This window comes from Pleurodeles waltl, chromosome 4_1 (assembly GCF_031143425.1).
Source record: "Pleurodeles waltl isolate 20211129_DDA chromosome 4_1, aPleWal1.hap1.20221129, whole genome shotgun sequence".
NCBI classification, from domain to species: domain Eukaryota; kingdom Metazoa; phylum Chordata; class Amphibia; order Caudata; family Salamandridae; genus Pleurodeles; species Pleurodeles waltl.
Window position 1 is genome coordinate 906,447,509 of NC_090442.1, and position 143,878 is coordinate 906,591,386.

Here is a 143,878-nt window from a genome sequence, read left to right on the forward strand (position 1 = left end):
TCAACAGGTTCAATAATCCCATTCTGACACAGATTATTCAACTCTTTCTTCACATCATCCCTCACAGAAATAATCGGTATTGGCCGTACCTTACAAGCCACAGGAATTGCACCATCTTTGAGTTTGATGTGATGTACATATTTGGTGAGACACCCTAGAGTGTCACTAAACACATCCCTGAATTCATGCACAAAGTTTGGTACACTTTCCTTATTCACATCTGTAGATATTTCACACACACCACACATATTCTTAACAAAGTCTTTTTTGAGCAAAACAGGTTTACAGTTATTAGGATCTAAGATAACCTCGAGTTCTCTTTGATGAGGCCAGCTTAAGACGCTGTCCCCTTTTACTGGAACATAGATCTTGGCACTAATGGAGCTTGACTTGAAGATAATTTCAGACTCAAAGTATCCCCTTAGCTCTATGGTTTGACCACCATAACCCCCTGGGATTACATCAGGATCTTCCAATTTTATGTTGTGACTCAAATACTTGTCAAATATTTCATTTGACATCAAGGTTAACCATGCTCCAGAATCAAAGAGAACTTCACACTTTATACCACATATTGTTACAGTGTCTCTCGGATAATTCTTCGTTTTTCCTTGCTCATCAACCATCAATATGCAGTCCTGTATCATTTTGACTGCAGAATCCTTCTGTGACCTACAGCATTTGGCAAAGTGCCCACGTTTCCCGCATACTTTGCATATAGCATTAATAGCAGGACACTTTTTGAAAGATGCGAAATGCCCAAAATTTCCACACCGAAAGCATTTGGTATCCTTGAATTTAGGTCTCTGAATTTGAGTTAGTTTTGTGTCATCACTTCCTCCTTCGGTTTCTAATGCGTGACTTTCCTGTTTCTCATTTTTAGGAAATATCTTATTTACCGGAGGAAATTTTTTTCTTTCCTATTCCCCCACACATGCTAAAGTATGTTCCACACTTTTGGCAATTGTCACAACTTCTTGCAGAGATGGATCATCCTTACTCCAAAGTTCTTGCCTAATTTTGTCACTTGAGCATTTAAGCATGAATTGATCTCTTATACGTTCTTCAAGCGTTAATCCAAATTTGCATGTAGCTGCCAATTTTCTTAAGGTAGTAATGTACTCTTCAATAGATTCATTTTGGGCTTGCTCCCGCATACCAAAGTGATAACGCTCTAAAATCGTGCTAATCTTAGGAAGATAATGCAGGTCTAGTTTTTTTATGCAAAGTTCAAATTCATTTAAGTCTGTTCCATCATCTTCAGGCTCAGGTAAAGTTTCAAAAATTTCCAGTCCTTCACATCCAAACAATGCATGAGAAGAGAAACTTTCCTCTCATTTGATAATGATGAACTACATACTCTTGTATAGTGCAGAAAATACTTTTTCCATTTTGACCATATAATAGGCGCTTCACCAGGTACTGTCAAGAAAAACGGAGGTGGAGATATATTTTGCATTATTTTGTAGAGAAAAAATAAAAATAAAAAAAATAATGAAATAAAATAAAATAAAAATAATGTTCTTCCTTATATATATTAAGTTATTGTTATTTTCTTATGTATTTCCATACAATTACTATAAGATGTTTTGTAAAATATCAGACTCATTAGTAAAGTTCAAACGTGAAGATCATTTTCTAAAGGCAGTTCATCTTGTATTATGTTCAAGCCGGGCAGAATGGTGCTGGTGAGACTGACTGGTGAGTTAAATTTTATTTCTTGCTTATTGTTTTTCTTACTTTCTCCTTTGAATGTCCGGTTTCCAGTAATCAGTATCCTCTTAGATACTGAAACTAACGCGTTCACAGTATTCAACTGTGAAACGTGTTAAAAATCAATAAACGGGAAACGCGCGAACAATAAACGAGGCACAGACAATGTGCTGCGCGCTGAAAGCAGGAAACTGAAAGAGCGTGCGCTAAACAAACATGCCTCGCCCGAGTGCAGGGCGCACGAGGATGCCTGAAGTGAGATGGAGCGTGATAGCGCTCGTGGCAAGAATCCAATTAATTTTAAACACAAACAAAACGCTGAGGAGTTGCACGCGCTTGTCCTGTTTAAGAAACGTCTTGTCCTTGTTTAAAGTGCGTAAAATCAATGAAAGTCAATAACAAATCCTTAGACTCCAATACGCTTTATAACAACATTCAAATAAAGCTTTTCTTCAGGAACCTAGTAGAATAATAGAATTTCACAGTCACTTAAGATCCATCTTTTCTCCTTATTTTTTATTTTATTTTTATATATCGATATCCTCAAAACCTTCTGTTTTGAATGATCCAAAATATATTAAAAAAGAACAGGATGAACTCACCAGAAGGTGATTATAAAATTAGTAAGATATGATCCAACTGTCAAAGGAGATCCAATGGTAGGACTGCTGTGTTGAGATATCCTATTGAACACATCCCATCCTCGTCGCCAGTGTAATAAAGATATCCATAGTCGATGTGTTCTGTTGTCTTTATTTAAATCCAGGATAAATATCTCATCCACAGGAAAAACAGCCCACAGCTCTCCTCACATCATCTTCCTCCTAGCCCAGTCTCAACCATCTCCCACTTAGAATCTCCATCACCACATTCCATGTCACAAAGAGCATTCCATAGAAAGAGATGGATTGGTTACATAAACTGCAGATGGAAATACCACACTACCCCACCAGGTGTAATATGCCATATGCAGCACATTTCCATCCAGATGAGATTGTATTAGCTGTCTGGCTCTCCAGAGGTGAGACCTCACGCCTATGCACAGTATGCTAACCCTTCAATCAATCAATCCGTTTTTATAAAGTGCAGCTACTCACCCTTGAGGTTCTCAAGGCGCTGGAGGGGGGTGGGGGGGGGCTTCATCCGAAGAGCCACGTCTTGAGGTACTTCCTGAAGGTAGTAAGCGATGGGCTTTGTCTGAGGTGCAAGGGGAGGTTGTTCCAGCTCTTTGTTGCAATGTAGGTGAAGAATCATCCACCTGCGGTGGTTTTACAAATGCGGGGGATGGTGACCAGGGCCAGCTAGGCAGAGCGGAGGTATCTGGCAGGGGTGTGGAAGGAGACGCGGGGATTTAGGTAGGCTGGTCTGACGTTGTGTATGGCCTTGTAGGTGTGGGTGAGTAGATTGAAGGAGATTCATTTCTCAACCGGGAGCCTGAAGGGTCCTCAGGTGTTGGGAGATATGTTCTCGGTGTGGGAGGTTCAGGATAAGTCCAGCGGCGGTATTCTGGATGAGTTGTAGTTTTTGGATGTTTCTCTCCAAGGTGCCGGCATAGAGAGCATTGCCATAGTCGAGCTTGCTTGTGACTGAGGCGTGGCGGACTGTCCTGCAGCAGTCTGCTGGGATCCACCTGAAGACATTTTAAAGTTTGCGGAGTATGTGCCAGCAGGAGGAGGAGACTGAGTTTACCTGACGGGTCATGGATAGGGAGGAGTAGAGGATGATGCCTCGGTTGGAGGCGTGCTCATTCGGTGTGGGGGGGGTGCTGAGGGATGTGTGCCACCAGAGGTCATTACATGCTGATGTGGCGTTTCTGAAGATGATGAGCTCGGTCTTGTCAGAGTTGAGCTTGAGGCAGCTTTCTCACATCCAGGTGGCGACGGCTTCCATTCCTGAGTGGAAGTTCCTTTTGGCCATGTCTGGGTATTCGGTAAGGGAGAAGATGAGTTGTGTGTCATCAGCATACAACACAATGTTCATTCCATGGCTTCTGACGATGGCTACGATTGGGGCCATATATACGTTGAAAAGAGTTGGACTCAAAGAGGATCCTTGGGGGACTCCGCAGTTGACTCCTGTGGGTCTGGATGTGTAGGGTGGGAGTCTGACCCTATGAGTCCTCCCGGAGAGGAAGGAGTGGATCCATTCCAGGGCTTTTACACAGATTCCCTATCTCCCCCAACACTCCTCCCCCCCAGCTACCACCACTTAGTTTGTCTGTGGTGGGAACCTGCACTCAGTTTAGGAGTTTGGGGCTTATTTTTCACCAACAGACCATGACCCAGTGAAAGATAGAAAGGCAGAAAAGGAAGAAAGGAGAAATAGAGATAAGAAAACAAAGATGAAGTTGGAAAAGGGGACGAAAAAAATCTTCACAAATAGGCAAGTGTAGATTAGTGAAAGAGGAAGGTTATGGCAATCTTGATATGCAGAAATAGGGCCATGGGAAACATGTTGGGGCTCTGCATTTATGTTCACAAACTATTCACTGCACCCCTAAATGTCACTTCCACATTTAGAAGCAGACGTATTGTGTCCTTACTGTTGGCATAACTATATCGAAACCACACTCACATTCACCAGCACAACCGGACAGGTCACCGTGAAATCAGTACAACCAGAATACCCAGCCATAGATTGGATCATAAATTTCAAAGTAAGAGGTATCAGCTCAACATCAAAATAAGCGTAAGCCACCCAAATATCCAAGGATGGGTAGGAAATGGTGATAACTATAACTCCAAAAAAAGGCACATGTAATTCCTGTTCCAACTAGCACTGTGAAGAAAATATTGGCCTTCAGAAGGAAATATTGCTGGTTTGCATAGAAAAACAATCCAAGTGGGGAGATGTAGGAATAACAAGAGACACCACAAACTATAGCCAGCAATCAGAATCTGCACTACACTCTGCTTGTTAACTAGTCCTTTGCACAGCCTAGTTGGCTTTCTTGTTTACAGAAACACTGACTTGTCAGCTCACCTATGCACTGTAACCTTCACCCTGAATGAGCCAATGCTAAGTAAGGACACATGACCTCTAATTTCATACTTATCATAACTCTAAATTACTTCAGTCTCCCAGAACTAAGAGCATAAAAAAAAAGCTAGTGTGTGATATTTTCTTATTGTACAGTTCATCACAAATTTTGCAGCATTGCTGCAGTAGGTAGGTATGAGAAGAATTGAGCTGCTTCTTCGTCGGGGTGATGGTGTTGTTAAAGTTGTCCCCACAATATAGTAGGAGGAATGATCTCCAAGATCATAATCTAGACGTTGCTGAAAAATGACATTTAGTGAAGTTACCATCTCAGTAAAAACATAAATAATAACAAAACAACAAAAACATACTACGTGGCCTGTGAGATATGTTGGTATGTAAAGGTGCTCGTGCGTACAATTGTCATCTGACGAAGTGGCCGAGTGGTTAAGGCGATGGACTGCTAATCCATTGTGCTCTGCACGCGTGGGTTCGAATCCCACCTTCGTCGGTTCCCCTTCTGTTTCGTAGTTACTTAGGCTTTGACTTTGGTCTGAACAAGAGAGACCAAGGAGCTTTACACCAATATATCCCAGCATTATAATTGTTGATTTCTGGTTACAATTGGAAATTACGTTGCATTCGCGAGCCTGCTGTGGCATTAGTGTGACAAGTTCATCTTCTTCATTAAGGACGTTTCCTATAAATGAATACAACATTTACTCCTTGTTGACAGACAGAAGACGATTCTTAGTTGCCTAGCGTTGTTCTTTTTTGTCAAAGTTTATTATTTTATTTTACCAATGTAAGTGTTTCAGCACAATGTGAAAAGGAATATAGAAGCAAAACTCCATCCAAATCATGAGATGTGAAACATGCTGTCTATTTTCAGATAAGTGACCGTTCTATCTCAGTGTTAGAGTGGCAGAGCGCCCTAAATAATTGTATTAACAATCAAGTCTTTTCGGGGCGTGGGTTCGAATCCCCTTGCTGCACTTTTAAGATAATTTTGTACTCCATATGTGAATGGTTTTTACTTACTCTGATATACTTCCAGCACAATAAATGTATATTACTTTCAGCAAGTCGTAATATTCGTGCACCTGCTATGGTATAACGAATCCATCTTCTTCAATAGGGACGTTTTCTATAAATTACATGTTGCTCATTCGTGATCTATAGGAGTCGAATCGTCCGTGCATAACATTCCTAATTTTTTACTTTTTGCCAACGTGTAATTTTCCGACTTCGTTTTCCCCAATTTATCTGTTTCATCACAAGATAAAGGGAAAGATAGCAGCGAACCCCACATCCTAGCAGCTGAAGATAGATGGGCTTAACAAACACGCAAAACGAGGCACAGGGAGAAACAAATAATTTGTGTCTTCCTTCCTTCCATGAAAGTGAAATCTGTTCTGCCCATTTGACCATGGTTCGCATTTTAGATGAAGAGTGAAAGATGCCTCCGGGGCCGGCTTTAGGGCAGTGCTGGGTGGAGAAGGGGGATGGGTGGCGGGCGGGGGTGCCGCTTGGGATGTTTGGGGAAGGGATGCACTGACCTTTAGGGGGCGCTGTGTTTAGCACTAACTCACGATTTAAAAGCACCTGAGTGTTGCACAGGGCACAAGGCCTAAAAATAGAAGTGGGGGGACTAAACAAGTTAGGCAGTCTGAGTGAAATCCTGGCACGTGACATCACATGTGACATCAGAGAAAGTGGCATCAGAAGCCATGACTTTGCAGGAAGTGACATCAGATCTTGAGACCTCACACATATGTGTAGTGGGACTATCATGAGTACAGTTGAGAACATTACGAGCATACACACAAACACTTTATGTTTAGGCAGTTTAGGCAGAAGACTCAAGCTCTTGTAAGCTACACATAACACAATGTTGCCTTTTGTTAGTGTAAGGCTTCCTTTACCCAAGGATTTAACAAGCTAGCTCTAGCGCCAACCTACCCCACCAGGTGTAATATGCCATATGCAGCACATTTCCATCCAGATGAAATTGTATTAGCTGTCTGGCTCTCCAGAGGTGAGACCTCACGCCTATGCAAAGTATGCTAACCCTTCAATCAATCAATCCGTTTTTATAAAGTGCAGCTACTCACCCTTGAGGTTCTCAAGGCGCTGGAGGGGGGCGGGGGGGGGGCTTCATCCGAAGAGCCACGTCTTGAGGTACTTCCTGAAGGTAGTAAGCGATGGGCTTTGTCTGAGGTGCAAGGGGAGGTTGTTCCAGCTCTTTGCTGCAATGTAGGTGAAGAATCATCCACCTGCGGTGGTTTTACAAATGCGGAGGATGGTGACCAGGGCCAGCTAGGCAGAGCGGAGGTATCTGTCAGGGGTGTGGAAGGAGACGCAGGGATTTAGGTAGGCTGGTCTGACGTTGTGTATGGCCTTGTAGGTGTGGGTGAGTAGCTTGAAGGAGATTCATTTCTCAACCGGGAGCCCGAAGGGTCCTCAGGTGTTGGGAGATATGTTCTCGGTGTGGGAGGTTCAGGATCAGTCCAGCGGCGGTATTCCGGATGAGTTGTAGTTTTTGGATGTTTCTCTCCAAGGTGCTGGCATAGAGAGCATTGCCATAGTCGAGCTTGCTGGTGACTGAGGCGTGGCGGACTGTCCTGCAGCAGTCTGCTGGTATCCACCTGAAGACATTTTAAAGTTTGCACAGTATGTGCCAGCAGGAGGAGGAGACTGAGTTTACCTGACGGGTCATGGATAGGGAGGAGTAGAGGATGATGCCTCGGTTGGAGGCGTGCTCATTCGGTGTGGGGGGGTGCTGAGGGATGTGTGCCACCAGAGGTCATTACATGCTGAGGTGGCGTTTCCGAAGATGATGAGCTCGGTCTTGTCAGAGTTGAGCTTGAGGCAGCTTTCTCACATCCAGGTGGCGACGGCTTCCATTCCTGAGTGGAAGTTCCTTTTGGCCATGTCTGGGTCTTCGGTAAGGGAGAAGATGAGTTGTGTGTCATCAGCATACAACACAATGTTCATTCCATGGCTTCTGACGATGGCTACTATTGGGGCCATATATACGTTGACAAGAGTTGGACTCAAAGAGGATCCTTGGGGGACTCCGCAGTTGACTCCTGTGGGTCTGGATGTGTAGGGTGGGAGTCTGACCCTATGAGTCCTCCCGGAGAGGAAGGAGTGGATCCATTCCAGGGCTTTTACACAGATTCCCTATCTCCCCCAACACTCCTCCCCCCCAGCTACCACCACTTAGTTTGTCTGTGGTGGGAACCTGCACTCAGTTTAGTAGTTTGGGGCTTATTTTTCACCAACAGACCATGACCCAGTGAAAGATAGAAAGGCAGAAAAGGAAGAAAGGAGAAATAGAGATAAGAAAACAAAGATGAAGTTGGAAAAGGAGACAAAAAAAATCTTCACAAATAGGCAAGTGTAGATTAGTGAAAGAGAAAGGTTATGGCAATCTTGATATGCAGAAATAGGGCCATGGGAAACATGTTGGGGCTCTGCATTTATGTTCACAAACTATTCACTGCCCCCCCAAATGTCACCTCCACTTTTAGCAGCAGACGTATTGTGTCCTTACTGTGTCGCATAACTATATCGAAACCACCCTCACATTCACCAGCACAACCGGCCAGGTCACCGTGAAATCAGTACAACCAGAATACCCAGCCAAAGATTGGGTCATAAATTTCAAAGTAAGAGGTATCAGCTCCACATCAAAATAAGCGTAAACCACCCAAATATCCAAGGATGAGTAGGAAATGGTGATAACTATAACTCCAAAAAAAGGCACATGTAATTCCTGTTCCAACTAGCACTGTGAAGAAAATATTGGCCTTCAGAAGGAAATATTGCTGGTTTGCATAGAAAAACAATCCAAGTGGGGAGATGTAGGAATAACAAGAGACACCACAAACTATAGCCAGCAATCAGAATCTGCACTAGACTCTGCTTGTTAACTAGTCCTTTGCACAGCCTAGTTGGCTTTCTTGTTTACAGAAACACTGACTTGTCAGCTCACCTATGCACTGTAACCCTCACCCTGAATGAGCCAATGCTAAGTAAGGACACATGACCTCTAATTTCATACTTATCATAACTCTAAATTACTTCAGTCTCCCAGACCTAAGAGCATAAGAAAAAAGCTACTGTGTGATATTTTCTTATTATACAGTTCATCACAAATTTTGCAGCATTGCCTCAGTAGGTAGGTATGAGAAGAATTGAGATGCTTCTTCGTCGGGGTGATGGTGTTGTTAATTAAAGTTGTCCCCACAATATAGTAGGAGGAATGATCTCCAAGATCATAATCTAGACGTTGCTGTAAAAATGACATTTAGTGAAGTTACCATCTCAGTAAAAACATAAATAATAACAAAACAACAAAAACTTACTACGTGGCCTGTGAGATATATTGGTATTTAAAGGTGCACGTTCAATTGTCATCTGACGAAGTGGCCGAGTGGTTAAGGCGATGGACTGCTAATCCATTGTGCTCTGCACGCGTGGGTTCGAATCCAACCTTTGTCGGTTCCCCGATCTGTTTTGTAATTACTTAGTCTTTGCCTTTGGTCTGAACAAGAGAGACCAAGGAGCATTACACCAATATATCCCAGCATTATAATTGTTGATTTCTGGTTACAATTGGAAATTACGTTGCATTCGCGCGACTGCTGTGGCATTAGTGTGACAAGTTCATCTTCTTCATTAAGGACGTTTCCTATAAATGGATACAACATTTACTCATTGTTGACAGACTTAGTTGCCTAGCGTTGTTCTTTTTTGTCAAAGTTTATTATTTTATATTACCAATTTAAGTCTTTCAGCACAATGTGAAAAGGAATATAGAAGCAAAACTCCATCCAAATCATGAGATGTGACACATGCTATCTATTTTCTAAGTAACCGTTCAGTGTTAGAGTGGCTGAGCGCCCTAAATAATTGTATTAACAATCAAGACTTTTCGGGGCGTGGGTTCGAATCCCCTTGCTCCGCTTTTAAGATAATTTTGTAATCCATATCTGAATGGTTTTTACTTACTCTGATATACTTCCAGCACAATAAATGTATATTACTTTCAGCAAGTCGTAATATTCGTGCACCTGCTATGGTATAACGAATCCATCTTCTTCAATAGGGACGTTTTCTATATGTTACATGTTGCTCATTCGTGATCTATAGGAGTCGAATCTTCCGTGCATAACATTCCTAATTTTTTACTTTTTGTCAACGTGTAATTTTCCGACTTTGTTTTCCCCAATTTATCTGTTTCATCACAAGATAAAGGGAAAGATAGCAGAGAAACCCACATCCCAGCAGCTGAAGATAGATGGGCTTAACAAACACGCAAAACGAGGCACAGGGAGAAACAAATAATTTGTGTCTTCCTTCCTTCCATGAAAGTGAAATCTGATCTGCCCATTTGACCATGGTTCGCATTTTAGATGAAGAGTGAAAGATGCCTCCGAGGCCGGCTTTAGGGCAGTGCTGGGTGGAGAAGAGGGATGGGTGGCGGGCGGGGGTGGCGCTTGGGATGTTTGGGGAAGGGATGCACTGACCTTTAGGGGGCGCTGTGTTTAGCATTAACTCACGATTTAAAAGCACCTGCTGCAGAGTGTTGCACAGGGCACAAGTCCTAAAAATAGAAGTGGGGGGACTAAACAAGTTAGGCAGTCTGAGTGAAATCCTGGCACGTGACATCACATGTGACATCAGAGAAAGTGGCATCAGAAGCCATGACTTTGCAGGAAGTGACATCAGATCTTGAGACCTCACACATATGTGTAGTGGGACTATCATGAGTACAGTTGAGAACATTACGAGCATACACACAAACACTTTATGTTTAGGCAGTTTAGGCAGAAGACTCACGCTTTTGTAAGCTACACATAACACAATGTTGCCTTTTGTTAGTGTAAGGCTTCCTTTACCCAAGGATTTAACAAGCTAGCTCTAGCGCCAGCCTACCCCACCAAGTGTAATATGCCATATGCAGCACATTTCCATCCAGATGAGATTGTATTAGCTGTCTGGCTCTCCAGAGGTGAGACCTCACGCCTATGCAAAGTATGCTAACCCTTCAATCAATCAATCAGTTTTTATAAAGTGCAGCTACTCACCCTTGAGGTTCTCAAGGCGCTGGAGGGGGTGGGGGGGGCTTCATCTGAAGAGCCACGTCTTGAGGTACTTCCTGAAGGTAGTAAGCGATGGGCTTTGTCTGAGGTGCAAGGGGAGGTTGTTCCAGCTCTTTGCTGCAATGTAGGTGAAGAATCATCCACCTGCGGTGGTTTTACAAATGCGGGGGATGGTGACCAGGGCCAGCTAGGCAGAGCGGAGGTATCTGGCAGGGGTGTGGAAGGAGACTTGGGGATTTAGGTAGGCTGGTCTGACGTTGTGTATGGCCTTGTAGGTGTGGGTGAGTAGCTTGAAGGAGATTCATTTCTCAACCGGGAGCCTGAAGGGTCCTCAGGTGTTGGGAGATATGTTCTCGGTGTGGGAGGTTCAGGATCAGTCCAGCGGCGGTATTCTGGATGAGTTGTAGTTTTTGGATGTTTCTCTCCAAGGTGCCGGCATAGAGAGCATTGCCATAGTCGAGCTTGCTTGTGACTGAGGCGTGGCGGACTGTCCTGCAGCAGTCTGCTGGGATCCACCTGAAGACATTTTAAAGTTTGCGGAGTATGTGCCAGCAGGAGGAGGAGACTGAGTTTACCTGACGGGTCATGGATAGGGAGGAGTAGAGGATGATGCCTCAGTTGGAGGCGTGCTCATTCGGTGTGGGGGGGTGCTGAGGGATGTGTGCCACCAGAGGTCATTACATGCTGAGGTGGCGTTTCCGAAGATGATGAGCTCGGTCTTGTCAGAGTTGAGCTTGAGGCAGCTTTCTCACATCCAGGTGGCGACGGCTTCCATTCCTGAGTGGAAGTTCCTTTTGGCCATGTCTGGGTCTTCGGTAAGGGAGAAGATGAGTTGTGTGTCATCAGCATACAACACAATGTTCATTCCATGGCTTCTGCCGATGGCTACGATTGGGGCCATATATACGTTGACAAGAGTTGGACTCAAAGAGGATCCTTGGGGGACTCCGCAGTTGACTCCTGTGGGTCTGGATGTGTAGGGTGGGAGTCTGACCCTATGAGTCCTCCCGGAGAGGAAGGAGTGGATCCATTCCAGGGCTTTTACACAGATTCCCTATCTCCCCCAACACTCCTCCCCCCCAGCTACCACCACTTAGTTTGTCTGTGGTGGGAACCTGCACTCAGTTTAGGAGTTTGGGGCTTATTTTTCACCAACAGACCATGACCCAGTGAAAGATAGAAAGGCAGAAAAGGAAGAAAGGAGAAATAGAGATAAGAAAACAAAGATGAAGTTGGAAAAGGAGACGAAAAAAATCTTCACAAATAGGCAAGTGTAGATTAGTGAAAGAGAAAGGTTATGGCAATCTTGATATGCAGAAATAGGGCCGTGGGAAACATGTTGGGGCTCTGCATTTATGTTCACAAACTATTCACTGCCCCCCCAAATGTCACCTCCACTTTTAGCAGCAGACGTATTGTGTCCTTACTGTGTCGCATAACTATATCGAAACCACCCTCACATTCACCAGCACAACCGGACAGGTCACCGTGAAATCAGTACAACCAGAATACCCAGCCAAAGATTGGGTCATAAATTTCAAAGTAAGAGGTATCAGCTCCACATCAAAATAAGCGTAAACCACCCAAATATCCAAGGATGAGTAGGAAATGGTGATAACTATAACTCCAAAAAAAGGCACATGTAATTCCTGTTCCAACTAGCACTGTGAAGAAAATATTGGCCTTCAGAAGGAAATATTGCTGGTTTGCATAGAAAAACAATCCAAGTGGGGAGATGTAGGAATAACAAGAGACACCACAAACTATAGCCAGCAATCAGAATCTGCACTAGACTCTGCTTGTTAACTAGTCCTTTGCACAGCCTAGTTGGCTTTCTTGTTTACAGAAACACTGACTTGTCAGCTCACCTATGCACTGTAACCTTCACCCTGAATGAGCCAATGCTAAGTAAGGACACATGACCTCTAATTTCATACTTATCATAACTCTAAATTACTTCAGTCTCCCAGACCTAAGAGCATAAGAAAAAAGCTACTGTGTGATATTTTCTTATTATACAGTTCATCACAAATTTTGCAGCATTGCCTCAGTAGGTAGGTATGAGAAGAATTGAGATGCTTCTTCGTCGGGGTGATGGTGTTGTTAATTAAAGTTGTCCCCACAATATAGTAGGAGGAATGATCTCCAAGATAATAATCTAGACGTTGCTGTAAAAATGACATTTAGTGAAGTTACCATCTCAGTAAAAACATAAATAATAACAAAACAACAAAAACATACTACGTGGCCTGTGAGATATATTGGTATTTAAAGGTGCACCGTCAATTGTCATCTGACGAAGTGGCCGAGTGGTTAAGGCGATGGACTGCTAATCCATTGTGCTCTGCACGCGTGGGTTCGAATCCCACCTTTGTCGGTTCCCTATCTGTTTTGTAATTACTTAGGCTTTGCCTTTGGTCTGAACAAGAGAGACCAAGGAGCATTACACCAATATATCCCAGCATTATAATTGTTGATTTCTGGTTACAATTGGAAATTACGTTGCATTCGCGCGCCTGCTGTGGCATTAGTGTGACAAGTTCATCTTCTTCATTAAGGACGTTTCCTATAAATGGATACAACATTTACTCATTGTTGACAGACTTAGTTGCCTAGCGTTGTTCTTTTTTGTCAAAGTTTATTATTTTATATTACCAATTTAAGTCTTTCAGCACAATGTGAAAAGGAATATAGAAGCAAAACTCCATCCAAATCATGAGATGTGACACATGCTATCTATTTTCAGATAAGTGACCGTTCATTGTTAGAGTAGCCGAGCGCCCTAAATAATTGTATTAACAATCAAGACTTTTCGGGGCGTGGGTTCGAATCCGCTTTTAAGATAATTTTGTACTCCATATCTGAATGGTTTTTACTTACTCTGATATACTTCCAGCACAATAAATGTATATTACTTTCAGCAAGTCGTAATATTCGTGCACCTGCTATGGTATAACGAATCCATCTTCTTCAATAGGGACGTTTTCTATATGTTACATGTTGCTCATTCGTGATCTATAGGAGTCGAATCTTCCGTGCATAACATTCCTAATTTTTTACTTTTTGTCAACGTGTAATTTTCCGACTTCGTTTTCCCTAATTTATCTGTTTCATCACAAGATAAAGGGAAAGATAGCAGAGAAACCCACATCCCAGCAGCTGAAGATAGATGGGCTTAACAAACACGCAAAACGAGGCACAGGGAGAAACAAATAATTTGTGTCTTCCTTCCTTCCATGAAAGTGAAATCTGATCTGCCCATTTGACCATGGTTCGCATTTTAGATGAAGAGTGAAAGATGCCTCCGAGGCCGGCTTTAGGGCAGTGCTGGGTGGAGAAGAGGGATGGGTGGCGGGCGGGGGTGGCGCTTGGGATGTTTGGGGAAGGGATGCACTGACCTTTAGGGGGCGCTGTGTTTAGCACTAACTCACGATTTAAAAGCACCTGCTGCAGAGTGTTGCACAGGGCACAAGTCCTAAAAATAGAAGTGGGGGGACTAAACAAGTTAGGCAGTCTGAGTGAAATCCTGGCACGTGACATCACATGTGACATCAGAGAAAGTGGCATCAGAAGCCATGACTTTGCAGGAAGTGACATCAGATCCCGAGACCTCACACATATGTGTAGTGGGACTATCATGAGTACAGTTGAGAACATTACGAGCATACACACAAACACTTTATGTTTAGGCAGTTTAGGCAGAAGACTCACGCTTTTGTAAGCTACACATAACACAATGTTGCCTTTTGTTAGTGTAAGGCTTCCTTTACCCAAGGACTTAACAAGCTAGCTCTAGCGCCAACCTACCCCACCAGGTGTAATATGCCATATGCAGCACATTTCCATCCAGATGAGATTGTATTAGCTGTCTGGCTCTCCAGAGGTGAGACCTCACGCCTATGCAAAGTATGCTAACCCTTCAATCAATCAATCAGTTTTTATAAAGTGCAGCTACTCACCCTTGAGGTTCTCAAGGCGCTGGAGGGGGTGGGGGGGGCTTCATCCGAAGAGCCACGTCTTGAGGTACTTCCTGAAGGTAGTAAGCGATGGGCTTTGTCTGAGGTGCAAGGGGAGGTTGTTCCAGCTCTTTGCTGCAATGTAGGTGAAGAATCATCCACCTGCGGTGGTTTTACAAATGCGGGGGATGGTGACCAGGGTTAGCTAGGCAGAGCGGAGGTATCTGGCAGGGGTGTGGAAGGAGACTTGGGGATTTAGGTAGGCTGGTCTGACGTTGTGTATGGCCTTGTAGGTGTGGGTGAGTAGCTTGAAGGAGATTCATTTCTCAACCGGGAGCCTGAAGGGTCCTCAGGTGTTGGGAGATATGTTCTCGTTGTGGGAGGTTCAGGATCAGTCCAGCGGTGGTATTCTGGATGAGTTGTAGTTTTTGGATGTTTCTCTCCAAGGTGCCGGCATAGAGAGCATTGCCATAGTCGAGCTTGCTTGTGACTGAGGCGTGGCGGACTGTCCTGCAGCAGTCTGCTGGGATCCACCTGAAGACATTTTAAAGTTTGCGGAGTATGTGCCAGCAGGAGGAGGAGACTGAGTTTACCTGACGGGTCATGGATAGGGAGGAGTAGAGGATGATGCCTCGGTTGGAGGCGTGCTCATTCGGTGTGGGGGGGTGCTGAGGGATGTGTGCCACCAGAGGTCATTACATGCTGAGGTGGCGTTTCCGAAGATGATAAGCTCGGTCTTGTCAGAGTTGAGCTTGAGGCAGCTTTCTCACATCCAGGTGGCGACGGCTTCCATTCCTGAGTGGAAGTTCCTTTTGGCCATGTCTGGGTCTTCGGTAAGGGAGAAGATGAGTTGTGTGTCATCAGCATACAACACAATGTTCATTCCATGGCTTCTGCCGATGGCTACGATTGGGGCCATATATACGTTGACAAGAGTTGGACTCAAAGAGGATCCTTGGGGGACTCCGCAGTTGACTCCTGTGGGTCTGGATGTGTAGGGTGGGAGTCTGACCCTATGAGTCTTCCCGGAGAGGAAGGAGTGGATCCATTCCAGGGCTTTTACACAGATTCCCTATCTCCACCAACACTCCTCCCCCCCAGCTCCACCACTTAGTTTGTCTGTGGTGGGAACCTGCACTCAGTTTAGGAGTTTGGGGCTTATTTTTCACCAACAGACCATGACCCAGTGAAAGATAGAAAGGCAGAAAAGGAAGAAAGGAGAAATAGAGATAAGAAAACAAAGATGAAGTTGGAAAAGGAGACGAAAAAATTCTTCACAAATAGGCAAGTGTAGATTAGTGAAAGAGAAAGATTATGGCAATCTTGATATGCAGAAATAGGGCCATGGGAAACATGATGGGGCTCTGCATTTATGTTCACAAACTATTCACTGCCCCCCCAAATGTCACCTCCACTTTTAGCAGCAGACGTATTGTGTCCTTACTGTGTCGCATAACTATATCGAAACCACCCTCACATTCACCAGCACAACCGGACAGGTCACCGTGAAATCAGTACAACCAGAATACCCAGCCAAAGATTGGGTCATAAATTTCAAAGTAAGAGGTATCAGCTCCACATCAAAATAAGCGTAAACCACCCAAATATCCAAGGATGAGTAGGAAATGGTGATAACTATAACTCCAAAAAAAGGCACATGTAATTCCTGTTCCAACTAGCACTGTGAAGAAAATATTGGCCTTCAGAAGGAAATATTGCTGGTTTGCATAGAAAAACAATCCAAGTGGGGAGATGTAGGAATAACAAGAGACACCACAAACTATAGCCAGCAATCAGAATCTGCACTAGACTCTGCTTGTTAACTAGTCCTTTGCACAGCCTAGTTGGCTTTCTTGTTTACAGAAACACTGACTTGTCAGCTCACCTATGCACTGTAACCTTCACCCTGAATGAGCCAATGCTAAGTAAGGACACATGACCTCTAATTTCATACTTATCATAACTCTAAATTACTTCAGTCTCCCAGACCTAAGAGCATAAGAAAAAAGCTACTGTGTGATATTTTCTTATTATACAGTTCATCACAAATTTTGCAGCATTGCCTCAGTAGGTAGGTATGAGAAGAATTGAGATGCTTCTTCGTCGGGGTGATGGTGTTGTTAATTAAAGTTGTCCCCACAATATAGTAGGAGGAATGATCTCCAAGATAATAATCTAGACGTTGCTGTAAAAATGACATTTAGTGAAGTTACCATCTCAGTAAAAACATAAATAATAACAAAACAACAAAAACATACTACGTGGCCTGTGAGATATATTGGTATTTAAAGGTGCACCGTCAATTGTCATCTGACGAAGTGGCCGAGTGGTTAAGGCGATGGACTGCTAATCCATTGTGCTCTGCACGCGTGGGTTCGAATCCCACCTTTGTCGGTTCCCGATCTGTTTTGTAATTACTTAGGCTTTGCCTTTGGTCTGAACAAGAGAGACCAAGGAGCATTACACCAATATATCCCAGCATTATAATTGTTGATTTCTGGTTACAATTGGAAATTACGTTGCATTCGCGCGCCTGCTGTGGCATTAGTGTGACAAGTTCATCTTCTTCATTAAGGACGTTTCCTATAAATGGATACAACATTTACTCATTGTTGACAGACTTAGTTGCCTAGCGTTGTTCTTTTTTGTCAAAGTTGATTATTTTATATTACCAATTTAAGTCTTTCAGCACAATGTGAAAAGGAATATAGAAGCAAAACTCCATCCAAATCATGAGATGTGACACATGCTATCTATTTTCAGATAAATGACCGTTCATTGTTAGAGTAGCCGAGCGCCCTAAATAATTGTATTAACAATCAAGACTTTTCGGGGCGTGGGTTCGAATCAGCTTTTAAGATAATTTTGTTCTCCATATCTGAATGGTTTTTACTTACTCTGATATACTTCCAGCACAATAAATGTATATTACTTTCAGCAAGTCGTAATATTCGTGCACCTGCTATGGTATAACGAATCCATCTTCTTCAATAGGGACGTTTTCTATATGTTACATGTTGCTCATTCGTGATCTATAGGAGTCGAATCTTCCGTTCATAACATTCCTAATTTTTTACTTTTTGTCAACGTGTAATTTTCCGACTTCGTTTTCCCCAATTTATCTGTTTCATCACAAGATAAAGGGAAAGATAGCAGAGAAACCCACATCCCAGCAGCTGAAGATAGATGGGCTTAACAAACACGCAAAACGAGGCACAGGGAGAAACAAATAATTTGTGTCTTCCTTCCTTCCATGAAAGTGAAATCTGATCTGCCCATTTGACCATGGTTCGCATTTTAGATGAAGAGTGAAAGATGCCTCCGAGGCCGGCTTTAGGGCAGTGCTGGGTGGAGAAGAGGGATGGGTGGCGGGCGGGGGTGGCGCTTGGGATGTTTGGGGAAGGGATGCACTGACCTTTAGGGGGCGCTGTGTTTAGCACTAACTCACGATTTAAAAGCACCTGCTGCAGAGTGTTGCACAGGGCACAAGTCCTAAAAATAGAAGTGGGGGGACTAAACAAGTTAGGCAGTCTGAGTGAAATCCTGGCACGTGACATCACATGTGACATCAGAGAAAGTGGCATCAGAAGCCATGACTTTGCAGGAAGTGACATCAGATCCCGAGACCTCACACATATGTGTAGTGGGACTATCATGAGTACAGTTGAGAACATTACGAGCATACACACAAACACTTTATGTTTAGGCAGTTTAGGCAGAAGACTCACGCTTTTGTAAGCTACACATAACACAATGTTGCCTTTTGTTAGTGTAAGGCTTCCTTTACCCAAGGACTTAACAAGCTAGCTCTAGCGCCAACCTACCCCACCAGGTGTAATATGCCATATGCAGCACATTTCCATCCAGATGAGATTGTATTAGCTGTCTGGCTCTCCAGAGGTGAGACCTCACGCCTATGCAAAGTATGCTAACCCTTCAATCAATCAATCAGTTTTTATAAAGTGCAGCTACTCACCCTTGAGGTTCTCAAGGCGCTGGAGGGGGTGGGGGGGGGCTTCATCCGAAGAGCCACGTCTTGAGGTACTTCCTGAAGGTAGTAAGCGATGGGCTTTGTCTGAGGTGCAAGGGGAGGTTGTTCCAGCTCTTTGCTGCAATGTAGGTGAAGAATCATCCACCTGCGGTGGTTTTACAAATGCGGGGGATGGTGACCAGGGTTAGCTAGGCAGAGCGGAGGTATCTGGCAGGGGTGTGGAAGGAGACTTGGGGATTTAGGTAGGCTGGTCTGACGTTGTGTATGGCCTTGTAGGTGTGGGTGAGTAGCTTGAAGGAGATTCATTTCTCAACCGGGAGCCTGAAGGGTCCTCAGGTGTTGGGAGATATGTTCTCGTTGTGGGAGGTTCAGGATCAGTCCAGCGGTGGTATTCTGGATGAGTTGTAGTTTTTGGATGTTTCTCTCCAAGGTGCCGGCATAGAGAGCATTGCCATAGTCGAGCTTGCTTGTGACTGAGGCGTGGCGGACTGTCCTGCAGCAGTCTGCTGGGATCCACCTGAAGACATTTTAAAGTTTGCGGAGTATGTGCCAGCAGGAGGAGGAGACTGAGTTTACCTGACGGGTCATGGATAGGGAGGAGTAGAGGATGATGCCTCGGTTGGAGGCGTGCTCATTCGGTGTGGGGGGGTGCTGAGGGATGTGTGCCACCAGAGGTCATTACATGCTGAGGTGGCGTTTCCGAAGATGATAAGCTCGGTCTTGTCAGAGTTGAGCTTGAGGCAGCTTTCTCACATCCAGGTGGCGACGGCTTCCATTCCTGAGTGGAAGTTCCTTTTGGCCATGTCTGGGTCTTCGGTAAGGGAGAAGATGAGTTGTGTGTCATCAGCATACAACACAATGTTCATTCCATGGCTTCTGCCGATGGCTACGATTGGGGCCATATATACGTTGACAAGAGTTGGACTCAAAGAGGATCCTTGGGGGACTCCGCAGTTGACTCCTGTGGGTCTGGATGTGTAGGGTGGGAGTCTGACCCTATGAGTCTTCCCGGAGAGGAAGGAGTGGATCCATTCCAGGGCTTTTACACAGATTCCCTATCTCCACCAACACTCCTCCCCCCCAGCTCCACCACTTAGTTTGTCTGTGGTGGGAACCTGCACTCAGTTTAGGAGTTTGGGGCTTATTTTTCACCAACAGACCATGACCCAGTGAAAGATAAAAAGGCAGAAAAGGAAGAAAGGAGAAATAGAGATAAGAAAACAAAGATGAAGTTGGAAAAGGAGACGAAAAAAATCTTCACAAATAGGCAAGTGTAGATTAGTGAAAGAGAAAGATTATGGCAATCTTGATATGCAGAAATAGGGCCATGGGAAACATGATGGGGCTCTGCATTTATGTTCACAAACTATTCACTGCCCCCCCAAATGTCACCTCCACTTTTAGCAGCAGACGTATTGTGTCCTTACTGTGTCGCATAACTATATCGAAACCACCCTCACATTCACCAGCACAACCGGACAGGTCACCGTGAAATCAGTACAACCAGAATACCCAGCCAAAGATTGGGTCATAAATTTCAAAGTAAGAGGTATCAGCTCCACATCAAAATAAGCGTAAACCACCCAAATATCCAAGGATGAGGAGGAAATGGTGATAACTATAACTCCAAAAAAAGGCACATGTAATTCCTGTTCCAACTAGCACTGTGAAGAAAATATTGGCCTTCAGAAGGAAATATTGCTGGTTTGCATAGAAAAACAATCCAAGTGGGGAGATGTAGGAATAACAAGAGACACCACAAACTATAGCCAGCAATCAGAATCTGCACTAGACTCTGCTTGTTAACTAGTCCTTTGCACAGCCTAGTTGGCTTTCTTGTTTACAGAAACACTGACTTGTCAGCTCACCTATGCACTGTAACCTTCACCCTGAATGAGCCAATGCTAAGTAAGGACACATGACCTCTAATTTCATACTTATCATAACTCTAAATTACTTCAGTCTCCCAGACCTAAGAGCATAAGAAAAAAGCTACTGTGTGATATTTTCTTATTATACAGTTCATCACAAATTTTGCAGCATTGCCTCAGTAGGTAGGTATGAGAAGAATTGAGATGCTTCTTCGTCGGGGTGATGGTGTTGTTAATTAAAGTTGTCCCCACAATATAGTAGGAGGAATGATCTCCAAGATAATAATCTAGACGTTGCTGTAAAAATGACATTTAGTGAAGTTACCATCTCAGTAAAAACATAAATAATAACAAAACAACAAAAACATACTACGTGGCCTGTGAGATATATTGGTATTTAAAGGTGCACCGTCAATTGTCATCTGACGAAGTGGCCGAGTGGTTAAGGCGATGGACTGCTAATCCATTGTGCTCTGCACGCGTGGGTTCGAATCCCACCTTTGTCGGTTCCCGATCTGTTTTGTAATTACTTAGGCTTTGCCTTTGGTCTGAACAAGAGAGACCAAGGAGCATTACACCAATATATCCCAGCATTATAATTGTTGATTTCTGGTTACAATTGGAAATTACGTTGCATTCGCGCGCCTGCTCTGGCATTAGTGTGACAAGTTCATCTTCTTCATTAAGGACGTTTCCTATAAATGGATACAACATTTACTCATTGTTGACAGACTTAGTTGCCTAGCGTTGTTCTTTTTTGTCAAAGTTTATTATTTTATATTACCAATTTAAGTCTTTCAGCACAATGTGAAAAGGAATATAGAAGCAAAACTCCATCCAAATCATGAGATGTGACACATGCTATCTATTTTCAGATAAGTGACCGTTCAGTGTTAGAGTGGCCGAGCGCCCTAAATAATTGTATTAACAATCAAGACTTTTCGGGGCGTGGGTTCGAATCCGCTTTTAAGATAATTTTGTACTCCATATCTGAATGGTTTTTACTTACTCTGATATACTTCCAGCACAATAAATGTATATTACTTTCAGCAAGTCGTAATATTCGTGCACCTGCTATGGTATAACGAATCCATCTTCTTCAATAGGGACGTTTTCTATATGTTACATGTTGCTCATTCGTGATCTATAGGAGTCGAATCTTCCGTGCAAAACATTCCTAATTTTTTACTTTTTGTCAACGTGTAATTTTCCGACTTCGTTTTCCCCAATTTATCTGTTTCATCACAAGATAAAGGGAAAGATAGCAGAGAAACCCACATCCCAGCAGCTGAAGATAGATGGGCTTAACAAACACGCAAAACGAGGCACAGGGAGAAACAAATAATTTGTGTCTTCCTTCCTTCCATGAAAGTGAAATCTGATCTGCCCATTTGACCATGGTTCGCATTTTAGATGAAGAGTGAAAGATGCCTCCGAGGCCGGCTTTAGGGCAGTGCTGGGTGGAGAAGAGGGATGGGTGGCGGGCGGGGGTGGCGCTTGGGATGTTGGGGAAGGGATGCACTGACCTTTAGGGGGCGCTGTGTTTAGCACTAACTCACGATTTAAAAGCACCTGCTGCAGAGTGTTGCACAGGGCACAAGTCCTAAAAATAGAAGTGGGGGGACTAAACAAGTTAGGCAGTCTGAGTGAAATCCTGGCACGTGACATCACATGTGACATCAGAGAAAGTGGCATCAGAAGCCATGACTTTGCAGGAAGTGACATCAGATCCCGAGACCTCACACATATGAGTAGTGGGACTATCATGAGTACAGTTGAGAACATTACGAGCATACACACAAACACTTTATGTTTAGGCAGTTTAGGCAGAAGACTCACGCTTTTGTAAGCTACACATAACACAATGTTGCCTTTTGTTAGTGTAAGGCTTCCTTTACCCAAGGACTTAACAAGCTAGCTCTAGCGCCAACCTACCCCACCAGGTGTAATATGCCATATGCAGCACATTTCCATCCAGATGAGATTGTATTAGCTGTCTGGCTCTCCAGAGGTGAGACCTCACGCCTATGCAAAGTATGCTAACCCTTCAATCAATCAATCAGTTTTTATAAAGTGCAGCTACTCACCCTTGAGGTTCTCAAGGCGCTGGAGGGGGTGGGGGGGGCTTCATCCGAAGAGCCACGTCTTGAGGTACTTCCTGAAGGTAGTAAGCGATGGGCTTTGTCTGAGGTGCAAGGGGAGGTTGTTCCAGCTCTTTGCTGCAATGTAGGTGAAGAATCATCCACCTGCGGTGGTTTTACAAATGCGGGGGATGGTGACCAGGGTTAGCTAGGCAGAGCGGAGGTATCTGGCAGGGGTGTGGAAGGAGACTTGGGGATTTAGGTAGGCTGGTCTGACGTTGTGTATGGCCTTGTAGGTGTGGGTGAGTAGCTTGAAGGAGATTCATTTCTCAACCGGGAGCCTGAAGGGTCCTCAGGTGTTGGGAGATATGTTCTCGTTGTGGGAGGTTCAGGATCAGTCCAGCGGTGGTATTCTGGATGAGTTGTAGTTTTTGGATGTTTCTCTCCAAGGTGCCGGCATAGAGAGCATTGCCATAGTCGAGCTTGCTTGTGACTGAGGCGTGGCGGACTGTCCTGCAGCAGTCTGCTGGGATCCACCTGAAGACATTTTAAAGTTTGCGGAGTATGTGCCAGCAGGAGGAGGAGACTGAGTTTACCTGACGGGTCATGGATAGGGAGGAGTAGAGGATGATGCCTCGGTTGGAGGCGTGCTCATTCGGTGTGGGGGGGTGCTGAGGGATGTGTGCCACCAGAGGTCATTACATGCTGAGGTGGCGTTTCCGAAGATGATAAGCTCGGTCTTGTCAGAGTTGAGCTTGAGGCAGCTTTCTCACATCCAGGTGGCGACGGCTTCCATTCCTGAGTGGAAGTTCCTTTTGGCCATGTCTGGGTCTTCGGTAAGGGAGAAGATGAGTTGTGTGTCATCAGCATACAACACAATGTTCATTCCATGGCTTCTGCCGATGGCTACGATTGGGGCCATATATACGTTGACAAGAGTTGGACTCAAAGAGGATCCTTGGGGGACTCCGCAGTTGACTCCTGTGGGTCTGGATGTGTAGGGTGGGAGTCTGACCCTATGAGTCTTCCCGGAGAGGAAGGAGTGGATCCATTCCAGGGCTTTTACACAGATTCCCTATCTCCACCAACACTCCTCCCCCCCAGCTCCACCACTTAGTTTGTCTGTGGTGGGAACCCTGCACTCAGTTTAGGAGTTTGGGGCTTATTTTTCACCAACAGACCATGACCCAGTGAAAGATAGAAAGGCAGAAAAGGAAGAAAGGAGAAATAGAGATAAGAAAACAAAGATGAAGTTGGAAAAGGAGACGAAAAAAATCTTCACAAATAGGCAAGTGTAGATTAGTGAAAGAGAAAGGTTATGGCAATCTTGATATGCAGAAATAGGGCCATGGGAAACATGATGGGGCTCTGCATTTATGTTCACAAACTATTCACTGCCCCCCCAAATGTCACCTCCACTTTTAGCAGCAGACGTATTGTGTCCTTACTGTGTCGCATAACTATATCGAAACCACCCTCACATTCACCAGCACAACCGGACAGGTCACCGTGAAATCAGTACAACCAGAATACCCAGCCAAAGATTGGGTCATAAATTTCAAAGTAAGAGGTATCAGCTCCACATCAAAATAAGCGTAAACCACCCAAATATCCAAGGATGAGTAGGAAATGGTGATAACTATAACTCCAAAAAAAGGCACATGTAATTCCTGTTCCAACTAGCACTGTGAAGAAAATATTGGCCTTCAGAAGGAAATATTGCTGGTTTGCATAGAAAAACAATCCAAGGGGGAGATGTAGGAATAACAAGAGACACCACAAACTATAGCCAGCAATCAGAATCTGCACTAGACTCTGCTTGTTAACTAGTCCTTTGCACAGCCTAGTTGTCTTTCTTGTTTACAGAAACACTGACTTGTCAGCTCACCTATGCACTGTAACCTTCACCCTGAATGAGCCAATGCTAAGTAAGGACGCATGACCTCTAATTTCATACTTATCATAACTCTAAATTACTTCAGTCACCCAGACCTAAGAGCATAAAAAAAGCTACTGTGTGATATTTTCTTATTATACAGATCATCACAAATTTTGCAGCATTGCTGCAGTAGGTAGGTATGAGAAGAATTGAGATGCTTCTTCGTCGGGGTGATGGTGTTGTTAATTAAAGTTGTCCCCACAATATAGTAGGAGGAATGATCTCCAAGATCATAATCTAGACGTTGCTGTAAAAATGACATTTAGTGAAGTTACCATCTCAGTAAAAACATAAATAATAACAAAACAACAAAAACATACTACGTGGCCTGTGAGATATATTGGTATTTAAAGGTGCACCGTCAATTGTCATCTGACGAAGTGGCCGAGTGGTTAAGGCCATGGACTGCTAATTCATTGTGCTCTGCACGCATGGGTTCGAATCCCACCATCGTCGGTTCCCCGATCTGTTTTGTAATTACTTCGGCTTTGCCTTTGGTCTGAACAAGAGAGACCAAGGAGCATTATAATTGTTGATTTCTGGTTACAATTGGAAATTACGTTGCATTCGCGCGCCTGCTGTGGCATTAGTGTGACAAGTTCATCTTCTTCATTAAGGACGTTTCCTATAAATGGATACAACATTTACTCATTGTTGACAGACTTAGTTGCCTAGCGTTGTTCTTTTTTGTCAAAGTTTATTATTTTATATTACCAATTTAAGTCTTTCAGCACAATGTGAAAAGGAATATAGAAGCAAAACTACATCCAAATCATGAGATGTGACACATGCTATCTATTTTCAGATAAGTGACCAGTCAGTGTTAGAGTGGCCGAGCGCCCTAAATAATTCCATTAACAATCAAGTCTTTTCGGGGCGTGTATTCGAATCCCCTTGCTCTGCTTTTAAGATTATTTTGTACTCCATATCTGAATGGTTTTTACTTACTCTGATATACTTCCAGCACAATAAATGTATATTACTTTCAGCAAGTCGTAATATTCGTGCACCTGCTATGGTATAACGAATCCATCTTCTTCAATAGGGACGTTTTCTATATATTACATGTTGCTCATTCGTGATCTATAGGAGTCGAATCTTCCGTGCATAACATTCCTAATTTTTTACTTTTTGCCAACGTGTAATTTTCCGACTTCGTTTTCCCCAATTTATCTGTTTCATCACAAGAGAAAGGGAAAGATAGCAGCGAAACCCACATCCCAGCAGCTGAAGATAGATGGGCTTAACAAACACGCAAAACGAGGCACAGGGAGAAACAAATAATTTGTGTCTTCCTTCCTTCCATGAAAGTGAAATCTAATCTGCCCATTTGACCATGGTTCGCATTTTAGATGAAGAGTGAAAGATGCCTCCGAGGCCGGCTTTAGGGCAGTGCTGGGTGGAGAAGAGGGATGGCTGGCGGGCGGGGGTGGCGCTTGGGATGTTTGGGGAAGGGATGCACTGACCTTTAGGGGGCGCTGTGTTTAGCACTAATTTACGATTCAAAAGCACCTGCTGCAGAGTGTTGCACAGGGCACAAGTCCTAAAAATAGAAGTGGGGGGACTAAACAAGTTAGGCAGTATGAGTGAAATCCTGGCACGTGACATCACATGTGACATCAGAGAAAGAGGCATCAGAAGCCATGACTTTGCAGGAAGTGACATCAGATCTTGAGACCTCACACATATGTGTAGTGGGACTATCATGAGTATAGTTGAGAACATTACGAGCATACACACAAACACTTTATGTTTAGGCAGTTTAGGCAGAAGCCTCACGCTTTTGTAAGCTACACATAACACAATGTTGCATTTTGTTAGTGTAAGGCTTCCTTTACCCAAGGATTTAACAAGCTAGCTCTAGCGCCAACCTACCCCACCAGGTGTAATATGCCATATGCAGCACATTTCCATCCAGATGAGATTGTATTAGCTGACTGGCTTTCCAGAGGTGAGACCTCACACCTATGCAAAGTATGCTAACCCTTCAATCAATCAATCCGTTTTTATAAAGTGCAGCTACTCACCCTTGAGGTTCTCAAGGCGCTGGAGGGGGGTGGGGGGGCTTCATCCGAAGAGCCACGTCTTGAGGTACTTCCTGAAGGTAGTAAGCGATGGGCTTTGTCTGAGGTGCCAGGGGAGGTTGTTCCAGCTCTTTGCTGCAATGTAGGTGAAGAATCATCCACCTGCGGTGGTTTTACAAATGCGGGGGATGGTGACCAGGGCCAGCTAGGCAGAGCGGAGGTATCTGGCAGGGGAGTGGAAGGAGACGCGGGGATTTAGGTAGGCTGGTCTGACGTTGTGTATGGCCTTGTAGGTGTGGGTGAGTAGCTTGAAGGAGATTCATTTCTCAACCGGGAGCCTGAAGGGTCCTCAGGTGTTGGGAGATATGTTCTCGGTGTGGGAGGTTCAGGATCAGTCCAGCGGCGGTATTCTGGATGAGTTGTAGTTTTGGGATGTTTCTCTCCACGGTGCCGGCATAGAGAGCATTGCCATAGTCGAGCTTGCTTGTGACTGAGGCGTGGCGGACTGTCCTGCAGCAGTCTGCTGGGATCCACCTGAAGACATTTTAAAGTTTGCGGAGTATGTGCCAGCAGGAGGAGGAGACTGAGTTTACCTGACGGGTCATGGATAGGGAGGAGTAGAGGATGATGCCTCGGTTGGAGGCGTGCTCATTCGGTGTGGGGGGGTGCTGAGGAAAGTGTGCCACCAGAGGTCATTACATGCTGAGGTGGCGTTTCCGAAGATGATGAGCTCGGTCTTGTCAGAGTTGAGCTTGAGGCAGCTTTCTCACATCCAGGTGGCGACGGCTTCCATTCCTGAGTGGAAGTTCCTTTTGGCCATGTCTGGGTCTTCGGTAAGGGAGAAGATGAGTTGTGTGTCATCAGCAAACAACACAATGTTCATTCCATGGCTTCTGACGATGGCTACAATTGGGGCCATATATACGTTGAAAAGATTTGGACTCAAAGAGGATCCTTGGGGGACTCCGCAGTTGACTTCTGTGGGTCTGGATGTGTAGGGTGGGAGTCTGACCCTATGAGTCCTCCCGGAGAGGAAGGAGTGGATCCATTCCAGGGCTTTTACACAGATTCCCTATCTCCCCCAACACTCCTCCCCCCCAGCTACCACCACTTAGTTTGTCTGTGGTGGGAACCTGCACTCAGTTTAGGAGTTTGGGGCTTATTTTTCACCAACAGACCATGACCCAGTGAAAGATAGAAAGGCAGAAAAGGAAGAAAGGAGAAATAGAGATAAGAAAACAAAGATGAAGTTGGAAAAGGAGACAAAAAAAATCTTCACAAATAGGCAAGTGTAGATTAGTGAAAGAGAAAGGTTATGGCAATCTTGATATGCAGAAATAGGGCCATGGGAAACACGTTGGGGCTCTGCATTTATGTTCACCAACTATTTACTGCCCCCCCCAAATGTCACCTCCACTTTTAGCAGCAGATGTATTGTGTCCTTACAGTGTCGCATAACTATATCGAAACCACCCTCACATTCACCAGCACAACCGGACAGGTCACCGTGAAATCAGTACAACCAGAATACCCAGCCAAAGATTGGGTCATAAATTTCAAAGTAAGAGGTATCAGCTCCACATCAAAATAAGTGTAAACCACCCAAATATCCAAGGATGAGTAGGAAATGGTGATAACTATAACTCCAAAAAAAGGCACATGTAATTCCTGTTCCAACTAGCACTGTGAAGAAAATATTGGCCTTCAGAAAGAAATATTGCTGGTTTGCATAGAAAAACAATCCAAGTGGGGAGATGTAGGAATAACAAGAGACACCACAAACTATAGCCAGCAATCAGAATCTGCACTAGACTCTGCTTGTTAACTAGTCCTTTGCACAGCCTAGTTGGCTTTCTTGTTTACAGAAACACTGACTTGTCAGCTCACCTATGCACTGTAACCTTCACCCTGAATGAGCCAATGCTAAGTAAGGACACATGACCTCTAATTTCATACTTATCATAACTCTAAATTACTTCAGTCTCCCAGACCTAAGAGCATAAGAAAAAAGCTACTGTGTGATATTTTCTTATTATACAGTTCATCACAAATTTTGCAGCATTGCTGCAGTAGGTAGGTATGAGAAGAATTGAGATGCTTCTTCGTCTGGGTGATGGTGTTGTTAATTAAAGTTGTCCCCACAATATAGTAGGAGGAATGATCTCCAAGATCATAATCTAGACGTTGCTGTAAAAATGACATTTAGTGAAGTTACCATCTCAGTAAAAACATAAATAATAACAAAACGACAAAAACATACTACGTGGCCTGTGAGATATATTGGTATTTAAAGGTGCACATTCAATTGTCATCTAACGAAGTGGCTGAGTGGTTAAGGGGATGGACTGCTAATCCATTGTGATCTGCACGCGTGGGTTCGAGTCCCACCTGCGTCGGTTCCCTGATTTGTTTTGTAATTACTTAGGTTTTGCCTTTGGTCTGAACAAGAGAGACCAAGGAGCATTACACCAATATATCCCAGCATTCTAATTGTTGATTTCTGGTTACAATTGGAAATTACGTTGCATTCGCGCGCCTGCTGTGGCATTAGTGTGACAAGTTCATCTTCTTCATTAAGGACGTTTCCTATAAATGGATACAACATTTACTCATTGTTGACAGACTTAGTTGCCTAGCGTTGTTCTTTTTTGTCAAAGTTTATTATTTTATATTACCAATTTAAGTCTTTCAGCACAATGTGAAAAGGAATATAGAAGCAAAACTCCATCCAAATCATGAGATGTGACACATGCTATCTATTTTCAGATAAGTGACCTTTTTATCTCAGTGTTAGAGTGGCCGAGCGCCCTAAATAATTGTATTAACAATCAAGTCTTTTCGGGGCGTGGGTTCGAATCCCCTTGCTCCGCTTTTAAGATAATTTTGTACTCCATATCTGAATGGTTTTTACTTACTCTGATATACTTCCAGCACAATAAATGTATATTACTTTCAGCAAGTCGTAAAATTCGTGCACCTGCTATGGTATAACCCATTTAACCCATTTATTTAATTGTTATTGGCCTATCCGGCCTTAACAATAATCACACAATAGATATCAATCCATCAAACTCAATAAAAATCACATCGAATAAAACATCTCAATAAAAGAAAAATATGCTTGAATTTTTGATTTAACATGTGCCAAAAATGTATCCAATTTACCATGTATTATCGTAAAACCTAATTTGACCATAATTTACATAAAAACTTAACTTATTCTAGAAAAACATTATAAGTCTGATATTTAAAATGTCTTATTATGGGACGAATCATTTGGGGCCTTGCATTGCCTTCCAACCATTTAATAAAAGCCCGAGGCCTAACCCAGTTTTTCACTACCCTGCACCGATTTCCCAGGCTAAATAGCTACGGGATAACATAGGCTATTATGCCTGTACCAACTTTGGGTGCATTGATAGACGAAGTTTCCATGCTTCCAAGATATAAGTTGAGACCTTTATCACAATGTATTTCTAATCTGAACGCATACATAGCGCTTCCGCCTCCTTGCACTTCCTAACTCCGTAAGATCTGAAAAGTGGTCGAAGGTACAGTTCTGAAAAGTGGACGAAGGTACAGTCTATGGTATAACGAATCCATCTTCTTCAATAGGGACGTTTTCTATATATTACATGTTGCTCATTCGTGATCTATAGGAGTCGAATCTTCCGTGCATAACATTCCTAATTTTTTACTTTTTGCCAACGTGTAATTTTCCGACTTCGTTTTCCCCAATTTATCTGTTTCATCACAAGATAAAGGGAAAGATAGCAGCGAAACCCACATCCCAGCAGCTGAAGATAGATGGGCTTAACAAACACGCAAAACGAGGCACAGGGAGAAACAAATAATTTGTGTCTTTATTCCTTCCATGAAAGTGAAATCTGATCTGCCCATTTGACCATGGTTCGCATTTTAGATGAAGAGTGAAAGATGCCTCCGAGGCCGGCTTTAGGGCAGTGCTGGGTGGAGAAGGGGGATGGGTGGCGGGCGGGGGTGGCGCTTGGGATGTTTGGGGAAGGGATGCACTGACCTTTAGGGGGCGCTGTGTTTAGCACTAACTTACGATTCAAAAGCACCTGCTGCAGAGTGTTGCACAGGGCACAAGTCCTAAAAATAGAAGTGGGGGGACTAAACAAGTTAGGCAGTATGAGTGAAATCCTGGCACGTGACATCACATGTGACATCAGAGAAAGTGGCATCAAAAGCCATGACTTTGCAGGAAGTGACATCAGATCTTGAGACCTCACACATATGTGTAGTGGGACTATCATGAGTATAGTTGAGAACATTACGAGCATACACACAAACACTTTATGTTTAGGCAGTTTAGGCAGAAGACTCACGCTTTTGTAAGCTACACATAACACAATATTGCCTTTTGTTAGTGTAAGGCTTCCTTTACCCAAGGATTTAACAAGCTAGCTCTAGCGCCAACCTACCCCACCAGGTGTAATATGCCATATGCAGCACATTTCCATCCAGATGAAATTGTATTAGCTGTCTGGCTCTCCAGAGGTGAGACCTCACGCCTATGCAAAGTATGCTAACCCTTCAATCAATCAATCCGTTTTTATAAAGTGCAGCTTCTCACCCTTGAGGTTCTCAAGGCGCTGGAGTGGGGTGGGGGGGGGGCTTCATCCGAAGAGCCACGTCTTGAGGTACTTCCTGAAGGTAGTAAGCGATGGGCTTTGTCTGAGGTGCAAGGGGAGGTTGTTCTAGCTCTTTGCTGCAATGTAGGTGAAGAATCATCCACCTGCGGTGGTTTTACAAATGCGCGGGATGGTGACCAGGGCCAGCTAGGCAGAGCGGAGGTATCTGGCAGGGGTGTGGAAGGAGACGCGGGGATTTAGGTAGGCTGGTCTGACGTTGTGTAGGGCCTTGTAGGTGTGGGTGAGAAGCTCGAAGGAGATTCATTTCTCAACCGGGAGCCTGAAGGGTCCTCAGGTGTTGGGAGATATGTTCTCGGTGTGGGAGGTTCAGGATCAGTCCAGTGGCGGTATTCTGGATGAGTTGTAGTTTTTGGATGTTTCTCTCCACGGTGCCGGCATAGAGAGCATTGCCATAGTCGAGCTTGCTTGTGACTGAGGCGTGGCGGACTGTCCTGCAGCAGTCTGCTGGGATCCACCTGAAGACATTTTAAAGTTTGCGGAGTATGTGCCATCAGGAGGAGGAGACTGAGTTTACCTGACGGGTCATGGATAGGGAGGAGTAGAGGATGATGCCTCGGTTGGAGGCGTGCTCATTCGGTGTGGGGGGGTGCTGAGGGATGTGTGCCACCAGAGGTCATTACATGCTGAGGTGGCGTTTCCGAAGATGATGAGCTCGGTCTTGTCAGAGTTGAGCTTGAGGCAGCTTTCTCACATCCAGGTGGCGACGGCTTCCATTCCTGAGTGGAAGTTCCTTTTGGCCAGGTCTGGGTCTTCGGTAAGGGAGAAGATGAGTTGTGTGTCATCAGCATACAACACAATGTTCATTCCATGGCTTCTGACAATGGCTACGATTGGGGCCATATATACGTTGAAAAGAGTTGGACTCAAAAAGGATCCTTGGGGGACTCCGCAGTTGACTCCTGTGGGTCTGGATGTGTAGGGTGGGAGTCTGACCCTATGAGTCCTCCCGGAGAGGAAGGAGTGGATCCATTCCAGGGCTTTTACACAGATTCCCTATCTCCCCCAACACTCCTCCCCCCCAGCTACCAGCACTTAGTTTGTCTGTGGTGGGAACCTGCACTCAGTTTAGGAGTTTGGGGCTTATTTTTCACCAACAAACCATGACCCAGTGAAAGATAGAAAGGCAGAAAAGGAAGAAAGGAGAAATAGAGATAAGAAAACAAAGATGAAGTTGGAAAAGGAGACAAAAAAAATCTTCACAAATAGGCAAGTGTAGATTAGTGAAAGAGAAAGGTTATGGGAATCTTGATATGCAGAAATAGGGCCATGGGAAACACGTTGGGGCTCTGCATTTATATTCACAAACTATTCACTGCCCCCCCAAATGTCACCTCCACTTTTAGCAGCAGGACACGTGTCCTTACTGTGTCGCATAACTATATCAAAACCACCCTCACATTCACCAGCACAACCGGACAGGTCACCGTGAAATCAGTACAACCAGAATACCCAGCCAAAGATTGGGTCATAAATTTCAAAGTAAGAGGTATCAGCTCCACATCAAAATAAGCGTAAACCACCCAAATATCCAAGGATGAGTAGGAAATGGTGATAACTATAACTCAAAAAAAAGGCACATGTAATTCCTGTTCCAACTAGCACTGTGAAGAAAATATTGGCCTTCAGAAGGAAATATTGCTGGTTTGCATAGAAAAACAATCCAAGTGGGGAGATGTAGGAATAACAAGAGACACCACAAACTATAGCCAGCAATCAGAATCTGCACTAGACTCTGCTTGTTAACTAGTCCTTTGCACAGCCTAGTTGGCTTTCTTGTTTACAGAAACACTGACTTGTCAGCTCACCTATGCACTGTAACCTTCACCCTGAATGAGCCAATGCTAAGTAAGGACACATGACCTCTAATTTCATACTTATCATAACTCTAAATTACTTCAGTCTCCCAGACCTAAGAGCATAAGAAAAAAGCTACTGTGTGATATTTTCTTATTATACAGTTCATCACAAATTTTGCAGCAATGCCTCAGTAGGTAGGTATGAGAAGAATTGAGATGCTTCTTCGTCGGGGTGATGGTGTTGTTAATTAAAGTTGTCCCCACAATATAGTAGGAGGAATGATCTCCAAGATAATAATCTAGACGTTGCTGTAAAAATGACATTTAGTGAAGTTACCATCTCAGTAAAAACATAAATAATAACAAAACAACAAAAACATACTACGTGGCCTGTGATATATATTGGTATTTAAAGGTGCACCGTCAATTGTCATCTGACGAAGTGGCCGAGTGGTTAAGGCGATGGACTGCTAATCCATTGTGCTCTGCACGCGTGGGTTCGAATCCCACCTTTGTCGGTTCCCGATCTGTTTTGTAATTACTTTGCCTTTGGTCTGAACAAGAGAGACCAAGGAGCATTACACCAATATATCCCAGCATTATAATTGTTGATTTCTGGTTACAATTGGAAATTACGTTGCATTCGCGCGCCTGCTGTGGCATTAGTGTGACAAGTTAATCTTCTTCATTAAGGACGTTTCCTATAAATGGATACAACATTTACTCATTGTTGACAGACTTAGTTGCCTAGCGTTGTTCTTTTTTGTCAAAGTTTATTATTTTATATTACCAATTTAAGTCTTTCAGCACAATGTGAAAAGGAATATAGAAGCAAAACTCCATCCAAATCATGAGATGTGACACATGCTATCTATTTTCAGATAAGTGACCGTTCAGTGTTAGAGTGGCCGAGCGCCCTAAATAATTGTATTAACAATCAAGACTTTTCGGGGCGTGGGTTCGAATCCGCTTTTAAGATAATTTTGTACTCCATATCTGAATGGTTTTTACTTACTCTGATATACTTCCAGCACAATAAATGTATATTACTTTCAGCAAGTCGTAATATTCGTGCACCTGCTATGGTATAACGAATCCATCTTCTTCAATAGGGACGTTTTCTATATGTTACATGTTGCTCATTCGTGATCTATAGGAGTCGAATCTTCCGTGCATAACATTCCTAATTTTTTACTTTTTGTCAACGTGTAATTTTCCGACTTCGTTTTCCCCAATTTATCTGTTTCATCACAAGATAAAGGGAAAGATAGCAGAGAAGCCCACATCCCAGCAGCTGAAGATAGATGGGCTTAACAAACACGCAAAACGAGGCACAGGGAGAAACAAATAATTTGTGTCTTCCTTCCTTCCATGAAAGTGAAATCTGATCTGCCCATTTGACCATGGTTCGCATTTTAGATGAAGAGTGAAAGATGCCTCCGAGGCCGGCTTTAGGGCAGTGCTGGGTGGAGAAGAGGGATGGGTGGCGGGCGGGGGTGGCGCTTGGGATGTTTGGGGAAGGGATGCAATGACCTTTAGGGGGCGCTGTGTTTAGCACTAACTCACGATTTAAAAGCACCTGCTGCAGAGTGTTGCACAGGGCACAAGTCCTAAAAATAGAAGTGGGGGGACTAAACAAGTTAGGCAGTCTGAGTGAAATCCTGGCACGTGACATCACATGTGACATCAGAGAAAGTGGCATCAGAAGCCATGACTTTGCAGGAAGTGTCATCAGATCCCGAGACCTCACACATATGTGTAGTGGGACTATCATGAGTACAGTTGAGAACATTACGAGCATACACACAAACACTTTATGTTTAGGCAGTTTAGGCAGAAGACTCACGCTTTTGTAAGCTACACATAAGACAATGTTGCCTTTTGTTAGTGTAAGGCTTCCTTTACCCAAGGACTTAACAAGCTAGCTCTAGCGCCAACCTACCCCACCAGGTGTAATATGCCATATGCAGCACATTTCCATCCAGATGAGATTGTATTAGCTGTCTGGCTCTCCAGAGGTGAGACCTCACGCCTATGCAAAGTATGCTAACCCTTCAATCAATCAATCAGTTTTTATAAAGTGCAGCTACTCACCCTTGAGGTTCTCAAGGCGCTGGAGGGGGTGGGGGGGGCTTCATCCGAAGAGCCACGTCTTGAGGTACTTCCTGAAGGTAGTAAGCGATGGGCTTTGTCTGAGGTGCAAGGGGAGGTTGTTCCAGCTCTTTGCTGCAATGTAGGTGAAGAATCATCCACCTGCGGTGGTTTTACAAATGCGGGGGATGGTGACCAGGGTTAGCTAGGCAGAGCGGAGGTATCTGGCAGGGGTGTGGAAGGAGACTTGGGGATTTAGGTAGGCTGGTCTGACGTTGTGTATGGCCTTGTAGGTGTGGGTGAGTAGCTTGAAGGAGATTCATTTCTCAACCGGGAGCCTGAAGGGTCCTCAGGTGTTGGGAGATATGTTCTCGTTGTGGGAGGTTCAGGATCAGTCCAGCGGTGGTATTCTGGATGAGTTGTAGTTTTTGGATGTTTCTCTCCAAGGTGCCGGCATAGAGAGCATTGCCATAGTCGAGCTTGCTTGTGACTGAGGCGTGGCGGACTGTCCTGCAGCAGTCTGCTGGGATCCACCTGAAGACATTTTTAAGTTTGCAGAGTATGTGCCAGCAGGAGGAGGAGACTGAGTTTACCTGACGGGTCATGGATAGGGAGGAGTAGAGGATGATGCCTCGGTTGGAGGCGTGCTCATTCGGTGTGGGGGGGTGCTGAGGAAAGTGTGCCACCAGAGGTCATTACATGCTGAGGTGGCGTTTCCGAAGATGATGAGCTCGGTCTTGTCAGAGTTGAGCTTGAGGCAGCTTTCTCACATCCAGGTGGCGACGGCTTCCATTCCTGAGTGGAAGTTCCTTTTGGCCATGTCTGGGTCTTCGGTAAGGGAGAAGATGAGTTGTGTGTCATCAGCAAACAACACAATGTTCATTCCATGGCTTCTGACGATGGCTACGATTGGGGCCATATATGCGTTGAAAAGATTTGGACTCAAAGAGGATCCTTGGGGGACTCCGCAGTTGACTTCTGTGGGTCTGGATGTGTAGGGTGGGAGTCTGACCCTATGAGTCCTCCCGGAGAGGAAGGAGTGGATCCATTCCAGGGCTTTTACACAGATTCCCTATCTCCCCCAACACTCCTCCCCCCCAGCTACCACCACTTAGTTTGTCTGTGGTGGGAACCTGCACTCAGTTTAGGAGTTTGGGGCTTATTTTTCACCAACAGACCATGACCCAGTGAAAGATAGAAAGGCAGAAAAGGAAGAAAGGAGAAATAGAGATAAGAAAACAAAGATGAAGTTGGAAAAGGAGACAAAAAAAATCTTCACAAATAGGCAAGTGTAGATTAGTGAAAGAGAAAGGTTATGGCAATCTTGATATGCAGAAATAGGGCCATGGGAAACACGTTGGGGCTCTGCATTTATGTTCACAAACTATTTACTGCCCCCCCCAAATGTCACCTCCACTTTTAGCAGCAGATGTATTGTGTCCTTACAGTGTCGCATAACTATATCGAAACCACCCTCACATTCACCAGCACAACCGGACAGGTCACCGTGAAATCAGTACAACCAGAATACCCAGCCAAAGATTGGGTCATAAATTTCAAAGTAAGAGGTATCAGCTCCACATCAAAATAAGTGTAAACCACCCAAATATCCAAGGATGAGTAGGAAATGGTGATAACTATAACTCCAAAAAAAGGCACATGTAATTCCTGTTCCAACTAGCACTGTGAAGAAAATATTGGCCTTCAGAAAGAAATATTGCTGGTTTGCATAGAAAAACAATCCAAGTGGGGAGATGTAGGAATAACAAGAGACACCACAAACTATAGCCAGCAATCAGAATCTGCACTAGACTCTGCTTGTTAACTAGTCCTTTGCACAGCCTAGTTGGCTTTCTTGTTTACAGAAACACTGACTTGTCAGCTCACCTATGCACTGTAACCTTCACCCTGAATGAGCCAATGCTAAGTAAGGACACATGACCTCTAATTTCATACTTATCATAACTCTAAATTACTTCAGTCTCCCAGACCTAAGAGCATAAGAAAAAAGCTACTGTGTGATATTTTCTTATTATACAGTTCATCACAAATTTTGCAGCATTGCTGCAGTAGGTAGGTATGAGAAGAATTGAGATGCTTCTTCGTCTGGGTGATGGTGTTGTTAATTAAAGTTGTCCCCACAATATAGTAGGAGGAATGATCTCCAAGATCATAATCTAGACGTTGCTGTAAAAATGACATTTAGTGAAGTTACCATCTCAGTAAAAACATAAATAATAACAAAACGACAAAAACATACTACGTGGCCTGTGAGATATATTGGTATTTAAAGGTGCACATTCAATTGTCATCTAACGAAGTGGCTGAGTGGTTAAGGGGATGGACTGCTAATCCATTGTGATCTGCACGCGTGGGTTCGAGTCCCACCTTCGTCGGTTCCCTGATTTGTTTTGTAATTACTTAGGTTCTGCCTTTGGTCTGAACAAGAGAGACCAAGGAGCATTACACCAATATATCCCAGCATTATAATTGTTGATTTCTGGTTACAATTGGAAATTACGTTGCATTCGCGCGCCTGCTGTGGCATTAGTGTGACAAGTTCATCTTCTTCATTAAGGACGTTTCCTATAAATGGATACAACATTTACTCATTGTTGACAGACTTAGTTGCCTAGCGTTGTTCTTTTTTGTCAAAGTTTATTATTTTATATTACCAATTTAAGTCTTTCAGCACAATGCGAAAAGGAATATAGAAGCAAAACTCCATCCAAATCATAAGATGTGACACATGCTATCTATTTTCAGATAAGTGACCGTTGTATCTCAGAGTTAGAGTGGCCGAGCGCCCTAAATAATTGTATTTACAATCAAGTCTTTTCGGGGCGTGTATTCGAATCCCCTTGCTCCGCTTTTAAGATAATTTTGTACTCCATATCTGAATGGTTTTTACTTACTCTGATATACTTCCAGCACAATAAATGTATATTACTTTCAGCAAGTCGTAATATTCGTGCACCTGCTATGGTATAACCCATTTAACCCATTTATTTAATTGTTATTGGCCTATCCGGCCTTAACAATAATCACACAATAGATATCAATCCATCAAACTCAATAAAAATCACATCGAATAAAACATCTCAATAAAAGAAAAATATGCTTGAATTTTTGATTTAACATGTGCCAAAAATGTATCCAATTTACCATGTATTATCGTAAAACCTAATTTGACCATAATTTACATAAAAACTTAACTTATTCTAGAAAAACATTATAAGTCTGATATTTAAAATGTCTTATTATGGGACGAATCATTTGGGGCCTTGCATTGCCTTCCAACCATTTAATAAAAGCCCGAGGCCTAACCCAGTTTTTCACTACCCTGCACCGATTTCCCAGGCTAAATAGCTACGGGATAACATAGGCTATTATGCCTGTACCAACTGTGGGTGCATTGATAGACGAAGTTTCCATGCTTCCAAGATATAAGTTGAGACCTTTATCACAATGTATTTCTCATCTGAACGCATACATAGCGCTTCCGCCTCCTTGCACTTCCTAACTCCGTAAGATCTGAAAAGTGGACGAAGGTACAGTTCTGAAAAGTGGACGAAGGTACAGTCTATGGTATAACGAATCCATCTTCTTCAATAGGGACGTTTTCTATATATTACATGTTGCTCATTCGTGATCTATAGGAGTCGAATCTTCCGTGCATAACATTCCTAATTTTTTACTTTTTGCCAACGTGTAATTTTCCGACTTCGTTTTCCCCAATTTATCTGTTTCATCACAAGATAAAGGGAAAGATAGCAGCGAAACCCACATCCCAGCAGCTGAAGATAGATGGGCTTAACAAACACGCAAAACGAGGCACTGGGAGAAACAAATAATTTGTGTCTTCCTTCCTTCCATGAAAGTGAAATCTGATCTGCCCATTTGACCATGGTTCGCATTTTAGATGAAGAGTGAAAGATGCCTCCGAGGCCGGCTTTAGGGCAGTGCTGGGTGGAGAAGGGGGATGGGGGGCGGGTGGGGGTGGCGCTTGGGAAGTTTGGGGAAGGGATGCACTGACCTTTAGGGGGCGCTGTGTTTAGCACTAACTTACGATTCAAAAGCACCTGCTGCAGAGTGTTGCACAGGGCACAAGTCCTAAAAATAGAAGTGGGGGGACTAAACAAGTTAGGCAGTATGAGTGAAATCCTGGCACGTGACATCATATGTGACATCAGAGAAAGTGGCATCAGAAGCCATGACTTTGCAGGAAGTGACATCAGATCTTGAGACCTCACACATATGTGTAGTGGGACTATCATGAGTATAGTTGAGAACATTACGAGCATACACACAAACACTTTATGTTTAGGCAGTTTAGGCAGAAGACTCACGCTTTTGTAAGCTACACACAACACAATGTTGCCTTTTGTTAGTGTAAGGCTTCCTTTACCCAAGGATTTAACAAGCTAGCTCTAGCGCCAACCTACCCCACCAGGTGTAATATGCCATATGCAGCACATTTCCATCCAGATGAATTTGTATTAGCTGTCTGGCTCTCCAGAGGTGAGACCTCACGCCTATGCAAAGTATGCTAACCCTTCAATCAATCAATCCGTTTTTATAAAGTGCAGCTACTCACCCTTGAGGTTCTCAAGACGCTGGAGGGGGGTGGGGGGGCTTCATCCGAAGAGCCACGTCTTGAGGTACTTCCTGAAGGTAGTAAGCGATGGGCTTTGTCTGAGGTGCAAGGGGAGGTTGTTCCAGATCTTTGCTGCAATGTAGGTGAAGAATCATCTACCTGCGGTGGTTTTACAAATGCGGGGGATGGTGACCAGGGCCAGCTAGGCAGAGCGGAGGTATCTGGCAGGGGTGTGGAAGGAGACGCGAGGATTTAGGTAGGCTGGTCTGACGTTGTGTATGGCCTTGTAGGTGTGGGTGAGTAGCTTGAAGGAGATTCATTTCTCAACCGGGAGCCTGAAGGGTCCTCAGGTGTTGGGAGATATGTTCTCGGTGTGGGAGGTTCAGGATCAGTCCAGCGGCGGTATTCTGGATGAGTTGTAGTTTTTGGATGTTTCTCTCCAATGTGCCGGCATAGAGAGCATTGCCATAGTCGAGCTTGCTTGTGACTGAGGCGTGGCGGACTGTCCTGCAGCAGTCTGCTGGGATCCACCTGAAGACATTTTAAAATTTGCGGAGTATGTGCCAGCAGGAGGAGGAGACTGAGTTTACCTGACGGGTCATGGATAGGGAGGAGTAGAGGATGATGCCTCGGTTGGAGGCATGCTCATTCGGTGTGGGGGGGTGCTGAGGGATGTGTGCCACCAGAGGTCATTACATGCTGAGGTGGCGTTTCCGAAGATGATGAGCTCGGTCTTGTCAGAGTTGAGCTTGAGGCAGCTTTCTCACATCCAGGTGGCGACGGCTTCCATTCCTGAGTGGAAGTTCCTTTTGGCCATGTCTGGGTCTTCGGTAAGGGAGAAGATGAGTTGTGTGTCATCAGCATAAAACACAATGTTCATTCCATGGCTTCTGACGATGGCTACGATTGGGGCCATATATACGTTGAAAAGAGTTGGACTCAAAGAGGATCCTTGGGGGACTCCGCAGTTGACTCCTGTGGGTCTGGATGTGTAGGGTGGGAGTCTGACCCTATGAGTCCTCCCGGAGAGGAAGGAGTGGATCCATTCCAGGGCTTTTACACAGATTCCCTATCTCCCCCAACACTCCTCCCCCCCAGCTACCACCACTTAGTTTGTCTGTGGTGGGAACCTGCACTCAGTTTAGGAGTTTGGGGCTTATTTTTCACCAACAGACCATGACCCAGTGAAAGATAGAAAGGCAGAAAAGGAAGAAAGGAGAAATAGAGATAAGAAAACAAAGATGAAGTTGGAAAAGGAGACAAAAAAAATCTTCACAAATAGGCAAGTGTAGATTAGTGAAAGAGAAAGGTTATGGCAATCTTGATATGCAGAAATAGGGCCATGGGAAACACGTTGGGGCTCTGCATTTATGTTCACAAATTATTCACTGCCCCCCCAAATGTCACCTCCACTTTTAGCAGCAGACGTATTGTGTCCTTACTGTGTCGCATAACTATATCGAAACCACCCTCACATTCACCAGCACAACCGGACAGGTCACCGTGAAATCAGTACAACCAGAATACCCAGCCAAAGATTGGGTCATAAATTTCAAAGTTAGAGGTATCAGCTCCACATCAAAATAAGCGTAAACCACCCAAATATCCAAGGATGAGTAGGAAATGGTGATAACTATAACTCCAAAAAAAGGCACATGTAATTCCTGTTCCAACTAGCACTGTGAAGAAAATATTGGCCTTCAGAAGGAAATATTGCTGGTTTGCATAGAAAAACAATCCAAGTGGGGAGATGTAGGAATAACAAGAGACACCACAAACTATAGCCAGCAATCAGAATCTGCACTAGACTCTGCTTGTTAACTAGTCCTTTGCACAGCCTAGTTGGCTTTCTTGTTTACAGAAACACTGACTTGTCAGCTCACCTATGCACTGTAACCTTCACCCTGAATGAGCCAATGCTAAGTAAGGACACATGACCTCTAATTTCATACTTATCATAACTCTAAATTACTTCAGTCTCCCAGACCTAAGAGCATAAGAAAAAAGCTACTGTGTGATATTTTCTTATTATACAGTTCATCACAAATTTTGCAGCATTGCTGCAGTAGGTAGGTTGAGAAGAATTGAGATGCTTCTTCGTCGGGGTGATGGTGTTGTTAATTAAAGTTGTCCCCACAATATAGTAGGAGGAATGATCTCCAAGATCATAATCTAGACGTTGCCGTAAAAATGACATTTAGTGAAGTTACGATCTCAGTAAAAACATAAATAATAACAAAACAACAAAAACATACTACGTGGCCTGTGAGATATATTTGTATTTAAAGGTGCACGGTCAATTGTCATCTGACGAAGTGGCCGAGTGGTTAAGGCGATGGACTGCTAATCCATTGTGCTCTGCACGCGTGGGTTCGAATCCCACCTTCGTCGGTTCCCCGATCTGTTTTGTAATTACTTAGGCTTTGCCTTTGGTCTGAACAAGAGAGACCAAGGAGCATTACACCAATATATCCCAGCATTATAATTGTTGATTTCTGGTTACAATTGGAAATTACGTTGCATTCGCGCGCCTGCTGTGGCATTAGTGTGACAAGTTCATCTTCTTCATTAAGGACGTTTCCTATAAATGGATACAACATTTACTCATTGTTGAAAGACTTAGTTGCCTAGGGTTGTTCTTTTTTGTCAAAGTTTATTATTTTATATTACCAATTTAAGTTTTTCAGCACTATGTGAAAAGGAATATAAAAGCAAAACTCCATCCAAATCATGAGATGTGACACGTGCTATCTATTTTCAGATAAGTGACTGTTCTATCTCAGTGTTAGAGTGGCCGAGCGCCCTAAATAATTGTATTAACAATCAAGTCTTTTCGGGGCGTGGGTTTGAATCCGCTTTTAAGATAATTTTGTACTCCATATCTGAATGGTTTTTACTTACTCTGATATACTTCCAGCACAATAAATGTATATTACTTTCAGCAAGTCATAATATTCGTGCACCTGCTATGGTATAACGAATTCATCTTATTCAATAGGGACGTTTTCTATATATTACATGTTGCTCATTCGTGATCTATAGGAGTCGAATCTTCCGTGCATAACATTCCTAATTTTTTACTTTTTGCCAACGTGTAATTTTCCGACTTCGTTTTCCCCAATTTATCTGTTTCATCACAAGATAAAGGGAAAGATAGCAGCGAAACCCACATCGCAGCAGCTGACAATAGATGGGCTTAACAAACACGCAAAACGAGGCACAGGGAGAAACAAATAATTTGTGTCTTCCTTCCTTCCATGAAAGTGAAATCTGATCTGCCCATTTGACCATGGTTCGCATTTTAGATGAAGAGTGAAAGATGCCTCTGAGGCCGGCTTTAGGGCAGTGCTGGGTGGAGAAGGGGGATGGGTGGCGGGCGGGGGTGGCGCTTGGGATGTTTGGGGAAGGGATGCACTGACCTTTAGGGGGCGCTGTGTTTAGCACTAACTTACGATTCAAAAGCACCTGCTGCAGAGTGTTGCACAGGGCACAAGTCCTAAAAATAGAAGTGGGGGGACTAAACAAGTTAGGCAGTATGAGTGAAATCCTGGCACGTGACATCACATGTGACATCAGAGAAAGTGGCATCAGAAGCCATGACTTTGCAGGAAGTGACATCAGATCTTGAGACCTCACACATATGTGTAGTGGGACTATCATGAGTATAGTTGAGAACATTACGAGCATACACACAAACACTTTGGGGGTTATTCTAACTTTGGAGGAGTGTTAATCCGTCCCAAAAGTGACGGTAAAGTGACGGATATACCACCAGCCGTATTACGAGTTCCATAGGATATAATGGACTCGTAATACGGCTGGTGGTAAATCCGTCACTTTTCCGTCACTTTTGGGACGGATTAACACCTCCTCCAAAGTTAGAATAACCCCCTTTATGTTTAGGCAGTTTAGGCAGAAGACTCACGCTTTTGTAAGCTACACATAACACAATGTTGCCTTTTGTTAGTGTAAGGCTTCCTTTACCCAAGGATTTAACAAGCTACCTCTAGCGCCAACCTACCCCACCAGGTGTAATATGCCATATGCAGCACATTTCCATCCAGATGAGATTGTATTAGCTATCTGGCTCTCCAGAGGTGAGACCTCACGCCTATGCAAAGTATGCTAACCCTTCAATCAATCAATCAGTTTTTATAAAGTGCAGCTACTCTCCCTTGAGGTTCTCAAGGCACTGGAGGGGGGTGGGGGGGGGGGGCTTCATCCGAAGAGCCACGTCTTGAGGTACTTCCTGAAGGTAATAAGCGATGGGCTTTGTCTTTGGTGCAAGGGGAGGTTGTTCCAGCTCTTTGCTGCAATGTAGGTGAAGAATCATCCACCTGCGGTGGTTTTACAAATGCGGGGGATGGTGACCAAGGCCAGCTAGGCAGAGCGGAGGTATCTGGCAGGGGTGTGGAAGGAGACGAGGGGATTTAGGTAGGCTGGTCTGACGTTGTGTATGGCCTTGTAGGTGTGGGTGAGTAGCTTGAAGGAGGTTCATTTCTCAACCGGGAGCCTGAAGGGTCCTCAGGTGTTGGGAGATATGTTCTCGGTGTGGGAGGTTTCAGGATCAGTCCAGCGGCGGTATTCTGGATGAGTTGTAGTTTTTGGATGTTTCTCTCCAAGGTGCCGGCATAGAGAGCATTGCCATAGTCGAGCTTGCTTGTGACTGAGGCGTAGCGGACTGTCCTGCAGCAGTCTGCTGGGATCCACCTGAAGACATTTTAAAGTTTGCGGAGTATGTGCCAGCAGGAGGAGGAGACTGAGTTTACCTGACGGGTCATGGATAGGGAGGAGTAGAGGATGATGCCTCGGTTGGAGGCGTGCTCATTCGGTGTGGGGGGGTGCTGAGGGATGTGTGCCACCGGAGGTCATTACATGCTGAGGTGGCGTTTCCGAAGATGATGAGCTCGGTCTTGTCAGAGTTGAGCTTGAGGCAGCTTTCTCACATCCAGGTGGCGACGGCTTCCATTCCTGAGTGGAAGTTCCTTTTGGCCATGTCTGGGTCTTCGGTAAGGGAGAAGATGAGTTGTGTGTCATCAGCATACAACACAATGTTCATTCCATGGCTTCTGACGATGGCTACGATTGGGGCCATATATACGTTGAAAAGAGTTGGACTCAAAGAGGATCCTTGGGGGACTCCGCAGTTGACTCCTGTGGGTCTGGATGTGTAGGGTGGGAGTCTGACCCTATGAGTCCTCCCGGAGTGGAAGGAGTGGATCCATTCCAGGGCTTTTACACAGATTCCCTATCTCCCCCAACACTCCTCCCCCCCAGCTACCACCACTTAGTTTGTCTGTGGTGGGAACCTGCACTCAGTTTAGGAGTTTGGGCCTTATTTTTCACCAACAGACCATGACCCAGTGAAAGATAGAAAGGCAGAAAAGGAAGAAAGGAGAAATAGAGATAAGAAAACAAAGATGAAGTTGGAAAAGGAGACGAAAAAAATCTTCACAAATAGGCAAGTGTAGATTAGTGAACGAGAAAGGTTATGGCAATCTTGATATGCAGAAATAGGGCCATGGGAAACACGTTGGGGCTCTGCATTTATGTTCACAAACTATTCACTGCCCCCCCAAATGTCACCTCTACTTTTAGCAGCAGACGTATTGTGTCCTTACTGTGTCGCATAACTATATCGAAACCACCCTCACATTCACCAGCACAACCGGACAGGTCACCGTGAAATCAGTACAACCAGAATACCCAGCCAATGATTGGGTCATAAATTTCAAAGTAAGAGGTATCAGCTCCACATCAAAATAAGCGTAAACCACCCAAATATCCAAGGATGAGTAGGAAAGGGTGATAACTATAACTCCAAAAAAAGGCACATGTAATTCCTGTTCCAACTAGCACTGTGAAGAAAATATTGGCCTTCAGAAGGAAATATTGCTGGTTTGCATAGAAAAACAATCCAAGTGGGGAGATGTAGGAATAACAAGAGACACCACAAACTATAGCCAGCAATCAGAATCTGCACTAGACTCTGCTTGTTAACTAGTCCTTTGCACAGCCTAGTTGGCTTTCTTGTTTACAGAAACACTGACTTTTCAGCTCACCTATGCACTGTAACCTTCACCCAGAATGAGCCAATGCTAAGTAAGGACACATGACCTCTAATTTCATACTTATCATAACTCTAAATTACTTCAGTCTCCCAGACCTAAGAGCATAAGAAAAAAGCTACTGTGTGATATTTTCTTATCATACAGTTCATCACAAATTTTGCAGCATTGCTGCAGTAGGTAGGTATGAGAAGAATTGAGATGCTTCTTCGTCGGGGTGATGGTGTTGTTAATTAAAGTTGTCCCCACAATATAGTAGGAGGAATGATCTCCAAGATCATAATCTAGACGTTGCTGTAAAAATGACATTTAGTGAAGTTACCATCTCAGTAAAAACATAAATAATAACAAAACAACAAAGACATACTAAGTGGCCTGTGAGATATATTGGTATTTAAAGGTGCGCATGCAATTGTCATCTGATAAAGTGGACGAGTGGTTAAGGCGATGGACTGCTAATCCATTGTGCTTTGCACGCGTGGGTTCGAATCCCACCTTCGTCGGTTCCCCGATCCGTTTTGTAATTACTTAGGCTTTGCCTTTGGTCTGAACAAGAGAGACCAAGGAGCATTACACCAATAAATCCCAGCATTATAATTGTTGATTTCTGGTTACAATTGGAAATTACGTTGCATTCGCGCGCCTGCTGTGGCATTAGTGTGACAAGTTCATCTTCTTCATTAAGGACGTTTCCTATAAATGGATACAACATTTACTCATTGTTGACAGACTTAGTTGCCTAGGGTTGTTCTTTTTTGTCAAAGTTTATTATTTTATATTACCAATTTAAGTCTTTCAGCACTATGTGAAAAGGAATATAGAAGCAAAACTCCATCCAAATCATGAGATGTGACACATGCTATCTATTTTCAGATAAATGACCGTTCTATCTCAGTGTTAGAGTGGCCGAGCGCCCTAAATAATTGTATTAGCAATCAAGTCTTTTCGGGGCGTGGGTTCGAATCCCCTTACTCCGCTTTTAAGATAATTTTGTACTCCATATCTGAATGGTTTTTACTTACTCTGATATACTTCCAGCACAATAAATGTATATTACTTTCAGCAAGTCGTAATATTCGTGCACCTGCTATGGTATAACGAATTCATCATCTTCAATAGGGACGTTTTCTATATATTACATGTTGCTCATTCGTGATCTATAGGAGTCGAATCTTCCGTGCATAACATTCCTAATTTTTTACTTTTTGCCAACGTGTAATTTTCCGACTTCGTTTTCCCCAATTTATCTGTTTCATCACAAGATAAAGGGAAAGATAGCAGCGAAACCCACATCCCAGCAGCTGAAGATAGATGGGCTTAACAAACACGCAAAACGAGGCACAGGGAGAAACAAATAATTTGTGTCTTCCTTCCTTCCATGAAAGTGAAATCTGATCTGCCCATTTGACCATGGTTCGCATTTTAGATGAAGAGTGAAAGATGCCTCCGAGGCCGGCTTTAGGGCAGTGCTGGGTGGAGAAGGGGGATGGGTGGCGGGCGGGGGTGGCGCTTGGGATGTTTGGGGAAGGGACGCACTGACCTTTAGGGGGCGCTGTGTTTAGCACTAACTTACGATTCAAAAGCACCTGCTGCAGAGTGTTGCACAGGGCTCAAGTCCTAAAAATAGAAGTGGGGGGACTAAACAAGTTAGGCAGTATGAGTGAAATCCTGGCACGTGACATCACATGTGACATCAGAGAAAGTGGCATCAGAAGCCATGACTTTGCAGGAAGTGACATCAGATCTTGAGACCTCACACATATGTGTAGTGGGACTATCATGAGTATAGTTGAGAACATTACGAGCATACACACAAACACTTTATGTTTAGGCAGTTTAGGCAGAAGACTCACGCTTTTGTAAGCTACACATAACACAATGTTGCCTTTTGTTAGTGTAAGGCTTCCTTTACCCAAGGATTTACCAAGCTAGCTCTAGCGCCAACCTACCCCACCAGGTGTAATATGCCATATGCAGCACATTTCCATCCAGATGAATTTGTATTAGCTGTCTGGCTCTCCAGAGGTGAGACCTCACGCCTATGCAAAGTATGCTAACCCTTCAATCAATCAATCCGTTTTTATAAAGTGCAGCTACTCACCCTTGAGGTTCTCAAGACGCTGGAGGGGGGTGGGGGGGCTTCATCCGAAGAGCCACGTCTTGAGGTACTTCCTGAAGGTAGTAAGCGATGGGCTTTGTCTGAGGTGCAAGGGGAGGTTGTTCCAGATCTTTGCTGCAATGTAGGTGAAGAATCATCTACCTGCGGTGGTTTTACAAATGCGGGGGATGGTGACCAGGGCCAGCTAGGCAGAGCGGAGGTATCTGGCAGGGGTGTGGAAGGAGACGCGAGGATTTAGGTAGGCTGGTCTGACGTTGTGTATGGCCTTGTAGGTGTGGGTGAGTAGCTTGAAGGAGATTCATTTCTCAACCGGGAGCCTGAAGGGTCCTCAGGTGTTGGGAGATATGTTCTCGGTGTGGGAGGTTCAGGATCAGTCCAGCGGCGGTATTCTGGATGAGTTGTAGTTTTTGGATGTTTCTCTCCAATGTGCCGGCATAGAGAGCATTGCCATAGTCGAGCTTGCTTGTGACTGAGGCGTGGCGGACTGTCCTGCAGCAGTCTGCTGGGATCCACCTGAAGACATTTTAAAATTTGCGGAGTATGTGCCAGCAGGAGGAGGAGACTGAGTTTACCTGACGGGTCATGGATAGGGAGGAGTAGAGGATGATGCCTCGGTTGGAGGCATGCTCATTCGGTGTGGGGGGGTGCTGAGGGATGTGTGCCACCAGAGGTCATTACATGCTGAGGTGGCGTTTCCGAAGATGATGAGCTCGGTCTTGTCAGAGTTGAGCTTGAGGCAGCTTTCTCACATTCAGGTGGCGACGGCTTCCATTCCTGAGTGGAAGTTCCTTTTGGCCATGTCTGGGTCTTCGGTAAGGGAGAAGATGAGTTGTGTGTCATCAGCATAAAACACAATGTTCATTCCATGGCTTCTGACGATGGCTACGATTGGGGCCATATATACGTTGAAAAGAGTTGGACTCAAAGAGGATCCTTGGGGGACTCCGCAGTTGACTCCTGTGGGTCTGGATGTGTAGGGTGGGAGTCTGACCCTATGAGTCCTCCCGGAGAGGAAGGAGTGGATCCATTCCAGGGCTTTTACACAGATTCCCTATCTCCCCCAACACTCCTCCCCCCCAGCTACCACCACTTAGTTTGTCTGTGGTGGGAACCTGCACTCAGTTTAGGAGTTTGGGGCTTATTTTTCACCAACAGACCATGACCCAGTGAAAGATAGAAAGGCAGAAAAGGAAGAAAGGAGAAATAGAGATAAGAAAACAAAGATGAAGTTGGAAAAGGAGACAAAAAAAATCTTCACAAATAGGCAAGTGTAGATTAGTGAAAGAGAAAGGTTATGGCAATCTTGATATGCAGAAATAGGGCCATGGGAAACACGTTGGGGCTCTGCATTTATGTTCACAAATTATTCACTGCCCCCCCAAATGTCACCTCCACTTTTAGCAGCAGACGTATTGTGTCCTTACTGTGTCGCATAACTATATCGAAACCACCCTCACATTCACCAGCACAACCGGACAGGTCACCGTGAAATCAGTACAACCAGAATACCCAGCCAAAGATTGGGTCATAAATTTCAAAGTTAGAGGTATCAGCTCCACATCAAAATAAGCGTAAACCACCCAAATATCCAAGGATGAGTAGGAAATGGTGATAACTATAACTCCAAAAAAAGGCACATGTAATTCCTGTTCCAACTAGCACTGTGAAGAAAATATTGGCCTTCAGAAGGAAATATTGCTGGTTTGCATAGAAAAACAATCCAAGTGGGGAGATGTAGGAATAACAAGAGACACCACAAACTATAGCCAGCAATCAGAATCTGCACTAGACTCTGCTTGTTAACTAGTCCTTTGCACAGCCTAGTTGGCTTTCTTGTTTACAGAAACACTGACTTGTCAGCTCACCTATGCACTGTAACCTTCACCCTGAATGAGCCAATGCTAAGTAAGGACACATGACCTCTAATTTCATACTTATCATAACTCTAAATTACTTCAGTCTCCCAGACCTAAGAGCATAAGAAAAAAGCTACTGTGTGATATTTTCTTATTATACAGTTCATCACAAATTTTGCAGCATTGCTGCAGTAGGTAGGTTGAGAAGAATTGAGATGCTTCTTCGTCGGGGTGATGGTGTTGTTAATTAAAGTTGTCCCCACAATATAGTAGGAGGAATGATCTCCAAGATCATAATCTAGACGTTGCCGTAAAAATGACATTTAGTGAAGTTACCATCTCAGTAAAAACATAAATAATAACAAAACAACAAAAACATACTACGTGGCCTGTGAGATATATTTGTATTTAAAGGTGCACGATCAATTGTCATCTGACGAAGTGGCCGAGTGGTTAAGGCGATGGACTGCTAATCCATTGTGCTCTGCACGCGTGGGTTCGAATCCCACCTTCGTCGGTTCCCCGATCTGTTTTGTAATTACTTAGGCTTTGCCTTTGGTCTGAACAAGAGAGACCAAGGAGCATTACACCAATATATCCCAGCATTATAATTGTTGATTTCTGGTTACAATTGGAAATTACGTTGCATTCGCGCGCCTGCTGTGGCATTAGTGTGACAAGTTCATCTTCTTCATTAAGGACGTTTCCTATAAATGGATACAACATTTACTCATTGTTGACAGACTTAGTTGCCTAGGGTTGTTCTTTTTTGTCAAAGTTTATTATTTTATATTACCAATTTAAGTCTTTCAGCACTATGTGAAAAGGAATATAGAAGCAAAACTCCATCCAAATCATGAGATGTGACACGTGCTATCTATTTTCAGATAAGTGACTGTTCTATCTCAGTGTTAGAGTGGCCGAGCGCCCTAAATAATTGTATTAACAATCAAGTCTTTTCGGGGCGTGGGTTTGAATCCGCTTTTAAGATAATTTTGTACTCCATATCTGAATGGTTTTTACTTACTCTGATATACTTCCAGCACAATAAATGTATATTACTTTCAGCAAGTCATAATATTCGTGCACCTGCTATGGTATAACGAATTCATCTTATTCAATAGGGACGTTTTCTATATATTACATGTTGCTCATTCGTGATCTATAGGAGTCGAATCTTCCGTGCATAACATTCCTAATTTTTTACTTTTTGCCAACGTGTAATTTTCCGACTTCGTTTTCCCCAATTTATCTGTTTCATCACAAGATAAAGGGAAAGATAGCAGCGAAACCCACATCGCAGCAGCTGACAATAGATGGGCTTAACAAACACGCAAAACGAGGCACAGGGAGAAACAAATAATTTGTGTCTTCCTTCCTTCCATGAAAGTGAAATCTGATCTGCCCATTTGACCATGGTTCGCATTTTAGATGAAGAGTGAAAGATGCCTCTGAGGCCGGCTTTAGGGCAGTGCTGGGTGGAGAAGGGGGATGGGTGGCGGGCGGGGGTGGCGCTTGGGATGTTTGGGGAAGGGATGCACTGACCTTTAGGGGGCGCTGTGTTTAGCACTAACTTACGATTCAAAAGCACCTGCTGCAGAGTGTTGCACAGGGCACAAGTCCTAAAAATAGAAGTGGGGGGACTAAACAAGTTAGGCAGTATGAGTGAAATCCTGGCACGTGACATCACATGTGACATCAGAGAAAGTGGCATCAGAAGCCATGACTTTGCAGGAAGTGACATCAGATCTTGAGACCTCACACATATGTGTAGTGGGACTATCATGAGTATAGTTGAGAACATTACGAGCATACACACAAACACTTTGGGGGTTATTCTAACTTTGGAGGAGTGTTAATCCGTCCCAAAAGTGACGGTAAAGTGACGGATATACCACCAGCCGTATTACGAGTTCCATAGGATATAATGGACTCGTAATACGGCTGGTGGTAAATCCGTCACTTTTCCGTCACTTTTGGGACGGATTAACACCTCCTCCAAAGTTAGAATAACCCCCTTTATGTTTAGGCAGTTTAGGCAGAAGACTCACGCTTTTGTAAGCTACACATAACACAATGTTGCCTTTTGTTAGTGTAAGGCTTCCTTTACCCAAGGATTTAACAAGCTACCTCTAGCGCCAACCTACCCCACCAGGTGTAATATGCCATATGCAGCACATTTCCATCCAGATGAGATTGTATTAGCTATCTGGCTCTCCAGAGGTGAGACCTCACGCCTATGCAAAGTATGCTAACCCTTCAATCAATCAATCAGTTTTTATAAAGTGCAGCTACTCTCCCTTGAGGTTCTCAAGGCACTGGAGGGGGGTGGGGGGGGGGGCTTCATCCGAAGAGCCACGTCTTGAGGTACTTCCTGAAGGTAATAAGCGATGGGCTTTGTCTTTGGTGCAAGGGGAGGTTGTTCCAGCTCTTTGCTGCAATGTAGGTGAAGAATCATCCACCTGCGGTGGTTTTACAAATGCGGGGGATGGTGACCAAGGCCAGCTAGGCAGAGCGGAGGTATCTGGCAGGGGTGTGGAAGGAGACGAGGGGATTTAGGTAGGCTGGTCTGACGTTGTGTATGGCCTTGTAGGTGTGGGTGAGTAGCTTGAAGGAGGTTCATTTCTCAACCGGGAGCCTGAAGGGTCCTCAGGTGTTGGGAGATATGTTCTCGGTGTGGGAGGTTTCAGGATCAGTCCAGTGGCGGTATTCTGGATGAGTTGTAGTTTTTGGATGTTTCTCTCCAAGGTGCCGGCATAGAGAGCATTGCCATAGTCGAGCTTGCTTGTGACTGAGGCGTAGCGGACTGTCCTGCAGCAGTCTGCTGGGATCCACCTGAAGACATTTTAAAGTTTGCGGAGTATGTGCCAGCAGGAGGAGGAGACTGAGTTTACCTGACGGGTCATGGATAGGGAGGAGTAGAGGATGATGCCTCGGTTGGAGGCGTGCTCATTCGGTGTGGGGGGGTGCTGAGGGATGTGTGCCACCAGAGGTCATTACATGCTGAGGTGGCGTTTCCGAAGATGATGAGCTCGGTCTTGTCAGAGTTGAGCTTGAGGCAGCTTTCTCACATCCAGGTGGCGACGGCTTCCATTCCTGAGTGGAAGTTCCTTTTGGCCATGTCTGGGTCTTCGTTAAAGGAGAAGATGAGTTGTGTGTCATCAGCATACAACACAATGTTCATTCCATGGCTTCTGACGATGGCTACGATTGGGGCCATATATACGTTGAAAAGAGTTGGACTCAAAGAGGATCCTTGGGGGACTCCGCAGTTGACTCCTGTGGGCCTGGATGTGTAGGGTGGGAGTCTGACCCTATGAGTCCTCCCGGAGTGGAAGGAGTGGATCCATTCCAGGGCTTTTACACAGATTCCCTATCTCCCCCAACACTCCTCCCCCCCAGCTACCACCACTTAGTTTGTCTGTGGTGGGAACCTGCACTCAGTTTAGGAGTTTGGGGCTTATTTTTCACCAACAGACCATGACCCAGTGAAAGATAGAAAGGCAGAAAAGGAAGAAAGGAGAAATAGAGATAAGAAAACAAAGATGAAGTTGGAAAAGGAGACGAAAAAAATCTTCACAAATAGGCAAGTGTAGATTAGTGAACGAGAAAGGTTATGGCAATCTTGATATGCAGAAATAGGGCCATGGGAAACACGTTGGGGCTCTGCATTTATGTTCACAAACTATTCACTGCCCCCCCAAATGTCACCTCTACTTTTAGCAGCAGACGTATTGTGTCCTTACTGTGTCGCATAACTATATCGAAACCACCCTCACATTCACCAGCACAACCGGACAGGTCACCGTGAAATCAGTACAACCAGAATACCCAGCCAATGATTGGGTCAAAAATTTCAAAGTAAGAGGTATCAGCTCCACATCAAAATAAGCGTAAACCACCCAAATATCCAAGGATGAGTAGGAAAGGGTGATAACTATAACTCCAAAAAAAGGCACATGTAATTCCTGTTCCAACTAGCACTGTGAAGAAAATATTGGCCTTCAGAAGGAAATATTGCTGGTTTGCATAGAAAAACAATCCAAGTGGGGAGATGTAGGAATAACAAGAGACACCACAAACTATAGCCAGCAATCAGAATCTGCACTAGACTCTGCTTGTTAACTAGTCCTTTGCACAGCCTAGTTGGCTTTCTTGTTTACAGAAACACTGACTTTTCAGCTCACCTCTGCACTGTAACCTTCACCCTGAATGAGCCAATGCTAAGTAAGGACACATGACCTCTAATTTCATACTTATCATAACTCTAAATTACTTCAGTCTCCCAGACCTAAGAGCATAAGAAAAAAGCTACTGTGTGATATTTTCTTATTATACAGTTCATCACAAATTTTGCAGCATTGCTGCAGTAGGTAGGTATGAGAAGAATTGAGATGCTTCTTCGTCGGGGTGATGGTGTTGTTAATTAAAGTTGTCCCCACAATATAGTAGGAGGAATGATCTCCAAGATCATAATCTAGACGTTGCTGTAAAAATGACATTTAGTGAAGTTACCATCTCAGTAAAAACATAAATAATAACAAAACAACAAAGACATACTAAGTGGCCTGTGAGATATATTGGTATTTAAAGGTGCGCATGCAATTGTCATCTGATAAAGTGGACGAGTGGTTAAGGCGATGGACTGCTAATCCATTGTGCTCTGCACGCGTGGGTTCGAATCCCACCTTCGTCGGTTCCCCGATCTGTTTTGTAATTACTTAGGCTTTGCCTTTGGTCTGAACAAGAGAGACCAAGGAGCATTACACCAATATATCCCAGCATTATAATTGTTGATTTCTGGTTACAATTGGAAATTACGTTGCATTCGCGCGCCTGCTGTGGCATTAGTGTGACAAGTTCATCTTCTTCATTAAGGACGTTTCCTATAAATGGATACAACATTTACTCATTGTTGACAGACTTAGTTGCCTAGGGTTGTTCTTTTTTGTCAAAGTTTATTATTTTATATTACCAATTTAAGTCTTTCAGCACTATGTGAAAAGGAATATAGAAGCAAAACTCCATCCAAATCATGAGATGTGACACGTGCTATCTATTTTCAGATAAGTGACTGTTCTATCTCAGTGTTAGAGTGGCCGAGCGCCCTAAATAATTGTATTAACAATCAAGTCTTTTCGGGGCGTGGGTTTGAATCCGCTTTTAAGATAATTTTGTACTCCATATCTGAATGGTTTTTACTTACTCTGATATACTTCCAGCACAATAAATGTATATTACTTTCAGCAAGTCATAATATTCGTGCACCTGCTATGGTATAACGAATTCATCTTATTCAATAGGGACGTTTTCTATATATTACATGTTGCTCATTCGTGATCTATAGGAGTCGAATCTTCCGTGCATAACATTCCTAATTTTTTACTTTTTGCCAACGTGTAATTTTCCGACTTCGTTTTCCCCAATTTATCTGTTTCATCACAAGATAAAGGGAAAGATAGCAGCGAAACCCACATCGCAGCAGCTGACAATAGATGGGCTTAACAAACACGCAAAACGAGGCACAGGGAGAAACAAATAATTTGTGTCTTCCTTCCTTCCATGAAAGTGAAATCTGATCTGCCCATTTGACCATGGTTCGCATTTTAGATGAAGAGTGAAAGATGCCTCTGAGGCCGGCTTTAGGGCAGTGCTGGGTGGAGAAGGGGGATGGGTGGCGGGCGGGGGTGGCGCTTGGGATGTTTGGGGAAGGGATGCACTGACCTTTAGGGGGCGCTGTGTTTAGCACTAACTTACGATTCAAAAGCACCTGCTGCAGAGTGTTGCACAGGGCACAAGTCCTAAAAATAGAAGTGGGGGGACTAAACAAGTTAGGCAGTATGAGTGAAATCCTGGCACGTGACATCACATGTGACATCAGAGAAAGTGGCATCAGAAGCCATGACTTTGCAGGAAGTGACATCAGATCTTGAGACCTCACACATATGTGTAGTGGGACTATCATGAGTATAGTTGAGAACATTACGAGCATACACACAAACACTTTGGGGGTTATTCTAACTTTGGAGGAGTGTTAATCCGTCCCAAAAGTGACGGTAAAGTGACGGATATACCACCAGCCGTATTACGAGTTCCATAGGATATAATGGACTCGTAATACGGCTGGTGGTAAATCCGTCACTTTTCCGTCACTTTTGGGACGGATTAACACCTCCTCCAAAGTTAGAATAACCCCCTTTATGTTTAGGCAGTTTAGGCAGAAGACTCACGCTTTTGTAAGCTACACATAACACAATGTTGCCTTTTGTTAGTGTAAGGCTTCCTTTACCCAAGGATTTAACAAGCTACCTCTAGCGCCAACCTACCCCACCAGGTGTAATATGCCATATGCAGCACATTTCCATCCAGATGAGATTGTATTAGCTATCTGGCTCTCCAGAGGTGAGACCTCACGCCTATGCAAAGTATGCTAACCCTTCAATCAATCAATCAGTTTTTATAAAGTGCAGCTACTCTCCCTTGAGGTTCTCAAGGCACTGGAGGGGGGTGGGGGGGGGGGCTTCATCCGAAGAGCCACGTCTTGAGGTACTTCCTGAAGGTAATAAGCGATGGGCTTTGTCTTTGGTGCAAGGGGAGGTTGTTCCAGCTCTTTGCTGCAATGTAGGTGAAGAATCATCCACCTGCGGTGGTTTTACAAATGCGGGGGATGGTGACCAAGGCCAGCTAGGCAGAGCGGAGGTATCTGGCAGGGGTGTGGAAGGAGACGAGGGGATTTAGGTAGGCTGGTCTGACGTTGTGTATGGCCTTGTAGGTGTGGGTGAGTAGCTTGAAGGAGGTTCATTTCTCAACCGGGAGCCTGAAGGGTCCTCAGGTGTTGGGAGATATGTTCTCGGTGTGGGAGGTTTCAGGATCAGTCCAGTGGCGGTATTCTGGATGAGTTGTAGTTTTTGGATGTTTCTCTCCAAGGTGCCGGCATAGAGAGCATTGCCATAGTCGAGCTTGCTTGTGACTGAGGCGTAGCGGACTGTCCTGCAGCAGTCTGCTGGGATCCACCTGAAGACATTTTAAAGTTTGCGGAGTATGTGCCAGCAGGAGGAGGAGACTGAGTTTACCTGACGGGTCATGGATAGGGAGGAGTAGAGGATGATGCCTCGGTTGGAGGCGTGCTCATTCGGTGTGGGGGGGTGCTGAGGGATGTGTGCCACCAGAGGTCATTACATGCTGAGGTGGCGTTTCCGAAGATGATGAGCTCGGTCTTGTCAGAGTTGAGCTTGAGGCAGCTTTCTCACATCCAGGTGGCGACGGCTTCCATTCCTGAGTGGAAGTTCCTTTTGGCCATGTCTGGGTCTTCGTTAAAGGAGAAGATGAGTTGTGTGTCATCAGCATACAACACAATGTTCATTCCATGGCTTCTGACGATGGCTACGATTGGGGCCATATATACGTTGAAAAGAGTTGGACTCAAAGAGGATCCTTGGGGGACTCCGCAGTTGACTCCTGTGGGCCTGGATGTGTAGGGTGGGAGTCTGACCCTATGAGTCCTCCCGGAGTGGAAGGAGTGGATCCATTCCAGGGCTTTTACACAGATTCCCTATCTCCCCCAACACTCCTCCCCCCCAGCTACCACCACTTAGTTTGTCTGTGGTGGGAACCTGCACTCAGTTTAGGAGTTTGGGGCTTATTTTTCACCAACAGACCATGACCCAGTGAAAGATAGAAAGGCAGAAAAGGAAGAAAGGAGAAATAGAGATAAGAAAACAAAGATGAAGTTGGAAAAGGAGACGAAAAAAATCTTCACAAATAGGCAAGTGTAGATTAGTGAACGAGAAAGGTTATGGCAATCTTGATATGCAGAAATAGGGCCATGGGAAACACGTTGGGGCTCTGCATTTATGTTCACAAACTATTCACTGCCCCCCCAAATGTCACCTCTACTTTTAGCAGCAGACGTATTGTGTCCTTACTGTGTCGCATAACTATATCGAAACCACCCTCACATTCACCAGCACAACCGGACAGGTCACCGTGAAATCAGTACAACCAGAATACCCAGCCAATGATTGGGTCAAAAATTTCAAAGTAAGAGGTATCAGCTCCACATCAAAATAAGCGTAAACCACCCAAATATCCAAGGATGAGTAGGAAAGGGTGATAACTATAACTCCAAAAAAAGGCACATGTAATTCCTGTTCCAACTAGCACTGTGAAGAAAATATTGGCCTTCAGAAGGAAATATTGCTGGTTTGCATAGAAAAACAATCCAAGTGGGGAGATGTAGGAATAACAAGAGACACCACAAACTATAGCCAGCAATCAGAATCTGCATTAGACTCTGCTTGTTAACTAGTCCTTTGCACAGCCTAGTTGGCTTTCTTGTTTACAGAAACACTGACTTTTCAGCTCACCTCTGCACTGTAACCTTCACCCTGAATGAGCCAATGCTAAGTAAGGACACATGACCTCTAATTTCATACTTATCATAACTCTAAATTACTTCAGTCTCCCAGACCTAAGAGCATAAGAAAAAAGCTACTGTGTGATATTTTCTTATTATACAGTTCATCACAAATTTTGCAGCATTGCTGCAGTAGGTAGGTATGAGAAGAATTGAGATGCTTCTTCGTCGGGGTGATGGTGTTGTTAATTAAAGTTGTCCCCACAATATAGTAGGAGGAATGATCTCCAAGATCATAATCTAGACGTTGCTGTAAAAATGACATTTAGTGAAGTTACCATCTCAGTAAAAACATAAATAATAACAAAACAACAAAGACATACTAAGTGGCCTGTGAGATATATTGGTATTTAAAGGTGCGCATGCAATTGTCATCTGATAAAGTGGACGAGTGGTTAAGGCGATGGACTGCTAATCCATTGTGCTTTGCACGCGTGGGTTCGAATCCCACCTTCGTCGGTTCCCCGATCTGTTTTGTAATTACTTAGGCTTTGCCTTTGGTCTGAACAAGAGAGACCAAGGAGCATTACACCAATAAATCCCAGCATTATAATTGTTGATTTCTGGTTACAATTGGAAATTACGTTGCATTCGCGCGCCTGCTGTGGCATTAGTGTGACAAGTTCATCTTCTTCATTAAGGACGTTTCCTATAAATGGATACAACATTTACTCATTGTTGACAGACTTAGTTGCCTAGGGTTGTTCTTTTTTGTCAAAGTTTATTATTTTATATTACCAATTTAAGTCTTTCAGCACTATGTGAAAAGGAATATAGAAGCAAAACTCCATCCAAATCATGAGATGTGACACATGCTATCTATTTTCAGATAAATGACCGTTCTATCTCAGTGTTAGAGTGGCCGAGCGCCCTAAATAATTGTATTAACAATCAAGTCTTTTCGGGGCGTGGGTTCGAATCCCCTTACTCCGCTTTTAAGATAATTTTGTACTCCATATCTGAATGGTTTTTACTTACTCTGATATACTTCCAGCACAATAAATGTATATTACTTTCAGCAAGTCGTAATATTCGTGCACCTGCTATGGTATAACGAATTCATCATCTTCAATAGGGACGTTTTCTATATATTACATGTTGCTCATTCGTGATCTATAGGAGTCGAATCTTCCGTGCATAACATTCCTAATTTTTTACTTTTTGCCAACGTGTAATTTTCCGACTTCGTTTTCCCCAATTTATCTGTTTCATCACAAGATAAAGGGAAAGATAGCAGCGAAACCCACATCCCAGCAGCTGTAGATAGATGGGCTTAACAAACACGCAAAACGAGGCACAGGGAGAAACAAATAATTTGTGTCTTCCTTCCTTCCATGAAAGTGAAATCTGATCTGCCCATTTGACCATGGTTCGCATTTTAGATGAAGAGTGAAAGATGCCTCCGAGGCCGGCTTTAGGGCAGTGCTGGGTGGAGAAGGGGGATGGGTGGCGGGCGGGGGTGGCGCTTGGGATGTTTGGGGAAGGGACGCACTGACCTTTAGGGGGCGCTGTGTTTAGCACTAACTTACGATTCAAAAGCACCTGCTGCAGAGTGTTGCACAGGGCTCAAGTCCTAAAAATAGAAGTGGGGGGACTAAACAAGTTAGGCAGTATGAGTGAAATCCTGGCACGTGACATCACATGTGACATCAGAGAAAGTGGCATCAGAAGCCATGACTTTGCAGGAAGTGACATCAGATCTTGAGACCTCACACATATGTGTAGTGGGACTATCATGAGTATAGTTGAGAACATTACGAGCATACACACAAACACTTTATGTTTAGGCAGTTTAGGCAGAAGACTCACGCTTTTGTAAGCTACACATAACACAATGTTGCCTTTTGTTAGTGTAAGGCTTCCTTTACCCAAGGATTTAACAAGCTAGCTCTAGCGCCAACCTACCCCACCAGGTGTAATATGCCATATGCAGCACATTTCCATCCAGATGAATTTGTATTAGCTGTCTGGCTCTCCAGAGGTGAGACCTCACGCCTATGCAAAGTATGCTAACCCTTCAATCAATCAATCCGTTTTTATAAAGTGCAGCTACTCACCCTTGAGGTTCTCAAGACGCTGGAGGGGGGTGGGGGGGCTTCATCCGAAGAGCCACGTCTTGAGGTACTTCCTGAAGGTAGTAAGCGATGGGCTTTGTCTGAGGTGCAAGGGGAGGTTGTTCCAGATCTTTGCTGCAATGTAGGTGAAGAATCATCCACCTGCGGTGGTTTTACAAATGCGGGGGATGGTGACCAGGGCCAGCTAGGCAGAGCGGAGGTATCTGGCAGGGGTGTGGAAGGAGACGCGGGGATTTAGGTAGGCTGGTCTGACGTTGTGTATGGCCTTGTAGGTGTGGGTGAGTAGCTTGAAGGAGATTCATTTCTCAACCGGGAGCCTGAAGGGTCCTCAGGTGTTGGGAGATATGTTCTCGGTGTGGGAGGTTCAGGATCAGTCCAGCGGCGGTATTCTGGATGAGTTGTAGTTTTTGGATGTTTCTCTCCAATGTGCCGGCATAGAGAGCATTGCCATAGTCGAGCTTGCTTGTGACTGAGGCGTGGCGGACTGTCCTGCAGCAGTCTGCTGGGATCCACCTGAAGACATTTTAAAATTTGCGGAGTATGTGCCAGCAGGAGGAGCAGACTGAGTTTACCTGACGGGTCATGGATAGGGAGGAGTAGAGGATGATGCCTCGGTTGGAGGCATGCTCATTCGGTGTGGGGGGGTGCTGAGGGATGTGTGCCACCAGAGGTCATTACATGCTGAGGTGGCGTTTCCGAAGATGATGAGCTCGGTCTTGTCAGAGTTGAGCTTGAGGCAGCTTTCTCACATCCAGGTGGCGACGGCTTCCATTCCTGAGTGGAAGTTCCTTTTGGCCATGTCTGGGTCTTCGGCAAGGGAGAAGATGAGTTGTGGGTCATCAGCATAAAACACAATGTTCATTCAATGGCTTCTGACGATGGCTACGATTGGGGCCATATATACGTTGAAAAGAGTTGGACTCAAAGAGGATCCTTGGGGGACTCCGCAGTTGACTCCTGTGGGTCTGGATGTGTAGGGTGGGAGTCTGACCCTATGAGTCCTCCCGGAGAGGAAGGAGTGGATCCATTCCAGGGCTTTTACACAGATTCCCTATCTCCCCCAACACTCCTCCCCCCCAGCTACCACCACTTAGTTTGTCTGTGGTGGGAACCTGCACTCAGTTTAGGAGTTTGGGGCTTATTTTTCACCAACAGACCATGACCCAGTGAAAGATAGAAAGGCAGAAAAGGAAGAAAGGAGAAATAGAGATAAGAAAACAAAGATGAAGTTGGAAAAGGAGACAAAAAAAATCTTCACAAATAGGCAAGTGTAGATTAGTGAAAGAGAAAGGTTATGGCAATCTTGATATGCAGAAATAGGGCCATGGGAAACACGTTGGGGCTCTGCATTTATGTTCACAAATTATTCACTGCCCTCCCAAATGTCACCTCCACTTTTAGCAGCAGACGTATTGTGTCCTTACTGTGTCGCATAACTATATCGAAACCACCCTCACATTCACCAGCACAACCGGACAGGTCACCGTGAAATCAGTACAACCAGAATACCCAGCCAAAGATTGGGTCATAAATTTCAAAGTTAGAGGTATCAGCTCCACATCAAAATAAGCGTAAACCACCCAAATATCCAAGGATGAGTAGGAAATGGTGATAACTATAACTCCAAAAAAAGGCACATGTAATTCCTGTTCCAACTAGCACTGTGAAGAAAATATTGGCCTTCAGAAGGAAATATTGCTGGTTTGCATAGAAAAACAATCCAAGTGGGGAGATGTAGGAATAACAAGAGACACCACAAACTATAGCCAGCAATCAGAATCTGCACTAGACTCTGCTTGTTAACTAGTCCTTTGCACAGCCTAGTTGGCTTTCTTGTTTACAGAAACACTGACTTGTCAGCTCACCTATGCACTGTAACCTTCACCCTGAATGAGCCAATGCTAAATAAGGACACATGACCTCTAATTTCATACTTATCATAACTCTAAATTACTTCAGTCTCCCAGACCTAAGAGCATAAGAAAAAAGCTACTGTGTGATATTTTCTTATTATACAGTTCATCACAAATTTTGCAGCATTGCTGCAGTAGGTAGGTTGAGAAGAATTGAGATGCTTCTTCGTCGGGGTGATGGTGTTGTTAAGTAAAGTTGTCCCCACAATATAGTAGGAGGAATGATCTCCAAGATCATAATCTAGACGTTGCCGTAAAAATGACATTTAGTGAAGTTACCATCTCAGTAAAAACATAAATAATAACAAAACAACAAAAACATACTACGTGGCCTGTGAGATATATTTGTATTTAAAGGTGCACGGTCAATTGTCATCTGACGAAGTGGCCGAGTGGTTAAGGCGATGGACTGCTAATCCATTGTGCTCTGCACGCGTGGGTTCGAATCCCACCTTCGTCGGTTCCCCGATCTGTTTTGTAATTACTTAGGCTTTGCCTTTGGTCTGAACAAGAGAGACCAAGGAGCATTACACCAATATATCCCAGCATTATAATTGTTGATTTCAGGTTACAATTGGAAATTACGTTGCATTCGCGCGCCTGCTGTGGCATTAGGGTGACAAGTTCATCTTCTTCATTAAGGACGTTTCCTATAAATGGATACAACATTTACTCATTGTTGACAGACTTAGTTGCCTAGGGTTGTTCTTTTTTGTCAAAGTTTATTATTTTATATTACCAATTTAAGTCTTTCAGCACTATGTGAAAAGGAATATAGAAGCAAAACTCCATCCAAATCATGAGATGTGACACGTGCTATCTATTTTCAGATAAGTGACTGTTCTATCTCAGTGTTAGAGTGGCCGAGCGCCCTAAATAATTGTATTAACAATCAAGTCTTTTCGGGGCGTGGGTTTGAATCCGCTTTTAAGATAATTTTGTACTCCATATCTGAATGGTTTTTACTTACTCTGATATACTTCCAGCACAATAAATGTATATTACTTTCAGCAAGTCGTAATATTCGTGCACCTGCTATGGTATAACGAATTCATCTTATTCAATAGGGACGTTTTCTATATATTACATGTTGCTCATTCGTGATCTATAGGAGTCGAATCTTCCGTGCATAACATTCCTAATTTTTTACTTTTTGCCAACGTGTAATTTTCCGACTTCGTTTTCCCCAATTTATCTGTTTCATCACAAGATAAAGGGAAAGATAGCAGCGAAACCCACATCGCAGCAGCTGACAATAGATGGGCTTAACAAACACGCAAAATGAGGCACAGGGAGAAACAAATAATTTGTGTCTTCCTTCCTTCCATGAAAGTGAAATCTGATCTGCCCATTTGACCATGGTTCGCATTTTAGATGAAGAGTGAAAGATGCCTCCGAGGCCGGCTTTAGGGCAGTGCTGGGTGGAGAAGGGGGATGGGTGGCGGGCGGGGGTGGCGCTTGGGATGTTTGGGGAAGGGATGCACTGACCTTTAGGGGGCGCTGTGTTTAGCACTAACTTACGATTCAAAAGCACCTGCTGCAGAGTGTTGCACAGGGCACAAGTCCTAAAAATAGAAGTGGGGGACTAAACAAGTTAGGCAGTCTGAGTGAAATCCTGGCACGTGACATCACATGTGACATCAGAGAAAGTGGCATCAGAAGCCATGACTTTGCAGGAAGTGACGTCAGATCTTGAGACCTCACACATATGTGTAGTGGGACTATCATGAGTATAGTTGAGAACATTACGAGCATACACACAAACACTTTGGGGGTTATTCTAACTTTGGAGGAGAGTTAATCCGTCCCAAAAGTGACGGTAAAGTGACGGATATACCACCAGCCGTATTACGAGTTCCATAGGATATAATGGACTCGTAATACGGCTGGTGGTAAATCCGTCACTTTTCCGTCACTTTTGGGACGGATTAACACCTCCTCCAAAGTTAGAATAACCCCCTTTATGTTTAGGCAGTTTAGGCAGAAGACTCACGCTTTTGTAAGCTACACATAACACAATGTTGCCTTTTGTTAGTGTAAGGCTTCCTTTACCCAAGGATTTAACAAGCTACCTCTAGCGCCAACCTACCCCACCAGGTGTAATATGCCATATGCAGCACATTTCCATCCAGATGAGATTGTATTAGCTGTCTGGCTCTCCAGAGGTGAGACCTCACGCCTATGCAAAGTATGCTAACCCTTCAATCAATCAATCAGTTTTTATAAAGTGCAGCTACTCTCCCTTGAGGTTCTCAAGGCACTGGAGGGGGGTGGGGGGGGGGGCTTCATCCGAAGAGCCACGTCTTGAGGTACTTCCTGAAGGTAATAAGCGATGGGCTTTGTCTGAGGTGCAAGGGGAGGTTGTTCCAGCTCTTTGCTGCAATGTAGGTGAAGAATCATCCACCTGCGGTGGTTTTACAAATGCGGGGGATGGTGACCAAGGCCAGCTAGGCAGAGCGGAGGTATCTGGCAGGGGTGTGGAAGGAGACGAGGGGATTTAGGTAGGCTGGTCTGACGTTGTGTATGGCCTTGTAGGTGTGGGTGAGTAGCTTGAAGGAGGTTCATTTCTCAACCGGGAGCCTGAAGGGTCCTCAGGTGTTGGGAGATATGTTCTCGGTGTGGGAGGTTCAGGATCAGTCCAGCGGCGGTATTCTGGATGAGTTGTAGTTTTTGGATGTTTCTCTCCAAGGTACCGGCATAGAGAGCATTGCCATAGTCGAGCTTGCTTGTGACTGAGGCGTGGCGGACTGTCCTGCAGCAGTCTGCTGGGATCCACCTGAAGACATTTTAAAGTTTGCGGAGTATGTGCCAGCAGGAGGAGGAGACTGAGTTTACCTGACGGGTCATGGATAGGGAGGAGTAGAGGATGATGCCTCGGTTGGAGGCGTGCTCATTCGGTGTGGGGGGGTGCTGAGGGATGTGTGCCACCAGAGGTCATTACATGCTGAGGTGGCGTTTCCGAAGATGATGAGCTCGGTCTTGTCAGAGTTGAGCTTGAGGCAGCTTTCTCACATCCAGGTGGCGACGGCTTCCATTCCTGAGTGGAAGTTCCTTTTGGCCATGTCTGGGTCTTCGGTAAGGGAGAAGATGAGTTGTGTGTCATCAGCATACAACACAATGTTCATTCCATGGCTTCTGACGATGGCTACGATTGGGGCCATAGATACGTTGAAAAGAGTTGGACTCAAAGAGGATCCTTGGGGGACTCCGCAGTTGACTCCTGTGGGTCTGGATGTGTAGGGTGGGAGTCTGACCCTATGAGTCCTCCCGGAGAGGAAGGAGTGGATCCATTCCAGGGCTTTTACACAGATTCCCTATCTCCCCCAACACTCCTCCCCCCCAGCTACCACCACTTAGTTTGTCTGTGGTGGGAACCTGCACTCAGTTTAGGAGTTTGGGGCTTATTTTTCACCAACAGACCATGACCCAGTGAAAGATAGAAAGGCAGAAAAGGAAGAAAGGAGAAATAGAGATAAGAAAACAAAGATGAAGTTGGAAAAGGAGACGAAAAAAATCTTCACAAATAGGCAAGTGTAGATTAGTGAAAGAGAAAGGTTATGGCAATCTTGATATGCAGAAATAGGGCCATAGGAAACATGTTGGGGCTCTGCATTTATGTTCACAAACTATTCACTGCCCCCCCAAATGTCACCTCCACTTTTAGCAGCAGACGTATTGTGTCCTTACTGTGTCGCATAACTATATCGAAACCACCCTCACATTCACCAGCACAACCGGACAGGTCACCGTGAAATCAGTACAACCAGAATACCCAGCCAAAGATTGGGTAATAAATTTCAAAGTAAGAGGTATCAGCTCCACATCAAAATAAGCGTAAACCACCCAAATATCCAAGGATGAGCAGGAAATGGTGATAACTATAACTCCAAAAAAAGGCACATGTAATTCCTGTTCCAACTAGCACTGTGAAGAAAATAATGGCCTTCAGAAGGAAATATTGCTGGTTTGCATAGAAAAACAATCCAAGTGGGGAGATGTAGGAATAACAAGAGACACCACAAACTATAGCCAGCAATCAGAATCTGCACTAGACTCTGCTTGTTAACTAGTCCTTTGCACAGCCTAGTTGGCTTTCTTGTTTACAGAAACACTGACTTGTCAGCTCACCTATGCACTGTAACCTTCACCCTGAATGAGCCAATGCTAAGTAAGGACACATGACCTCTAATTTCATACTTATCATAACTCTAAATTACTTCAGTCTCCCAGACCTAAGAGCATAAGAAAAAAGCTACTGTGTGATATTTTCTTATTATACAGTTCATCACAAATTTAGCAGCATTGCTGCAGTAGGTAGGTATGAGAAGAATTGAGATGCTTCTTTGTCGGGGTGATGGTGTTGTTAATTAAAGTTGTCCCCACAATATAGTAGGAGGAATGATCTCCAAGATCATAATCTAGATGTTGCTGTAAAAATGACATTTAGTGAAGTTACCATCTCAGTAAAAACATAAATAATAACTGTTAGAAATTGGGTTTTTGGTTGGCAGTTAGGTTGCCCTCTGTCCAAGTAAGAACCCTCACTCTAGTCAGGGTAAGTCACACACAATCCAAAATCAGCCTGTGCTCACCCTCCGGTAGCTTGGCACGAGCAGTCAGGATTAACTTAGAAGGCAATGTGTAAAGCATCTGTGCAATAAATCATACAACACCATAGCATAACACCACAAAAATACACCACACAGTATTTAGAAAAATATATAATATTTATCTGGGTATCTTCAGGTCAAAACGATCAAAGTTCAATATGAATTTGTAAAGATATCACTGAAAAGTGATATAAAGTGTCTTAAGTCTTTAGAAAGTAAACAGAGTCTCTTTCAAACACAAAGTACCTGGTTTCTGGTGGAAAATCTCCTCAGCGGGCCACAAAGGAAGAGGTGCGTGGAAAAAGGGTGTGTGCGTCGATTTCTCCCCAGCACACACGGACTTGCGTCGTTATTTTCCACGCGGGGAAGTCGGGCGTCGTTTTCCGGCGCGCGGACAGTCTCTTTCTGTGGGTCGCGGGGATTACCAGATGTCCCGGGTCTGTGCGTGGATTTTCCTGCTTGTTTTCCGGCTGCACGTCGCTCTGCGGGGCTGCGCGTCGAAGTTTCGATCTCACGGCAGGCGTCGCGTCGATTTCTCCTGCGGAGTCGGGCGGCGTTGTCCTTGCGAGGCCGTGCGTCAAAGTTTTGATCTCACGGCAGGCGTCGCGCCGATTTCTCCTGTGGAGTCGGGCGGCGTTGTCTTTGCGAGGCCGTGCGTCAAAGTTTTGATCTCACGGCAGGCGTCGCGTCGATTTCTCCCGGGAAGTCGGGCGGCGTTGTCCTTGCGAGGCCGTGCGTCAAAGTTTCGGTCGTCCCGAAGGCGTCGCGTTGATCAGCGTCGGTGTGCGGCGTTTTTCTTGCCGCGGAACAAGCTGTGCGTCGAAAAGTTCGGTGCACGGAGCGTCCAAGAGGAAAAGTGAAGTCTTTTTGGTCCTGAGACTTCAGGGAACAGGAGGCAAGCTCTATCCAAGCCCTTGGAGAGCACTTTTACAGCCAGGCAAGAGTTCAGCAAGGCAGCAGGCCAACAGCAAGGCAGCAGTCCTTTGTAGAAAAGCAGACAGGTGAGTCCTTTGAGCAGCCAGGCAGTTCTTCTTGGCAGGATGTAGTTTCTGGTTCAGGTTTCTTCTCCAGCAAGTGTCTGATGAGGTAGGGCAGAGGCCCTGTTTTATACTAAGTTGTGCCTTTGAAGTGGGGGTGACTTCAAAGAGTCTCTAAGAAATGCGCCAAGTTCCCTTTCAGCTCAATCCTGTCTGCCAGAGTCCCAGTAGGGGGTGTGGCAGTCCTTTGTGTGAGGGCAGGCCCTCCACCCTCCCAGCCCAGGAAGACCCATTCAAAATGCAGATGTATGCAAGTGAGGCTGAGTACCCTGTGTTTGGGGTGTGTCTGAGTGAATGCACAAGGAGCTGTCAACTAAACCTAGCCAGACGTGGATTGAAGGGCACAACAAGATTTTAGTGCAAAGAAATGCTCACTTTCTAAAAGTGGCATTTCTAGAATAGTAATATTAAATCCGACTTCACCAGTCAGCAGGATTTTGTATTACCATTCTGGCCATACTAAATATGACCTTCCTGCTCCTTTCAGATCAGCAGCTGCCACTTCAACAGTGTATGAGGGCAGCCCCAATGTTAGCCTATGAAAGGAGCAGGCATCACAGTAGTGTAAAAGCGAATTTAGGAGTTTCACACTACCAGGACATATAACTACACAGGTACATGTCCTGCCTTTCACCTACACAGCACCCTGCTCTAGGGGTTACCTAGGGCACACATTAGGGATGACTTATATGTAGTAAAAGGGGAGTTCTAGGCTTGGCAAGTACTTTTAAATGCCAAGTCGAAGTGGCAGTGAAACTGCACACACAGGCCTTGCAATGGCAGGCCTGAGACAGGGTTAAGGGGCTACTGAGGTGGGTGGCACAACCAGTGCTGCAGGCCCACTAGTAGCATTTAATCTACCTGCCCTAGGCACATGTAGTGCACTCTACCAGGGACTTACAAGTAAATTAAATAGTCAATCATGGATAAACCAATCAGTAGTACAATTTACCCAGAGAGCATATGCACTTTAGCACTGGTTAGCAGTGGTAAAGTGCCCAGAGGTCAAAAGCCAACAACAACAGGTCAGAAAAAATAGGAGGAAGGAGGCAAAAAGTTTGGGGATGTCCCTGTCAAAAAGCCAGGTCCAACATGACCCCCTACCAGCCTAAAGCCAGGGGAGAACAATCACTATCCTGATGTACTTCCCTGTTTGAGGCGACAGAACAAGAACCCAGGCCCACAACAGCAGGGGCATGCTCCAGTTCTTCGCCTTCCTGACTCCAATTGGATCACTCTGTCCATACTCTCAGGGCCCACTAAGCCAACCCATGGGGAACCTTTCTCCTTACCTGCGGATCCCATCTGTGCAGCACCTAACCTTACTTTGCTCACAGATGTATCCCAGGAGCAGGATAGTACCACCATGACCAACACAGTGGTGTTGCCCACTCTACTCCTGGGGTGTGACACTTGTTCCCTCCCCAGGGATAACTCTGTCCACCCGGACAGCAAGCCACAGTGATTACTGACAGCTGCCAGGGATGAGAGCCAGGCCCCAGGCCTCTCAAAGCTCTCCAACCACTGTGGCTGTGGAGAGTGGGGGGCGGTAGCCCCAGGTGCTGGGCACCCTTTAACCACTCTCCCTTCCACCAGGTCAGGGATGACAGCCTGAACCTGGTCCTCCCCTCTGGGGCTTTGTACCCTCCCTCCTGGAGCGGTACCCCCAGAGTCCAACATGGTCAGGGTGCTTACAAAAGTCACCCTGTACCATTCCTCCACCAGTGCAGGGCTGTTAACCTGCAACTGGCCCTCCAACCTGGGGCCTGTACCTTCAGGTTGGACTAGGGCCCGGGGTGAGGCTTCCCTCCCCCTGCCCTCCCTTCTGGGGTCCAGCACCCTCCAACTAGGAGTGGCCTCCTCAGAAGACAACATGGTAGGGGCACAGATATCAGTAGCCCCTCCCTCCAGGTCCGGGGGGACGCCCTGAACCTGGTCTTCCAGCCCAGGGTCTGTACCCTCAGACTGGATCACTGCCTGGCAAACCAGGACTTCCTGGGGGGCACACCTACCCCCCACCAGGTCAGAGTTTAACCTCTGCACCTGACCATTCAACTCAGAGTCACCTCCCTGAAGTTGAACAATTGCCTGGCACGCCAGGACTTCCTGGAGGGCACACTGACCCTCCACCAGGTCAGAGTTTAACCTCTGCACCTGACCATTCAACTCAGAGTCACCACCCTGAAGTTGAACAATTGCCTGGCACGCCAGGACTTCCTGGAGGGCACACTGACCCTCCACCAGGTCAGAGTTTAACCTCTGAACTTGGCCATTCAACTCAGAGTCACCACCCTGAAGTTGAACAATTGCCTGGCACGCCAGGACTTCCTGGAGGGCACACTGACCCTCCACCAGGTCAGAGTTTAACCTCCGAACTGGGCCATTCAACTCAGAGTCACCACCCTGAAGTTGAATAATTGCCTGGCGCACCAGGACTTTCTGGGAGGCACACCTACCTCCCACCAGGTCAGAGTTTAACCTCTGAGCCTGGTTCCCCAACCCAGGGTCACCACCCTGAGGTTGGGCAATTGCCTGGCACGCCAGGACTTTCTGGGGGGCACACCTACCCCCCACCAGGTCAGAGTTTAACCTCTGAACCTGGTCATCCAACCCAGAGTCAACACCCTGAGGTTGGACAATTGCCTGGCACAGCAGGGCTTCTTGGGAGGCACACCTACCTCCCACCAGGTCAGAGTTTAACCTCTGAACCTGGGTATCCAACCCAGAGTCACCACCCTGAGGTTGAACAATTGCCTGGCACGCCAGGACTTTCTGGGGGGCACACCTACCCCCCACCAGGTCAGAGTTTAACCTCTGAACCCGGTTATCCAACCCAGAGTCAGCACTCTGAGGTTGAACAATTGCCTGGCACGCCAGGACTTTCTGGGGGGCACACCTACCCCCCACCAGGTCAGAGTTTAACCTCTGAACCCGGTTATCCAACCCAGAGTCAGCACTCTGAGGTTGGACCACTGCCTGGTACACCAGGACTTTCTGGGGGGGCACGCCTACCCCCCAACAGGTCAGAGCTTATCCCCTGAACCTGGTTAGCCAACCCAGAGTCACCACCCTGAGGTTGAACCATTGCCTGGCAGGCCAGGACTTCCAGGGAGGCACACCTACCTCCCACCAGGTCAGAGTTTAACCTCTGAGCCTGGTTCCCCAACCCAGGGTCACCACCCTGAGGTTGGGCAATTGCCTGGCACGCCAGGACTTTCTGGGGGGCACACTTACCCCCCACCAGGTCAGAGTTTAACCTCTGAACCTGGTCATCCAACCCAGAGTCAACACCCTGAGGTTGGACAATTGCCTGGCACAGCAGGACTTCTTGGGAGGCACATCTACCTCCCACCAGGTCAGAGTTTAACCTCTGAACCTGGGTATCCAACCCAGAGTCACCACCCTGAGGTTGAATCTTTGCCTGGCATGCCAGGACTTCCTGGGGGGCACTCTCACCCCCCACAAGGGACACACCGTCCCCAAGGGCCACACAAGAGTCTGGTTGGTGCAGGTCTCCCGACCTCTGCCCATCCGGCAGAGTCTGGGTTTCCCCCAAACCAGAAACGGTTTCACCTGGGTCATTCCTGGGGGGCTCTGCTCTCAGAGCTGTCCCCTGACTCTCAAGGTCCTCCACTGGGGTCTGCAACCCCCTCTCAACCCTATGTCTGGACTTCTGCACCCCCTCACTAGGAGGGGTACTGCCAGACACCAGAACTGTTGGGATGCTGGCTACAGTCACCCCCCCAAGTTCTTCTGACACTGCGGGGCTTCCCTCAAAAGGTGGCCCTACGGTACAGGCTAGGCTTCCCTCCTGGTGTTCCCTCATGGAACCCTCTAGGACCTGGGACCTACCTGGGACACTACAATCCTTTCCCACCACACTCGGTTGGGAACCACCTAGACCACTCCCTTCAGGAGCACCCCCAAATGCCTCTTCAGACTCTCTGGTACTCACCCAGAAGTCTGCCTCCATTGTAAGTTCCCTGGGGTCAGAGAACTCACACTCCACCTGGTGTTGGCGTAGCTCTGGAAAATAAGGACCAGACATATGCTCTCCAGCAATTACATCACTCTGCCCTTCACATGTATTAACCACAGTACCCTTCACCCAACCACCCAGTAACTCAACCTTGGAAAAGCACTCTACTTCACCCTCCTGAGACTGGTGAGACAGTATCTGTCTGTCCCTGACACTCAACCCAAACTCTTCTGGGATGTCTCTACACTCTATATCCAGGACGTCCACCAGGGGGGAACCCTTTTCTCTGTCACTCTCTGCTAGAGTCAGTAAAGTGTCCCTCCCCCCAGTAGGAATATGACTCACTGTGCCAGTTCCCCAATCCTTCTCAGGGACCCTGTGCATAACGGGAACTACCTCATACCCTTGAACTGCCTGCGGTGTGTCAACTCCCTTCTTCAAGTTGGGCACCACATCTCTGGGCTTGTGCCCTTCTTCAGCAGTACTAGATGCAAGATTTTTGCTGCCACCATCTGAACTGGACTCAGCCCTTCCGGCCTCCAGTTTCAGCTCTTTACAGCTCAGCTCTTGAGCTGCAATCTAAATTCTTCCAGGGCTAAGAGTCTTTTTGCCTCAACCTCTGCAAGATACTCCTCTAATTGTTGCTCCTGTCGCCTTTGACTTCGGAGCCATTCATCTATTTCTGGGTCACTGTCCAACTCTGAGTAGTCTTCCTCCTCATCTGAGTAGTCTTCCTCCTCATGTGCGTAGTCCTCCTCCTCATCTGAGGGGTACTTAGTCATTTGGTTTCTTGCTGCCTCTCTCTCTGCCCATCTTTCCTCCCCCCAGACTATGTAGTGATGGAGCATCTCCGCTTTAGTAGATCTCCTTGCTACAGGAAGGCCCCATTGTCTGCAAAGCTTCCTTAGGTCAGCCTTACTGAGGTGGTCAGTACGAACAAAGAATGAGTAGGTACACAATCCCATTTTGATAAGATCTTATCAGCAAAAACCAAAATCCAAAGTCCAAAATATCAATAGTATATCCAGGAGGACATCAGAGAACCAAGAGCCAAAAAAGATGAAAAATCAAGTTGACCTTCAACTGTGGGTAGGTAGTGAAATACTTAGCTACTGTATGTCACTGCACAAACACAAGTCCTATCCTCACCGCTGATCACCAATGTTAGAAATGGGGTTTTTGGTTGGCAGTTAGGTTGCCCTCTGTCCAAGCAAGAACCCTCACTCTAGTCAGGGTAAGTCACACACAATCCAAAATCAGCCTGTGCTCACCCTCCGGTAGCTTGGCACGAGCAGTCAGGCTTAACTTAGAAGGCAATGTGTAAAGCATCTGTGCAATAAATCATACAACACCATAGCATAACACCACAAAAATACACCACACAGTATTTAGAAAAATATATAATATTTATCTGGGTATCTTCAGGTCAAAACGATCAAAGTTGCAATATGAATTTGTAAAGATATCACTGAAAAGTGATATAAAGTGTCTTAAGTCTTTAGAAAGTAAACAGAGTCTCTTTCAAACACAAAGGGCCATATTTATACTCCGTTTGCGCCGAAATTGCGTCGTTTTTTTTTACGCAATTTCGACGCAAAACTAACGCCAACTAACGCCATATTTATACTATGGCGTTAGAGGCGAATAGCGCCAAAGTTCCCGGAATGTGCGTCATTTTTTAGCGTGAACCCCTTCCTTGCGTTAATGATATGCAAGGGAGGCGTTCCCGTCTAAAAAATGACTCCCAGGCCTTTACGTGGTATTTATACTCCCGGGCAAAAGAGACGCCCGGGAGTTGGCGTGGCAAAAAACGGCGCATTTGCGCCACTTTTTAACGCCTGCTCAGGGCAGGCGTTAAGGGGCCTGTGGGCTCAAAATGAGCCCACAGGTGCCCTCCCATGCCCCCAGGGACCCCCCCTGCCACCCTTGCCCACCCCAGGAGGACCCCCAAGGATGGAGGGACCCACCCCAGGGACATTCAGGTAAGTTCAGGTAAGTATAATTTTTTATTTTTTATATTTTTTTTTGGTGGCATAGGGGGGCCTTATTTGTGCCCCCCTACATGCCACTATGCCCAATGACCATGCCCAGGGGACAGAAGTCCCCTGGGCATGGCCATTGGGCAAGGGGGCATGACTCCTATCTTTACAATGATAGGAGTCATGTTGATGGGGGATGGGCGTCGTTAAAAAATGGCGCAAGTCGGGTTACGACGATTTTTTCGACGTAACCTGACTTGCCCCATTTTAAGACGCCCATGCGCCATTTTCCCCCTACGCCGGCGCTGTCTGGTCTACGTGGTTTTTTCCCACGCAAACCAGGCAGCGCCGGTCTGATTGCGCCGTCTAACGCCATTCCATAAATACGGCGCCCGCATGGCGCTTCAGAATGGCGTTAGACGGCGCTAAACTTTTTGACGCTAAACTGCGTTAGCGCAGTTTAGCGTCAAAAAGTATAAATATGGGCCAAAGTACCTGGTTTCTGGTGGAAAATCTCCTCAGCGGGCCACAAAGGAAGAGGTGCGTGGAAAAAGGGTGTGTGCGTCGATTTCTCCCCAGCACACACGGACTTGCGTCGTTATTTTCCACGCGGGGAAGTCGGGCGTCGTTTTCCGGCGCGCGGACAGTCTCTTTCTGTGGGTCGCGGGGATTCCCAGATGTCCCGGGTCTGTGAGTGGATTTTCCTGCTTGTTTTCCGGCTGCGCGTCGTTCTGCGGGGCTGCGCGTCGAAGTTTCGATCTCACGGCAGGCGTCGCGTCGATTTCTCCTGCGGAGTCGGGCGGCGTTGTCCTTGCGAGGCCGTGCGTCAAAGTTTTGATCTCACGGCAGGCGTCGCGTCGATTTCTCCTGCGGAGTCGGGCGGCGTTGTCCTTGCGAGGCCGTGCTTCAAAGTTTTGTTCTCACGGCAGGCGTCGCGTCGATTTCTCCTGCGGAGTCGGGCGGTGTTGTCCTTGCGAGGCCGTGCGTCAAAGTTTTGATCTCACGGCAGGCGTCGCGTCGATTTCTCCTGCGGAGTCGGGCGGCGTTGTCCTTGCGAGGCCGTGCGTCAAAGTTTTGATCTCACGGCAGGCGTTGCGTCGATTTCTCCCGGGAAGTCGGGCGGCGTTGTCCTTGCGAGGCCGTGCGTCAAAGTTTCGGTCGTCCCGAAGGCGTCGCGTTGATCAGCGTCGGTGTGCGGCGTTTTTCTTGCCGCGGAACAAGCTGTGCATCGAAAAGTTCGGCGCACGAAGCGTCCAAGAGGAAGAGTGAAGTCTTTTTGGTCCTGAGACTTCAGGGAACAGGAGGCAAGCTCTATCCAAGCCCTTGGAGAGCACTTTTACAGCCAGGCAAGAGTTCAGCAAGGCAGCAGGCCAACAGCAAGGCAGCAGTCCTTTGTAGAAAAGCAGACAGGTGAGTCCTTTGAGCAGCCAGGCAGTTCTTCTTGGCAGGATGTAGTTTCTGGTTCAGGTTTCTTCTCCAGCAAGTGTCTGATGAGGTAGGGCAGAGGCCCTGTTTTATACTAAGTTGTGCCTTTGAAGTGGGGGTGACTTCAAAGAGTCTCTAAGAAATGCACCAAGTTCCCTTTCAGCTCAATCCTGTCTGCCAGAGTCCCAGTAGGGGGTGTGGCAGTCCTTTGTGTGAGGGCAGGCCCTCCACCCTCCCAGCCCAGGAAGACCCATTCAAAATGCAGATGTATGCAAGTGAGGCTGAGTACCCTGTGTTTGGGGTGTGTCTGAGTGAATGCACAAGGAGCTGTCAACTAAACCTAGCCAGACGTGGATTGAAGGGCACAACAAGATTTTAGTGCAAAGAAATGCTCACTTTCTAAAAGTGGCATTTCTAGAATAGTAATATTAAATCCGACTTCACCAGTCAGCAGGATTTTGTATTACCATTCTGGCCATACTAAATATGACCTTCCTGCTCCTTTCAGATCAGCAGCTGCCACTTCAACAGTGTATGAGGGCAGCCCCAATGTTAGCCTATGAAAGGAGCAGGCATCACAGTAGTGTAAAAGCGAATTTAGGAGTTTCACACTACCAGGACATATAACTACACAGGTACATGTCCTGCCTTTTACCTACACAGCACCCTGCTCTAGGGGTTACCTAGGGCACACATTAGGGATGACTTATATGTAGTAAAAGGGGAGTTCTAGGCTTGGCAAGTACTTTTAAATGCCAAGTCGAAGTGGCAGTGAAACTGCACACACAGGCCTTGCAATGGCAGGCCTGAGACAGGGTTAAGGGGCTACTGAGGTGGGTGGCACAACCAGTGCTGCAGGCCCACTAGTAGCATTTAATCTACCTGCCCTAGGCACATGTAGTGCACTCTACCAGGGACTTACAAGTAAATTAAATAGTCAATCATTGATAAACCAATAAGTAGTACAATTTACCCAGAGAGCATATGCACTTTAGCACTGGTTAGCAGTGGTAAAGTGCCCAGAGGTCAAAAGCCAACAACAACAGGTCAGAAAAAATAGGAGGAAGGAGGCAAAATGTTTGGGGATGTCCCTGTCAAAAAGCCAGGTCCAACAATAACAAAACAACAAAAACATACTTTGTGGCCTGTGAGATATATTGGTATTTAAAGGTGCACGTTCAATTGTTATCTGAGGAAGTGTCCGAGTGGTTAAGGCATGAACTGCTAATCTATTGTGCTCTGCACGCCTGGGTTCGAATCCCACCTTCGTCGTTCCCCGATATGTTTTGTAATTACTTAGGCTTTGCCTTTGGTCTGAACAAGAGAGACCAAGGAGCATTACACCAATATATCCCAGCATTATAATTGTTGATTTCTGGTTACAATTGGAAATTACGTTGCATTCGCGAGCCTGCTGTGGCATTAGTGTGACAAGTTCATCTTCTTCATTAAGGACGTTTCCTATAAATGAATACAACATTTATTCATTGTTGACAGACAGAAGACGATTCTTAGTTGCCTAGCGTTGTCTTTTTTTGTCAAAGTTTATTATTTTATATTACCAATTTAAGTGTTTCAGCACAATGTGAAAAGGAATATAGAAGCAAAACTCCATCCAAATCATGAGATGTGACACATGCTGTCTATTTTCAGATAAGTAACCGTTCTATCTGTGTTAGAGTGGCCGAGCGCCCTAAATAATTGTATTAACAATCAAGTCTTTTCGGGGCGTGGGTTCGAATCCCCTTGCTCCGCTTTTAAGATAATTTTGTACTCCATATCTGAATGGTTTTTACTTACTCTGATATACTTCCAGCACAATAAATGTATATTACTTTCAGCAAGTCGTAATATTCGTGCACCTGCTATGGTATAACGAATCCATCTTCTTCAATAGGGACGTTTTCTATAAATTACATGTTGCTCATTCGTGATCTATAGGAGTCGAATCGTCCGTGCATAACATTCCTATTTTTATACTTTTTGCCAACGTGTAATTTTCCGACTTCGTTTTCCCCAATTTATCTGTTTCATCACAAGATAAAGGGAAAGATAGCAGCGAACCCCACATCCCAGCAGCTGAAGATAGATGGGCTTAACAAACACGCAAAACAAGGCACAGGGAGAAACAAATAATTTGTGTCTTCCTTCCTTCCATGAAAGTGAAATCTGATCTGCCCGTTTGACCATGGTTCGCATTTTAGATGAAGAGTGAAAGATGCCTCCGGGGCCGGCTTTAGGGCAGTGCTGGGTGGAGAAGGGGGATGGGTGGCGGGCGGGGGTGCCGCTTGGGATGTTTGGAGAAGGGATGCACTGACCTTTAGGGGGCACTGTGTTTAGCACTAACTCACGATTTAAAAGCACCTGCTGCAGAGTGTTGCACAGGGCACAAGTCCTAAAAATAGAAGTGGGGGGACTAAACAAGTTAGGCAGTCTGAGTGAAATCCTGGCACGTGACATCACATGTGACATCAGAAAAAGTGGCATCAGAAGCCATGACTTTGCAGGAAGTGACATCAGATCTTGAGACCTCACACATATGTGTAGTGGGACTATCATGAGTATAGTTGAGAACATTACGAGCATACACACAAACACTTTATGTTTAGGCAGTTTAGGCAGAAGACTCACGCTTTTGTAAGCTACACATAACACAATGTTGCCTTTTATTAGTGTAAGGCTTCCTTTACCCAAGGATTTAACAAGCTAGCTCTAGCGCCAACCTACCCCACCAGGTGTAATATGCCATATGCAGCACATTTCCATCCAGATGAAATTGTATTAGCTGTCTGGCTCTCCAGAGGTGAGACCTCACGCCTATGCAAAGTATGCTAACCCTTCAATCAATCAATCAGTTTTTATAAAGTGCAGCTACTCTCCCTTGAGGTTCTCAAGGCACTGGAGGGGGGTGGGGGGGGGGGGGCTTCATCCGAAGAGCCACGTCTTGAGGTACTTCCTGAAGGTAATAAGCGATGGGCTTTGTCTGAGGTGCAAGGGGAGGTTGTTCCAGCTCTTTGCTGCAATGTAGGTGAAGAATCATCCACCTGCGGTGGTTTTACAAATGCGGGGGATGGTGACCAGGGCCAGCTAGGCAGAGCGGAGGTATCTGGCAGGGGTGTGGAAGGAGACGAGGGGATTTAGGTAGGCTGGTCTGACGTTGTGTATGGCCTTGTAGGTGTGGGTGAGTAGCTTGAAGGAGGTTCATTTCTCAACCGGGAGCCTGAAGGGTCCTCAGGTGTTGGGAGATATGTTCTCGGTGTGGGAGGTTCAGGATCAGTCCAGCGGCGGTATTCTGGATGAGTTGTAGTTTTTGGATGTGTCTCTCCAAGGTGCCGGCATAGAGAGCATTGCCATAGTCGAGCTTGCTTGTGACTGAGGCGTGGCGGACTGTCCTGCAGCAGTCTGCTGGGATCCACCTGAAGACATTTTAAAGTTTGCGGAGTATGTGCCAGCAGGAGGAGGAGACTGAGTTTACCTGACGGGTCATGGATAGGGAGGAGTAGAGGATGATGCCTCGGTTGGAGGCGTGCTCATTCGGTGTGGGGGGGTGCTGAGGGATGTGTGCCACCAGAGGTCATTACATGCTGAGGTGGCGTTTCCGAAGATGATGAGCTCGGTCTTGTCAGAGTTGAGCTTGAGGCAGCTTTCTCACATCCAGGTGGCGACGGCTTCCATTCCTGAGTGGAAGTTCCTTTTGGCCATGTCTGGGTCTTCGGTAAGGGAGAAGATGAGTTGTGTGTCATCAGCATACAACACAATGTTCATTCCATGGCTTCTGACGATGGCTACGATTGGGGCCATATATACGTTGAAAAGAGTTGGACTCAAAGAGGATCCTTGGGGGACTCCGCAGTTTACTCCTGTGGGTCTGGATGTGTAGGGTGGGAGTCTGACCCTATGAGTCCTCCCGGAGAGGAAGGAGTGGATCCATTCCAGGGCTTTTACACAGATTCCCTATCTCCCCCAACACTCCTCCCCCCCAGCTACCAGCACTTAGTTTGTCTGTGGTGGGAACCTGCACTCAGTTTAGGAGTTTGGGGCTTATTTTTCACCAACAGACCATGACCCAGTGAAAGATAGAAAGGCAGAAAAGGAAGAAAGGAGAAATAGAGATAAGAAAACAAAGATGAAGTTGGAAAAGGAGACAAAAAAAATCTTCACAAATAGGCAAGTGTAGATTAGTGAAAGAGAAAGGTTATGGCAATCTTGATATGCAGAAATAGGGCCATGGGAAACACGTTGGGGCTCTGCATTTATGTTCACAAACTATTCACTGCCCCCCCAAATGTCACCTCTACTTTTAGCAGCAGACGTATTGTGTCCTTACTGTGTCGCATAACTATATCGAAACCACCCTCACATTCACCAGCACAACCGGACAGGTCACCGTGAAATCAGTACAACCAGAATACCCAGCCAAAGATTGGGTCATAAATTTCAAAGTAAGAGGTATCAGCTCCACATCAAAATAAGCGTAAACCACCCAAATATCCAAGGATGAGTAGGAAATGGTGATAACTATAACTCCAAAAAAAGGCACATGTAATTCCTGTTCCAACTAGCACTGTGAAGAAAATATTGGCCTTCAGAAGGAAATATTGCTGGTATGCATAGAAAAACAATCCAAGTGGGGAGATGTAGGAATAACAAGAGACACCACAAACTATAGCCAGCAATCAGAATCTGCACTAGACTCTGCTTGTTAACTAGTCCTTTGCACAGCCTAGTTGGCTTTCTTGTTTACAGAAACACTGACTTGTCAGCTCACCTATGCACTGTAACCTTCACCCTGAATGAGCCAATGCTAAGTAAGGACACATGACCTCTAATTTCATACTTATCATAACTCTAAATTACTTCAGTCTCCCAGACCTAAGAGCATAAGAAAAAAGCTACTGTGTGATATTTTCTTATTATACAGTTCATCACAAATTTAGCAGCATTGCTGCAGTAGGTAGGTATGAGAAGAATTGAGATGCTTCTTCGTCGGGGTGATGGTGTTGTTAATTAAAGTTGTCCCCACAATATAGTAGGAGGAATGATCTCGAAGATCATAATCTAGACGTTGCTGTAAAAATGACATTTAGTGAAGTTACCATCTCAGTAAAAACATAAATAATAACAAAACAACAAAAACATACTATGTGGCCTGTGAGATATATTGGTATTTAAAGGTGCACGTTCAATTGTCATCTGACAAGTGTCCGAGTGGTTAAGGCGATGGACTGCTAATCTATTGTGCTCTGCACGCCTGGGTTCGAATCCCACCTTCGTCGGTTCCCCGATATGTTTCGTAGTTACTAAGGCTTTGCCTTTGGTCTGAACAAGAGAGACCAAGGAGCATTACACCAATATATCCCAGCATTATAATTGTTGATTTCTGGTTACAATTGGAAATTACGTTGCATTCGCGAGCCTGCTGTGGCATTAGTGTGACAAGTTCATCTTCTTCATTAAGGACGTTTCCTATAAATGAATACAACATTTACTCATTGTTGACAGACAGAAGACGATTCTTAGTTGCCTAGCGTTGTTCTTTTTTGTCAAAGTTTATTATTTTATATTACCAATTTAAGTGTTTCAGCACAATGTGAAAAGGAATATAGAAGCAAAACTCCATCCAAATCATGAGATGTGACACATGCTGTCTATTTTCAGATAAGTGACCGTTCTATCTGTGTTAGAGTGGCCGAGGGCCCTAAATAATTGTATTAACAATCAAGTATTTTCGGGGCTTGGGTTCGAATCCCCTTGCTCCGCTTCTAAGATAATTTTGTACTCCATATGTGAATGGTTTTTACTTACTCTGATATACTTCCAGCACAATAAATGTATATTACTTTCAGCAAGTCGTAATATTCGTGCACCTGCTATGGTATAACGAATCCATCTTCTTCAATAGGGACGTTTTCTATAAATTACATGTTGCTCATTCGTGATCTATAGGAGTCGAATCGTCCGTGCATAACATTCCTATTTTTTTACTTTTTGCCAATGTGTAATTTTCCGACTTCGTTTTCCCCAATTTATCTGTTAAATCACAAGATAAAGGGAAAGATAGCAGCGAACCCCACATCCCAGCAGCTGAAGATAGATGGGCTTAACAAACACGCAAAACAAGGCACAGGGAGAAACAAATAATTTGTGTCTTCCTTCCTTCCATGAAAGTGAAATCTGATCTGCCCATTTGACCATGGTTCGCATTTTAGATGAAGAGTGAAAGATGCCTCCGGGGCCGGCTTTAGGGCAGTACTGGGTGGAGAAGGGGGATGGGTGGCGGGCGGGGGTGCCGCTTGGGATGTTTGGGGAAGGGATGCACTGACCTTTAGGGGGCGCTGTGTTTAGCACTAACTCACGATTTAAAAGCACCTGCTGCAGAGTGTTGCACAGGGCACAAGTCCTAAAAATAGAAGTGGGGGGACTAAACAAGTTAGGCAGTCTGAGTGAAATCCTGGCACGTGACATCACATGTGACATCAGAGAAAGTGGCATCAGAAGCCATGACTTTGCAGTAAGTGACATCAGATCTTGAGACCTCACACATATGTGTAGTGGGACTATCATGAGTACAGTTGAGATAATTACGAGCATACACACAAACACTTTATGTTTAGGCAGTTTAGGCAGAAGACTCACGCTCTTGTAAGCTACACATAACACAATGTTGCCTTTTGTTAGTGTAAGGCTTCCTTTACCCAAGGATTTAACAAGCTAGCTCTAGCGCCAACCTACCCCACCAGGTGTAATATGCCATATGCAGCACATTTCCATCCAGATGAAATTGTATTAGCTGTCTGGCTCTCCAGAGGTGAGACCTCACGCCTATGCAAAGTATGCTAACCCTTCAATCAATCAATCCGTTTTTATAAAGTGCAGCTACTCACCCTTGAGGTTCTCAAGGCGCTGGAGGGGGGTGGGGGGGTGGGGGGGGCTTCATCCGAAGAGCCACATCTTGAGGTACTTCCTGAAGGTAGTAAGCGATGGGCTTTGTCTGAGGTGCAATGGGAGGTTGTTCCAGCTCTTTGCTGCAATGTAGGTGAAGAATCATCCACCTGCGGTGGTTTTACAAATGCGGGGGGTGGTGACCAGGGCCAGCTAGGCAGAGCGGAGGTATCTGGCAGGGGTGTGGAAGGAGACGAGGGGATTTAGGTAGGCTGGTCTGACGTTGTGTATGGCCTTGTAGGTGTGGGTGAGTAGCTTGAAGGAGATTAATTTCTCAACCGGGAGCCTGAAGGGTCCTCAGATGTTGGGAGATATGTTCTCGGTGTGGGAGGTTCAGGATCAGTCCAGCGGCGGTATTCTGGATGAGTTGTAGTTTTTGGATGTTTCTCTCCACGGTGCCGGCATAGAGAGCATTGCCATAGTCGAGCTTGCTTGTGACTGAGGCGTGGCGGACTGTCCTGCAGCAGTCTGCTGGGATCCACCTGAAGACATTTTAAAGTTTGCGGAGTATGTGCCAGCAGAAGGAGGAGACTGAGTTTACCTGACGGGTCATGGATAGGGAGGAGTAGAGGATGATGCCTCGGTTGGAGGCGTGCTCATTCGGTCTGGGGGGGTGCTGAGGGATGTGTGCCACCAGAGGTCATTACATGCTGAGGTGGCGTTTCCGAAGATGATGAGCTCGGTCTTCTCAGAGTTGAGCTTGAGGCAGCTTTCTCACATCCAGGTGGCGACGGCTTCCATTCCTTAGTGAAAGTTCTTTTAGGCCATGTCTGGGTCTTCGGTAAGGGAGAAGATGAGTTGTGTGTCATCAGCATACAACACAATGTTCATTCCATGGCTTCTCACGATGGCTACGATTCGTGATCTATAGGAGTCGAATCTTCCGTGCATAACATTCCTAATTTTTTACTTTTTGCCAACGTGTAATTTTCCGACTTCGTTTTCCCCAATTTATCTGTTTCATCACAAGATAAAGGGAAAGATAGCAGCGAAACCCACATCCCAGCAGCTGAAGATAGATGGGCTTAACAAACACGCAAAACGAGGCACAGGGAGAAACAAATAATTTGTGTCTTCCTTCCTTCCATGAAAGTGAAATCTGATCTGCCCATTTGACCATGGTTCGCATTTTAGATGAAGAGTGAAAGATGCCTCCGAGGCCGGCTTTAGGGCAGTGCTGGGTGGAGAAGGGGGATGGGTGGCGGGCGGGGGTGGCGCTTGGGATGTTTGGGGAAGGGATGCACTGACCTTTAGGGGGCGCTGTGTTTAGCACTAACTTACGATTCAAAAGCACCTGCTGCAGAGTGAGGCACAGGGCACAAGTCCTAAAAATAGAAGTGGGGGGACTAAACAAGTTAGGCAGTATGAGTGAAATCCTGGCACGTGACATCACATGTGACATCAGAGAAAGTGGCATCAGAAGCCATGACTTTGCAGGAAGTGACATCAGATCTTGAGACCTCACACATATGTGTAGTGGGACTATCATGAGTATAGTTGAGAACATTACGAGCATTTGACCCAAGGGTAGGTCGCTCCCCCTGCCGCTGCAGCTCCTCCAGGTTCCTGAGTTCCTGAGACCCACCCCACAGTAAGTACCCCCCACCTCCCAGCCCCTCGTTCTGCCCCGCGCTACTCACCCTCTCTCCTGCTCCTGCTTCTTTTCCTCTTTCCTTCTTCTCTGTTCTTCCTCCTCGCTCCTCGTCTGTATTCTTCTTCTGTACTCCTCTTCTCCCCGTCTTCTCTCCTCTTCTCTTCTTCCTCATCTTCTGCTGTGGTATTCTGCACTCTGTTTCTTCGTTTTTTGTATCTCCCTCCGTGTTCTTCTGTGTTCTTCTGTGTTCTTCTGTGTTCCTCTGTCTTCTTCTGTCTTCCTCTGTCTTCTTCTGTCTTCCTCTGTGTTTTTCTGTCTTCCTCGGTGTTCTTCTGTCTCCCTCTGTGTTCTTCTGTATTCTTCTCTGTTCTTCTGTCTTCCTCTGTCTTCTTCTGTGTTCTTCTGTATTCTTCTCTGTTCTTCTGTACTCCTCTCTGTTCTTCTGTGTTCTTCTGTGTTCTTCTGTGTGTCTTCTGCTCTTCCGGTCTTCTGCTCTTCCGGTCTTCAGTCCTTCCGGTCTTCTGCTCTTCTGTTCTTCTTTTCTTCTGTTCTTCTTTTCTTCTTGTCTTCTTGTCTTCTGCCTTCGGCTCTTCTGCCTCCTCCGTCCTCTTCTCCCCGCGCCTGCCCTCCTGCTCCTGCCTCATCCCCCTCCCCCACTCGCATCCCCCCCTCTATCTCCCCTAGCTAACCCGTTCACTTTCTACCTCCCTCACTCCTCCTATCTACCTATCTCTCCATCTCTCTATCCCACTATCCAACTCCCTCACTCTCCACCTCCTCCTATCTTCCTATCTCTCTATCTTTTTCCCTATCTATCGATTTCTCTATCTACCTTTTCTCTCTACCTATTTCTCTATCTCTCCCCCCCTCCCGCCACCCCCTCTATTACCTATCTTCCTATCCCCTCACTCTACCTCTCACCCTCACCCACCTCTACAACCCCCCTCCCCTATCTTCACAACCCTACACCTATCTTTCTCCCTAATCTCCTAAACCTCCTAACACTCTCCCCCCTCCACCCTTAAACCCCACTCCCCCAGCTCTTCTCACTCTACCTGTCCCCCCCTCCCTCGCGCTTTCCCGCCGCGACCTCCTGCACGCCCCCGCCCCCCAGCTCCCATTCGCCCCCAGCTGACCCCTCCCCCCCCTCCTACCTCATATGGCGGCCGCTGCGCGACAGTGGTAGCGACCCTTGACCCAAGGGTAGGTCGCTCCCCCTGCCGCTGCAGCTCCTCCAGGTTCCTGAGTTCCTGAGACCCACCCCACAGTAAGTACCCCCCACCTCCCAGCCCCTCGTTCTGCCCCGCGCTACTCACCCTCTCTCCTGCTCCTGCTTCTTTTCCTCTTTCCTTCTTCTCTGTTCTTTCTCCTCGCTCCTCGTCTGTATTCTTCTTCTGTACTCCTCTTCTCCCCGTCTTCTCTCCTCTTCTCTTCTTCCTCATCTTCTGCTGTGGTATTCTGCACTCTGTTTCTTCGTTTTTTGTATCTCTCTCCGTGTTCTTCTGTGTTCTTCTGTGTTCTTCTGTGTTCTTCTGTGTTCCTCTGTCTTCTTCTGTCTTCCTCTGTCTTCTTCTGTCTTCCTCTGTGTTTTTCTGTCTTCCTCGGTGTTCTTCTGTCTCCCTCTGTGTTCTTCTGTATTCTTCTCTGTTCTTCTGTCTTCCTCTGTCTTCTTCTGTGTTCTTCTGTATTCTTCTCTGTTCTTCTGTACTCCTCTCTGTTCTTCTGTGTTCTTCTGTGTTCTTCTGTGTGTCTTCTGCTCTTCCGGTCTTCTGCTCTTCCGGTCTTCAGTCCTTCCGGTCTTCTGCTCTTCTGTTCTTCTTTTCTTCTGTTCTTCTTTTCTTCTTGTCTTCTTGTCTTCTGCCTTCGGCTCTTCTGCCTCCTCCGTCCTCTTCTCCCCGCGCCTGCCCTCCTGCTCCTGCCTCATCCCCCTCCCCGACTTGCATCCCCCCCTCTATCTCCCCTATCTAACCCGTTCGCTTTCTACCTCCCTCACTCCTCCTATCTACCTATCTCTCCATCTCTCTATCCCACTATCCAACTCCCTCACTCTCCACCTCCTCCTATCTTCCTATCTCTCTATCTTTTTCCCTATCTATCGATTTCTCTATCTACCTTTTCTCTCTACCTATTTCTCTATCTCTCCCCCCCTCCCGCCACCCCCTCTATTACCTATCTTCCTATCCCCTCACTCTACCTCTCACCCTCACCCACCTCTACAACCCCCCCTCCCCTATCTTCACAACCCTACACCTATCTTTCTCCCTAATCTCCTAAACCTCCTAACACTCTCCCCTCTCCACCCTTAAATCCCCCTCCCCCAGCTCTTCTCACTCTACCTGTCCCCCCCTCCCTCGCGCTTTCCCGTCGCGACCTCCTGCACGCCCCGCACCCCAGCTCCCATTCGCCCCCAGCTGACCCCTTCCCCCCTCCTACCTCATATGGCGGCCGCTGCGCGAGTGAGCCGCTGGCGCGCCGGAGGCGCTCCAGAGGCAAGCCCGTCTGCGCCCGTCCGCGGCTGGCCCGCACCCAGCGCCATGACCCCTGGTCCCCAGCGCTCCCAAGCCCCGATGATCCGCTATGACCCCACCACCCTCCATGCCCTCAACCCAGGACGCTCCAACACCTGCTTCCAAGCTCACCCCAAACGCACCCATGGACCCTTCGCCTGCAACTCCTGCAAACGCATCTTCCACCACGCAACAACTACGACCACAAGCCCACGCGCCATCAACCACCTCAAGTGCATCCTAGTCAACGCTCGCTCCGTTCACAAACACGCCGTTGAACTCTGGGACCTCCTAGACTCCACAGCACCGGACGTCGCCTTCATCACAGAGACCTGGATGAACGCCTCCTCTGCTCCAGACATCGCCACCGCCATCCCCGAAGGCTACAAGATCTCCAGGAAAGACCGCACCAACCAAGTAGGAGGAGGTATCGCCATCGTCTTCAAAGACTCCATCAGCGTCACCACCTCCACTGAAGACTCCCCTCTTGCCGCTGAACACCTGCATTTTCAGATTCGCACCGACCCGAGGACCACCCTCAGAAGATCCCTCGTCTACCGTCCTCCTGGACCTCGCCCCCCTTTCAGCGACACCATCGCCGACTTCATCTCCCCGCACGCCCTCGCCTCACCGGACTACATCCTCCTAGGCGACCTCAACTTCCATCTGGAACAAAACAACGACCCCAACACCACCACCCTGCTCGACAACCTCGCCAACCTCGGCCTCAAACAACTGGTGAACACTGCCACCCACATCGCCGGACACACACTCGACCCTATCTTCTCCGCCAGAAAACACGTCTTCTTCAGCCACGCCTCCACCCTTCATTGGACCGACCACAGCTGCGTCCACTTCACATTCCGACGCGAGACCCGCCACCTCCGCACTCAACCCATCCCTCGCCGACAGTGGAACAAGATCCCTGAAGAGCAACTCTTCGCCGCACTCGCCGCCAACCAACCCACCCTCACCACCGACCCCAACGTCGCAGCCCTCAACCTCACAAACTGGATCTCCAACTGCGCAGACAACCTTGCTCCCCTCAAACGCTCGCAGCGACAGAACAACACCAAGAAACCCCTCTGGTTCTCTGACACCCTCAAAGAATCAAAGAAAACTTGTCGCGCACTTGAGAAAGCCTGGCGCAAGGACCGCACCGCTGACAACATGACCGCCCTCAAGACGCTACCCGCAAACACCACCACCTGATCCGCACTGCCAAAAGGAATTTTTTCACCGACAGACTGGACAAAAACAGCCACAACAGCAGAGAACTCTTCAGCATCGTCAAGGAGTTCTCCAACCCCAGCGCCAACGCCAACGCCATCACAGGATCTATGCGAATCCCTCGCCACTTTCTTCCATCGCAAGATCAGCGACCTCCACGACAGCTTCGGACACCAGACCCAACCTAACACCACCGAACCCACATCCCCGACCATCACCCTCAACAACTGGACCCACATCAGCACGGAAGAAACCAAATCCATCATGAACTCTATCCACTCCGGCGCCCCTTCGGACCCCTGCCCGCACTTCATCTTTAACAAAGCCGACAACGTCATCGCCCCGCACCTCCAGACCGTCATCAACTCTTCTTTTTCTTCTGCTACCTTCCCCGAATGCTGGAAACACGCCGAAGTCAACGCCCTACTAAAGAAACCTACGGCTGACCCGAGCGACCTGAAAAACTTCCGCCCCATCTCCCTTCTGCCTTTCCCAGCCAAAGTAATAGAGAAGACCGTCAACAAACAGCTGACCACCTTCCTGGAAGACAACAACCTGCTCGACCCCTCACAGACCGGATTCCGAACCAACCACAGCACTGAAACCGCCCTCATCTCAGTCACAGACGACATCAGAACCCTGATGGACAACGGTGAAACAGTCGCCCTCATTCTTCTCGACCTCTCGGCTGCCTTTGACACCGTCTGTCACCGCACCCTAATCACCCGCCTCCGCTCCACCGGGATCCAAGACCAGGCCCTGGACTGGATCGCCTCCTTCCTCGTAAACCGCTCCCAAAGAGTCTACCTCCCTCCGTTTCGCTCAGAACCCACTGAGATCATCTGCGGCGTACCTCAAGGCTCATCACTCAGCCCGACACTCTTCAATGTCTACATGAGCCCCCTCGCTAACATCGTACGCAAGCACGACATCATCATCACCTCCTACACCGACGACACCCAACTTATACTCTCCCTCACCAAGGACCCCGCCAGCGCCAAGACCAACCTACAAGAGGGTATGAAGGACGTCGCAGATTGGATGAGGCTCAGCCGCCTAAAGCTGAACTCTGAAAAAACTGAAGTCCTCATCCTCGGCAACACCCCGTCCGCCTGGGACGACTCCTGGTGGCCCACGGCCCTCGGCACCGCACCGACCCCCGCAGACCACGCCCGCAACCTCGGCTTCATCTTGGACCCCCTTCTCACCATGACCAAGCAAGTCAACGCCGTGTCCTCCGCCTGCTTCCTCACCCTCCGCATGCTCCGCAAGATCTTCCGCTGGATCCCCGCCGACACCAGAAAAACCATGACCCACGCCCTCGTCCCGAGCCGCCTGGACTACGGCAACACCCTCTACGCTGGGACCACCGCCAAACTCCAAAATCGCCTGCAACGCATTCAAAACGCCTCAGCCCGCCTCATCCTCGACGTACCCCGCAACAGCCACATCTCCGCACACCTGAGACACCTGCATTGGCTCCCAGTCAGCAAAAGGATCACCTTCCTACTTCTCACCCACACACACAAAGCCCTCCACGACAAGGGACCGGATACCTCAACAGACGCCTCAACTTCTACGTCCCCACCCGCCCCCTCCGCTCCTCTGGCCTCGCACTCGCCGCCGTCCCTCGCATCCGACGCTCCACGGCGGGTGGGAGATCTTTCTCCTTCCTGGCGGCCAAGACCTGGAACTCCCTCCCCACCAGCCTCAGGACCACCCAGGACCACTCCGCTTTCCGGAGACTCCTAAAGACCTGGCTGTTCGAGCAGCGATAACCACCCCCTTTGTCCCTAGCGCCTTGAGACCCGCACGGGTGAGTAGCGCGCTTTATAAATGCTAATGATTTGATTTGATTTGATACACACAAACACTTTATGTTTAGGCAGTTTAGGCAGAAGACTCACGCTTTTGTAAGCTACACATAACACAATGTTGCCTTTTGTTAGTGTAAGGCTTCCTTTACCCAAGGATTTACCAAGCTAGCTCTAGCGCCAACCTACCCCACCAGGTGTAATATGCCATATGCAGCACATTTCCATCCAGATGAAATTGTATTAGCTGTCTGGCTCTCCAGAGGTGAGACCTCACGCCTATGCAAAGTATGCTAACCCTTCAATCAATCAATCCGTTTTTATAAAGTGCAGCTACTCACCCTTGAGGTTCTCAAGGCGCTGGAGGGGGGTGGGGGGGGCTTCATCCGAAGAGCCACGTCTTGAGGTACTTCCTGAAGGTAGTAAGCGATGGGCTTTGTCTGAGGTGCAAGGGGAGGTTGTTCCAGCTCTTTGCTGCAATGTAGGTGAAGAATCATCCACCTGCGGTGGTTTTACAAATGCGGGGGATGGTGACCAGGGCCAGCTAGGCAGAGCGGAGGTATCTGGCAGGGGTGTGGAAGGAGACGCGGGGATTTAGGTAGGCTGATCTGACGTTGTGTATGGCCTTGTAGGTGTGGGTGAGTAGCTTGAAGGAGATTCATTTCTCAACCGGGAGCCTGAAGGGTCCTCAGGTGTTGGGAGATCTGTTCTCGGTGTGGGAGGTTCAGGATCAGTCCAGCAGCGGTATTCTGGATGAGTTGTAGTTTTGGGATGTTTCTCTCCAATGTGCCGGCATAGAGAGCATTGCCATAGTCGAGCTTGCTTCTGACTGAGGCGTGGCGGACTGTCCTGCAGCAGTCTGCTGGGATCCACCTGAAGACATTTTAAAGTTTGCGGAGTATGTGCCAGCAGGAGGAGGAGACTGAGTTTACCTGACGGGTCATGGATAGGGAGGAGTAGAGGATGATGCCTCGGTTGGAGGCGTGCTCATTCGGTGTGGGGGGGTGCTGAGGGATGTGTGCCACCAGAGGTCATTACATGCTGAGGTGGCGTTTCCGAAGATGATGAGCTCGGTCTTGTCAGAGTTGAGCTTGAGGCAGCTTTCTCACATCCAGGTGGCGACGGCTTCCATTCCTGAGTGGAAGTTCCTTTTGGCCATGTCTGGGTCTTCGGTAAGGGAGAAGATGAGTTGTGTGTCATCAGCATACAACACAATGTTCATTCCATGGCTTCTGACGATGGCTACGATTGGGGCCATATATACGTTGAAAAGAGTTGGACTCAAAGAGGATCCTTGGGGGACTCCACAGTTGACTCCTGTGGGTCTGGATGTGTAGGGTGGGAGTCTGACCCTATGAGTCCTCCCGGAGAGGAAGGAGTGGATCCATTCCAGGGCTTTTACACAGATTCCCTATCTCCCCCAACACTCCTCCCCCCCAGCTACCACCACTTAGTTTGTCTGTGGTGGGAACCTGCACTCAGTTTAGGAGTTTGGGGCTTATTTTTCACCAACAGACCATGACCCAGTGAAAGATAGAAAGGCAGAAAAGGAAGAAAGGAGAAATAGAGATAAGAAAACAAAGATGAAGTTGGAAAAGGAGACGAAAAAAATCTTCACAAATAGGCAAGTGTAGATTAGTGAAAGAGAAAGGTTATGGCAATCTTGATATGCAGAAATAGGGCCATGGGAAACATGTTGGGGCTCTGCATTTATGTTCACAAACTATTCACTGCCCCCCCAAATGTCACCTCCACTTTTAGCAGCAGACGTATTGTGTCCTTACTGTGTCGCATAACTATATCGAAACCACCCTCACATTCACCAGCACAACCGGACAGGTCACCGTGAAATCAGTACAACCAGAATACCCAGCCAAAGATTGGGTAATAAATTTCAAAGTAAGAGGTATCAGCTCCACATCAAAATAAGCGTAAACCACCCAAATATCCAAGGATGAGTAGGAAATGGTGATAACTATAACTCCAAAAAAAGGCACATGTAATTCCTGTTCCAACTAGCACTGTGAAGAAAATATTGGCCTTCAGAAGGAAATATTGCTGGTTTGCATAGAAAAACAATCCAAGTGGGGAGATGTAGGAATAACAAGAGACACCACAAACTATAGCCAGCAATCAGAATCTGCACTAGACTCTGCTTGTTAACTAGTCCTTTGCACAGCCTAGTTGGCTTTCTTGTTTACAGAAACACTGACTTGTCAGCTCACCTATGCACTGTAACCGTCACCCTGAATGAGCCAATGCTAAGTAAGGACACATGACCTCTAATTTCATACTTATCATAACTCTAAATTACTTCAGTCTCCCAGACCTAAGAGCATAAGAAAAAAGCTACTGTGTGATATTTTCTTATTATACAGTTCATCACAAATTTAGCAGCATTGCTGCAGTAGGTAGGTATGAGAAGAATTGAGATGCTTCTTCGTCAGGGTGATGGTGTTGTTAATTAAAGTTGTCCCCACAATATAGTAGGAGGAATGATCTCCAAGATCATAATCTAGACGTTGCTGTAACTGTAAAAATGACATTTAGTGAAGTTACCATCTCAGTAAAAACATAAATAATAACAAAACAACAAAAACATATTACGTGGCCTGTGAGATATATTGGTATTTAAAGGTGCAGGTTCAATTGTCATCTGACGAAGTTGCCGAGTGGTTAAGGCCATGGACTGCTAATCCATTGTGCTCTGCACGCGTGGGTTCGAATCCCACCTTCGTCGGTTCCCCGATCTGTTTCGTAGTTACTTAGGCTTTGCCTTTGGTCTGAACAAGAGAGACCAAGGAGCATTACACCAATATATCCCAGCATTATAATTGTTGATTTCTGGTTACAATTGGAAATTACGTTGCATTCGCGAGCCTGCTGTGGCATTAGTGTGACAAGTTCATCTTCTTCATTAAGGGCAACATTTACTCATTGTTGACAGACCTAGCGTTGTTCTTTTTTGTCAAAGTGTATTATTTTATATTACCAATTTAAGTCTTTCAGCACAATGTGAAAAGGAATATAGAAGCAAAACTCCATCCAAATCATGAGATGTGACACATGCTATCTATTTTCAGATAAGTGGCCGTTGTAACTCAGTGTTAGAGTGGCCGAGCGCCCTAAATAATTGTATTAACAATCAAGTATTTTCGGGGCGTGGGTTCGAATCCCCTAGCTCCGCTTTTAAGATAATTTTGTACTCCATATCTGAATGGTTTTTACTTACTCTGATATACTTCCAGCACAATAAATGTATATTACTTTCAGCAAGTCGTAATATTCGAGCACCTGCTATGGTATAACGAATCCATCTTCTTCAATAGGGACGTTTTCTATATATTACATGTTGCTCATTCGTGATCTATAGGAGTCGAATCTTCCGTGCATAACATTCCTAATTTTTTACTTTTTGCCAACGTGTAATTTTCCGACTTCGTTTTCCCCAATTTATCTGTTTCATCACAAGATAAAGGGAAAGATAGCAGCGAAACCCACATCCCAGCAGCTGAAGATAGATGGGCTTAACAAACACGCAAAACGAGGCACAGGGAGAAACAAATAATTTGTGTCTTCCTTCCTTCCATGAAAGTGAAATCTGATCTGCCCATTTGACCATGGTTCGCATTTTAGATGAAGAGTGAAAGATGCCTCCGAGGCCGGCTTTAGGGCAGTGCTGGGTGGAGAAGGGGGATGGGTGGCGGGCGGGGGTGGCGCTTGGGATGTTTGGGGAAGGGATGCACTGACCTTTAGGGGGCGCTGTGTTTAGCACTAACTTACGATTCAAAAGCACCTGCTGCAGAGTGAGGCACAGGGCACAAGTCCTAAAAATAGAAGTGGGGGGACTAAACAAGTTAGGCAGTATGAGTGAAATCCTGGCACGTGACATCACATGTGACATCAGAGAAAGTGGCATCAGAAGCCATGACTTTGCAGGAAGTGACATCAGATCTTGAGACCTCACACATATGTGTAGTGGGACTATCATGAGTATAGTTGAGAACATTACGAGCATTTGACCCAAGGGTAGGTCGCTCCCTCTGCCGCTGCAGCTCCTCCAGGTTCCTGAGTTCCTGAGACCCACCCCACAGTAAGTACCCCCCACCTCCCAGCCCCTCGTTCTGCCCCGCGCTACTCACCCTCTCTCCTGCTCCTGCTTCTTTTCCTCTTTCCTTCTTCTCTGTTCTTCCTCCTCGCTCCTCGTCTGTATTCTTCTTCGGTACTCCTCTTCTCCCCGTCTTCTCTCCTCTTCTCTTCTTCCTCATCTTCTGCTGTGGTATTCTGCACTCTGTTTCTTCGTTTTTTGTATCTCCCTCCGTGTTCTTCTGTGTTCTTCTGTGTTCTTCTGTGTTCCTCTGTCTTCTTCTGTCTTCCTCTGTCTTCTTCTGTCTTCCTCTGTGTTTTTCTGTCTTCCTCGGTGTTCTTCTGTCTCCCTCTGTGTTCTTCTGTATTCTTCTCTGTTCTTCTGTCTTCCTCTGTCTTCTTCTGTGTTCTTCTGTATTCTTCTCTGTTCTTCTGTACTCCTCTCTGTTCTTCTGTGTTCTTCTGTGTTCTTCTGTGTGTCTTCTGCTCTTCCGGTCTTCTGCTCTTCCGGTCTTCAGTCCTTCCGGTCTTCTGCTCTTCTGTTCTTCTTTTCTTCTGTTCTTCTTTTCTTCTTGTCTTCTTGTCTTCTGCCTTCGGCTCTTCTGCCTCCTCCGTCCTCTTCTCCCCGCGCCTGCCCTCCTGCTCCTGCCTCATCCCCCTCCCCCACTCGCATCCCCCCCTCTATCTCCCCTAGCTAACCCGTTCACTTTCTACCTCCCTCACTCCTCCTATCTACCTATCTCTCCATCTCTCTATCCCACTATCCAACTCCCTCACTCTCCACCTCCTCCTATCTTCCTATCTCTCTATCTTTTTCCCTATCTATCGATTTCTCTATCTACCTTTTCTCTCTACCTATTTCTCTATCTCTCCCCCCCTCCCGCCACCCCCTCTATTACCTATCTTCCTATCCCCTCACTCTACCTCTCACCCTCACCCACCTCTACAACCCCCCTCCCCTATCTTCACAACCCTACACCTATCTTTCTCCCTAATCTCCTAAACCTCCTAACACTCTCCCCCCTCCACCCTTAAACCCCACTCCCCCAGCTCTTCTCACTCTACCTGTCCCCCCCCCTCCCTCGCGCTTTCCCGCCGCGACCTCCTGCACGCCCCCGCCCCCCAGCTCCCATTCGCCCCCAGCTGACCCCTCCCCCCCCTCCTACCTCATATGGCGGCCGCTGCGCGACAGTGGTAGCGACCCTTGACCCAAGGGTAGGTCGCTCCCCCTGCCGCTGCAGCTCCTCCAGGTTCCTGAGTTCCTGAGACCCACCCCACAGTAAGTACCCCCCACCTCCCAGCCCCTCGTTCTGCCCCGCGCTACTCACCCTCTCTCCTGCTCCTGCTTCTTTTCCTCTTTCCTTCTTCTCTGTTCTTTCTCCTCGCTCCTCGTCTGTATTCTTCTTCTGTACTCCTCTTCTCCCCGTCTTCTCTCCTCTTCTCTTCTTCCTCATCTTCTGCTGTGGTATTCTGCACTCTGTTTCTTCATTTTTTGTATCTCCCTCCGTGTTCTTCTGTGTTCTTCTGTGTTCTTCTGTGTTCCTCTGTCTTCTTCTGTCTTCCTCTGTCTTCTTCTGTCTTCCTCTGTGTTTTTCTGTCTTCCTCGGTGTTCTTCTGTCTCCCTCTGTGTTCTTCTGTATTCTTCTCTGTTCTTCTGTCTTCCTCTGTCTTCTTCTGTGTTCTTCTGTATTCTTCTCTGTTCTTCTGTACTCCTCTCTGTTCTTCTGTGTTCTTCTGTGTTCTTCTGTGTGTCTTCTGCTCTTCCGGTCTTCTGCTCTTCCGGTCTTCAGTCCTTCCGGTCTTCTGCTCTTCTGTTCTTCTTTTCTTCTGTTCTTCTTTTCTTCTTGTCTTCTTGTCTTCTGCCTTCGGCTCTTCTGCCTCCTCCGTCCTCTTCTCCCCGCGCCTGCCCTCCTGCTCCTGCCTCATCCCCCTCCCCCACTCGCATCCCCCCCTCTATCTCCCCTAGCTAACCCGTTCACTTTCTACCTCCCTCACTCCTCCTATCTACCTATCTCTCCATCTCTCTATCCCACTATCCAACTCCCTCACTCTCCACCTCCTCCTATCTTCCTATCTCTCTATCTTTTTCCCTATCTATCGATTTCTCTATCTACCTTTTCTCTCTACCTATTTCTCTATCTCTCCCCCCCTCCCGCCACCCCCTCTATTACCTATCTTCCTATCCCCTCACTCTACCTCTCACCCTCACCCACCTCTACAACCCCCCTCCCCTATCTTCACAACCCTACACCTATCTTTCTCCCTAATCTCCTAAACCTCCTAACACTCTCCCCCCTCCACCCTTAAACCCCCTCCCCCAGCTCTTCTCACTCTACCTGTCCCCCCCCCTCCCTCGCGCTTTCCCGCCGCGACCTCCTGCACGCCCCCGCCCCCCAGCTCCCATTCGCCCCCAGCTGACCCCTCCCCCCCCTCCTACCTCATATGGCGGCCGCTGCGCGACAGTGGTAGCGACCCTTGACCCAAGGGTAGGTCGCTCCCCCTGCCGCTGCAGCTCCTCCAGGTTCCTGAGTTCCTGAGACCCACCCCACAGTAAGTACCCCCCACCTCCCAGCCCCTCGTTCTGCCCCGCGCTCCTCACCCTCTCTCCTGCTCCTGCTTCTTTTCCTCTTTCCTTCTTCTCTGTTCTTTCTCCTCGCTCCTCGTCTGTATTCTTCTTCTGTACTCCTCTTCTCCCCGTCTTCTCTCCTCTTCTCTTCTTCCTCATCTTCTGCTGTGGTATTCTGCACTCTGTTTCTTCATTTTTTGTATCTCCCTCCGTGTTCTTCTGTGTTCTTCTGTGTTCTTCTGTGTTCCTCTGTCTTCTTCTGTCTTCCTCTGTCTTCTTCTGTCTTCCTCTGTGTTTTTCTGTCTTCCTCGGTGTTCTTCTGTCTCCCTCTGTGTTCTTCTGTATTCTTCTCTGTTCTTCTGTCTTCCTCTGTCTTCTTCTGTGTTCTTCTGTATTCTTCTCTGTTCTTCTGTACTCCTCTCTGTTCTTCTGTGTTCTTCTGTGTTCTTCTGTGTGTCTTCTGCTCTTCCGGTCTTCTGCTCTTCCGGTCTTCAGTCCTTCCGGTCTTCTGCTCTTCTGTTCTTCTTTTCTTCTGTTCTTCTTTTCTTCTTGTCTTCTTGTCTTCTGCCTTCGGCTCTTCTGCCTCCTCCGTCCTCTTCTCCCCGCGCCTGCCCTCCTGCTCCTGCCTCATCCCCCTCCCCGACTCGCATCCCCCCCTCTATCTCCCCTATCTAACCCGTTCGCTTTCTACCTCCCTCACTCCTCCTATCTACCTATCTCTCCATCTCTCTATCCCACTATCCAACTCCCTCACTCTCCACCTCCTCCTATCTTCCTATCTCTCTATCTTTTTCCCTATCTATCGATTTCTCTATCTACCTTTTCTCTCTACCTATTTCTCTATCTCTCCCCCCCTCCCGCCACCCCCTCTATTACCTATATTCCTATCCCCTCACTCTACCTCTCACCCTCACCCACCTCTACAACCCCCCTCCCCTATCTTCACAACCCTACACCTATCTTTCTCCCTAATCTCCTAAACCTCCTAACACTCTCCCCTCTCCACCCTTAAATCCCCCTCCCCCAGCTCTTCTCACTCTACCTGTCCCCCCCTCCCTCGCGCTTTCCCGCCGCGACCTCCTGCACGCCCCGCCTCCCAGCTCCCATTCGCCCCCAGCTGACCCCTCCCCCCCTCCTACCTCATATGGCGGCCGCTGCGCGAGTGCGCCGCTGGCGCGCCGGAGGCGCGCCAGAGGCAAGCCCGTCTGCGCCCGTCCGCGCCTGGCCCGCACCCAGCGTCATGACCCCTGGTCCCCAGCGCTCCCAAGCCCCGATGATCCGCTATGACCCCACCACCCTCCATGCCCTCAACCCAGGACGCTCCAACACCTGCTTCCAAGCTCACCCCAAACGCACCCATGGACCCTTCGCCTGCAACTCCTGCAAACGCATCTTCCACCACGCAACAACTACGACCACAAGCCCACGCGCCATCAACCACCTCAAGTGCATCCTAGTCAACGCTCGCTCCATTCACAAACACGCCGTTGAACTCTGGGACCTCCTAGACTCCACAGCACCGGACGTCGCCTTCATCACAGAGACCTGGATGAACGCCTCCTCTGCTCCAGACATCGCCACCGCCATCCCCGAAGGCTACAAGATCTCCAGGAAAGACCGCACCAACCAAGTAGGAGGAGGTATCGCCATCGTCTTCAAAGACTCCATCAGCGTCACCACCTCCACTGAAGACTCCCCTCTTGCCGCTGAACACCTGCATTTTCAGATTCGCACCGACCCGAGGACCACCCTCAGAAGATCCCTCGTCTACCGTCCTCCTGGACCTCGCCCCCCTTTCAGCGACACCATCGCCGACTTCATCTCCCCGCACGCCCTCGCCTCACCGGACTACATCCTCTTAGGCGACCTCAACTTCCATCTGGAACAAAACAACGACCCCAACACCACCACCCTGCTCGACAACCTCGCCAACCTCGGCCTCAAACAACTGGTGAACACTGCCACCCACATCGCCGGACACACACTCGACCCTATCTTCTCCGCCAGCAAACACGTCTTCTTCAGCCACGCCTCCACCCTTCATTGGACCGACCACAGCTGCGTCCACTTCACATTCCGACGCGAGACCCGCCACCTCCGCACTCAACCCATCCCTCGCCGACAGTGGAACAAGATCCCTGAAGAGCAACTCTTCGCCGCACTCGCCGCCAACCAACCCACCCTCACCACCGACCCCAACGTCGCAGCCCTCAACCTCACAAACTGGATCTCCAACTGCGCAGACAACCTTGCTCCCCTCAAACGCTCGCAGCGACAGAACAACACCAAGAAACCCCTCTGGTTCTCTGACACCCTCAAAGAATCAAAGAAAACTTGTCGCGCACTTGAGAAAGCCTGGCGCAAGGACCGCACCGCTGACAACATGACCGCCCTCAAGACGCTACCCGCAAACACCACCACCTGATCCGCACTGCCAAAAGGAATTTTTTCACCGACAGACTGGACAAAAACAGCCACAACAGCAGAGAACTCTTCAGCATCGTCAAGGAGTTCTCCAACCCCAGCGCCAACGCCAACGCCGTCACAGGATCTATGTGAATCCCTCGCCACTTTCTTCCATCGCAAGATCAGCGACCTCCACGACAGCTTCGGACACCAGACCCAACCTAACACCACCGAACCCACATCCCCGACCATCACCCTCAACAACTGGACCCACATCAGCACGGAAGAAACCAAATCCATCATGAACTCTATCCACTCCGGCGCCCCTTCGGACCCCTGCCCGCACTTCATCTTTAACAAAGCCGACAACGTCATCGCCCCGCACCTCCAGACCGTCATCAACTCTTCTTTTTCTTCTGCTACCTTCCCCGAATGCTGGAAACACGCCGAAGTCAACGCCCTACTAAAGAAACCTACGGCTGACCCGAGCGACCTGAAAAACTTCCGCCCCATCTCCCTTCTGCCTTTCCCAGCCAAAGTAATAGAGAAGACCGTCAACAAACAGCTGACCACCTTCCTGGAAGACAACAACCTGCTCGACCCCTCACAGACCGGATTCCGAACCAACCACAGCACTGAAACCGCCCTCATCTCAGTCACAGACGACATCAGAACCCTGATGGACAACGGTGAAACAGTCGCCCTCATTCTTCTCGACCTCTCGGCTGCCTTTGACACCGTCTGTCACCGCACCCTAATCACCCGCCTCCGCTCCACCGGGATCCAAGACCAGGCCCTGGACTGGATCGCCTCCTTCCTCGTAAACCGCTCCCAAAGAGTCTACCTCCCTCCGTTTCGCTCAGAACCCACTGAGATCATCTGCGGCGTACCTCAAGGCTCATCACTCAGCCCGACACTCTTCAATGTCTACATGAGCCCCCTCGCTAACATCGTACGCAAGCACGACATCATCATCACCTCCTACGCCGACGACACCCAACTTATACTCTCCCTCACCAAGGACCCCGCCAGCGCCAAGACCAACCTACAAGAGGGTATGAAGGACGTCGCAGATTGGATGAGGCTCAGCCGCCTAAAGCTGAACTCTGAAAAAACTGAAGTCCTCATCCTCGGCAACACCCCGTCCGCCTGGGACGACTCCTGGTGGCCCACGGCCCTCGGCACCGCACCGACCCCCGCAGACCACGCCCGCAACCTCGGCTTCATCTTGGACCCCCTTCTCACCATGACCAAGCAAGTCAACGCCGTGTCCTCCGCCTGCTTCCTCACCCTCCGCATGCTCCGCAAGATCTTCCGCTGGATCCCCGCCGACACCAGAAAAACCGTGACCCACGCCCTCGTCACGAGCCGCCTGGACTACGGCAACACCCTCTACGCTGGGACCACCGCCAAACTCCAAAATCGCCTGCAACGCATTCAAAACGCCTCAGCCCGCCTCATCCTCGACGTACCCCGCAACAGCCACATCTCCGCACACCTGAGACACCTGCATTGGCTCCCAGTCAGCAAAAGGATCACCTTCCGACTTCTCACCCACACACACAAAGCCCTCCACGACAAGGGACCGGAATACCTCAACAGACGCCTCAACTTCTACGTCCCCACCCGCCCCCTCCGCTCCTCTGGCCTCGCACTCGCCGCCGTCCCTCGCATCCGACGCTCCACGGCGGGTGGGAGATCTTTCTCCTTCCTGGCGGCCAAGACCTGGAACTCCCTCCCCACCAGCCTCAGGACCACCCAGGACCACTCCGCTTTCCGGAGACTCCTAAAGACCTGGCTGTTCGAGCAGCGATAACCACCCCCTTTGTCCCTAGAGCCTTGAGACCCGCACGGGTGAGTAGCGCGCTTTATAAATGCTAATGATTTGATTTGATTTGATATACACAAACACTTTATGTTTAGGCAGTTTAGGCAGAAGACTCACGCTTTTGTAAGCTACACATAACACAATGTTGCCTTTTGTTAGTGTAAGGCTTCCTTTACCCAAGGATTTACCAAGCTAGCTCTAGCGCCAACCTACCCCACCAGGTGTAATATGCCATATGCAGCACATTTCCATCCAGATGAAATTGTATTAGCTGTCTGGCTCTCCAGAGGTGAGACCTCACGCCTATGCAAAGTATGCTAACCCTTCAATCAATCAATCCGTTTTTATAAAGTGCAGCTACTCACCCTTGAGGTTCTCAAGGCGCTGGAGGGGGGTGGGGGGGGCTTCATCCGAAGAGCCACGTCTTGAGGTACTTCCTGAAGGTAGTAAGCGATGGGCTTTGTCTGAGGTGCAAGGGGAGGTTGTTCCAGCTCTTTGCTGCAATGTAGGTGAAGAATCATCCACCTGCGGTGGTTTTACAAATGCGGGGGATGGTGACCAGGGCCAGCTAGGCAGAGCGGAGGTATCTGGCAGGGGTGTGGAAGGAGACGCGGGGATTTAGGTAGGCTGATCTGACGTTGTGTATGGCCTTGTAGGTGTGGGTGAGTAGCTTGAAGGAGATTCATTTCTCAACCGGGAGCCTGAAGGGTCCTCAGGTGTTGGGAGATCTGTTCTCGGTGTGGGAGGTTCAGGATCAGTCCAGCAGCGGTATTCTGGATGAGTTGTAGTTTTGGGATGTTTCTCTCCAATGTGCCGGCATAGAGAGCATTGCCATAGTCGAGCTTGCTTCTGACTGAGGCGTGGCGGACTGACCTGCAGCAGTCTGCTGGGATCCACCTGAAGACATTTTAAAGTTTGCGGAGTATGTGCCAGCAGGAGGAGGAGACTGAGTTTACCTGACGGGTCATGGATAGGGAGGAGTAGAGGATGATGCCTCGGTTGGAGGCGTGCTCATTCGGTGTGGGGGGGTGCTGAGGGATGTGTGCCACCAGAGGTCATTACATGCTGAGGTGGCGTTTCCGAAGATGATGAGCTCGGTCTTGTCAGAGTTGAGCTTGAGGCAGCTTTCTCACATCCAGGTGGCGACGGCTTCCATTCCTGAGTGGAAGTTCCTTTTGGCCATGTCTGGGTCTTCGGTAAGGGAGAAGATGAGTTGTGTGTCATCAGCATACAACACAATGTTCATTCCATGGCTTCTGACGATGGCTACGATTGGGGCCATATCTACGTTGAAAAGAGTTGGACTCAAAGAGGATCCTTGGGGGACTCCACAGTTGACTCCTGTGGGTCTGGATGTGTAGGGTGGGAGTCTGACCCTATGAGTCCTCCCGGAGAGGAAGGAGTGGATCCATTCCAGGGCTTTTACACAGATTCCCTATCTCCCCCAACACTCCTCCCCCCCAGCTACCACCACTTAGTTTGTCTGTGGTGGGAACCTGCACTCAGTTTAGGAGTTTGGGGCTTATTTTTCACCAACAGACCATGACCCAGTGAAAGATAGAAAGGCAGAAAAGGAAGAAAGGAGAAATAGAGATAAGAAAACAAAGATGAAGTTGGAAAAGGAGACGAAAAAAATCTTCACAAATAGGCAAGTGTAGATTAGTGAAAGAGAAAGGTTATGGCAATCTTGATATGCAGAAATAGGGCCATGGGAAACATGTTGGGGCTCTGCATTTATGTTCACAAACTATTCACTGCCCCCCCAAATGTCACCTCCACTTTTAGCAGCAGACGTATTGTGTCCTTACTGTGTCGCATAACTATATCGAAACCACCCTCACATTCACCAGCACAACCGGACAGCTCACCGTGAAATCAGTACAACCAGAATACCCAGCCAAAGATTGGGTAATAAATTTCAAAGTAAGAGGTATCAGCTCCACATCAAAATAAGCCTAAACCACCCAAATATCCAAGGATGAGTAGGAAATGGTGATAACTATAACTCCAAAAAAAGGCACATGTAATTCCTGTTCCAACTAGCACTGTGAAGAAAATATTGGCCTTCAGAAGGAAATATTGCTGGTTTGCATAGAAAAACAATCCAAGTGGGGAGATGTAGGAATAACAAGAGACACCACAAACTATAGCCAGCAATCAGAATCTGCACTAGACTCTGCTTGTTAACTAGTCCTTTGCACAGCCTAGTTGGCTTTCTTGTTTACAGAAACACTGACTTGTCAGCTCACCTATGCACTGTAACCGTCACCCTGAATGAGCCAATGCTAAGTAAGGACACATGACCTCTAATTTCATACTTATCATAACTCTAAATTACTTCAGTCTCCCAGACCTAAGAGCATAAGAAAAAAGCTACTGTGTGATATTTTCTTATTATACAGTTCATCACAAATTTAGCAGCATTGCTGCAGTAGGTAGGTATGAGAAGAATTGAGATGCTTCTTCGTCAGGGTGATGGTGTTGTTAATTAAAGTTGTCCCCACAATATAGTAGGAGGAATGATCTCCAAGATCATAATCTAGACGTTGCTGTAACTGTAAAAATGACATTTAGTGAAGTTACCATCTCAGTAAAAACATAAATAATAACAAAACAACAAAAACATATTACGTGGCCTGTGAGATATATTGGTATTTAAAGGTGCACGTTCAATTGTCATCTGACGAAGTGGCCGAGTGGTTAAGGCCATGGACTGCTAATCCATTGTGCTCTGCACGCGTGGGTTCGAATCCCACCTTCGTCGGTTCCCCGATCTGTTTCGTAGTTACTTAGGCTTTGCCTTTGGTCTGAACAAGAGAGACCAAGGAGCATTACACCAATATATCCCAGCATTATAATTGTTGATTTTTGGTTACAATTGGAAATTACGTTGCATTCGCGAGCCTGCTGTGGCATTAGTGTGACAAGTTCATCTTCTTCATTAAGGACGTTTCCTATAAATGAATACAACATTTACTCATTGTTGACAGACAGAAGACGATTCTTAGTTGCCTAGCGTTGTTCTTTTTTGTCAAAGTTTATTATTTTATATTACCAATTTAAGTGTTTCAGCACAATGTGAAAAGGAATATAGAAGCAAAACTCCATCCAAATCATGAGATGTGACACATGCTGTCTATTTTCAGATAAGTGACGGTTCTATCTGTGTTAGAGTGGACGAGCGCCCTAAATAATTGTATTAACAATCAAGTCTTTTCGGGGCGTGGGTTCGAATCCCCTTGCTCCGCTTTTAAGATAATTTTGTACTCCATATGTGAATGGTTTTTACTTACTCTGATATACTTCCAGCACAATAAATGTATATTACTTTCAGCAAGTCGTAATATTCGTGCACCTGCTATGGTATAACGAATCCATCTTCTTCAATAGGGACATTTTCTATAAATTACATGTTGTTCATTCGTGATCTATAGGAGTCGAATCGTCCGTGCATAACATTCCTAATTTTTTACTTTTTGCCAACGTGTAACTTTCCGACTTCGTTTTCCCAAATTTATCTGTTTCATCACAAGATAAAGGGAAAGATAGCAGCGAACCCCACATCCCAGCAGCTGAAGATAGATGGGCTTAACAAACACGCAAAACGAGGCACAGGGAGAAACAAATAATTTGTGTCTTCCTTCCATGAAAGTGAAATCTGATCTGCCCATTTGACCATGTTTCGCATTTTAGATGAAGAGTGAAAGCATGCCTCCGGGGCCGGCTTTAGGGCAGTGCTGGGTGGAGAAGGGGGATGGGTGGCGGGCGGGGGTGGCGCTTGGGATGTTTGGGGAAGGGATGCACTGACCTTTAGGGGGCGCTGTGTTTAGCACTAACTCACGATTTAAAAGCACCTGCTGCAGAGTGTTGCACAGGGCACAAGTCCTAAAAATAGAAGTGGGGGGACTAAACAAGTTAGGCAGTATGAGTGAAATCCTGGCACGTGACATCATATGTGACATCAGAGAAAGTGGCATCAGAAGCCATGACTTTGCAGGAAGTGACATCAGATCTTGAGACCTCACACATATGTGTAGTGGGACTATCATGAGTACAGTTGAGAACATTACGAGCATACACACAAACACTTTATGTTTAGGCAGTTTAGGCAGAAGACTCACGCTTTTGTAAGCTACACATAACACAATGTTGCCTTTTGTTAGTGTAAGGCTTCCTTTACCCAAGGATTTAACAAGCTAGCTCTAGCGCCAACCTACCCCACCAGGTGTAATATGCCATATGCAGCACATTTCCATCCAGATGAGATTGTATTAGCTGTCTGGCTCTCCAGAGGTGAGACCTCACGCCTATGCAAAGTATGCTAACCCTTCAATCAATCAATCCGTTTTTATAAAGTGCAGCTTCTCACCCTTGAGGTTCTCAAGGCGCTGGAGGGGGGTGGGGGGGGGCTTCATCCGAAGAGCCACGTCTTGAGGTACTTCCTGAAGGTAGTAAGCGATGGGCTTTGTCTGAGGTGCAAGGGGAGGTTGTTCCAGCTCTTTGCTGCAATGTAGGTGAAGAATCATCCACCTGCGGTGGTTTTACAAATGCGGGGGATGGTGACCAGGGCCAGCTAGGCAGAGCGGAGGTATCTGGCAGGGGTGTGGAAGGAGACGAGGGGATTTAGGTAGGCTGGTCTGACGTTGTGTATGGCCTTGTAGGAGTGTGTGTGAGTAGCTTGAAGGAGGTTCATTTCTCAACCGGGAGCCTGAAGGGTCCTCAGGTGTTGGGAGATATGTTCTTGGTGTGGGAGGTTCAGGATCAGTCCAGCGGCGGTATTCTGGATGAGTTGTAGTTTTTGGATGTTTCTCTCCAAGGTGCCGGCATAGAGAGCATTGCCATAGTCGAGCTTGCTTCTGACTGAGGCGTGGCAGACTGTCCTGCAGCAGTCTGCTGGGATCCACCTGAAGACATTTTAAAGTTTGCGGAGTATGTGCCAGCAGGAGGAGGAGACTGAGTTTACCTGACGGGTCATGGATAGGGAGGAGTAGAGGATGATGCCTCGGTTGGAGGCGTGCTCATTCGGTGTGGGGGGGTGCTGAGGGATGTGTGCCACCAGAGGTCATTACATGCTGAGGTGGCGTTTCCGAAGATGATGAGCTCGGTCTTGTCAGAGTTGAGCTTGAGGCAGCTTTCTCACATCCAGGTGGCGACGGCTTCCATTCCTGAGTGGAAGTTCCTTTTGGCCATGTCTGGGTCTTCGGTAAGGGAGAAGATGAGTTGTGTGTCATCAGCATACAACACAATGTTCATTCCATGGCTTCTCACGATGGCTACGATTGGGGCCATATATACGTTGAAAAGAGTTGGACTCAAAGAGGATCCTTGGGGGACTCCGCAGTTGACTCCTGTGGGTCTGGATGTGTAGGGTGGGAGTCTGACCCTATGAGTCCTCCCGGAGAGGAAGGAGTGGATCCATTCCAGGGCTTTTACACAGATTCCCTATCTGCCCCAACACTCCTCCCCCCCAGCTACCACCACTTAGTTTGTCTGTGGTGGGAACCTGCACTCAGTTTAGGAGTTTGGGGCTTATTTTTCACCAACAGACCATGACCCAGTGAAAGATAGAAAGGCAGAAAAGGAAGAAAGGAGAAATAGAGATAAGAAAACAAAGATGAAGTTGGAAAAGGAGACGAAAAAAATCTTCACAAATAGGCAAGTGTAGATTAGTGAAAGAGAAAGGTTATGGCAATCTTGATATGCAGAAATAGGGCCATGGGAAACATGTTGGGGCTCTGCATTTATGTTCACAAACTATTCACTGCCCCCCCAAATGTCACCTCCACTTTTAGCAGCAGACGTATTGTGTCCTTACTGTGTCGCATAACTATATCGAAACCACCCTCACATTCACCAGCACAACCGGACAGCTCACCGTGAAATCAGTACAACCAGAATACCCAGCCAAAGATTGGGTAATAAATTTCAAAGTAAGAGGTATCAGCTCCACATCAAAATAAGCGTAAACCACCCAAATATCCAAGGATGAGTAGGAAATGGTGATAACTATAACTCCAAAAAAAGGCACATGTAATTCCTGTTCCAACTAGCACTGTGAAGAAAATATTGGCCTTCAGAAGGAAATATTGCTGGTTTGCATAGAAAAACAATCCAAGTGGGGAGATGTAGGAATAACAAGAGACACCACAAACTATAGCCAGCAATCAGAATCTGCACTAGACTCTGCTTGTTAACTAGTCCTTTGCACAGCCTAGTTGGCTTTCTTGTTTACAGAAACACTGACTTGTCAGCTCACCTATGCACTGTAACCGTCACCCTGAATGAGCCAATGCTAAGTAAGGACACATGACCTCTAATTTCATACTTATCATAACTCTAAATTACTTCAGTCTCCCAGACCTAAGAGCATAAGAAAAAAGCTACTGTGTGATATTTTCTTATTATACAGTTCATCACAAATTTAGCAGCATTGCTGCAGTAGGTAGGTATGAGAAGAATTGAGGTGCTTCTTCGTCAGGGTGATGGTGTTGTTAATTAAAGTTGTCCCCACAATATAGTAGGAGGAATGATCTCCAAGATCATAATCTAGACGTTGCTGTAACTGTAAAAATGACATTTAGTGAAGTTACCATCTCAGTAAAAACATAAATAATAACAAAACAACAAAAACATATTACGTGGCCTGTGAGATATATTGGTATTTAAAGGTGCACCGTCAATTGTCATCTGACGAAGTGGCCGAGTGGTTAAGGCCATGGACTGCTAATCCATTGTGCTCTGCACGCGTGGGTTCGAATCCCACCTTCGTCGGTTCCCCGATCTGTTTCGTAGTTACTTAGGCTTTGCCTTTGGTCTGAACAAGAGAGACCAAGGAGCATTACACCAATATATCCCAGCATTATAATTGTTGATTTCTGTTTACAATTGGAAATTACGTTGCATTCGCGAGCCTGCTGTGGCATTAGTGTGACAAGTTCATCTTCTTCATTAAGGACGTTTCCTATAAATGAATACAGCATTTACTCATTGTTGACAGACAGAAGACGATTCTTAGTTGCCTAGCGTTGTTCTTTTTTGTCAAAGTTTATTATTTTATATTACCAATTTAAGTGTTTCAGCACAATGTGAAAAGGAATATAGAAGCAAAACTCCATCCAAATCATGAGATGTGACACATGCTGTCTATTTTCAGATAAGTGACGGTTCTATCTGTGTTAGAGTGGACGAGCGCCCTAAATAATTGTATTAACAATCAAGTCTTTTCGGGGCGTGGGTTCGAATCCCCTTGCTCCGCTTTTAAGATAATTTTGTACTCCATATGTGAATGGTTTTTACTTACTCTGATATACTTCCAGCACAATAAATGTATATTACTTTCAGCAAGTCGTAATATTCGTGCACCTGCTATGGTATAACGAATCCATCTTCTTCAATAGGGACGTTTTCTATAAATTACATGTTGTTCATTCGTGATCTATAGGAGTCGAATCGTCCGTGCATAACATTCCTAATTTTTTACTTTTTGCCAACGTGTAACTTTCCGACTTCGTTTTCCCCAATTTATCTGTTTCATCACAAGATAAAGGGAAAGATAGCAGCGAACCCCACATCCCAGCAGCTGAAGATAGATGGGCTTAACAAACACGCAAAACGAGGCACAGGGAGAAACAAATAATTTGTGTCTTCCTTCCTTCTATGCAAGTGAAATCTGATCTGCTCATTTGACCATGTTTCGCATTTTAGATGAAGAGTGAAAGCATGCCTCCGGGGCCGGCTTTAGGGCAGTGCTGGGTGGAGAAGGGGGATGGGTGGCGGGCGGGGGTGGCGCTTGGGATGTTTGGGGAAGGGATGCACTGACCTTTAGGGGGCGCTGTGTTTAGCACTAACTCACGATTTAAAAGCACCTGCTGCAGAGTGTTGCACAGGGCACAAGTCCTAAAAATAGAAGTGGGGGGACTAAACAAGTTAGGCAGTGTGAGTGAAATCCTGGCACGTGACATCATATGTGACATCAGAGAAAGTGGCATCAGAAGCCATGACTTTGCAGGAAGTGACATCAGATCTTGAGACCTCACACATATGTGTAGTGGGACTATCATGAGTACAGTTGAGAACATTACGAGCATACACACAAACACTTTATGTTTAGGCAGTTTAGGCAGAAGACTCACGCTTTTGTAAGCTACACATAACACAATGTTGCCTTTTGTTAGTGTAAGGCTTCCTTTACCCAAGGATTTAACAAGCTAGCTCTAGCGCCAACCTACCCCACCAGGTGTAATATGCCATATGCAGCACATTTCCATCCAGATGAAATTGTATTAGCTGTCTGGCTCTCCAGAGGTGAGACCTCACGCCTATGCAAAGTAAGCTAACCCTTCAATCAATCAATCCGTTTTTATAAAGTGCAGCTACTCACCCTTGAGGTTCTCAAGGCGCTGGAGGGGGGTGGGGGGGGCTTCATCCGAAGAGCCACGTCTTGAGGTACTTCCTGAAGGTAGTAAGCGATGGGCTTTGTCTGAGGTGCAAGGGGAGGTTGTTCCAGCTCTTTGCTGCAATGTAGGTGAAGAATCATCCACCTGCGGTGGTTTTACAAATGCGGGGGATGGTGACCAGGGCCAGCTAGGCAGAGCGGAGGTATCTGGCAGGGGTGTGGAAGGAGACGCGGGGATTTAGGTAGGCTGATCTGACGTTGTGTATGGCCTTGTAGGTGTGGGTGAGTAGCTTGAAGGAGATTCATTTCTCAACCGGGAGCCTGAAGGGTCCTCAGGTGTTGGGAGATCTGTTCTCGGTGTGGGAGGTTCAGGATCAGTCCAGCAGCGGTATTCTGGATGAGTTGTAGTTTTGGGATGTTTCTCTCCAATGTGCCGGCATAGAGAGCATTGCCATAGTCGAGCTTGCTTCTGACTGAGGCGTGGCGGACTGTCCTGCAGCAGTCTGCTGGGATCCACCTGAAGACATTTTAAAGTTTGCGGAGTATGTGCCAACAGGAGGAGGAGACTGAGTTTACCTGACGGGTCATGGATAGGGAGGAGTAGAGGATGATGCCTCGGTTGGAGGCGTGCTCATTCGGTGTGGGGGGGTGCTGAGGGATGTGTGCCACCAGAGGTCATTACATGCTGAGGTGGCGTTTCCGAAGATGATGAGCTCGGTCTTGTCAGAGTTGAGCTTGAGGCAGCTTTCTCACATCCAGGTGGCGACGGCTTCCATTCCTGAGCGGAAGTTCCTTTTGGCCATGTCTGGGTCTTCGGTAAGGGAGAAGATGAGTTGTGTGTCATCAGCATACAACACAATGTTCATTCCATGGCTTCTGACGATGGCTACGATTGGGGCCATATATACGTGGAAAAGAGTTGGACTCAAAGAGGATCCTTGGGGGACTCCGCAGTTGACTCCTGTGGGTCTGGATGTGTAGGGTGGGAGTCTGACCCTATGAGTCCTCCCGGAGAGGAAGGAGTGGATCCATTCCAGGGCTTTTACACAGATTCCCTATCTCCCCCAACACTCCTCCCCTCCAGCTACCACACTTAGTTAGTCTGTGGTGGGAACCTGCACTCAGTTTAGGAGTTTGGGGCTTATTTTTCACCAACAGACCATGACCCAGTGAAAGATAGAAAGGCAGAAAAGGAAGAAAGGAGAAATAGAGATAAGAAAACAAAGATGAAGTTGGAAAAGGAGACAAAACAAATCTTCACAAATAGGCAAGTGTAGATTAGTGAAAGAGAAAGGTTATGGCAATCTTGATATGCAGAAATAGGGCCATGGGAAACACGTTGGGGCTCTGCATTTATGTTCACAAACTATTCACTGCCCCCACAAATGTCACCTCCACTTTTAGCAGCAGACGTATTGTGTCCTTACTGTGTCGCATAACTATATCGAAACCACCCTCACATTCACCAGCACAACCGGACAGGTCACCGTGAAATCAGTACAACCAGAATACCCAGCCAAAGATTGGGTCATAAATTTCAAAGTAAGAGGTATCAGCTCCACATCAAAATAAGCGTAAACCACCCAAATATCCAAGGATGAGTAGGAAATGGTGATAACTATAACTCCAAAAAAAGGCACATGTAATTCCTGTTCCAACTAGCACTGTGAAGAAAATATTGGCCTTCAGAAGGAAATATTGCTGGTTTGCATAGAAAAACAATCCAAGTGGGGAGATGTAGGAATAACAAGAGACACCACAAACTATAGCCAGCAATCAGAATCTGCACTAGACTCTGCTTGATAACTAGTCCTTTGCACAGCCTAGTTGGCTTTCTTGTTTACAGAAACACTGACTTGTCAGCTCACCTATGCACTGTAACCTTCACCCTGAATGATCCAATGCTAAGTAAGGACACATGACCTCTAATTTCATACTTATCATAACTCTAAATTACTTCAGTCTCCCAGACCTAAGAGCATAAGAAAAAAGCTACTGTGTGATATTTTCTTATTATACAGTTCATCACAAATTTTGCAGCATTGCTGCAGTAGGTAGGTATGAGACGAATTGAGATGCTTCTTCGTCGGGGTGATGGTGTTGTTAATTAAAGTTGTCCCCACAATATAGTAGGAGGAATGATCTCCAAGATCATAATCTAGACGTTGCTGTAAAAATGACATTTAGTGAAGTTACCATCTCAGTAAAAACATAAATAATAACAAAACAACAAAAACATACTAAGTGGCCTGTGAGATATATTGGAATTTAAAGGTGCACGTTCAATTGCCATCTGACGAAGTGGCCGAGTGGTTAAGGCGATGGACTGCTAATCCATTGTGCTATGCACGCGTGGGTTCGAATCCCACCTTCGTCGGTTCCCGATCTGTTTTGTAATTACTTAGGCTTTGTGTGGGTGTTCAGACCAAAGTCTGAACAAGAGAGACCAAGGAGCATTACACCAATATATCCCAGCATTATAATTGTTGATTTCTGGTTACAATTGGAAATTACGTTGCATTCGCGCGCCTGCTGTGGCATTAGTGTGACAAGTTCATTTTCTTCATTAAGGACGTTTCCTATAAATGGATACAACATTTACTCATTGTTGACAGACTTAGTTGCCTAGGATTGTTCTTTTTTGTCAAAGTTTATTATTTTATATTACCAATTTAAGTCTTTCAGCACTATGTGAAAAGGAATATAGAAGCAAAACTCCATCCAATTCATGAGTTGTGACACATGCTGTCTATTTTCAGATAAGTGACCGTTCTATCTGTGTTAGAGTGGCCGAGCGCCCTAAATCATTGTATTAACAATCAAGTCTTTTCTGAGCGTGGGTTAGAATCCCCTTGCTACGCTACTAAGATCATTTTGTACTCCATATCTGAATGGTTTTTACTTACTCTGATATACTTCCAGCACAATAAATGTATATTACTTTCAGCAAGTCGTAATATTAGTGCACCTGCTATGGTATAACGAATCCATCTTCTTCAATAGGGACGTTTTCTATAAATTACATGTTGCTCATTCGTGATCTATAGGAGTCGAATCTTCCGTGCATAACATTCCTAATTTTTTACTTTTTGCCAACGTGTAATTTTCCGACTTCGTTTTCCCCAATTTATCTGTTTCATCACAAGATAAAGGGAAAGATAGCAGCGAACCCCACATCCCAGCAGCTGAAGATAGATGGGCTTAACAAACACGCAAAACGAGGCACAGGGAGAAACAAATAATTTGTGTCTTCCTTCCTTCCATGAAAGTGAAATCTGATCTGCCCATTTGACCATGGTTCGCATTTTAAATGAAGAGTGAAAGAGCTTTAGGGCAGTGCTGGGTAGAGAAGGGGGATGGGTGGCGGGCGGGGGGTGGCGCATGGGATGTTTGGGGAAGGGATGCACTGACCTTTAGGGGGCGCTGTGTTTAGCACTAACTTACGATTCAAAAGCATCTGCTGCAGAGTGTTGCACAAGGCACAAGTCCTAAAAATAGAAGTGGGGGAACTAACCAAGTTAGGCAGTATGAGTGACATCCTGGCACGTGACATCACATGTGACATCAGAGAAAGTGGCATCAGAAGCCATGACTTTGCAGGAAGTGACATCAGATCTTGAGACCTCACACATATGTGTAGTGGGACTATCATGAGTACATTGGAGAACATTATGAGAATACACACAAACACTCCTAATTTAGGAAGAAGACAAACGCTTTTATAAGCTACACATAACACAATGTTCCCTTTTGTTAGTGTAAGGCTTCCTTTACCCAAGGATTTAACAAGCTAGCTCTAGCGCCAGCCTACCCCACCAGTTGTAATATGCCATATGCAGCACATTTCCATCCAGATGAGATTGTATTAGCTGTCTGGCTCTCCAGAGGTGAGACCTCACGCCTATGCAAAGTATGCTAACCCTTCAATCAATCAATCCGTTTTCATAAAGTGCAGCTACTCACCTTTGAGGGTCTCAAGGTGCTGGAGAGAGGTGGAGGGGGGGGAGCTTCCTCCGAAGAGCCACGTCTTGAGGTACTTCCTGAAGGTAGTAAGTGATGGGCTTTGTCTGAGGTGCAATGGGAGGTTGTTCCAGCTCTTTTCTGCAATGTAGGTGAAGAATCATCCACCTGCGGTGGTTTTACAAATGCGAGGGATGGTGACCAGGGCCAGCTGGGCAGAGCGGAGGTATCTGGCAGGGTTGTGGAAGGAGACGCAGGGATTTAGGTAGGCTGGTCTGATGTTGTGTATGGCCTTGTAGGTGTGGGTGAGTAGCTTGAAGGTGATTCATTTCTCAACCAGGAGCCTGAAGGGTCCTCAGGTGTTGGGAGATATGTTCTCGGTGTGGTAGGTTCAGGATCAGTCCAGCGGCGGTATTCTGGATGAGTTGTAGTTTTTTTATGTTTCTCTCCAAGGTGCCGGCATAGAGAGCATTGCCATAATCGAGCTTGCTTGTGACTGAGGCGTGGCGGACTGTCCTGCAGCAGTCTGCTGGGATCCACCAAAAGACATTTGAAAGTTTGTGGAGTATGTGCCAGCAGGAGGAGGAGACTGAGTTTACCTGACGGGTCATGGATAGGGAGGAGTAGAGGATGATGCCTCGGTTGGAGGCGTGCTCAGTCGGTGTGGGTGGGTGCTGAGGGATGTGTGCCACCAAAGGTCATTACATGCTGAGATGGCGTTTCCGAAGATGATGAGCTCGGTCTTGTCAGAGTTGAGCTTGAGGCAGCTTTCTCACATCCAGGTGGCAACGGCTTCTATTCCTCAGTGGAAGTTCTTTTTGGCCATGTCTGGGTCTTCGGTAAGGGCGATGATGAGTTGTGTGTCATCAGCATACAACACAATGTTCATTCCATGGCTTCTGACGATGGCTACGATTGGGGCCATATATACGTTGAAAAGAGTTGGACTCAAAGAGTCCCTTAGTTGACTCCTGTGGGTCTGGATGTGTACGGTGGGAGTCTGACCCTATGAGTCCTCCCGGAGAGGAAGGAGTGGATCCATTCCAGGGCTTTTACACAGATTCCCTATCTTCCCCAACACTCCTCCCCCCCAGCTACCACCACTTAGTTTGTCTGTGGTGGGAACCTGCACTCAGTTTAGGAGTTTGGGGCATATTTTTCATCAACAGACCATGACCCAGTGAAAGATAGAAAGGCAGAAAAGGAAGAAAGGAGAAATAGAGATAAGAAAACAAAGATGAAGTTGGAAAAGGGGACGAAAAAATCTTCACAAACAGGCAAGTGTAGATTAGTGAAAGAGAAAGGTTATGGCAATCTTGATATGCAGAAATAGGGCCATGGGAAACATGTTGGGGCTCTGCATTTATGTTCACAAACTATTCACTGCCCCCCCCAAATGTCACCTCCACATTTAGCAGCAGACGTATTGTGTCCTTACTGTTGGCATAACTATATCGAAACCACCCTCACATTCACCAGCACAACCGGACAGGTCACCGTGAAATCAGTACAACCAGAATACCCAGCCAAAGATTGGATCATAAATTTCAAAGTAAGAGGTATCAGCTCCACATCAAAATAAGCGTAAGCCACCCAAATATCCAAGGATGAGTAGAAAATGGTGATAACTATAACTCCAAAAAAAGGCACATGTAATTCCTGTTCCAACTAGCACTGTGAAGAAAATATTGGCCTTCAGAAGGAAATATTGCTGGTTTGCATAGAAAAACAATCCAAGTGGGGAGATGTAGGAATAACAAGAGACACCACAAACTATAGCCAGCAATCAGAATCTGCACTAGACTCTGCTTGTTAACTAGTCCTTTGCACAGCCTGGTTGGCTTTCTTGTTTACAGAAACACTGACTTTTCAGCTCACCTATGCACTGTAACCTTCACCCTGAATGAGCCAATGCTAAGTAAGGACACATGACGTGTAATTTCATACATATCATAACTCTAAATTACTTCAGTCTCCCAGACCTAAGAGCATTAAAAAAAAGCTACTGTGTGATATTTTCTTATTATACAGTGCATCTCAAATTTTGCAGCATTGCTGCAGTAGGTAAGTATGAGAAGAAATGAGATGCTTCTTCGTCGGGGTGATGGTGTTGTTAATTAAAGTTGTCCCCACAATATAGTAGGAGGAATGATCTCCAAGATCATAATCTAGACGTTGCTGTAAAAATGACATTTAGTGAAGTTACCATCTCAGTAAAAACATAAATAATAACAAAACAACAAAAACATACTACGTGGCCTGTCAGCTATATTGGTATTTAAAGGTGCCCGTGCGTGCAAGTGTCTTCTCACGAAGTGGACGAGTGGTTAAGGTGATGGACTGCAAATCCATTGTGCTTTGCACGCGTGGGTTCGAATCCCACCTTCGTCGGTTCTCCGATCTGTTTTGTAATTACTTAGTGTTAGAAATGGGGTCTTTGGTTGACAGTCAGGTTACCCCCTGTTCAAGCAAGGACCCTCACTCTAGTTAGGATAAAAGAGAATCACCCTCAGCTAACCCCTGCTTACCCCCTTGGTAGCTTGGCAGAGCAGTAGGCTTAACCTCAGAGTGCTGGGCGTAAAGTATTTGTACCAACACTCACAGTAACTTAATGAAAACACTACAAAATGACACAACACCAGTTTAGAAAAATAGGAAATATTTATCTAGACAAAACAAGACCAAAACGACAAAAATCCAACATACACAAGTCAAGTTATGATTTTTTAAAGGTTTAAAATAAAAAGAGTCTTTAGGTAGTTGTAACACCACACTAGCGCTGCTAGCGTGTAAATGTACCTGGTTTGCGTCAAAAATAACCCCGCACGGGCGGTGTGCGTCGAAAGTAATCCTGCACGGCTGTGTGCGTCGAAAACCACTCGGCACGGCGGTGCGTGTTGAAAAAGCCAGCCACACGACGATCCGAAAGTCCCGCGGCGCAGGGTGCGATCTCTCAGCCTCCGTCAGCGATGCTGCGCGTCGTTTCTCCTGCTCCGGGCGTCGGTTTTTCGGTCGCGTTTCCTGCGGCGTCGTTTCTCAGCTGCGGAACCGGCGTTGCGTCGTTTTCTCAGCCGCGATCGGATTCGCGTCGATCTTTTCTCCGCACGGCGCTCGGTGCGTGTATTTTTGTCCTTAGGCTGCCAGCCTCTCTTTTCAGGGTCCCCGGAACTGGAAGGGCACCACAGAGCAAAGTAGGGGTCTCTCCAGAGACTCCAGGTGCTGGCAGGAAGAAGTCTTTGCTATCCCTGAGACTTCAACAACAGGAGGCAAGCTCTACATCAAGCCCTTGGAGATTTCTTCTTCAAGATGGAAGGCACACAAAGTCCAGTCTTTGCCCTCTTACTCAGGCAGAAGCAGCACTGCAGGAAAGCTCCACAAAGCACAGTCACAGGCAGGGCAGCACTTGTTCCTCAGCGATCAGCTCTTCTCCAGGCAGAGGTTCCTCTTGATTCCAGAAGTGTTTCTAAAGTTTGTAAGTTTGGGTGCCCTTCTTATACCCATTTTAGTCTTTGAAGTCACCTTTCTTCAAAGGGGACTCACACCTTCTTGTGAAATCCTGCCTTGCCCAGGCAAGGCCTCAGACACACACCAGGGGGTTGGAGACAGCATTGTCAGAGGCAGGCACAGTCCTTTCAGATGAGAGTGACCACTCCACCCCTCCCTCCTAGCAGAGATGGCTAATCAGGAAATGCAGATTACACCCCAGCTCCCTTTGTGTCACTGTCTGGTGTGAGGTGAAAAACAACCCAACTGTCAAACTGACCCAGACAGGGAATCCACAAACAAGGCAGAGTCACAGAATGGTTTAAGCAAGAAAATGCTCACTTTCTAAAAGTGGCATTTCCAAACGCACAATCTTAAAATCAACTTTACTAAAAGATGTATTTTTAAATTGTGAGTTCAGGGATCCCAAACTCCACATGTCCATCTACTCTCTAGGGGAATCTACACTTTAATCATATTTAAAGGTAGCCCCCATTTTATCCTATGAGAGAGAGACAGACCTTGCAACAGTGAAAACGAAATTGGCAGTATTTCACTGTCAGGACATATAAACCACATTACTATATGTCCTACCTTATCCATACACTGCACCCTGCCCTTGGGGCTACCTAGGGCCTACCTTAGGGGTGCCTTACATGTAAGAAAAGGGAAGGTTTAGGCCTGGCAAGTGGGTACACTTGCCAAGTCGAATTTACAGTGTAAGAATCCACATACAGACACTGCAGTGGCAGGTCTGAGACATGATTACAGAGCTACTTATGTGGGTGGCACAACCAGTGCTGCAGGCCCACTAGTAGCATTTGATTTACAGGCCCTGGCACCTCTAGTGCACCTTACTAGGGACTTACTAGTAAATCAAATATGCCAATCATGGATAAACCACTTACATACAATTTAAACAGGAGAGCATATGCTCTTTAGCACTGGTTAGCAGTGGTAAAGTGCTCAGAGTTGAAAAGCCAACAGCAACATGTCAGAAAAAAATAGGAGGCAGGAGGCAAAAAAGACTGGGGATGACCCTGCATAAGCAAAAGTCCAACACGACCCCCTACCAGCCTAAAGCCAGGGGAGAACAATCAATACCTTGATGTACTTCCCTGATTGGGGCGATAGAACAGGGACCCAGGCCCACAACAGCAGGGGCATGTTCCAGTTCTACGCCTTCCTGACTCCAGTTGGATCCCTCTGTCCATACTCTCAGGGCCCACTAAGCTAACCCATGGGGAACCTTTCTCCACATCTACAGACACCATCTGTGCAACACCTAACTTTACTTTGCTCACAGATGTATTGCAATGGGCAGATAGTACCACCAGGGCCAACACAGTGGTGTTGCCCACTCCACCCCCGGGGTGTGACTCTCGTCCTCCCCCCCCCAGGGGCAACTCTGTCCACCCGGACAGCAAGCCACAGTGGCCCCAGACAACTGTCAGGGATGAGAGCCCGACCTCAGGCCTCTCTAACCACTGTGACTGTGGAGAGTGGGGGGTGGTAGCCCCAGGTGCCTGGCACCCTTTGACCACTCTCTCTTCCACCAGGTCAGGGATGACAACCTGACCCTGGTCCTCCCCTCTGGGGCTCTGTAACCTCCCTGCAGAAGTGGCACCCCCAGAGTCAAAAACTGTCAGGGTGCTTGTAGAAGCAGTCCTGCACAATTCTTCCACTAGTGCAGGGATGTTAACCTGCAACTGATCCTCCAACCTGGGGTCTGTACCTTCAGGTTGGACCAGGGCCAGGGGTGAGGCTTCCCTCCCCCTGCCCTCTCCTCTGGGGTCCTGAACCACCCAACTAGGAGTGGCCCCCCCAGAAGACAACATGGTAGGGGCACTGTTAGCAGTAGCCCCTTCCTCCAGGTCAGGGGGGACACCCTTAACCTGGCCTCCCAATCCAGGGTCTGTACCCACAGACTGGATCACTGCCTGGCAAACCAGGACTTCCTGGGGGGCATACCTACCCCCTACCAGGTCAGAGTTTACCCTCTGAACCTGGTCATCCAACCCAGGGTCACCACCCTGCGGTTGAACCACTGCCTGGCACACCAGGACTTCCTTGGGAGCACACTTACCCCCCATCAGGTCAGAGTTTACCCCCTGAACCTGATCATTCAACCCAGAGTCACCACCCTGCGGTTGAACCATTGCCTGGCACACCAGGACTTCCAGGGGGGCACACTTACCCCCCTCAAGGGACACACTGTCCCGAAGGGCCACACAAGAGTCTGGCTGGCGCAGGTCTCCTGACCTCTGCCCATCTGACAGAGTCTGGATTCCCCCCAACCCAGAAATGGTCTCACCAAGGTCATTCATGGGGGGCTCTGCTCTCAGAGCTGACCCCTGACCCTCCAGGTTCTCCACTGGGGTCCGCAACCCCCTCTCAACCCTCTGTCTGGACTTCTGCACCCCCTCACTAGGAGTGGTACTGCCAGACACCAGAACTGGTGGGACGCTGGCTACAGCCGCCCCCCCAAGTTCTCCTGACACTGTGGGGTCTCCCTCAACAGATGGCCCTATGGTACAGGCTAGGCTCCCCTCCTGGTGTTCCCGCAGGGAACCCTCCTGGACCTGGGACCGGATCTCGGGCACCTTGGGCCTCAACCCATCCCCATTCCCTCTCCTCTGAGACTGGACATGGGGTCCCTCACCCATCCCACTACACTGGGACCTACCTGGGACACTACAATCCTTCCCTACCTCACCTGGTTGGGAACTACCTAGACCACTCCTCTCAGGAGCACCCCCAAATGCCTCTTCAGACTCTCTGGTACTCACCCAGAAGTCTGCCTCCATTGTAAGCTCCCTGGGGTCAGAGAACTCACACTCCACCTGGTGTTGGCATAGCTCTGGAAAATAAGGACTAGACATATGCTCTCCAGCAATTACATCACTCAGCCCCTCACATGAATTAACCAAAGTACCCTTCACCCAATCATCCAGTGACTCTGCTTTGACAAAGCACCCCACATCACCCTCCTGAGACTGGTGAGACAGTACCTGACTGTCCCTGACACTCAACCCACACTCTTCTGGGATGTCTTCACACTCCATAACCAGGACTTCTACCTGGGGGGAATCCCTCTCCCTGTCACTCTCAACTAGAGTCAGTAGAGTGTCCCTCCCACCAGTAGGAATATGACTCCCCATGCCAGTTCCCCAATCCACCTCAGGGACCCTGTGCATCACTGGAGCTACCTCATACCCCTGAACCTCCTGGCGTGTGTTAACTCCCTCCTTCAAGTAGGGCACCACCTCTCTGGGCATGTGCACTTCTGCAGCATCACTGGATATACAATTGTTGCTGCCACCATTCCAGCTGGACTCAGCCCTCATGACTTCCAGCTCTTTCAATTTAAGCTCGTAAGCATAAATCATTTTTTTAATCTCTAAGTTCCTCCTCCTTTCTTCCAACTCCCAATCGAGCTTTTTCAGCTCCCATTGGTACTCCCTCTCTGCCTGTCTGTCCTGTAACTCTTCAGGAGTCAGACCCTTGGGTGACACCCTGCCATCCCTCCTGGGGACCCTCCCCCCAGGCGTAACAGGTTCCTCCACTACACCACTGTGTATCCTCTGCACTTCCCCACCCATATTCTCCTCCTCTGTGTGCCCTCCAGCCTTCTTGATTGTCACCCAAGCCCTCTGTGCCTGTTGCAGCTCCCCCTCCCTGGTGGAGCTCTCAGTGGGACAGTCAAGATCTTTAAGGAACTGTTTCAATTGAGCAACTGAGTACTCCTTCAGTTTCTCCATTTCAAACACAGCTCCAGCTGTTGCATCTCCAGATTGAGACATGATGGTCACAAGTGCAAAGTTCCAAAAGGCAGAAAAAAAATAATTTCCCAATGAAGTAAAAAGAATCAGTCAAGGGATCAGCAAAATCATGGAAGTAGAATAAAAAGAGTCCTTAAGAGAAAAATCAAAAGATCACCAAACAAGTAGTATGTGGTCACGTAGTGGTCTGAGATCAAAACAGTAGTGTACACTTAATTACTGTATGTCAAGTACAAATACAAGTCCAATCCCGACCGCTGGTCACCAATGTTAGAAATGGGGTCTTTGGTTGACAGTCAGGTTACCCCCTGTTCAAGCAAGGACCCTCACTCTAGTTAGGATAAAAGAGAATCACCCTCAGCTAACCCCTGCTTACCCCCTTGGTAGCTTGGCAGAGCAGTAGGCTTAACCTCAGAGTGCTGGGCGTAAAGTATTTGTACCAACACACACAGTAACTTAATGAAAACACTACAAAATGACACAACACCAGTTTAGAAAAATAGGAAATATTTATCTAGACAAAACAAGACCAAAACGACAAAAATCCAACATACACAAGTCAAGTTATGATTTTTTAAAGGTTTAAAATAAAAAGAGTCTTTAGGTAGTTGTAACACCACACTAGCGCTGCTAGCGTGTAAATGTACCTGGTTTGCGTCAAAAATAACCCCGCACGGGCGGTGTGCGTCGAAAGTAATCCTGCACGGCTGTGTGCGTCGAAAACCACTCGGCACGGCGGTGCGTGTTGAAAAAGCCAGCCACACGACCATCCGAAAGTCCCGCGGCGCAGGGTGCGATCTCTCAGCCTCCGTCAGCGATGCTGCGCGTCGTTTCTCCTGCTCCGGGCGTCGGTTTTTCGGTCGCGTTTCCTGCGGCGTCGTTTCTCAGCTGCGGAACCGGCGTCGCGTCGTTTTCTCAGCCGCGATCGGATTCGCGTCGATCTTTTCTCCGCACGGCGCTCGGTGCGTGTATTTTTGTCCTTAGGCTGCCAGCCTCTCTTTTCAGGGTCCCCGGAACTGGAAGGGCACCACAGAGCAAAGTAGGGGTCTCTCCAGAGACTCCAGGTGCTGGCAGGAAGAAGTCTTTGCTATCCCTGAGACTTCAACAACAGGAGGCAAGCTCTACATCAAGCCCTTGGAGATTTCTTCTTCAAGATGGAAGGCACACAAAGTCCAGTCTTTGCCCTCTTACTCAGGCAGAAGCAGCACTGCAGGAAAGCTCCACAAAGCACAGTCACAGGCAGGGCAGCACTTGTTCCTCAGCGATCAGCTCTTCTCCAGGCAGAGGTTCCTCTTGATTCCAGAAGTGTTTCTAAAGTTTGTAAGTTTGGGTGCCCTTCTTATACCCATTTTAGTCTTTGAAGTCACCTTTCTTCAAAGGGGACTCACACCTTCTTGTGAAATCCTGCCTTGCCCAGGCAAGGCCTCAGACACACACCAGGGGGTTGGAGACAGCATTGTCAGAGGCAGGCACAGTCCTTTCAGATGAGAGTGACCACTCCACCCCTCCCTCCTAGCAGAGATGGCTAATCAGGAAATGCAGATTACACCCCAGCTCCCTTTGTGTCACTGTCTGGTGTGAGGTGAAAAACAACCCAACTGTCAAACTGACCCAGACAGGGAATCCACAAACAAGGCAGAGTCACAGAATGGTTTAAGCAAGAAAATGCTCACTTTCTAAAAGTGGCATTTCCAAACGCACAATCTTAAAATCAACTTTACTAAAAGATGTATTTTTAAATTGTGAGTTCAGGGATCCCAAACTCCACATGTCCATCTACTCTCTAGGGGAATCTACACTTTAATCATATTTAAAGGTAGCCCCCATTTTATCCTATGAGAGAGAGACAGACCTTGCAACAGTGAAAACGAAATTGGCAGTATTTCACTGTCAGGACATATAAACCACATTACTATATGTCCTACCTTATCCATACACTGCACCCTGCCCTTGGGGCTACCTAGGGCCTACCTTAGGGGTGCCTTACATGTAAGAAAAGGGAAGGTTTAGGCCTGGCAAGTGGGTACACTTGCCAAGTCGAATTTACAGTGTAAGAATACACATACAGACACTGCAGTGGCAGGTCTGAGACATGATTACAGAGCTACTTATGTGGGTGGCACAACCAGTGCTGCAGGCCCACTAGTAGCATTTGATTTACAGGCCCTGGCACCTCTAGTGCACCTTACTAGGGACTTACTAGTAAATCAAATATGCCAATCATGGATAAACCACTTACATACAATTTAAACAGGAGAGCATATGCTCTTTAGCACTGGTTAGCAGTGGTAAAGTGCTCAGAGTTGAAAAGCCAACAGCAACATGTCAGAAAAAAATAGGAGGCAGGAGGCAAAAAAGACTGGGGATGACCCTGCATAAGCAAAAGTCCAACACTTAGGCTTTGCGTTTGGTCTGAACAAGAGATACCAAGGAGCATTACACCAATATATCCCAGCATTATAATTGTTGATTTCTGGTTACAATTGGAAAAGACGTTGCATTCGCGCGCCTGCTGTGGCATTAGTGTGACAAGTTCATCTTCTTCATTAAGGACGTTTCCTATAAATGAATACAACATTTACTCATTGTTGACAGACAGAAGACGATTCTTAGTTGCCTAGCGTTGTTCTTTTTTGTCAAAGTTTATTATTTTATATTACCAATTTAAGTGTTTCAGCACAATGTGAAAAGAAATATAGAAGCAAAACTCCACCGACATCATGAGATGTGACACATGCTATCTATATTCAGATACGTGACAGTTTTATCCCACTGTTCGAGTGGCTGAGTGCTCTAAATCATAGTATTAATAATCAAGTCTTTTCGGGGCGTGGGTTCGAATCCCCTCCCTACGCGACTAACATCATTTTGTACTCCATATCTGAATGGTTTTTACTTACTCTGATATACTTCCAGCACAATAAATGTATATTACTTTCAGCAAGTCGTAATATTCGTGCACCTGCTATGGTATAACGTATCCATCTTCTTCAATAGGGAAGTTTTCTATAAATTACATGTTGCTCATTCGTGATCTATAGGAGTCGAATCTTCCGTGCATAACATTCCTAATTTTTTACTTTTTGCCAACGTGTAATTTTCCGACTTCTTTATCCCCAATTTATTTGTTTCAGCACAAGATAAAGGGAAAGATAGCCCCGAAACCCACATCTCAGCAGCTGAAGATAGATGGGCTTAACAAACACGCAAAACGAGGCACAGGGAGAAACAAATAATTTGTGTCTTAATTCCTTCCATGAAAGTGAAATCGGATCTGCCCATTTGACCATGGTTCGCATTTTAAATGAAGAGTGAAAGAGCTTTAGGGCAGTGCTGGGTGGAGAAGGGGCATGGGTGGCGGGCAGGGGGTGGCGCATGGGATGTTTGGAGAAGGGATGCACTGACCTTTAGGGGGCGCTGTGTTTAGCACTAATTTACGATTCAAAAGCACCTGCTGCAGAGTGTTGCACAGGGCACAAGTCCTAAAAATAGAAGTGGGGGGACTAACCAAGTTAGGCAGTATGAGTGACATCCTGGCACGTGACATCACATGTGACATCAGAGAAAGTGGCATCAGAAGCCATGACTTTGAAGGAAGTGACATCAGATCTTGAGACCTCACACATATGTGTAGTGGGACTATCATGAGTACATTTGAGAACATTATGAGCATACACACAAACACTCCTAATTTAGGCAGAAGACTCACGCTTTTGTAAGCTACACATAACACAATGTTGCCTTTTGTTAGTGTAAGGCTTTCTTTACCCAAGGATTTAACAAGCTAGCTCTAGCGCCAGCCTACCCCACCAGGTGTAATATGCCATATGCAGCACATTTCCATCCAGATGAGAATGTATTAGCTGTCTGGCTTTCCAGAGGTGAGACCTCACGCCTATGCAAAGTATGCTAACCCTTCAATCAATCAATCCGTTTTCATAAAGTGCAGCTACTCACCCTTGAGGGTCTCAAGGCGCTGGAGTGAGGTGGGGGGGGGGAGCTTCATCCGAAGAGCCACGTCTTGAGGTACTTCCTGAAGGTAGTAAGCGATGGGCTTTTTCTGAGGTGCAAGGGGAGGTTGTTCCAGCTCTTTTCTGCAATGTAGGTGAAGAATCATCCGCCTGCAGTGGTTTTACAAATACGAGGGATGGTGACCAGGGCCAGCTAGGCAGAGCGGAGGTATCTGGCAGGGGTGTGGAAGGAGATGCGGGGATTTAGGTAGGCTGGTCTGACATTGTGTATGGCCTTGTAGGTGTGGGTGAGTAGCTTGAAGGTGATTCATTTCTCAACCGGGAGCCTGAAGGGTCCTCAGGTGTTGGGAGATATGTTCTCTGTGTGGGAGGTTCAGGATCAGTCAAGCGGCGGTATTCTGGATGAGTTGTAGTTTTTTTATGTTTCTCTCCAAGGTGCCGGCATAGAGAGCATTGCCATAGTCGAGCTTGCTTGTGACTGAGGCGTGGCGGACTGTCCTGCAGCAGTCTGCTGGGATCCACCTGAAGACATTTTAAAGATTGCGGAGTATGTGCCAGCAGGAGGAGGAGACTGAGTGTACCTGACGGGTCATGGATAGGGAGGAGTGGAGGATGATGCCTTGGTTGGAGGCGTGCTCAGTCGGTTTGGGGGGGTGCTGAGGGATGTGTGCCACCAGAGGTCATTACATGCTGAGGTGGCGTTTCCGAAGATGATGAGCTCGGTCTTGTCAGAGTTGAGCTTGAGGCAGCTTTCTCACATCCAGGTGGCGACGGCTTCCATTCCTGAGTGGAAGTTCCTTTTGGCCATGTCTGGGTCTTCGGTAAGGGAGAAGATGAGTTGTGTGTCATCAGCATACAACACAATGTTCATTCCATGGCTTCTGACGATGGCTACGATTGGAGCCATATATACGTTGAAAAGAGTTGGACTCAAAGAGGATCATTGGGGGACTCCGCAGTTGACTCCTGTGGGTCTGGATGTGTAGGGTGGGAGTCTGACCCTATGAGTCCTCCCGGAGAGGAAGGAGTGGATCCATTCCAGGGCTTTTACACAGATTCCCTATCTCCCCCAACACTCCTCCCCCCCAGCTACCATCACTTAGTTTGTCTGTGGTGGGAACCTGCACTCAGTTTAGGAGTTTGGGGCTTATTTTTCACCAACAGACCATGACCCAGTGAAAGATAGAAAGGCAGAAAAGGAAGAAAGGAGAAATAGAGATAAGAAAACAAAGATGAAGTTGGAAAAGGAGACGAAAAAAATCTTCACAAATAGGCAAGTGTAGATTAGTGAAAGAGAAAGGTTATGGCAATCTTGATATGCAGAAATAGGGCCATGGAAAACATGTTGGGGCTCTGCATTTATGTTCACAAACTATTCACTGCCCCCCCAAATGTCACCTCCACATTTAGCAGCAGACGTATTGTGTCCTTACTGTTGGCATAACTATATTGAAACCACCCTCACATTCACCAGCACAACCGGACAGGTCACCGTGAAATCAGTACAACCAGAATACCCAGACAAAGATTGGATCATAAATTTCAAAGTAAGAGGTATCAGCTCCACATCAAAATAAGCGTAAGCCACCCAAATATCCAAGGATGAGTAGTAAATGGTGATAACTATAACTCCAAAAAAGGCACATGTAATTCCTGTTCCAACTAGCACTGTGAAGAACATTTTGGCCTTCAGAAGGAAATATTGCTGGTTTCCATAGAGAAACAATCCAAGTGGGGAGATGTAGGAATAACAAGAGAAACCACAAACTATAGCCAGCAATCAGAATCTGCACTGGACTCTGCTTGTTAACTAGTCCTTTGCACAGCCTAGTTGGCTTTCTTGTTTACAGAAACACTGACTTGTCAGCTCACCTATGCACTGTAACCTTCACCCTGAATGAGCCAATGCTAAGTAAGGACACATGACCTCTAATTTCATACATATCATAACTCTAAATTACTTCAGTCTCCCAGACCTAAGAGCCTAAAATAAAGCTACTGTGTGATATGTTCTTATTATACTGTGCATCACAAATTTTGGAGCATTGCTGCAGTAGGTAGGTATGAGAAGAATTGAGATGCTTCTTCGTCGGGGTGACGGTGTTGTTAATTAAAGTTGTCCCCACAATATAGTGGGACGAATGATCTCCAAGTTCATAATCTAGAAGTTGCTGTAAAAATGACATTTAGCGAAGTTATCATCTCAGTAAAAACATAAATAATAACAAAACAACAAAAACATAATACTGGCCTGTGCAATATATTGGTATTTAAAGGTGCTCGTGCGTGTGATTGTCATCCGACGAAGTGGGTTCGAATCCCACCTTCGTCAGTTCCCCTGTTTTGAAATTACTTAGGCTTTGCGTTTGGTCTGAACAAGAGAGACCAAGGAGCATTACACCAATGTATCACAGCATTATAATTGTTGTTTTCTGGTTACAATTGGAAAGGACGTTGCATTCGCGCGCCTTCTGTGGCATTAGTGTGAAAAGTTCATCTTCTTCATTGAGGACGTTTCCTATGTTGACAGACAGAAGACGGGCTTAGTTGCCTAGTGTTGTTCTTTTTTGTCAAAGTTCATTATTTTATATTACCAATTTAAGTGTTTCAGCACAATGTGAAAAGGAATATAAAAGCAAAACTCCATCCTCATTATGAGATATGACACATGCTATCTATTTTCAGATTAGTGAACAGTCTATCTCACTGTTAGAGTGGCCCAGCGCTCTAAATCGGGGCGTGGGTTCGAGTCCCCTCGGTACTAAGATCATTTTGTACTCCATATCTGAATGGTTTTTACTTACTCTGATATACTTCCAGCACAATAAATGCATATTACTTTCAGCAATTCGTAATATTCGTGCACCTGCTATGGTATAACGAATCCATCTTCTTCAATAGGGACGTTTTCTATAAATTACATGTTGCTCATTCGTGATCTATAGGAGTCGAATCTTCGGTGCATAACATTCCTAATTTTGTACTTTTTGCAAATGTGTAATTTTCCGACTTCGTTTTCAACAATTTATTTGTTCCAGCACAAGATAAAGGGAAAGATAGCCGCGAAACCCACATCCCAGCAGCTGAAGATAGATGGGCTTAACAAACACGCAAAACGAGGCACAGGGAGAAACAAACAATTTGTGTCTTCCTTCCTTCCTTCCAGGAAAGTGAAATCTGATCTGCCTATTTGACCATGGTTCGCATTTTAAATGAAGAGTGAAAGATGCCTCCGGGGCCGGCTTTAGGGCAGTGCTGGGTGGAGAAGGGGAATGGGTGGCGGGCGGGGGGGGTGGCGCATGGGATGTTTGGGGAAGGGATGCACTGACCTTTAGGGGGCGCTGTGTTTAGCACTAACTCACGATTCAAAAGCACCTGCTGCAGAGTGTTGCACAGGGCACGAGTCCTAAAAATAGAAGTGGGGAGACTAACCAAGTTAGGCAGTATAAGTGACATCCTGGCACGTGACATCACATGTGACATCAGAGAAAGTGGCATCAGAAGCCATGACTTTGCAGGAAGTGACATCAGATCTTGAGAACTCACACATATGTGTAGTGGGACTATCATGAGTAATTTTGAGAACCTTAGGAGCATACACACAAACACTCCTAATTTAGGCAGAAGACTCACGCTTCTGTAAGCTACACATAACACAATGTTGCCTTTTGTTAGTGTAAGGCTTCCTTTACCCAAGGATTTAACAAGCTAGCTCTAGCTCCAACCTACCCCACCAGGTGTAATATGCCATATGCAGCACATTTCCATCCAGTTGAGATTGTATTAGCTGTCTGGCTCTCCAGAGGTGAGACCTCACGCCTATGCAAAGTATGCTAATCCTTCAATCAATCAATCCGTTTTTATAAAGTGCAGCTACTCACCTTTGAGGGTCTCAAGGCGCTGGATGGGGGTGGAGGGGGCGGGGTGGGAGCTTCATCCGACGAGCCACGTCTTGAGGTACTTCCTGAAGGTAGTAAGCGATGGGCTTTGTCTGAGGTGCAAGGGGAGGTTGTTCCAGCTCTTTGCTGCAATGTAGGTGAAGAATCGTCCGCCTGCTGTGGTTTTACAAATGCGAGGGATGGTGACCAGGGCCAGCTAGGCAGAGCGGAGGTATCTGGCAGGGGTGTGGAAGGAGACGCAGGGATTTAGGTAGGCTGGTCTGACGTTGTGTATGGCCTTGTAGGTGTGGGTGAGTAGCTTGAAGGTAATTCATTTCTCAACCGGGAGCCTGAAGGGTCCTCAGGTGTTGGGAGATATGTTCTCGGTGTGGGAGGTTCAGGATCAGTCCGGCGGCGGTATTCTGGATGAGTAGGAAATGGTGATAACTATAACTCCAAAAAAAGCACATGTAATTCCTGTTCCAACTACCACTGTGAAGAAAATATTGGCCTTCAGAAGGAAATATTGCTGGTTTGCATAGAAAAACAATCCAAGTGGGGAGATGTAGGAATAACAAGAGACACCACCAACTATAGCCAGCAATCAGAATCTGCACAAGACTCTGCTTGTTAACTAGTCCTTTGCACAGCCTAGTTGGCTTTCTTGTTCACAGAAACACTGACTTGTCAGCTCACCTATGCACTGTAACCTTCACCCTGAATGAGCCAATGCTAAGTAAGGACACATGACCTCTAATTTCATACATATCAACTCTAAATAACTTCAGTCTCCCAGACCTAAGAGCATAAAAAAAGCTACTGTGTGATATATTCTTATTATACAGTGCATCACAAATTTTTCAGCATTGCTGCATTAGGTAGGTATGAGAAGGATAAAGAACAAGAGCACTCGTGCTCTGACAGGGTAACAACTTGGCAAGATTTAACATGGCCATATCCAGAGCTCTCGAATTTCCAGAGCTACAAAAAGCAACTGGTCTTCCTTTCATAGAACACAGCTCTTCTACAATTAGTTATTGGAACTGGCAAATAAAGCACATCATTTTAAATCTTTGGACATCATTTTTTGTTGTGATGTGACAGATTTTGATAGTTCTGCACAAAACTGACATATTTGGGTCACGTAGGAGCAGGCAGGATTATGAAAGGCAGTTCTTATTTGGAGTGAAAAATACATAGTTGCAGAACGAATGAGAGAAGAAGCACATATGATTTCTAAAAGATTCAATCAATGGTACTGACCAAACATGAAATTATGAGTTCAAGTTGACATATATTGGTCTATGCACTTTCACAAACAACAGCAATAAGCGGAAGCGGAACTGTGACTTAGCTATAAGTAGTAGGTATATATCTGTTGTTTGATTCAATCAATTATATTGTTGTTCTATGTTTAATAAGAATCTAGGCAATTTATAGGGTGTGTATGACACCTGGCTTGCATATGGCTTCTGCCTGCCATCCACCCTCCAAACTCATGTGCCAAGAATTAAAGACAAAGCATTAACCTTAGATGTAAAACCGGAGATATAGGAGAAATAAAGAGATGTCCATCTACTGACTGAAATGAACAATGTGAAATCAGAAAATCGAGATCAACCACAGCTTGACCAAACTGTATGATCCTAGGCAAATCTCTCTCTTGTGTTTGATTTAATAGGCTATAATCTTGCACCACATATAATAAAAATCTAGGCCACATATAGCATGCATTTGATACTTGACTTTCATGTGGCTTCTGCGTGCCAGCCACACTCTAACCTCTTGCGCCAACAATCAAAGACAAAATATTAAGCATTGATGTGAAATAGGATAAATAAACAAATGTCCATGTAGCAATCCTATGTGCTGCTCATGACTTTCATATGCCAGGGGCGGACTGTGGTGATGATTGAGGGCTGTGGCTCTGGTGCATTGCTCTATCAAGAAGAGGACTTTCACCCTGTGCAATGCTGTGACCTGAAGGGGCCATTTCCTTGTCTGTGCTGTTACCAACCCCGTATGTTAGGAAGGGGCAGTTATGAAGTGAGAGTGCTGTCACCCTGGAGCAGCATGCAGCCACAAAGGAGAAGCAAGCCATTACGCGCAGAAAAAGAATGATTCACCTATAGAAGAATCTAGGAAGACCAAAGTCCTGCCACCGGAATCCGGTAGTCTTAGCACATAGGCATAGGAGCATGTGGATATTAGCCACCCCTACCATAGTATCCAAACGTCTGCTCAGCATCAGGCTGCAGACGTGTGTCAGGGCGCTCCAATCCTCCACTCCAACAAGAGTAGGTAAGACTGAATAATTATCCTCATGGCCTCAGGGGCATCTTGTTCTGACCGACATACGATGGCGCAGAGCCACTTTGACCTTCTCAAAGTCACATAGAACGTCTAAGACTTGAACTCACTAGTGGAGCCTAGCTGGAATGTCACTTCATGTAAATAGGGAGTAACCAAGATCCTTTGACAGGGAAGTGGGACTCGATAGTTGACCCAGGGAACGCTAGTGTGCCTGCCTTCAGAAGACTGTGTATATTATTTGTACACAGAATACGTGCCTGGATGTATGGCAATGCCCATGCCCCACCCACGTAATGCCTACCGGATGCACAGTAACGCAAAGCAGCACAATGCGCTGCCTTGCGCTTATTACTTTATTTTTTATTTTTTAAAAAGCCATACAAAAACTGTCCTACGAGGCTATTTCCTCTCTGTATGTGTGCCACAGAATGCAGCATGCATGCAAATAGACAATAATGAGGAGAAATAAAGATATTTCTTGTTACGCCAGCTTCAGGTAGACCCACCAGCTTGGCGCAAACCTATGTTTAGAAGTATTTGTGAATATGGGTTTGCATCAATGTACATGGGTGGATGCACTGTAATGTCCAAGCACCACTCATGTAATGTCTAACTGATGCAAGGAAAGGCAGGGCAATGTGCTGATTTGCTTTTTTGTTTTTGTTTTTACCAAGCCACGCAAACAGGACTGGTACGGCACTGTAAATCCCAAGATAGATTTTGTGTTGGGGTTTTGCCAGAACCCCAATGCAAAATCTGGGTTTCAATTTATACATTTATTTAAAAAAAACTCTGGGCCAGATGTACGAAGGTTAGGTTTTGCGACTCGCATCTTGCAAGATTTAGTGACTTGCAATTTGTAAGTCGCAAACCTGATGTACAACAGTGTTTCAGAAACTGTTATCGATTCCCAAATGAGTCGCAAGAGACCTGCCTCATTAATATTCATTAATATTGTTGGGGTCAGCAGACCACCATGTCTGTGACTGTTTTTTATATAAAGCATTTTTTGTGTGAAATGTAGTCCGTTTTCCTTAAAGGCAAACAGGATGCATTACAAAAAAAAAAAAAGAAGTTTCCTTTTCCTATTTTCAGAGTAGCCAGTGGTCTGTGGGACCACTGCCTCCTCCAAATAAATGTCGGTATCCCCATTCACAAAGAGGACGGGGTCTCTTGGGGACCCCTTCCAGTTTGCAAATGGGTTACCACCAATTTGAAATTGGTGATAAATGCGATTGTTTTGCGACTGCGTTCCTAGTCCCAAAACAATCATACACTCCTCTCCGACTCGCTATTTGGAAGGAAAGCCCTTGGAACACCCCTTCCTAGTACTGACTCGCAAACCTATTTGGAGATTGGATAATAGATTACTCAATTGCAAAATTGGGTTTGGTACATAAGAAAATGCTTTTTTTGGTCGCAAATGGCCCGATTCTGAAAATTAGGCCGTTTGTGACAAAAAAAGCTACGTACATCTGGCCCTCTGCCACAAAGGAATTGACTACAAGAAAATACATGACAGTACATCTGTTCTGCTTATTTGGTTGCAAAGTCTGAACTTTAAAATATCTAATAGGGTGAAGGCACCTGCTGCAGATTTTTGTGTGTTACCAGCAATTTTGAGGGAATAATAAATAGTGGTAAGACAACTCAGGTGGTAAATGCATTTGATGGAAAGATCAGTGCTTTGCCTAGTCCTAGTTTTGACTCAAAGTAGCATAGAAAGTAACATGTCTCCTACAAAGCACATCATGAAACATGCAGATGACAGATTTTTATTTTATGTACAAAGGTAAGTGGGTTACTGATTTTAACAGAGATCATTTTGTCACTTGCAGTTTATAATTGTAATCCTTCTAATGTAGCACGGTGAGCTATAAAAGATATGATGTGACTCCTATACTGTGTAACCCTCACTGTCTTATGTAACACATCCTGTATATTGACTTGCACGCTTATATGATTTGTCAGTGTAATGTGTATGTGTGATGGAAAGCACTCTGGCAAGCTGCACTGAGGTGAGTAGTGCTCTAAAAGAAATAAAATATAGTGGTATTAAAATTGTTATTTTATGTCAATACTGGGACAGACCAGCACATTTGACATGCTTACAGTGCATGCATACTTCTTATGAACAGGAACTGAACAAAGTTAAATGTGTGCTTCTCTTGAGTACCTGTGTAGTGTTAACAAGCTGTGTGCCTTTGCTGCCCCTCCACGGCATTTGCATCTAGGTGTGAGGTTTCAGATAGCTTCCAGCCAGGATATCAAACAATAGGCATCCTGATGGCCCCTTAACTTATGCTTTTGTTAGGGGCCCAGTAGGGGTCTGAACCAGGAAAGCCCCCTCCCCGCCTGCATCTTGTTGCCTGGATGAAAAGCAGACAATGTGCAGACACTGCTGAATGTGTTCAGGTGTTTGAAAATTAAACCTGGATGAGTTCCGAATATTTTAGAGTGGGGCCCACCTTCTTGGCAGGGTGTAAGCCGTTCATCCTGTGAAAACAGTGGGTGGACTCCGTTCACCCGCGTGTGCCCTGCTTGTGCATCCAGCTTGCAGGCAGCAAAAAATGTCAAGACAACTTTTGTGACTAATGTTCCTGCTACACAGAGAGATCAGAGTTTTGTCTAGTGGCAGTTTTGACTCGCATTAAGTAGTGCAGAGGATTAATATGCCTGCAGCAAAGAACAGCTCTATATTATATATTAATAACTGAGTGGATTAGTAAAGGCAGCATTTACCAACACTTCAAAGCAAAGAAAATGTATGTGAGAGATGGGCTATAGAGAGATGAGGGGTACTTTTGTTGGGTGGTAGTGAGGGACTCCAAGGAGGAGGTCATGAGAACCCAGGGCACTAAAAAACATTGTCGCACTGGGCACCACCAGCCCTAAAGCCAACCATGGATGCCTCCTAGTCTCGCAAATGATTACACGTGTGCCAACTCAGAACATCAAGGGCCAACTTGCTGCGCTGCGTGAATGGGAAAGAGCAGGAATCCATGGGTTGATGTGTGAGAACATCCATGCTCCACTCATGGAACGCCTCCCTGCCGTAGAGTAACACAAGGCACCAATTTGCAGTGCTTTGCACTGCCCTAGGTTTATCAAGCCACACAGGGTCACGCAAGGAGTCTTTGCAAGGGATGATAAATCTCATTTAGGCCTCACTTAATTCTCATTTAGGTTTTGCATCCTCTTTGGGCCCCGTGCGTGGCGCAAGGATGACACAGATCCTTGTTGAACCTGGTCCCAAGTGTTGATGGTATTGCAGAACATGTAATGGAAGTGTAGAGTGGGATGATTGACATATATTAAGGAGTATATTTAGCAATCTTCGCACAGCACAACGCAGCAAGTCACCTTGATGTGCTGCGTGAAAGGGCAGGAATGCGCAGTATTTAGCATTATACTGTGCATACCTGTCCTTTCCTTGCACTGGCATATTTTTGTCTGTCTAGCGCGAACACAGGTACACTTGCGCCATGGTGCAAGGGTGCCTGAGTTGCAGACAGGATTCTTTTTTTGCAGAAAGGGACACCTTTCTGCACAAAAACAATACTCAGAGGCATTTTCCTCTTTGTTTGCATGCTGCAGAATGCAGCACATGTAGAAAGAGGAAAAAGTGAGGAGAGAGAAATAGATTTCTCCTTGTTACAACTTCCCTGGGGAGGGGTAGCATTTTGATGCATTTCCAGGTTTACCACAAATGGAAAAACTGGGAATGTGACAAAATTCATGGGTGCCTGCATGGAACACCCATGCTCCATCCATGGAACGCCTCCCAGGGCCAGAGTAACGCAAGATAACTATTTGTGCTGTCTTGCATTTATCCAGATTTATCAAGCCACACAGGGCCGCACAAGGTGGCCTTGTGTGGCTTGATAAATAAGAGTTTAGTGTTGCGCTGCCACTCCGCCCTCTTGCATGGTGAAATAGCGATGCAACACAATGATAAATATGCCCCTATGTGACTGCCCAGCAAAGCATGTACCACCACCGCTGCTCTCATGACAAGCTGCAATAATTCGCCAGCTGTGACCTACAAATAGTCATTATAAACTCGGGACAGACGCCTATCAATTGTAACAAGTGTTTGGTCAGCAGCAGAGAGCTGTGCCTAAAGGTGCCTCACACTGACACGTTTTAACATCTGCAATAGCTTTACTCCAGGCAACATGGTGCTCTGGTAGCCAAGGTTAGTGGTTAATCCAGTGGCTTTTGGTTATTGTTGTTTATTGGGATTAATTTTGTGTCTTCCAGAAACCATATTGTGCACTCCAGTTTCTTTGAAGTAGATTAAATTAATAAGAATTAGGTGTGGTTATTAGTTGGGGTTATGTGTGTTCATGCAGATGCTCTTTCACTACACATCTGTATGCTTTGGTATCCTGGTGCTAAGACATCTCCACTTGACTCATGATGCACCTCTATAAAAGCCTGCTTCGTGAACCACTTGCTCACCTCCGAGACATCCAAAGAGCCCCCTTGGTGTCTTCCATTTTTACTTTTACCATGCAATGAGAAATAGACATGACTCTCATAATGCACGTGTATCTTGAGCCCACTACTGAGATGTCAAGAGTTCACACGAGGCACCTCTTTCATGATCAGTGCTGTGCACTGATATCCCAGCACTGAGCAGTCATGATGCTTGACTGACACCTGACATTGATATCTGAAGACTGATACATTTACAGGATTCTCTTGTTACACTCCTATTTTGACCTGCACATGCACTACTATTTAAGCTAGTTGCCTATTTAAAAACATATATAACCTGCAGATGGGTTCCGGCTCTTTGGCTCTCATTGTTCCAGTAACTCACACTATTTTCCTGCAATTCTTTCTTGTTCTGAGTCACTGACATCATAGCAAATGAAATCTGGAGTGAAAATGTGAAAAGTAACAGCTGAATGGTAGTGGTTGCAACACACATCCATAAATTTACTCATTTACTGATGCACTCAACTCAGCAAATTAAACACTTGCTGCAGAGATACAAGTAACCTATGTTATGTTAGTAGATTTGTAGAGTGCTGCTTATCACCCATGAGAGTATCCAGGCACTAGGTAGGTGAAAACTAAGTGTAGCAGTGGTCGGTGGAGGGACTGGAGTGCTAGTCAAAGAGCCAGGTCTTCAGCTTCTTTCAGAATACCAGCAGTGACGCGGAGATCCTGACATGGAGAGGCAAATCTAACATGGACCTTGAAGCAAGGTGGGAGAAGGATGGGCCGCTGGCTCTGCTTCTGTGCACGTGGGGGTCTTTGGTTCGAGAGAAAGGCAGTGAAGGTGCCCAGTGGGTTGATGGAAGTGGAGGCAATGGTTGAGGTAGGAGTGTCGGGTGTTGTGCAAAACTTTGAATGCGCGTGTGAGGAGCTTGAACTGGCAATGCTACTAGACCAGGAACCATTGCAGCTGCCTTAGGAGTGGAGTGAAGTGGGTACTTCGAGGGAGGTCAGGGATGAGTCTGGCAATGCAGTTCTGAACGGTCTGGAGTCTTTGGAGGAGGTGGGCTGCTATTCCTACACAGCGTTTTGCAGTAGCCCAGTCTGCTTGTGATGAGGGCCTGGGTGGTGGGGCGCCTGGAGTCCTGCGGGAGCCAATTGAAGATCTTGCTTGACATGTGCAGGAAGAAGAAGCAGGAGGAAGTGATGGCAAGGACTTGTGAGGCCATAGTAAATTTGCTGCAGAGGATGAGTCCAACATTTCTGGCGCTCTCAGTCAGGGTTGTGTGGGGTGCTGAGCTCTGAGGGCCAGTAGGAGGAGTTCAAGTTTCCAAAGATCAGCACTGCTGTCTTGTCGGTGTTGAGCTTCAGGCAGTTTCCCTTCATCCAGTCTGAGATGCTGGTCATGCATTTGTGAAAGTTGTTCCTGGTGTCAATGGGATCTTGAGAGGAAGAGGATGAGTTGTGTGTCATTAGCATAAGCGATGATGTTGAGTCACTGAGATCTGACAATGTTAGACAGCAGTGTCATGTAAGAGTTGAAAACGGTTGGGCATAGAGACAAGCCTTGTGGGACTCCACAGGTAATTTATTTGGGTCCAGAGGTGAAGGGTGGGAGGCGTAATTATTGGGTTCTTCCTGTAAGGAAGGAGGTGATCGACTTAAGTGCTGCAACCTGGATTCCAATTTGGTGGAGTCTGGCGATGAGTGTATGGTGTGAGAGAGTATTGAATGTCCCTGAGTGCTCGAGCAGCTGTCTCACCTCAGTTGAGTATGGCCCGCATGTTGGCTACGATGAGGGCTGTTTTGGTGCTATAGTTGCCGTTGAAACTGGTTTGTGAACTGTCCAGCAGTTGCTGGTGCTCCAGGTGTTTGTCACAGTAGTGGCTACCTCTAGGGGGTGACAGGGCATCAACCCACTGACTCCCTCTGCCAGTACTTCTTGGCATATTACAGCTTTTAAGTTTTTATCTGAAGCAAACAATCTCACTGATCTTTGTTTGCATGTAAAAGTTGTAATATTACCTTGTCAGCAGAAGAGGGCTCCACTAGATGTATTGTGCATGTGTAAGGTGGGGGCTGCTACAGCCCAGCCTCACACATGCACACTACTTATCTGACATGCTGCACTTGCATCATGCAGCATGTCAGATAATTAAGCCACAGGACTAGTCATTCACATGCCTTCTTGCCCAATCAGAAGCTGGAACAGAGAATAAAGAAAAGGTCTACCTTGGCACCTTCAATCCTATTCCAACTTCTGATTGCTTAGAGCTTGTGGGTGTACCTCTTGCTGCTGCAGACAGACTGGAGTTGGAAAACAAACACCTGCAGCAAGTACGTTTTTGTTTTTAAAAGTGTGACTATGTGTTTGTCTGTGTGCTGGGGAGTGTATGTGTATGTAACAGATCAGAACGGGCCGACCCGCACACCAGTATAACTTGTACTGTCTCTTCCCCTGGCAGCACAGAAGCAACCCGGGGAGACCCCCTTCCCATTGGCTCCCTGCCGAGGCCGTGGGAAAATGACGCCATAAAAGGGGTGGTTTCACCCATTCAAGGGGAAAGAGAAGGGATCCGGAGGAGGAGATCGAGGGAGCCGACGGGAGAAAGAAAGGAAGAGCAACGGAGGACGACTGAAGAGGAAGACGCGAAAGACGCCTGGAATCCTCTTCAAGAGAACGGACCGGAGCCGTAATCAAGACCCTTCAAATCAAATCAAATCAAATCATTAACATTTATAAACCGCGCTACTCACCCGTGCGGGTCTCAAGGCGCTAGGGGGGAAAGGGGGGGTTATCGCTGCTCGAACAGCCAAGTCTTTAGGAGTCTCCGGAAAGCGGAGTGGTCCTGGGTGGTCCTGAGGCTGGTGGGGAGGGAGTTCCAGGTCTTGGCCGCCAGGAAGGAGAAAGATCTCCCACCCGCCGTGGAGCGGTGGGTGCGAGGGACGGCAGCAAGTGCGAGGCCAGCGGAGGGGGCGGGTGGGGACGTAGAAGCTGAGGCGTCTGTTGAGGTATTCCGGTCCCTTGTTGTGGAGGGCTTTGTGTGCGTGGGTGAGAAGACGGAAGGTGATCCTTTTGCTGACTGGGAGCCAATGCAGGTGTCTCAGGTGTGCGGAGATGTGGCTGTTGCGGGGTACGTCGAGGATGAGGCGGGCCGAGGCGTTTTGGATGCGTTGCAGGCGGTTCTGGAGTTTGGCTGTGGTCCCGGCGTAGAGGGTGTTGCCGTAGTCCAGGTGGCTCGTGACGAGGGCGTGGGTCACGGTTTTTCTGGTGTCGGCGGGGATCCAGCGGAAGATCTTACGGAGCATGCGGAGAGTGAGGAAGCAGGCGGAGGACACGGCGTTGACTTGCTTGGTCATGGTGAGAAGAGGGTCCAAGATGAAGCCGAGGTTGCGGGCGTGGTCTGCGGGGGTCTGTGCGGTGCCGAGGGCCGTGGGCCACCAGGAGTCGTCCCAGGCGGACGGGGTGTTGCCGAGGATGAGGACTTCCGTTTTTTCAGAGTTCAGCTTTAGGCGGCTGAGCCTCATCCAATCTGCGACGTCCTTCATACCCTCTTGTAGGTTGGTCTTGGCGCTGGCGGGGTCCTTGGTGAGGGAGAGTACAAGTTGGGTGTCGTCGGCGTAGGAGGTGATGATGATGTCGTGCTTGCGTACGATGTCGGCGAGGGGGCTCATGTAGACATTGAAGAGTGTCCCTTGCGGACCCAACGCAGAATCGAGGACCGCTGGCCCCGGGGAGCCCACGAGTGAGCCAGCCACGCTTCAGGAGAAGCGTAGCCAAACCAGGTATGGGGTTTCGGGACAGGGAGAAAGGAGCGGGAGGCGGAAGGAGAAGGGGAAACCACGGGCACAGCACTAAGAGCACGGATAGGGAGGGGGAATAAGGAAACAGAGGGAAAGATATGAGAACCAGATGTAGGGAGGTAAAAGGAGCCTAACATAGGAGCAAGAAGAGAGAAGGAAAGAGGAACAGACCAAAGAGGAAGAAAGAGGACAATAGCGAGAACTTGTACTCCAACTATCTAATGGATAAATAAAAGGAGAAGAAACATAAAAACAGTACGAGTGAGAGAGAGGAGGGAAAAAGGGAAAAGACCCCACCCGCACCAGGGAAGAGGGGTAACACAGGGGAAACAGGGTGACAGAAGAAACCAGAAAAAGGCGAAACCAAGTAGAGTGGAGAAAAAGAGATAGAGAAACTGCGTATTGAGACAGTAGAGTGGAGAGAAGGGATAGAGAGAAAAAAAAAGGTGAAAACCAAACACTTACCGAACCTATTCTTCTTCTGTCCCCACACGCTTCCCGCGAGGCCTCTGGAAGAGAAGCAAAGAAGAAGACGAGATTAGCGGCCAGAAGAAAGAACACACTCATCAACCTCTACCTACAAAACATCTTACAACAACAGTATTTACCCTGTAAAAAGACCAATAAAGACAACATACCTAAACAAAGACAGGCAGTCTGGTGTATTCGATCGGCCAACCCCGTACAAAGTGGTGTCAGAAGTGAGATTTCCGTCCACCTAAACCCCAGAACGGAGGAAAAACCCACCATGGCGGACGTCATAGCCCAGTTGGCGGAAGGACAGCGGCATCTCCAGTTGATGTGGGAACAGCAGATGAAGGACTCTAGAGAGGAGCGTGAGGCCTTACAAACTGCCCTTAAAAGTCAGGCCTCAATCATGGCGAACAACCAACTCGTCCATGAGACTGCACTTAGTAAACTAACGGAAACCATTGCCCACACTAAGGTACACCCCAATGTACTGAGTAGTGTACTACAAAAATATCAGGACCAGGAAGATCCAGACACCTTTTTCCTTAATTTCAAGAGGGTAGCCAGCTCAGCTAGTTGGCCAGAAGAAAAATGGGGTCAGTACATTGCCCCACTGTTAACAGGACAGTTACAAGCAACATACCAAGCCATTAATCCTACCGGTAATCTCCCATATAAAGATATAAAAAAGACCATTCTAGAAAGAATAGGACTCGACAGCGAGAGTTATCGGTCCAAGTTCCAACACATGAAGTGGCTCCTGCAGGAGAGCCCACGCACCCTCTATGATAGGGTACAACACGCTGCTGGTCGATGGTTACATCCCACAGAAAAGACTCGTGAAGAGATGTTTGACGTAATAGTATTGGAACAATTCTTGGACGCCCTGCCTACTTCTACCCAGAATTGGGTTCGCCAACACCCCGGGCTGAGCAATGAAACGGCCATTGAGCTAGCCTGCGCTTTTCACAGGAGCCCAGACTTTAGGGCCAACCCCAGCAGAAATCCGGTTCCCTCCCCGGTGCGCCCCAGTATAGGAAAAGGAGCCAGTCCACGACCTCAGGGTTCACCTGATCTTGAAAGGGTACGCGTACCCCATCCGCTCCAAACCTCATTTCCCTCAACCGGACCTCAGTGTTATCATTGTACAGAATGGGGTCACATCGCACGGTTTTGCCCTAAAATAAAGGACATGGAAGAACCGATGGAAATAGGAGTCACAAAAGGAAGGGTGCTATTGGTAGGAGAAACAAAACCTACATACACCCTCCCTATCCTTCTCAACGGAAAGGAGAGGATAGCCTTGGTAGACTCAGGTTGCAGCCAGAGCGTTATACGTCAAGACCTGGTTGAACCCAGACAAGGATTACCCCGGCCCAAGTATTAATCGCCTGTGTCCATGGGGACCAAGCCTATTATCCAGTGGCAATCATTAATTTTCAGTGGAGGGGTGACGATGAAAACCTCAAGGTGGGGGTGTTACCTCACCTTGAAGAAGACATTATCATCGGGACGGACTATGCGGCCTTTCCTCTGTTGTTGATCAAAGCAGGAGAGGAACATATGATGAACAAAAAATGGTGGGAAGAAGTGCCATATGACACTGGGATAGCCGAAAACCAGCCACCCAAACTTCGTTTAAGTAAACAACAGAAAAGGATCCAGAAACAGCAATATTGGGGAAAAGACTATGAAAGCAACGAGACAACACCAAGAGCCATGGGCAATGTATACACAGTGGCAGGACACTTTAGACAGAGCCAGAGGGATGATCCCTCCTTAAAGAATGCATGGGAGAAGGCACTGAGTAACGAGGAGCTTGGGGTGGGACCGACATTCCACATACAAAATCACCTATTATATAGGCTTCCCCAGTCTAGTAAGGACAGACGGAAACAATTATTAGTCCCTGGTAGCTACCGACAACAGGTTTTGCAGTTGGCTCATGGGGACCAAGGGGAAGGGCATCTAGGAAGGGAGACGACCGAGGAGGCAATACTCTGGAGATTCTACTGGCCCGGGGTCTACGGAGATATACGTAGATATTGCTTGAATTGTCAGAAATGCCAACTATACAATCCTGTCACTCAACCCCCTGCCCCGTTACAACCTCTACCAGTTATAGAGACCCCATTTTCCCGGGTGGGCATGGACATTATCGGTCCCCTATTCCGTCCAGTAGACGTAGGCAGTATGTCCTGGTGTTGGTGGATTATGCCACTCGCTATCTCGAGGCTATTCCCCTCCCCAGCATGCACACGAAAGTAATAGCCCAAGCAATGATTGAGTTTTTTTCGAGGGTCGGCTTCCCTAAAGAGATCTTAACTGACCAGGGCACCCCTTTTATGTCCCGACTTAGGAAGGAAGTAAGCAAAACCTTGGGGATAAAACAAATCAGAACATCAGTGTATCATCCCCAAACTGACGGTCTCGTGGAAAGATCCAACTGGACCATTAAATCTTTACTCAGGAAGAGCATTGCCGAAGATGGAAGGGATTGGGAAAAAAACTACCCCTTGTACTCTATGCAATACGCACACATACTCAAACATCCCTAGGTCATAGTACATTCGAACTGCTATTTGGCCGACCACCCCGCACTCTTCTCGAAATGTTAGTCGAACAGTGGGAAGAGATGGACGAGGAAGCTAAAGACCTCCTTACTTATACTAAAGAATTGAGAGAGAATTTAACATCAGTCTGGGAAAAGGCCCACACTTGTCTCCAAGAAGCCCAAGAAAAACAGAAGAAAGGATACAACACGAGAAGTGTGCTTCGTACTCTTAACATAGGAGACAAGGCACTGGTCCTCCTTCCCAGTAGTGAGAATAAATTGTTTGCACGGTGGCAGGGACTATACGAAGTACTAGAGCAGATCAACCCACAACTTATAAATTGGCTCTTCCACATAGACACAATAGAGAACAGATCTATCACATAAATCTGTTAAAAAAATGGCAAGAATCTGATAGCATAAAAAGGGTTCAACACATCACGACTGACCATAGTGAAGATATCCCATATCCATCCGTTTCCCCTTCCCTAGGACAGGAGGAGACCAGACCTCAAATAAATACATCCCTTCCCGAGTCACAAAAAAATTCCCTCTCTCAGACCATAAATTCCTATACGGATGTGTTTTCCAGACAGCCCGGACATACCCCATTAGCAGAACACAGCATCCGCACCAAGAGTGAGTCAATAGCAAGACAAACACCCTATCGAGTCTCCGAGACCAAGAAAACCCTGATTGAGCAAGAAGTCCAAAATATGTTACATACAGGGATTATAGAGCCATCCACCAGTCCCTGGTGTTCTCCTGTGGTATTAGTACCCAAACCGGATGGGAATACTCAGTTTTGTGTAGATTACAAGAGGGTCAATGAACTCACATATTTTGACGCATATCCCATGCCCCGTATAGACGAGCTGTTGGAAAGATTAGGACAAGCCAGGTTCATGTCCACTCTGGACCTGACGAAGGGGTATTGGCAGATCCCTTTGAAAGCAGGAGACAAAGAAAAAAAAACATTTTCAGCAGCCTCCGGGTTGTATCAGTTTACTGTCTTACCCTTTGGGTTACACGGAGCCCCCGCCACATTCCAAAGATTAATGGATAAGGTCTTACGTCCCCACCAACCATATGCGGCAGCATATTTAGATGACATTGTGATATTTAGCAAAACATGGTCCGACCACCTCAAACACTTAACAGCGGTCCTACAGGCATTAAGGGAAGCCCAGTTAACTGCTAACCCCGAGAAATGTAGACTGGGATTTACCACGATTAGGTATTTAGGCTACGTCTTGGGACAAGGACAGGTCCGTCCACAAATAGAGAAGGTGGAAGCCATTCAACAGATCCCGGTACCGACATCAAAAAAAGAAGTACGTGCCTTCCTCGGTCTGGTAGGGTACTATAGAAGGTTTATACCCCAATTCTCAACCATGGCCGAACCACTAACCAACTTGCTGAAAAATGCTACTCCTAAAACCTTCCCCTCCTCACCTGAGGCAAGTCTACACAGTTTCATCCGTCTCAGGAATGCCCTGACTACTGACCCGGTGTTGTGCTGTCCCGATTTCCGTAGCCCCTTTTATTTACAGACTGATGCTTCAGATGTGGGACTGGGGGCTGTGTTATCCCAACCACAACCGGACGGTTCTGTGAACCCCATCTTATACATCAGTAGAAAACTACTCCCGACGAAGGAATAGATCCGTTTGAAGGCAGATCCTTGTATGCCAATCTTGCGGAGTCTTCTAATGATGGTGCTGTGGGAGACAGTGTCGAGGGTCACAATGAGGTGGGCAGGAAGAGGGCTGCTCTTTCTCCTCAGTCCAGGATGTTTCAAATGTTGTCAGTGGCTGTGAGAGGTGCTATGGTTCTTTCTGAATCCTGACTGCGTGTAGTATAAAAGATGGTGAAGTTCAAGGTGGGTTGTGAGCTGCTTGATAATGGCCTTATCAATCACTTTTACTGGAAAGGGGAGCAGGGAGATGGGTTGGAAGTTGCTCAGTTGATTCAGGTCTGCTGTTGGCTTCTTGAGGAGGACATTGATTTCGGCAAGTTTCCATTAATTCCAGAAAGTGGCGGATGTGATAGAGGTGTTGATGATGTTAGTCAGGGTGGTGCTGACTGATGAAGTTCCCAGGTTGTAGATGTGGTGGGGGCATGGACCCATTGCCCCCCCCTGAGTGTATGGTCCACCTGATTGCCACTGTGTATTGTTGGTGGTGAGGGATGTCATACTTGGTCAGGTGCGGTGGCCATCCTGGTTGGTGGTGGATGATAAGGTCTCTGATGTTGGGTTGGTGGTGCTGTAAATGTTTGTAATTTTGCTGTGGAAGACGTTGGATAGGTTGTCGCAGAGATGTTTGGAGGCAGCAATGTTTTTAATGGTGGCTGAGGTCGAGGTGAAATTCTTGAGGCTTGAGAAGATCTCCTTGCAGCTGTTGGAGCATCCTTCAATGTGGTTCACTAGTGCTTTTTTATTCTGTGTCTCGAATTATGATGGTGATAGCATCTGAGCACTGCTTTGTAGGTATGTCTGTCTGTGGTGTTGTGGCTGGCTCTCCATTTCCTTTCCAGCTG

The 143,878-nt window shown here is 46.5% G+C and overlaps 19 non-coding genes across 19 annotated transcripts; all 19 read left to right on the top strand.

Moving 5' to 3' along the window:
- Positions 1–5,121: 5,121 nt before the first annotated feature.
- On the top strand, positions 5,122–5,203 carry TRNAS-GCU (transfer RNA serine (anticodon GCU)). The gene has a single exon. It is a non-coding gene; the product is annotated as a tRNA-Ser (tRNA).
- Positions 5,204–9,119: 3,916 nt separating this feature from the next.
- Positions 9,120–9,201, top strand: TRNAS-GCU (transfer RNA serine (anticodon GCU)). The gene has a single exon. It is a non-coding gene; the product is annotated as a tRNA-Ser (tRNA).
- A 3,899-nt stretch (positions 9,202–13,100) lies between these two features.
- On the top strand, positions 13,101–13,182 carry TRNAS-GCU (transfer RNA serine (anticodon GCU)). The gene has a single exon. It is a non-coding gene; the product is annotated as a tRNA-Ser (tRNA).
- A 3,891-nt stretch (positions 13,183–17,073) lies between these two features.
- Positions 17,074–17,155, top strand: TRNAS-GCU (transfer RNA serine (anticodon GCU)). Its single transcript has one exon. It is a non-coding gene; the product is annotated as a tRNA-Ser (tRNA).
- Positions 17,156–21,047: 3,892 nt separating this feature from the next.
- Positions 21,048–21,129, top strand: TRNAS-GCU (transfer RNA serine (anticodon GCU)). Its single transcript has one exon. It is a non-coding gene; the product is annotated as a tRNA-Ser (tRNA).
- A 3,888-nt stretch (positions 21,130–25,017) lies between these two features.
- Positions 25,018–25,099, top strand: TRNAS-GCU (transfer RNA serine (anticodon GCU)). Its single transcript has one exon. It is a non-coding gene; the product is annotated as a tRNA-Ser (tRNA).
- Positions 25,100–33,575: 8,476 nt separating this feature from the next.
- TRNAS-GCU (transfer RNA serine (anticodon GCU)) lies at positions 33,576–33,657 on the top strand. Its single transcript has one exon. It is a non-coding gene; the product is annotated as a tRNA-Ser (tRNA).
- Positions 33,658–37,544: 3,887 nt separating this feature from the next.
- Positions 37,545–37,626, top strand: TRNAS-GCU (transfer RNA serine (anticodon GCU)). Its single transcript has one exon. It is a non-coding gene; the product is annotated as a tRNA-Ser (tRNA).
- A 4,510-nt stretch (positions 37,627–42,136) lies between these two features.
- On the top strand, positions 42,137–42,218 carry TRNAS-GCU (transfer RNA serine (anticodon GCU)). Its single transcript has one exon. It is a non-coding gene; the product is annotated as a tRNA-Ser (tRNA).
- Positions 42,219–46,316: 4,098 nt separating this feature from the next.
- On the top strand, positions 46,317–46,398 carry TRNAS-GCU (transfer RNA serine (anticodon GCU)). Its single transcript has one exon. It is a non-coding gene; the product is annotated as a tRNA-Ser (tRNA).
- Positions 46,399–50,305: 3,907 nt separating this feature from the next.
- TRNAS-GCU (transfer RNA serine (anticodon GCU)) lies at positions 50,306–50,387 on the top strand. Its single transcript has one exon. It is a non-coding gene; the product is annotated as a tRNA-Ser (tRNA).
- Positions 50,388–54,484: 4,097 nt separating this feature from the next.
- Positions 54,485–54,566, top strand: TRNAS-GCU (transfer RNA serine (anticodon GCU)). Its single transcript has one exon. It is a non-coding gene; the product is annotated as a tRNA-Ser (tRNA).
- A 4,097-nt stretch (positions 54,567–58,663) lies between these two features.
- On the top strand, positions 58,664–58,745 carry TRNAS-GCU (transfer RNA serine (anticodon GCU)). The gene has a single exon. It is a non-coding gene; the product is annotated as a tRNA-Ser (tRNA).
- A 3,907-nt stretch (positions 58,746–62,652) lies between these two features.
- On the top strand, positions 62,653–62,734 carry TRNAS-GCU (transfer RNA serine (anticodon GCU)). Its single transcript has one exon. It is a non-coding gene; the product is annotated as a tRNA-Ser (tRNA).
- Positions 62,735–92,049: 29,315 nt separating this feature from the next.
- On the top strand, positions 92,050–92,131 carry TRNAS-GCU (transfer RNA serine (anticodon GCU)). The gene has a single exon. It is a non-coding gene; the product is annotated as a tRNA-Ser (tRNA).
- Positions 92,132–102,959: 10,828 nt separating this feature from the next.
- Positions 102,960–103,041, top strand: TRNAS-GCU (transfer RNA serine (anticodon GCU)). The gene has a single exon. It is a non-coding gene; the product is annotated as a tRNA-Ser (tRNA).
- A 3,925-nt stretch (positions 103,042–106,966) lies between these two features.
- Positions 106,967–107,048, top strand: TRNAS-GCU (transfer RNA serine (anticodon GCU)). Its single transcript has one exon. It is a non-coding gene; the product is annotated as a tRNA-Ser (tRNA).
- Positions 107,049–110,967: 3,919 nt separating this feature from the next.
- TRNAS-GCU (transfer RNA serine (anticodon GCU)) lies at positions 110,968–111,049 on the top strand. The gene has a single exon. It is a non-coding gene; the product is annotated as a tRNA-Ser (tRNA).
- Positions 111,050–114,941: 3,892 nt separating this feature from the next.
- Positions 114,942–115,023, top strand: TRNAC-GCA (transfer RNA cysteine (anticodon GCA)). The gene has a single exon. It is a non-coding gene; the product is annotated as a tRNA-Cys (tRNA).
- Positions 115,024–143,878: the final 28,855 nt, after the last annotated feature.